This window comes from Botrytis porri (assembly GCF_014898465.1).
Source record: "Botrytis porri strain MUCL 3234 chromosome Unknown BPOR_004, whole genome shotgun sequence".
NCBI lineage: Eukaryota > Fungi > Ascomycota > Leotiomycetes > Helotiales > Sclerotiniaceae > Botrytis > Botrytis porri.
The window spans coordinates 2,358,751-2,467,117 of NW_024066078.1; the positions used below are offsets into that span (position 1 = coordinate 2,358,751).

A 108,367-nucleotide genomic window follows, 5' to 3' on the forward strand; every position below is an offset into this window, starting at 1 on the left:
GATAAGGAGGTCCTAGAACTCTTACATAGGGGTATTGTATATGAAATGATATGAAACGATAAGATCGATTGGGATTTGGAAAGGGGACTTTAGACGAATTTAAAGACAACAGAGAGAGAGAGAGGAAAAGAAAAGGACGTATATCAAATTAGATTCACAATTGCCATATCTGATCTTTGGCTCTGAAATATGCTAGATCTATTCGTACTTTCTAGTCTCGACTCGCATATTGATATCATAACTATAATTCAAAACCCCATCATTCATAACTCATAATTTCCCATTCTCTATTCCTCCAATGCCATGAATGCATTCATCGTATACTTTCAAACCAAAACTTCATTTCACAACACACCATCACTCACTCCATCAAAATACCCCCCCCCCCCCCCCCCCCCCCCCTTAAGCCAAAGCACCCATCGGATCCCACAAGTTCAAAACCTTTGCCTCACCACCAAGCACATCCCTAACACTCTTTGCCACAAACCTCGGCTCCACAACCGCCTGATATACAAATTCATCCATCCACGCATCACTCATTACAAACCAACCATTCGTTCCTGCTCCCTCTCCCCAACTATTCTGAACTCTCCATCTAACACTCTTCCCCTCGTCATCCAAATGTACAGCTGTGAGAACCATTGCATGAGTCATTGCACTTTCACCCGTCATTAATCGTTGTGCTTTACTCATTCCAAGTTTGATATTGAATCCTAATTCATAATCGATGAGATCAAGATCCATGACTCCGGATTTGGAGTTACTGTATTTACCGACGTCTGAGCCGAAAAAGATTGGGAGACCAGCCTTCAACATGGAAATACAAGCAGCTTTCATGACGGGCATGGAAACATTCACATATGTGATTGGACGACCACCTACGATATTACCGAGACGATCGACAGTTAGGAGAGTGTTGTATTCATTTCTAGGATCGTTGACTAGAGAGAACATATCGTGGACTGTGGAATTAGTGATTCTGATTGATTTTGATGTGTTCAATTCCTTGGCGAATTGAATAGGTGTGACTTTCAGTTCTTGAGCTTTGTCGTCTTTGTCTAGATATTGCCAAGTAAAAGCTGCATCAGAGGCAGGTGGTGGACCCAAAGCAAGAGTTAAGATGAGATGGATTTGGCGAACCATATGCTCTTTTAGGTTGTTAAGAGTAGATGCAGATTTTGTAGTAGCTGCAGCGCGTAATTTGAGAGCATCTTCTCGGAGCTTAGTGGTGATGATACTATTGATCACCGAAGATGTTTGGGCGTTGAAGCTATCTGGGTAGAGAACTTGGGGTACGAGACCATATTTATGGACAAGGTTGTAAACCCTATATCCAAGTCGTTAGAATTCGAGTGTCAAGAATTTATATCATGCAAAGCAAAACCTACATATCCCACTGTCCTCCATCACTGACAGGAGTCTCCATCAATCTCTGCACCAATCTCCCATCCAAATCTTCTCCGACCGTATCAAGGATCTGCTCCAAAAACCAATTCGCCTTCTCCAATTTATCCCAAAAGAATAAATAAGCTTGAGATAGTTCGAATTCTTTGAGATTATGTCTCTTCATCAATGCGACGCGAAAGACATTGGTGGAGGCAAACAACCAACATCGTCCTGATTGTCGCTGATTAGTTATTGGAGCTCCCTCAAAAGGTATCTTGACGGAGAAGATTTGTTGGTCTTGGTTGAGGGTGGTACGGGATGTGAGGACTGTTCGTGGATCGGCGCTGCTGAGAGCACTAAGAGCTAGACTAGAGAGAGGTTGATATTAGTATAATGCAGCTGGAAGGCACAGTAATCACGCATACCGATTCTTAGGATCACTCAAGAGTTCTTCCTCCCACTTTTCAACTCTCGCAGCACTCAGAGGAGTCCACTGAGCTCGCGAAGTAGCTTGAAAAGCAGCACCCTTTTCATTTACATGTATATAATCATCTTCCTCAGTTTGAAGCTGCATATTCTGTATCTTCTCCAGAAGAATGCGTTGGGCTTCTGCGGAAGAAGTGGAACCTGGGGTTGATTGCGATAAACCCATGTTTTTATGCCTGTGAATGATGTGTATGTATGGACAAGGTGAAGATGAGAATGTAAACAGAGATAAGTGTGGATAAGAGGAAATCTAGGAAGATTTGAAGATTTAGATGATGAGGTTACAAGTGAAGACAAAAGCCGAAAAATAGGAGCAGAACAGACGGTATGGATTTAGGTTTGGATAAATGGTTAATTGATTAATTCAATGAAAGGACTCAGGATGTTGTGATTATCTTATCTGTTGAGCTTATCTCGAGAAGCTATGTGAATGGCGGGGAATATGAGAAAATGGTATCATGTGCAGGCAATTCTAGATAAAGAAGGTAGTCATACCCGTGCTCAGCCATCAAGGTACTTTGCTTGGTTTGAGTACTTCTTACGAATTCAAAGACTTGAAGATGTCGGACCCCCCACTCGGATTAAATACGGCAATTTAAGGTTGATCCCTTGGTCATAAGTGGGAATTGGACACATTGAATCATCATGGGCTGGGAAGATTGGTCAAGTAACATTCTTCAACACCACACATTCCTTACTCAGGACGATAAACCAGTCACATAGCGGAATTCAATTAATCACATTGTAAAAAAAATCAAGTTATAGACAAGCAGCGTGTTTGCATTCTGGATCTTTTCCCATTTACACAATTACAAAGTAGAAAAAGACCGCAGCATCAAGGACTCTCTCTACCATCATGCCAGACCAAAGTAGTATTGCCATAGATGGTATCGAGGACCTACTTGAATACTTCGTTAAACTAAAAAGAATCCGATAGACCAGATAAAACATCCAATCGTCCAAATTTCATCCCTCATTAATCAATCTGAATCCATATCTACCCCATCATACGTTTCAAATTTTCCCTCCGAAAATGCACTAAAAAATCATGAAAACAAAAAGGAAACCCCATATAGGAAAGGCCAATGGATTATTGCCGGATGGACGCCATCGTGACTGGTACAGGAAATCTACAGACGGGATCCGTGGACGGTCTTCATGTCAACAGCGATCTCACGACCACCATCAGCAACGACCATGATGCGGATGCTACCACGTCCACCTTCGAAGGCCTCCTTAAGACGGGTCCAGAGGTTGGATTGGTCCAAAACGGGAATGGCTTGCTTGACATCACCGGTCTCGGTCATGGCAACGACTGTGTTCACGTTAGTATTGGAAGCTTGTGTGGAAGATGATAGATAAAACTTACCAGAGTGGTCCTGGAGATCAAGAACGCGGTATTGCTTGAAGACTGGTCCCAACATAGTTTGGACGACGACACTTGGGCTTGGGTTGGCGATGAAAGAAGACTCTTCATTCAATTGTCTGGTGAAGAGGTCGACACCCAAGTAACGGTGTTGGCCAGTGGCAGCGGAGGTGGTGATACGGATAACCTGGCAGGGACGTCCTTGGAGCATCAAGAGGTCACCCATACGGATGTGGTGGCAAGGGATGGTAACGGTGTTGGCAGGTTGCTTTGGAGCAGCAACGGCTGGGGCGCCGGCTAAATCGAGAGAGTCAATTGGGTCCTGGTTCAAAGTTTTCCCGTGTCCATGGTAGTAACCTCCACGAAGGGAGTGATAATTCCCTGATATTGAATGCTTAGGGTACATGGTGGGGGGTTAGAGAGAAAACAAACAGGAAGCTTACCTTCATCATCGTAGTAACCCATTTCGAGATTGACTGGTTTGAAAGTTGAAGTGGTTGATTTAGGTGCGGGGGGAGTGTACTTGACAAGTTCTCTTTCACGAACTTCTTCGGTGAAAGTAGATCTGGCTGGTGTGCGAGGTTGCTTGACGCGAACTTCTTCCTCGAACTTTTCTTCGTGGAAGGTTGACTTGGCTTTGTGAGAGTGAGTTGAACGAGGTGCTGGGACGATGGTAGTCTCAGTTACACGAGTCTCTTCAATGTATCTTGGTTCAGATACACGGGATTTGGGAGGGTCGACAATGACAGTGTCTTCCTTGTAACTGGGTTGGGTTCGGGAACGGTATTGGCGTTCAACGAAGTCGATGTTTGTCTCGGTAGGACTCTTTTGAGGAGCAGAGAATTGAGTATCAACTTCAGATGATTCGTAGTGACGAGGTTGACGTTGACGTTCAAGTTGAAAGTCTACTTCAGAAGATTGACGGCGTTGATGGTGGTGATGGTGATGATGTTCACGACGGGGAAGTTCGATATTAACTTCAGAGTGTTTGTGGTGACGATCACTGTCTCTTTCAAAAGAAGCTTCGAAGTGTCTGTGGTGATGTGGGGTGTTGATATCGAAGGAAGCAGAGTGGTGTTTGTGTTTGTGTTCGGGTCTAAAAGAAGGGTAGAGAAAACAGAAGTGTCAGTTAATGAAGAAAATTAAACGGTGAGCGTTACTGTGTCAACACTAAAAGAAAAAAAGAAAGCCCATGTTATTTTTGGGGTAAGGGGGGTGGCTGGGACTAAACCGAAGATCGTTGGACTGTGCGTCGTAATAATAAAAAACAAGAAAGCTGGCAAATTTGTCTCAGAAGGGACCCAATTAATTGTTAATTGGGTACTGCTTCTTCCGATATGGCCAGATCTTTTTTTATTAATGCTGTATAACGAGAAAAGAAAAGAAAAAATGGGAATTGGTGCAAGACTTGGGAAAAGGGCCAAAAGAGGTGAAAATGGAGGTGAAAGGGGGGGGAAGTATTGTGGATGTTATTCTTGCTCCAGCTGGTCGGTCTGGTATGATGATTTGTGTCTCGTTTGTTTTTGATGTAATTTTTGATGGATAGTGGATTTTGTAGAAAAGAGTTTATGAAACTGTAAAAGAAATGGAGAGAGTGTTTTTTTTTTTTGCTTTTAGTTACTAACCTGCGTTCTTCACGAATATAAACTTCTTCCTCTTTTCGGCTGCTCGGACGGTATTCAGAACGGCGGTCTTCTTCACGGGTGATGTGAACCTCTTCCTCTATATACTCTTGTCGTTGAGGAGGAGGGGGAGAAAGGTGGTGTTGTTGTTCGTGTTCGTGTTGATGTTGGTGCTGGTGTTGAGAGTAAAGAGATTGAGCGTCCTCTTCTTGACCTTCCCGTCCGACGCGCTCGTGATGATGTGGTAGAGTTATTTCACCTTCGACGTGAGTCTCGGTGGTATGAATGGGTTGGGCAGCGACGTCGCTTCTATACGACGACGGGAAGATGCTGAAGGGGATCGGTACTCGTGCGTCAAAGTCCAGGTTGACGACCTTTCAATGCGAGAACACTTCTCGAATACCTTTCAGCGTACCGAAAGGATATCACAAGAAGGATCTCTACTTCTTGAGGTAGAAGGAAGAGGGAAGAAAACGTTTACGGGTAACGTTTCTTGACTCGTCTTTCAGAATTCAAAAAATATTTCGAGGTCTTTCCAGATGAACAAAGGATAGCAAGAGTATATCGTTGTTGCGAAAGTGCAATGGAGAATGGAGAATGTAGGTAGGTAGGTAAGTAGGTAGGTAAGTAGGTAGGTGGTAGGTAGGTATGAAGAGTGTGGTGTGTGTACAAAATTTGATTGGGGATGCGATTTTGAGGTTGTATTTGTGTTGATGTGGGGTGGGATGTGGGAGGAGTGAAAGAGGGAAAGAAGATGGTGGAGAGAGATTTGCGAAGGGTGAATTGAATGAAGGGTGGTGCGTGGGAGCAAGTTTAGAGAAATCAAGGTGGTTGGATACTCAATTTTTTCCATCCAAGCAGCCAGCAGGGTCATTCAATTTTAAATTATACCTACAGCCATTGTGATTTTTTTTATTAGGTATGCCTGGGCCGTATTATTTGTTTGTTTACATTCACTTTGTTTTGATGTTGGGATAACTTATTAATTGGAATATGATATTATTTGTGACTAACTGAATCAAGTAATTACCCAAGAATTACCATCTTGTAGGAAGCAGAAGCCGAGTTACAATGCAGTGCGGAAAGTGATGCAAAGTGGTAGGGAAGACGGTCTGCTTTTATGATTGATGGGGGGAGTGGATGGACAAGGTGATAGGCAAGGTGATAGGCAAGGTGATAGGCAAGGTGGATGGCAAGGTGGATGATGGACGGATGATGGATGGATGATGAATAGGAAGGGTGATGGGAGTGACATATTGGCGATGGATGAGAAGACGGAAATAAGACATGACCAAATCACCATCGTTGTACAGACTGCCTCCCTAGTAATGTCAATCCAATGATTCCCATCTATTGAATGATGAAACTGAGTGAAGTGTGCTTCGAACACATGTGACTAGGTAACTTTAATTTCCTTTTTGCCCTTTCCCTTTCCCTTGCCTTTCCCTTTCCCTTCCCTTCCCTTTCCCTTTCCCTTTCTTTCCTTTCCCTCGTTTATTAACCTTCTCTCGTGGTACGCCATAACAAGGTACCTCAAGCTTCGCTACCCCAGAGTGTCAAAACATCAATCAATATCGACCAAATTATAGCCCAAATAGGATGCGATGTAAACAAACCATTAAACTACCTCGATGCTACTCTGTCCATCGTACGCTACTGATGGATCTATCCCCGACTATTGACTTTAAGTTTCAGCGGTCCTGGGCAATATTATCCTCCAAGCATGCCATCGGCAATTTTATCTATATTTGTGGCGTCGAACTAGATCTCCAAGTCCAAGGCTTCACATGAAATTTGGATGGTTCGGTTGTATTCGGCCTCCTCGTCTTCATCTTCATCTTCTCTTGTCCTTCCATATGGACAGCTCTCCACCTCCACTATTCCTTGACTCCACTTTCCTTCTCGATCTGGTATGAAGCATCAGTGGATCTTCGTGTTCATGTGTTCTCGGCCCCCTCCCCCCCCCCAGCCATCGCAACATTTTACTTTCTACTTTCGTGTGTGAGTTTCCGATAGAAGACATGCTCCGGTTGGATATCCTTTCGAATCTCTACGAAGTACAAATGAGAACCAACGACAATCAATCCATGCTCCCTCACGGGCCTCACCATTGGCCGTCTTCCATAGGCCATGTCCAATATAGACAAGTGCAAGTTTGGACGCTGTAAGAAATAAATTCAATTTCCTTACGCTTCAGCTCCTCACATTTAAGAGACGACCCCTGACGTTGACTCGTATCGTGGAACGCATTCATTGGATGATAGGATAAGATCGATGAAGGAGTGTCACTGGGAACTTGTAAGCTCAGCATAGCTCTACCCGAGCTTCACATGGAAGAGAAATCGAATCAAGCATCATCAGTACTCTGCAGCAGGAACATTGTGTAAATCTAAAGCTTCATAACTCCATCAATGCAATTGTGATAGGTTCAATTAATGATATGAAGGTAGCGACACTTGTCAGCTTTCAAGTGCATGTCATGTCGAAAACCACCGATACGAATTGATAAGAAGAGAAAACACGCAATCGGTTTCATGTGGTGATCTGGTTGATCATGAAAAAAGCTTTCTTCACTTGCTTGTCTTTGCACCTCGGTTCTCCTCTTGTTTTTTCCCTCACACTTCAGTGACACTGACTGCCTTTTACCGTTCACACTTCACACACCCTTCAGCTTCACACTATCCAAGCTTCAAATATTAGTCAAGGGGCCTTTCCGTTGATATCAGACGCTAATCCTATTGGTTGCTACAGCAAACCCTGTTAAGGTTTCTCGACCCTTGTTCGAACTCATTTTAATTTCCCAGCCTTTTTTTCCCAAGACTCTCTCACACAGAGTCACACCTGCGCCGCTTCCGACTCCCGTCCGAGATTAGTAGATGATTAGTCTGTCCATTAGCGCCAAATGTTACCTCAACTCTCCGCAAAGTCTTGGCAAAGGTTGAGAAACCTTTGATGTTTTTTCGGTGAGCCAGCCGGCGGGAGTTATCAAAGTGGAACTGCTGAAAATATTCATTTCATTCTTTTTCTTCTCTTGCGGCCGAGCGTAATCTCCAGCCATTCTTTTCTTCGTCTGCTCTGCCATCAATCGACACGTACCGAAAACTTCAAGACTCAGGAGGTGGCAGGAAAGTCTGCATAAGTCGTCGTCTTGTCCGGCAATTGCAAGAAGGCAGTGCAGGTCTGCATTAGTATCACGGATGAAATGCACTCTTGTTCCCTCCTCAATTTCCCTTTCTTTCCGTCTTTCTTCATCAATAGGGAAACAGCGGCGTAGCAGCTTGCAACCCCAACCCCGCCCTTTTCAAAGGGTGGTCCGGTTTGAATATGCAATACAAGCTAGGGCTATCCCCATACCATAGCTTCATCTGCACGTATTCGTTTTGCTATCCACAGCCATCTGTACTTTACTCACCGTGTTAAGATCCGTCCCCGTTCGTGGTAATATATCTCACTGCCACCATCATGTTACCCAGTGTGCGGTACCACTGTTTGTTGACCGAGCCGCAAGCGCTGCACGATGTCGGAGAGATACCCGAAAGGTCCATAAAACACGTCGTCGTACCTTGCTCGGCGTGGCGGTGGAGTACTCTAGAGACCCGTTCTTGGAGAGACTTCATCACTGACGTATCTGTCTTTGCTGTGAAAACAACTCAGAGGGAGCTTCTGTTTGATAATTAAACCGAGGCATGTTGACATCACCAAATGAATCGTTGTTTACTTTGCTATCATCATGCTGGACCTACACGTGAGTGTTTTCATTGACTAATATGCCAGTTATCACAGCGGCCAGCAACATCCAAATATATGTTGGCAAAATCCTATCTAAATTTGCGGTAATCCCCTCAACTGACCACGTTGATGAACGCTGAAGCTGGGCACTATCATGGGGTCTCACGTCTCTGCAAGCCTGGCCATTCTGGGGACAAAACAAATCTATATATTGGAGAAAGTCAAAAAGTGTTCACGTGGATAATTCTGGGGATGCTCAGGATGCACAAAACAACCTCATTAGCTTTGGTTGCATGGGAGAAAGTTCTAGCAAGAAACCAGAATCATCTCATGCTGTCATTCCAGGAGCTTTGAGAGTCTGCTCGTCAACTCCGATGCCTGGGTCGTTAAATACGTTCATGTCATGTCAATGAAGGTTTTACTGAACGACTGTCATACCATTCTCTACTTGTCATTTCAAAATTCACCCCGCTCTTGCTTTGGTCAGGAATGATTCTACTATAATTTACGACCTTTTTCAATTTGAACCTTCTCCCTCTCAAGCTAATTGATCTTGGGGTGGTTCGACCTTTCATCAAGAGAAAAGAGGAAACTACTGTTGGGAGTCGTTTTTGTAACAACATCATTGCCAAGATGATGGAAGAGTACACACGTTGCTATGCCCTGTTTTGTTCGGAACTCATCTTGTCTCGTTAACTCAAGCCGAGCTGTTGCAAATTCTTAGTCTAGGTTACAATTAATGAGTACACTCTGCGATCTTTTGGGTTTATAAGTTGAGAGTATGGGTCAATTAGCCATAGTAGTTTGGCTGCTTCGTTAGAAGTGTCTATCCAGAGTGTGGTGGCTCAACTAGTTACACAACATAGTTCGTGAGACTATGCTCATGTAACCTATCGATAAAGTATGCAAAAAATCCAGGCTATCTTACATCTTATCTTACCTTTCGCCAACCTTTGTCGGAAACAAGATTTCCAGGAACTGCCCTTCTCATTCTCGTTTTTGATTCTTCGATCAGCGTCTGCGATTGTGTTGAAAACCGATACTGCTGTTTGCAGACACTTTGGATCTTGTGCAATAAGTATTGTTTAGCTATTGATGATACCTCGTTCTCTGATCCCCAACAAGGCTCAAAAGGCGGTCCGCCAACATGAACCCAGTCAGCGTTCTCGGGCTCACAGCCAGCATCATTGCTTGTACTCAATTAGCCTAAGCTCTGTCTAAAAAAGTTGGACTGTCTAAACATACTCGAACTGATCTAGAACGTATGCTAAAGACATTGCGGAGGTTCCTTGCCTCATATCAAGGTTTGAATAATATAGCTGCGATTGATGAAAGTGAAGGGGCGATTCTGCCTCGTTGAACAAGCTCAACAGCTCTGTAAAGAATGTCAGGAAATTATCAATGAAGTCTAACAAAGATTAGAGGAAAAGAACTTGTTTAATCGATGGGTTAGAGTGAGTTCTTGGGACTAGAGAATTAACAAATGTTTGTCAAGGTTTGACAATATCAGGGAACAGTTTGACATTGCAATCCAGTCTGATCAACTGTAAGCGGTCTAAATTTCCTGTTGGAAACTGTGCTAAGTCTTACTACAGACAACTCATTGCAGCAGTCGAGAAGTACGCCCAGTAGGCTCTATGCGACACTCGAGATATCAAGAAAAATGCGCAGAGAATAGGAGACCATATCCGAGACCTTAAAAACGATGCTCGCGACATTAGACATGATATCAGTCTTCACAATCAGAGCACCAATACAAGTCATACCAATATCGTCCAGCATACTCGAGACGTCAAGGATAGCATGCAAGATATAAAATGCACAATCACTCAGCAAATTCTGGATTTCGAATCTAGTGAAAAGACAAAAGACCGAAGTAAACAATCTGTACATAACTCCTAGAAATTACTGATCAGTGACAACAGAATCTAAGAAAAGGAAATTTCTCCAGTGGTTGTCGACCGCAGACCCGAAAACAGACCACGACTTGGCCCGAAGACGCTTTGAACCTAGCACCGGGTCATGGTTTCTCCAAAGCAATGAACACCGCAGTTAGAAGACGAGCGATAATTCTTTTCTTTGGATTCATGGTCTATCAGGCTGCGGTAAAACAATTCTGTGGTGCGGGCAGCCCTCCGTCAACATTAAGAAACTTATGCTCGCGTGCTAATAGATATACAGCTCAACTGTTGTTCAAGATATGACCGATTATTGTGTCAACAATTCTGACTGTTTTATCGCATATTACTACTTCTCTTTCAATGAAACCGATAAACAAAATGCCAATAACCTACTGCGCTCGATCCTCATGCAACTCCTCGTCAAATATGACACCGCGCTCGATGATGCTGTAGCCATCTGTAAAGACACTCAATCCACCGTTTCGCAACTAGCGACACTTAAAGCCATGCTTAAAGCCGTATTGGCTATGCCTGGAACCTTTTGCCTAATCCTAGACGCAGTGGACGAATGTCCTAGAGGTTACGAACAAGTCAATCGACAGGTTGTCTGTGAATTGCCACGAGAGGTATCCTCATGGGCCTACAGAAGTTCACATCTAGTTATGACCAGTCGGAAGGAAGCGGACATTACAGAAATTATAGACGAGATACCCAAACTCTCAACGGTTCTTATCAGAAATGAAAATGTCAACTTGGACACACGCCAACACGTCAAAACGCAGTTGGAAAACGACACAAAATTAAGAAAGTGGTCATCTGAGATTAAGACTGAGATAGCAATGACATTGGGAGACAGTGCTAATGGAATGTGAGTTTTTATCCCCTAGACAATCCTATCTGTTCGAGAATCTTACTTTGTGATAAGTTCCTGTGGGTGACCCGTCAGCTCGATGCCCTGAAAAGGTGCCCCACTCCAGCTATGTTACGACAGACTCTAAAGAGCCTGCCTCGAAATCTACATGCTACATACGAAAGAATGCTTTCCAATATCCATGAAGATTATACAGACATAGTCGTAGCTGCACTAAAATGGCAGGTAATTTATCGCGATAAAACTTACGGTCGATAAATTAGCTGAAGCTGTAGCGGCAGGAATCGACTCGAAATTTACATTCAATATTGATAATCGATTTAGGAATTCAGACGAAGTTCTTGAAATTATAGGGAGTCTGGTTACCCTTAATGCCGAATATAGTGAACCATGAGTGTATTATTACTATTGCGAACCCCCTATCCCTGACAAACAATATGTACAATTGTCTCACTTCTCAGTTCGCGAGTATCTAACATCAACTTATTTGAATGTTACATATATGAATGACTTTGCTGAACCCTCTCTACATCTATTTGCTCTTGAATGCTGCCTGAATTACATCAATTGGCTCGCTGCACAGAACATCCATGAATTTATTTGGAAGTACCCATCCAACAACTGGCTACCTCATGCGAGAAGTTGTTCATATCAAGCCAACATGGAAACAGCGAGATATATTGTCCAATTTCTGGACTCGTACCATTGGAGGGAGGCCTGGTTTGGCCATCGAGGCTATGGAGATTATCCTGGTCTCGAAGATCCAGATGTCAAATGTCAGTATGGGAACGATCTTGGTACAACGATCTATTACGCAAGTTTCTTCGGGCTGGAACACGTGGAAAGATTCCTCGTCGATGAATACAATGTGGTTGTTGATGTGCCTCTGGAACTTGGAGAATGCCCTCCTTTTTCCGTTGCTATTCATTTTGAGGACGTGGCACATGTACGCCACTGCTTCAATATCCCTAGAGGCACATCGACAAAGTATGACAGGTTTCAAACTGTCCTGAGGCTTGCGACGAGAAAAGGTGGTATTTTTTTACGGATAGTTCTCATAGAAATCATAAGAGTGGTGGGAAAGTTCCCAGGTATGACACCTGCAATATCCTCGATTTTCTACAGCCGATCACAGATAACTGCGGTTCAATACTCACAGACGATGTTCGTTTACGGTGGAAGCCTTTCTCTTATGCGCTATTACATCCTGTCCGGGAACCGTTGGCATGGGTTGTCAGGAGTAAACTCGAAATACCGTCGGAATGGCCCATGAAGCTCGGAAGCTTTCCCTCTGGAATCGAAGGTATTCTGTTTGCTGTTGCAATAAGCATGGACTCAACGACAAGATTCCAACTTCTCTTGGATTATATGCAAGGGTTTCATTGCCCTGATGAGTACCATCTCCTTCTAGTCCTGGCGGCTTTTGCACAACGTGATAAGGAAGCGAAACTTCGATTCCTTGTAGAGCGAGCGGCAACGCTCAATCTGTTCGAAACAAATATATTTCAATACATCATTTACGAAGTGTTATGAGAAGAGACGCGGTGTCTTTGAAACTACTCCTCGACTTTGGTATGCATCCTGGTCACCCTTATAACCCCCCCCCCCCAAACTTCCAACTTTCGTTAATTCGTGGCCGACTTTCGATCGAAAACATACAATCAAAGGTCTTCTTCAAGAAGCAGTGTACAGAAGATGGAGAGCTGCTATAGCTTTATTGATAGAATGGGCAGCAGATGTAAATTATTGTGTTATTGATCCATTCGATATCACATCTCTCGCTTATTATACTCCTCTGAAAATTGTAGTTGCGGGTTTGAAAGATCCTGGTATACCATCTGATTCCGGTGAGGATAGTAACGAGAATGATCACTTGATTGAAGAGCTTCTTGTAGCTGGGGGAGCTAGAATATATGAATACGACCGGAAAATATTTTCTAATAGGTCTACCGACGGGGGTATGTCTGAAGGTTCTGATATTGAGACGGATGAGGATGTAACAGAAGGTGCTCAAACTATGAGTGATAATAACTGCGATGAAGGAGGAACAGATAATTCGAATCTGGAAACGAATCATGACAAAGCGAGCACTTGCTCACCTTTCACCTCATGGATCACAATATTATGGAGATATGAGACAGAGGCCACCGTTCAAGCTGCCACAAATATTGACCATGGTTTCTAAGGCTATCTAGGCACTGCAAGAAATTTGCAGCATTATGCTGGGGGTGGAATCGCATCCAGACGATTCGATCAATAAATCCCACTGCTTTCCCATTCAGGACACATAGCAGTTAACTCGGGCCGGTTATAAGGCTAGATATCACCCAACCTACCGAGCCAGTATTTGTTCTCAAATCTCTACTTGGCTACCGAGTATAAAGTTACGATTCAAGGATTCTCGCCGGTCAGCTTAGAAATATATCAAAGGCCATACTGATGGTCTAATCCAGTAATCGACCTAGAGGATTCGAGACGAAGAATTGATGGGTTATATATCAGACGGCCAGATTCTTTCAATGTTGGAGAAATATTATTTCATTTCTTGTATGCCAATGATCCATTTCACTTTTGCTCTTGTTTCTCACCCTTCGTTTACATCTTGAAAAGAGACTTTTTCCTTGATCCCGTAATTGGAGTTATGTCTTCGTGGTTCTTGATTCAATCTACCTACATCTATTCTCTAGACAACCCAATAAATAGGAGGTTAATATATCGAAAGCTTCGATATGATAATCCCTAAAAAATTTAACATGGTGTAAAGATGCGAAGAGATTGGTGGGTCTTTGTGGGTGGTGAGGGAGTTTTTCTTTATATATGAGGGGTGGAGGGAATATGGGGGTAGGGAACATGAAATAGGATAGAATGGGATGGAATGATTCGTGTGTATATCATTGGCTAGATTGAATAGATACATATCGATGCAGAGTTGGAATATCTTGTGGGATCCATGCGGGGCGTCGGAAGAGATTACCTATAGATAATTTAAAAATCACATATTTGAATATTTATTAACCTAGGATAGAAAATGGAGATACGATTATGAGATTCTAGAAGTTAGCTGGTTCAGATATCTACAGCGTGTGCCAACTGCTATCAGCCGAAACGTACTTTTTTTAAAAAAAAATATGTATTCTCCTTTAACATTCTTATTTTAATTTATTAAATATATCATTATAATGTACTCTAATAAAATCAATCAATTATAATAATATATCTAGGATGAATTTAAGCCTATATAATTATAATAGAATTATAAGAAAAGCCTTTAAGGGTATTAAACCTATTGATATTATAATCAACCTTGAAATCTTTTATAAAATGATTCGATATTATATTTTAAAAGATTTAATATATATTGATAGAAAAATTATAGTTAAAAAGCCTTGAAGAAAGTTATATATAGATCGACATGAATATATTATATTAAAATATATATAACTTTTTTCGAAATCGATCTATAAAGAGATTATTAAAATATATACTCTTAATTATAAAAGGATTATTTTTAAATAGATTTTGACTAAGTATATTATAGCTAATTAAAGAGTTAGAAAGAGATCTGAACTTATAAAAGAACATATTATTAAAAGACTAATTTAATATTTAAATTATAAAGAATAAATAATAAAAGAATAAGAACTAATTTTCTAATTGAATAAATACTTTGTAAAATAAAGAAGAAGGAAAAATCAAGAATAGGTTTTCTACTTTTCTAAATAGAAATAAGAATAAGAATTGATTCAAATTTATTCTATAAATAAGAATATAAAGATTATAATCTAGAAAGACTTTTGTAATATTCAAAGGAATAAGCTTTATATTATGAATAAGAATTTCGAAAGTAAAAAGCTTAAGTATAACATTGACTCTTATGTTAAGATCCTTAATAAAGAATTAGCTTTTATTTAAGAGGGTTTAAATAAGAAGTATCAATTTATATAGAATAATGTTCTTATATATTGGGTTATTAAGGTATTAGATTGATTTAGAATTAGAGGCATTTCTTTAATTGATTTTTGGCCTTCTTATAATCCTAATCTTAATTCTATAGAGTATATCTAATAGCACTTAAAAGTATATGTTTTCAAGATGTTTCTTAATATTATATAGAATAACAGTAAGTTGAAATATACTAGATAAAAACTAGAGAGTATATTATAAGTAGTTTGAAATATATTAAATAATGATTTATCTATAAAATTAGGAGCTAATATAAAGAATAGAATAGAGACTTATATTAATAACAAATGATTAATATATTAAATATTAGATAATTAGATTAAGTAATTATTATAAATCTTTTTCATTATTAAAATATATATATATTTCAAAAGATTACTTCAATTTCGAATCAAAATATTGAATAATTGATTTTATATCTATTTGTATTAAAGTCAGATTATTTATCTAATACATTCTGTGTTATATAGTATAGTGGTAAAGCTTTTGATTAAAGAATAAAAAAGGTGAAGTATTGTGATTAATGAACAGATTCTCCTTTAGACTTTCGGTTAATATCTTTTATTCATTCTAGCCCTTATACTTACTTTCTTCCTTCTTTTCCTTAGCTCTTATTTATCTTTATAGCCTTTTTTTAATCTTTATATACATATTCTTTTGTTTACTTTTCTTACAACTCTAATAATCAAAGATCTTAGAATCTTAAAGGCCTTTAAGGATCCTTATTTTTTTTTTCTATTGAAATTCAATAATAAATAGGTTGCATTTTATACCGATAATATTTGTTACTAATAAAATCAGCGTTTTGTTAATAACGAAAGAGAAATTTATGTGGAGATTTATACTGAATATCTCTTTGTTTGTAATATTAACTTTATTATTACAAGGAATTCCGGAAACAAATTATATAGATTTATAATGTTATTTGATACTTCATATATAAAATCTCTTACATCTTTGTGAATTTAAGAGAAGGATGGGCTATCCATACCATTCATCGATAAATGAAGAACAGTTTTGAGAGAAAAACTGCTTCTATGGAGCATATAAAAGGTATGCATGTATTGGACGCTTATATACTGGCTGGTATCTGTGGGAATATAGATTGTATCACCATGGCATCAGCGGTGATAATAGGAAACTCAATGTTAGTGGTCTTGCAAATTCTCAGGTTTGGTTGGTGCTTTGCATGGTATTGTGCTTTGATATGTTTATGGGAAGGGGAAGATGTGGTGGATGATGGAGTTTGTGGATGGAAGGGGAGGAGATGAAATGGGAAGGAGATGAAATAGGGAAGAGATGAAATAAAGAAGTAGATGAGTTGAGAAGTAGACGAAATGGGAAAGTAGATGAAACGGTGAAGTAGATGAGTTGATTGAGTAGATTGAATGAATAAGTAGGAGTGCAGCATTGTTTAATCGCTACACCTACCTAAGCATATTGATCCTTAAACAGAATGTTAGAGTTCGATTGATGAGCATGGAAATGAAAATGAAATGAAGAGAAGTTTGCAAGTGGTAGGTAAGTAGAAGTGCACATAATCCTGAGGGAATTTCCAGGCTGGTTCTGAGTGACCAGTGTAGGCAATAGTATTTTCCGTGATTCGTATACAGGTTAGTTTAACGATACGTATTGATTGTTTTCGAAATATATATATATAATATAGAATTCAATATCACTAAAGATATTCAATATTATTTTAATATTGAATATTACTAATAAGATATGAGAATACGGATCTCTGATTAATATAAAATAAGCTGAAATATATGAATTTGAGAATATTCTTAGAATTTATTAATATTAAATTCTATATTCAATTGAATTATTATTAATTGATAATAAATTATTAATATTATTGAATATTTTAATCTTTTTGATATTTTTGAATATGAACATTAATATTATTATATTATTTTTATAAATTTAAATTTTTTGAGAGTTCTAAAAATGATTAATGAAATAATGATTTTATTAAATCTTTTATTATTTAATAATATACAATCCTTTGATTCTATATAAATCTTCATTTAGTTTTTTATCTTATTTTTAATTTTTTAAAATATCTTTTATTTATATCTTTGATATTTTAAATTCTATTAATTCTATTCTTTATATATAACACTCTTAATTTAATCAATTTTTATTTTTTAATAAGACTTTTATTTAAATCGAATTTATTGAATCTTTATAAAATGATATTTAATTTATTTAATATTTCTAATATATTTGTTTTTGTTAAATACTTATTCTTTTTTATAAAGATTATTATTATTATAAATATAATAAGCTTTAAACTATAATTATTGAAAGAATAGAATACTCTAAATCATAGTTAGATTTGGATTTATAGATAAAAGATAATATAGAATTCAAGAGTTTAAATGAATAAAAGGTAGGACTTACTTTTTTGAATAGTATTTTTTATTTATTTTAGTTTTATTAGAATTAGTTTTGATTTTTGATATTATTATTTTATTTTTAGGTTTTTATATTTTAGTTTTATTGTATATCTTTATATATATTCGTTTAAGTGATATGTATAGTAATGAGTTTATATTTCTTTAATATATACTATCTGTTGTATTAAAAGCTTTATGTACGTTATTGTTTTATTATAGTATACTATTACCTACACTGTGGGTGACTTCGAGATTTTGTAGTGAGGGAATGAATGAGTAGATCTTAGAGATGATACAAGGAAAGAAATTTCTCTCATGTCTTTGACTAACATAATGAATTTTCTTTCAAATTTTAATATCTAGAAGTATTATAGCTGTTCATGTAATCTGAAGGTAAATATGTCATTCTCAAAATCCCGCACCTATCGCTTTCGGCAAGGAACAATATCTTCCTACCTAAAAGATGTCATCTTGTTTCGGTATTTTTCTCCTCCACAAAATTTAGATGAAAGGCAAGGTTCTATGAAGACATACACAGTATATTCATCGCATTGAAACCTTGCATTTAAGTCTTCTGCATAGGAACGACAGACAAGAGACAAGGAAGTGTAAACTCATGACTACCTCTTCAAGTAGCTACTTAGCTGAGCACGGCGAGAGTCGTTTATTTCGGTATATGCTATATGCTAGAATTTTCACAGAGTACCCCATCTGAAATCAAAACAAGATCTAATTGTTTCTTGAGAAATCCTCTTACTACCCTGAACCCCAATCTCTTCCAGAAATCCAATAATACTCGCTCCCTCACACACTTCTCCGCGATCACAGCTAATTTCTCTCAACTCCCCAGGTAAAACAACTCCCCACTTCCAAACCACACACATTACATTCCCCGCCTCATTCCACATACCAACTACCACTCCCTCGCTTCAAGTTAAAGAAATGCCAAGTCCCGCACTCAAACCATTCCACCATCTTCCCGCGTGTAACCACCCCTCGTATATGTATGTAGATCGGTCCCGAAATATCGTACATATGCCATGTATTTCAAACTTCTCTTCTTCATCCAAATTCCCCGCTTCTTCACGTTCCACAAATGGATTTGTTCGTTGATACTATACCCTATTATACCATTGTATGTTTAAGCCTTACCTAGCAACTGAATTCGATGTGGCTTATATGTATTAGCATAGCTGCTATCCTCGTTGATATCATATTACACAAATATAATACAAAATTGAATTCGAAACCGATTGATGCGGGGTATAGGTATACATACCAAGCGTCTACTGCACCTTCAACATCAAGTCCCTTGGCACCTTAGCTTGACAACTGGACAACGCGACAATGCGACAACTCGACAGACGAGATCTTTCTTTCTGGCTATATACATATGTTGTGTTGTGTACAGAGAAGTCAAGTCTGGGAAATGCTCCAATGTGGCTAGCTGAAGATGAATATGGAGAAGAAAAATGATATGGGGATGATGGTTGCGATTACAATTTACTATTGTATTACTGTAATGTGCAGGTTTGGGCACATTGGCGACTAGCTTGGCGAGCGAGAGGAGCTTTTTGGCGAGATGCGTATGTTATGTTTTTGGGGAGTGATTGTTTATTCGATAGGAAAGACAGAGATCGGTATATGTGGCTAGCTGAGAGGAGAAAAGGCATGAGAGAGGGGAAATACTATGTTTATGTTATCTCGAATGATGATGATTTGGAATCTGGGCAAATGCGGACAGATAGATATTTATATACTGTGGTGTCTCGTATGAGTGGTTGTGTTTTCTCCGATTGAGGCTTGTTCATCCTGCTATATATTTGCTTCCTCTTTCCTGTTAATAACTTCTTTCTCTATTGAAAATTTTCTGGTTGTATGTAACAAGTTATTCTGAAAGGAACTTCACCAGTCACATCAGTATAGCACCTCATCTTTCTCTCTTAAATCTTCTCTTCATCATCTTCTTTGATCCTTCAACTCCCAACCCCGATTTTATCCATCCATTAATTCCCCTCCCCCCCAAAAAGAAATGACCAACCGAACCCGCGACTACGGTGACCTCCGCGTGACCCTCACCACCTCTCTCCAATGGGTCTGGGACAACAACAAATACGGTTCCTCCCGTAGCTGCTGCCTCTGGAATCCCCAACCACAAGGCTCCCTCTACCCCCTCGGCTCCGTGTGCGTCGGAAAACGCAACTACTCCGCCACCAACTGGCGCGCCGTGCTACTCGTGGGAAATGATCCCAACGCAACGAGTGCGCGCCCCGCGGTTGCGAGACCTACGGATTATGAGCGCAATCCTATATGGACCCAGCTTTCGATTTTTGGTACGCATACAGTTTCGGTGTGGCGGCCGTGAGTAGTATCTCGCTATGTTTCATAAGGGATAGATGGATAGATGAATAGATGCATGCAAGTATGCATGCATAGAAACCAATCATAACACAGCAGTACTAATCTGCTTCGCTTCGTCCAAGGAATCTAACGAGTTATCTTTAACTCATTTTATCTATAGTATTGCTCCGTCCGGCTAAGTCGCATGTGACGATGTCGCCATCAACAGTCTCAATAAGCCAAGCACCAATATGATATGGTGTTTGCGGGCCGATTTGAATAGAGCGGATGCTTATAGCGGAAGCGATTTGTGGGATGATCGAGGTTCGGGTCGTCCGACCGATATTTCCATCTGGAGTGTTATTCCAGATACTGTTGGAATTACTGGTTCTGAGAAGTGCGTATGCTCTTTCTGCACTTCTATTTCATTTGTGTTGGGATGAATTGTATATGCACTTCTCTCCGCGATCTTATCCACAGTTATGCCTCCTCAAAATTGGATATTTTTGGTTGAAAAAAAGAAAGGGAAGAGGAAGAAGAAAAAGCAATAGCTTACTCAAACCACTAGCATCCCCATCTTCGCCGATACATTCCGCGCCAATATGAGCTACTCCCTCCCCAACCTCAGTCTCGCCTACGTACCCCAACTTACCCTCCGCAAAGCATACGCATCATTCGAGGCCGCCGTGCCCAACATAACACCCACCACCATTCCCAACGTTGGAGACAAATATAGTCTCCTCGAGCAAGCCAGCGTCAGTCTTCCTTTCACCGCCTACTTCAATCCCGAAGGCACACGCAGCATCCAAGGCATCCGCAACCCCTTCGTCCAAGTCTCTCGACTCGCAGCCTACGTTGTCGAAGGCGTGTGGGAAAACAAGTCGTCTAGTACCTACACCCGCGAACAACGCATCAAATACGGTGTTTCCAAAACCCAAACACAAGAAATGACGCACAGCGTCGGTATCGAAGTATCTGCGTCTGGCGGCTTCAAACTCGCCGAGTGGAGCATCACACTCAACTACTAATTCACCTCTAGCACGAGCAGTTCCTTTACCGATTTTATCGAAAATGAGGTGACGCAGACGTTTGATGTGAAGCCGAAGACGTGCACGGTGTTGTTTATTAAACATATTTATGTGAGAGGAGCGAGAGATGATGGAAGTACGATTATGAATGAGATTGAGATTGCGGCGAATAATGATGTGCATTTTTCGGGGTGTGATTTTTTGTAATTATGTGAAAATCTAAAGTACTTTACCTTTCTCTTTATAATGTAAATTTGATATTCTATTCATGAGTACTTTGTATTTACTCTCCATATCATGAATCTGATATACTCATATTCTACATCTACCCCTTTACCTACCTCGCTGTACCCACCCAACAACCGAACTCAAAGATTCTTCAAAATCACTTCTTCTGAAATATTAAACAACAATCATAAGTTCCTACTTTAACACAACAAAATTTAAAATATATGTCAACCATAATCATTCAAATACTTTAATCTTATCTTTCGAAAGAACATTGATTCCACAAATATCAATTGAATATTGAAAAGTGATTGAAGTGTGATGTATACACATCGATCACACTGAGCCTATCTATACACAAGTACTAGAGGAATCCCTTCTCCTACCCCGATCCATCTAGGAAATACCAATTCCATTAACAACAAATAACAAACAACATTCATAATCATACAAATATACATCTCAACCTCAAACTCTAACTACTAAAAGAAAAAAAGAGACCATTACAACTCTCCAAAACTCTAAGATTTTAAACAAATAAACAAATAAACAAAGTTTAATGAAAGAATAAACCTTCATTCATTCGTTCATGCTCACCTACTCATTCAGTAATCTTTCTAAATGAATAGAATTCACTGAAACTATCTCCTACCTAAATATTAATAGTCTTTACAGATAGCTATATAATTCTACATCTTAATTAAAATCAATAATAAATTACTATTATACTCCTTAAAATCTATAATAGAATCTAATCTAAAGTAATTAAATTCTATATATTTAGAATAGATTCAATAATAAAAAGGAGTTTAAATTCTATGAGAAAAAAGTAGATTCTATAATAAAAGGATAGATTCTATAGAAAAGAAATAAACTCTATAATAAAAGAATAGATTCTATAAAAGGAAAATAAATTCTATATTAAAAGAATAAATTCTCATTACTTTAATTTGAATTAGATTCTATTAGGCTGCGTACAAATTATCTGTACCTGTGAATTATCTATAGATAATCCACTCTATGGATTATCTATTAAAGCTTTAAAATTACTCGTTTTGTATGGATAATTTACAGATTATCTATAAATAATCTACCTACCTATGGATAAATAGATTATTCATAGATATATAAATTATCTACGAATAATTTACAAATTATCTATAAATAATCCATGGATATATAGATTTTTCAAAAAAAGTGAAGAATCTTTACTTTTTTCGTTTAAAATATAAAGCTATTCTCAAATTATTTTTCAGTCTAAAAGTGATCCAAGCTTAGATTTATACTAATTTTTATATTAATTATAAAATTATATTAATATTATAAAAGATTATAAATAGTTATATAATATACGAGTAAGTAAATATTTGTAGATAATTTATACCCGCCTTACAAATTACTCATTCAAATTCTAAACTATCTACTCCGCAGATGGATTATTCGCGGATTATCTGTCAAGGCCATTATCCACCCCGCGGGTACCCGTTGCGCAGCCTAGATTCTATAAATATATTACTTCTTCCCTTTAGAGTTTCTTTTAAATAAACTAGATATAATCTATGAATCTAACTAGATATAATCTATAAATCTAAGATAGATTTAATATAGAATCTACTATAGAATCTAAGAGATACAAGTGTAAAACTATTATGAATTTTAGAACACAAGAGTAATTTACCGTAAAATCAAAACTCTCAACTACTCAAAAAGAAAGATCCATAAATAAATCCACATCATATTTTTTAAAAAAAAAAAAAACAAAGCATAAAGAAAGAAAGAATATACTTCTTCTCATCTCATCCACCTAGATACCCACCTATCTAGATTCTATCCCATTGTATTCGCTCGAATCCAGAGAGAAATAGTGACTAGGTACCTACCTATATACACTCATAACCATTCACTACAAACGAACGAATAAGCATACTCAGAACTCCTATCAACTCTCTTCTTTTCTTCTTTCTATACATAATTTCAATTGATTTCCTCATCTCATCTCCTTATTCCATCAACAAACACATATACACATCTCCTCTTCCCCTCCCCCCAAGCAAACCAATTCCCTCCCCTTCCCTCCCACCACCAAACTATTCCAAAGCCCTCTCAGATCCAACTTCTTTAAACCTACAATCCATTCACAAACTATTAAATAATCTATCTCCATCTCCATCTCCACCCTCACCCTCACCCTCACCCCTCCCACTCTAAACAAAAATTCCCAAAACACAAATAAATCATCTACTTTCCAACCCCTATATACAAACACCGATTTCCTCCAATTTCCATCCCAAAATCACACATAAACAATCTCATCTCGAGTATAATCAATATACATTTCCAGAATAGTAATCTTTATAAAGCTTGTAATGATTACGTTTTGAAACGAAACTGTATTCACGTATAGAAAAGTGAGTTTTCATCTCATCTCATCTAATTGTATAATTTGAAGAATGTAGAGAATCTTTTTCTTTCTCTAATATAGATATGAATCGGTTCTTTACTTGCTATATGAATTAGTTATAAAGTATATAATCTTAATGTTAATGATTAAATTTAATACTAGTAGTAATAGTAGTAATAGTAGTAATAGTAATAATAGTAATAATAGTAATAATAGTAATAATAGTAATAGTAAATTCATAATCCATTCAATCTATCTATAGCTACTGCTATAGTACTAACATCATTAACATTAATATATTAGTATCCTACTGAGATTTCAAAACATCGTATACACCGAATCAATATACTCAAATCCGATCCTAACGCGTAGACAGTATAGATATCCTCAGGTATAGATCTCAGTATAAGAGTGAGTGATAGAAAGTGGCTGCGTAAAGTGATGATGTGTATAGGAAAGGGCACTTACGACCAGTAGGTGTACGGACTGACAGGATATCGTAACAATAAAAATATAGGATTTTCTCTTTGAATAGTGATATTTATATCTTGAAACTATTGTAATGAATCACTAGAAATTGAATAAGGAAAAGATAGAATCTGATATCAAACAATCACAGAATGAATTTGTTAAAAATTTCGAAATTTGAGAAGTATCCTGTTAGTCTATACACCCACCGGTGTACTAGTAATGATTTCTTCCCGAATGATCGTTCAGCCTTGTAGACCAAGTACTTGATGAATGCACTCGGTACCCATATACTACCAAAACCATCCCCAATCTCGATCTCAATGCTCACATGACAGAATGGACAAAGTACCGAACACGCACTCGCAAATATTCGTGATACAAATAAGTATACCTATAAAGCCAACTCATTCCTCACAGCCCGAATAACAGATCTGTAGGCAGACAGTTTCAAGACGGAATGATGCATTATCATATCATATCATACAGAAACTTCGTACATAGATGTAATGCAGTACGTAGAAGGATCCATCTTCGACCAATATAATTCCAAAGTAAGAAAGGAAACAAAACACGTGCTGTGGAATTGTACGTCAGTTTGACAAAGTATGGCAATGTGATAGATCAATAACGCCCGATAGACTACCACCGTGCCACGCCGAGTATCTATTCAGACTACTGTATTCATATAGCCAAGCCAAGGAGAAGAGACTCTCATCAATCTTGTATGATTTGGTATGGTATGGTATGGAATGGGATGAATTATATTATGACCCCGAAAGAAAAAAAAAAAAGAAATCTTCTCAACCAACCACAGCGAGTTCATCATAGAAGGATGCCAACTTTGACATGAATTTTCGGATATAAAGACCCAAACGCAAAGGCGATTAGAAAAGTTCATCTAGTGATTAATCAGGCTAGATATGAACATGTGAATCCCGACCCAAATCGTGAGGCTGAACGGAAATGAGCGATATTAGTAATAGAGGGATCGAAGTAGGCATTAAATTTTCTGATGGTGGATCTCTCTTGATTGTTTGGCATTGATTCCAGAATCCATCCATGAGCGAGCCGGCTGCCGTGTTTCTCAAGAACTGTCGGATAGTTTCAATGTATACATCATAACCTGGAATGAAAAGTATAAATTACCTACCTAGGTACCAAAGATCAAGATTGAATTCATAACGATGTCATTCCAAAGCGCCCTTTCGTGTTCCCATAGCAGAAAGTATACGGAGTAGAGGACTCGGCAACTGAGATCATCGTATTTACTAGTGAGATGCACGCACATATCTGCTGGAGTCTGAGCCTTTGATGATTTTGCTCAGCAAATCAATAACTCGACCAAATCGGGCTGTAACGGCCCGGGATCCACTTGGGAAGGTAAAAGTTCGTAAATGATAAATGCTCACGATGCGAAATCGAAGCGGCTCAAGCTTGAGAAAGCTCGATGTGAGATGAAACATATAGAAAGTTAGCTATGGGGAGCTTCGGCCATTAGTTACCTACGAAGTAGATAGTCTCCGTGCCAGGGGGAGATGGATCGAGTCATCACGTGATAGAACCAAACGATCGGGGGTGATTTCCATTTCCATCCGATGATCGAATCCTGTTTCGTAACTCGGGTATCTTGACGTGCTCTCCATGTGGATGATCCCTCATTGCCCAAAGATGATTACTTTAGAATTGGGCGTTAGCAATCTCGCAGATGAAAGGGCACTTCCGAAAGCTAGAATGATGATGATCTTTGGATAATCCTTGCACTGCAGTGGAGATCTGGGGCACTCGAAAGCCACTGGCTCAGACTGGGCGAGCAGGAGAATGCCAAAAAAGATGGACCGAAGATTATACATGAGAGCTTTGTACTCGGCATACAAGCATTGGCTGGTATATTTATTAGCTTTGGCGCCCGGTTTCTGTGGTGAGGAACGTCGAACGTTGAGAGTGGATAGAATGGATCGTTCCGTATATAAAGTTCTAGGGATCTCCTTGGGATTGGAAAAGCTCACACATATTTTGATATAGGGTATGGGGGATATATAAGCCACGTTAGGTTTTTTTTTTGGATTACGAGTAAGAGAAAGAAAATGAAAGGAAATGATGTCATGTGCACCGTTCGGGGGGGATTAAAATAAATTTGATGTTGGAAGGTGTGTAACGAGCCAGGAAGAAAGGAAGGAAAAATAAAAGAAGGGTCAAAAACGTGAAATACATGCCTCAACCACACTTTGAGACGGCTATAGGCGATATTTGTAATTGGTCCCCCGGTGGTCTCAGGATCCAAAGACGGGAGTGTCCTAGTTCCCCCCCACGACATGAAAGAAGAAGATGTTATTGGATGATCAACACCCTTCAGCCAAAAAGGAAAAAGATGCAAAGAATAGTACCTGCAGTGTATGGGTAATAGGTACTCGGTGAATGAATGGTGGCAGGGCAGGAAGAAGCCATTAGCATTGTAAGGATCGTTTAATTCAGAATTTGGAGGATAGCTAGATTGATTCCTACCTAGGACTGTGCGTACACTGCTGCCGTGAACAATGGCTCGTAAGGCATCAGAACAGTGGAGTGGGGAATCTTCTGCAGGCCCAATGAACTGAGCCCTGCATGAAATTACACACTCCTTGGACTGCGACGGGACGATTATGATAATCGATGGCGGGAAGTCAATAGCTGTAGCTGTGGGTGATCGCTTTACCAATCTATCTATCTGACATCTCCATGCTTGTTTGTGCCTGATCATCAAAATGATACCGATGCATAGAGTTTGGGGGAAGAAAGACATGAAGCTGTTATTTTGGTCATGCATCAAATGGAAAACTTTACTTGGCACTAAGAAAGAAAAGGGGGAGGGAGAGGAAGAGGGAGAGGAAGAGGGAGAGGGAGGAGGAGAGGCAGGAGGAGAGGGAGAAGGAAAAAGAGAAAGAGAAAGAGAAGGAGAATAGTAGAAGATGCCTGAAGCGAGAAGGAGATCCAAACATGGCTATATGACATGAGGTATATTTTCCCATTTGAGTGAAGTGCCATTTAGATGAAGTGGGAATGGGAATGAGAATGGGAATGGAAATGGCAGATAGGAAGGACTTTGAGATAATGCTAGGTACTAGGTAGAGAGAAGTATACTAGGTAATCTTACTTATTACTAGGTGATATACTCTATTTATCTATATGATGAAGGAGCCACCCATAAAAGAAAGTCGCTTCTGAACAAGCAATATACTCGAGTATGCATTTTTAATCGGGAATTAATTCACACATCACTTGGTAGGTCGGTACTAGATACCATAGCAGTTGAATGTTTCTCCTTCCCATGCTACACTTTACTCATTTTCTTGACTTCACATCACATCTCATTTCCAATTCCACACTTCACACTTCACACTTTACACTTTACACTTCACACTTCACTCAATAAACCATAAACCATAAATTGAACATGGATACCAAAAGACATGGGTCCATTTTCGGTTCTTTTTTTTTTTCCATCTGTGTACTGTGTACTCCGTGGTCTGTACCAAACGTCATGGTCCAGGGTTCAGCGAATCTCAATCTCTTGTAATCTATGCATCTGTGCGTACACTCTGTCCGTATAATCTCCATTCGAGGAGGAGAAAAAAAAGAAGAGGACCCATCATACATGGTCAATTAATCATACCAATCCATACCAATCCATACCAATCCATACCAATCCATCCATACCAGTCCAATCCATACCAGTCCAATCTGTACCATAAAGAATCTGGTATTAGGTACCTACTACCTACTCACACACGCGCACACAATCACAGTCACATAATCCACACCACCTCCATACCATACACCCTCTCCCTCACGCATCGATTTTCACAACACCAACCCATCCACACAAGAGTACTTACACCCATACAACCTGCTCGCCAGCCGAATTATCATCTACTCACCCATCCGTCCAATATAATATCACCCAAGAAGAGATAGCAAAGGAATCCACATCTGAGAACACTAAAACTCTAGTCGCATTCTTTCCCCGTGTGCATTTATTTGATTTCTCTTCTTAAAATATAGCAAAACCTCTCCTGTCCGACTAAAATACAACGACGACGACAACAACGATACAGAGGAAGAACAAAAATATACATACATGTATACATCCTCCCAACTCCTTTAAAGCCTTCTTTTTCTCCTCACCTATTGTATTGCATGTATATCTCGGAATACTAAGCAAGCAATAAAGGAAAAAAGAGGGCAAACTTAGAACCAAACCTTGGAAATCGGAAATCCAAATCCAGTCACACTCTTGATATTCCCCTTCCCCTTCCCCTTCCCTTTCTTCTCCATTCATTTCGCCTCTTACTTTCTCCGCCAGCAACACCTCGTCGTCCCTCTTTTCCTGTGTTGATCTTTTCGTCTTCTGCATTCCTGCACTCAAAGCCAAAATTAATTTTTGTTCGTACGACGTCGACCCAATCTTCCAATCCAATCGCATATGTCTTACAGTACACCCACCCAGCGGGGTTAATCTTTCTCAAAACAACACAAATCAGGCAAGAAGAAGAAGAAGAAGAAGAAGCGCCACACCACATTCTCACCCCCCCTTCGACCTTAAATCTCACGACCGATTACCCCCATATCTCCCTACTTGGGTTCTTGCCTCAATTACCTGATTCTTATTATACCACTCAAAGATCGCAATCCATTATCTGCAAAACCTAATTTCAAAATTTTACTGCAGTCAGAGATCCATTCCTGCAACTATCCGTCTACGCTACGCCTTGATTATTGGCAGCCTTACAGTACCAAGTATCTGCAGACTCGAGTTCGGACATTTTCTAGAAGATTTTATTGTTTGTTACCCACCAATCCCGCCTTGTGTACAACTCTTGTATCGTGAAAAGTTGGGCAGGCGACGGCGTTGATAATCACTTGATTTGCTAACGATTTCTCTGCTTTTCGCTAGACCAAAACTTTCCACAAAAAAGCTGACAGTATCGAGATCGAGTCCAAAATTACGTTGCGGCGAAGTTCGAGTCATCATTCCTCCGCTTTCTACTCTCATCATTCGCTACATACATCGACTCATTAAATAATTCAAAATTTGAACCACTACACACCATAATAATACTTTGAATACAAAAATACTCAACATGAGTGACCGATACAGCAGACACACACGACCAAGGTCACCAACTTACAATCCTGCGCGAGCAAGTCTCCCGGTCGATTTGTCATATAATAACCTTTCTTCGGGATCACACACCCATCATCATGTCGTACCTTTGTCTCGACACGATAACCCTCGAAGTAGCAGCTCAAGCTTCAATACGGCTCATGTTCCCATCACTACAACAACATACAAAGTCAAACCTGACCATCGTACTGCCAGCCGCACTCGCAGCAACACGGTTGATTCTCGACCCAATGCACACACTGTATTTACATCCATTCCAAAGCATCCAACCGTTGTCCACACTTCCGTTGTGAGACCTGCCAGTCCATCCATCAAGAATCCATATCGCGCTAGCCAGGAAGAATATTACACAATTCCAGCTTCATCTCGAAGTTCTCATCCCCACAGCAGATATGCTTCTTTGGATAATGCCGATATGAACAGATCCTCTAGAGACTCACATGGGCACAGAGAGCCGAGCCATCTTCGAATTGGTATTCCTGGTACAAGAGACATTCCAGGTTATATTCCTACCCCATCAACTGCCTCATCATACATACCTACTCCAATCACTGCATCGTACTCGACTCCCGCGTCCACCCCATCGTACGCTACAACAACAACAACAACTACTACTACCAAACCTCGTGGGCAAGTGTACACAGCCAATCTAGTACGACATCCAGATACAGTCGCAGATGACTACGGAGAGGATGGCTATGGGTACACAAATCCCAAAGATTTGGTTACGTATGATTTGAACAACAGTCATCCCAGGCATGCGCGTAGGGACAGTATCGACAGCAGAACCAGACCCGCTAGTGCTAGCCTAACCAACCCCCTTGGATTTGGTGAAGCTGTTCAAACTCCAAGATCTTATGATACCCGAGAGCGCGGTCCACCCCCATCTACTCGTGGTTTTGACAGAATTCAAACATGGGACCCTCAACCTGCTTCCGCCAGAATACCAGTTCCCCATGTCACACCTATTGAACCAATTCAGCGTCCAGTACGTATGGATCCACCCGCAGGTTATGAGAGTGATGGACCTCAAAGACGAACTTCGACCAGGCGACCCGTTTCTATGTACCAAGAAAGAGACAGCACCAGGCATATCCCTAGAGATGAATACTATAGCCCAAGGGAGGAAGAAATGCGAGAACGAAAACCACATCACCGACAGGAAAGATTTGATGATTCTGTTGAACAGCGCGGCTTTGGATTGCGCCCTGAGAGAACAGAAAGACAAGAAAGGCCTGCTAGTCGTGCAGAGAGAGCAGAGAGACCGGCTAGTAGAGCAGAAAGACCAGAAAGACCAGAGAGAGTTGAGAGACATGAAAGGTCTGACCGACACGATAGATCTCCAAGAAATGAACGTGAGGATGATCGCCGCGAGAAGAAGTCTAGCACGCATGAGAAGCTTGCAACGGGACTTAGTATTGCTTCTGCCGCCCTTGGTCTTGGGGCTATGGCAAATACCATCAAGTCTGACGATCGTGATGACCGAGATGATGAAAGAAGACGTAAGGATTATGGTGACGATTCACGCAGGAGACGTGATCGTGGCGATAAGGAGATGGCAGATGTCTCAAATGAACGTCGTCACACTGACTCCCGGGATTCCTCTGAGTCTGATAGACCAGATCGCAAGGAAAGAAGGGAAAGAAGCCATCGCAATGAGAGAGATTCTACTGAGTCGGTCGGTAGAGAACCCAAGGAGAGACATCACAGAGACAGAGGTGAAGTCACACCACCATTACCCCCTCGACGCCGCGAAGAGGATGATATGTCTGATTCGAGGAAAGAAAGAAGCCGAGAAGAAGTGCCACCCGCTCCACGTGATGTTGCTAGAGATGATAGAGACAGACGTTCTCCGGATAACGATTTTGTTGACTTGAGTGGTCGAAATCCCAAGGAAAGATTATCCTCACCGGATGATCGTCCCCGTAGCAACGCAGCAACAACTGGTGCTACCAATGATAATACTTCAGACACGTCAGACGAAGCATCAAACCATCATCGCAGACCTAGACGTATTTCTGGAGCCGCGGCTGCACCATTCAATCCAAGAGATACCATGGATCTGAAAGCATTGAAGGCTGCATTAGCCGATCAAGATGCACCTGCTGATAAAGAGCCTGTGCCAGTACTAGCACCTAAACAATCTGCTCAAGAACCTACACTAGCACCATCCAACAAGCCACTTGGTAGAAAGTCTATCACCAAAGATATGAGTGAGGTCGCCGAATTGAGAGCCGAACTCAACCGGGAAGAGCGAGGTCGCCGTGAATCATCAGCACCTACCACAGGTGAAACCAAACAAGCACGAGTTGTTTCACCACCACGAGAAAAGGTTGAAGAGAAGCCTGAGAAGCCTGCCATTAAAGGTATTTTACGTCAACCACGTGAGAAATTTCCCGAGGATCCTTCTCCAATTCGTGAAGGTGTTGCTCCTTTGAAAGATGCAAAAAAAGATGGTGTCCCTCCCGATGCACGTTGGACCAAGATTGCCAGAAAATTGGTAAACCCTGCTGCTCTAGAGGTTGGAAAAGAACGATTCGAAGCTCGGGATGATTTCGTAATTGTGCTTAGAGTGTTGAGTCGCGAAGAAATTCAAGCTTACGCCACTGCCACTCAACAAATTCGAGGTATGTTTCATTCAGCACAAAATAATGATCAAGCAGCTAACCGCTTTCACAGCCGCTAGAGAAGAAAGAGAAGAAGAGGCAGCTCGTGAGCGTCGCCGCGCAAGACGTGAAGCCCGCGAAAGACGTAATCGTAAACGAGAAGATCATGGTAGAAGCCGTCAACATTATAGCGAATCGGATACTTCTGAATCTTATGAAGATGATAGACCAAGAATGTTGGAACAGGCTCCTCCTGGTTCTAACAAGAGACCTGTTTTTGGCGATGATGCACAGATGAGTGGTGGACTTGGTGAGAGAGATAGGGTTGAGGTTGGGAGATGATGTAACGATGAATTGCTTGGAGTGGGCTACTATAAGGGATCGTTGTTGGCAGCGTTCACAGAGCGGTATGCTATCACGACATTTGGATTTTCGATCTGAACGAATGGAATTTTGGTTTCAGGGGGTTACGGCAATGGGAATGAATCGGAATCGGAAAGGAAAATATAAGAATGGAGGGTAGTGGAATCATTTATTTAAATAATGATGGGAGAGATGTGTGGAAGGCAGTGGAATCTTGTAGTATATAGATGGGAATACTTTTTAATGGCTACGGATATGTATAGATTTGCTACTGGTTGGCTGGATCTGAGGGGGACTCAATATCAGGATGGGAGATGTGGAAAGTGAGCATGAGAGTTTGTTTACATTAACGTAGCGTGGCATATTTTTTGGAGATGGTAATTATGATGATGATGATGATAAGATAGATGGGTAGGGGGATAAATAAATAGATAGATAGATACCTGTGTAGCTTGGAATAGCTTGATATGATAAGATATGATATATTATGAGATAATCTTTGTTTTTGTTTTGTTTTTGTTTTCTCTGGACTCTATATTTGTGTTTGTGTTTGAATTTCCTGAATCGATTGAATGATTGAATTTGTAGATGCTTGAGAGATGGATTATGTCTAGATAGGGTGGTGAGGTAGTGATGAGATGGAAAATGGGAGATAGCTAGCTATGATATCGGATTCGGATTCGGATTCGAAAATTCATTATTAATGTAGATGGGGATGGGAATACAACTTTCATGATCGATTGAGTGAGTGAGTGAATAAGTGAATGAGTGAGTGAGTGATTGGGTGAGTGAGTAAGTAAATGAATAAATAAGTGAGTAAATAAATGAATAAATAAATAAATAAATAATAAATAAGTAAATAAGTACAATAAGTAAATAAGTAAATAAGTAAATAAGTACATACGTAAATAAGTAAATAAGTAATGAGTAAATAAGTAGATAGATAAGTAGATATTTTCGCTATACTATATTATCTTATATAATAGACATATAATATGTTTATTTATTTATTCATTAGAATATAGTAATCGCATATAACTATTCGTCGGTTTTAAAAATCACATTAAAAACAGACATTTTGCTCTATTTATAATTATGAAAAAGAAACATTTAAAATCATTGAATTTAATTAAAATTTTGAATATGATTTTATTCTATAATAAAGAAATTATTATTCAAATTCCTATCATTTCAAAATAAATATATATTGATATTTATAAAATTGAATTAATATCAAAAGGAAAATTTTAATTTTCGCTTATTTTACTAACAAATTTTATTATTTTCAATTTCTATTAACTTTCTATATATATTTTATAATAAATAAAAATCTTCAAAATAAATAATTTTTTTTTTCTTAAATTTCAAATGAAGTTGAATATATTACGAATCAGCCTCAATCGCAACTGCGATTATTCATATGCGTATACACGTACATATACAATCACATATATATAACTAGTATATAGGTGTGCTTTATGAGTGCTTTACTCTTAATTCTATAATTGTAGATTCTAAGGATAAATTGTACCCTGCTCTTATAGTTCTTTTATGGCAAAGTATTATAGAATAAATTAATATGAATTTTATTAATATATATATTATATTTATTTAATAAAATATAAATAATTTATATAAGTTTGAATATAATTTTAATATTCGACAAATAGTTGTACCCTAGTATTATACATGACTAGGAGCGTAATATTATATATTACGCTTATTCTATATATATACTCTATATAAATAAGATTAATATATATAACGTAGTTTATTAGTACGTATATTATATTAGTACGTGTACTACTTTAAAATATATTAAAATTAAGCTTTTCTTTATATTTATATTTTAATAATTCATTATTATTTCTTTTTGAAAAAGAATATTTAATAATAATAAAAATAAAAATTATTACGATATTCATGATAAAAAAATTCTTTTCATAATAACTACTATAATAATTCGGATTTTCAATTTATTATTTTCAATTTATAATATTTTTATATTTAAGTATTATATATTCAATTTTCAGAAATTTCTATTTATAAATAAAGAAAGTGTATAATTATATATAGATGAATTTTATATATAAAAAGAATAGTATATATATTAATAATAGAAAAACACAAAAAAACCAAGGAAAGATTTTCTTGGAAAAACTCATTAATCTTTATTACATTCAAATTAGAATATTACTTTATACCTTCTCCTAAAGTTATCGAATTAATATTTATCTAAGTTAAGGAGATATTATTGTTAATATCAAAAAAAGAAATTCAGTACATCTATATTAGAATTATTAATATTAATATTATCAATAATAAGCTTACTATATTGAATATAATTAATAGAAAAGATTAAACTATAAATTCCTATAATGATCTAGACTTTTTAATATTTAAAGTCTTATAAAAGAATTTCAATTATAAAGAAAAAGGTTTTTTTAAAAAAAATAAAGAATGAAAACTCTTTAAAAGGCTCTGCTTTTTTTAAGAAATTGTTACGGGAGCTGCCTCTAGGGTCACGTGGAAGTGTCTAGAGATCTCTCGAGGTGGTTTAGACTAGACTTCAAGTAGGAATTCAATAAGGTTGTAACTGGTTGCAATTCTCGTAACTATAGTATGAAACTAATGATTGATCTTGAGCACGAAGCTCTACATTGTAATGAAACCCATTCTTTATATAGACCTTCGTTCCTTGTTGTCCCATTGATCCCATCGTGTCCCACCAGGTGGGAGCAGTGGGATCCAGTGGGAATCTCTAATCCCGTGACTTTCTGATCAGGTGACTCGGTATGTTAGATGTCGTCGTAACACTATCCCCTTCCTAGCTTAGCGCTTGTCCCAAGCGTTTATAAAGTGAGTTTCCCCCACTTGATTAATTCCGTAGTGCCTTCCTTTCTGTTTGTTATGATGTCCGTTATTCGTTCTTCAAAATCTGTTGTTAGTTGTAAAAATATTTATTTTCGTTCTAAAGACAAAGGTGTCATTATGTCTTACAAGTGTAGTCGCTGTTTGGAGAAGAACCTTGAGTGTCGGGTGCTTCCAAATGCTGTGCGCTGTGGTGAATGTATAAAGAGTGTGGGCAGTGATCGTTGTGATGTGTATGGCCACTCTGCGGGCGATTGGTCTCGTGTTAATTCTGAGGAAGAGCGTCTTGAGTTCGAGGAGGAGAAGGCTGCGAATGCTATGGCTGAAGCAGCTGCTCGGCTGGCTCCTGCGAAGGCAGAAGCGTGTTTTGCGGGAAAAGGCTGGCAAAATGCTTCAACATGACCTTCGTACTATTGAAGCTCTTGAAGAGTTTGAGGCTGAGGAACAGCGATTGGAAAATGAGCGTATTGAGAAGGAAAAGGAGTTGGCGTCTGTCTCTGCTGCTGGCCCTAGCGACGGTTCCTTTGTTTTCGATTCTTCTTCTTTGGACCCTTCGATCCTGGCTTCAATGGATTCTCCTTCCTTCTGGGCAAATCCGGATATTGCTGGTGGAACGCCTCCAACTTCTCAGGGCAGTTGAGGTTTGTTCTTGGTTCCCATGAATTTTCGGTGTGTGGATAATCTAACCATTTGATTAAATATTTGATTGTGCCTCTGACGTATTTACAATCTAGTATTGTTTCGACATCGTATATGGCGTTCGGGTTGACTGGTTCGATTTCCGTTAATGGCGCATTCGGCGCTCCTGGTGGTGCTGGTTCGAGCAAGGATATGTGGAATACTGGGTGGATGTTCATCGTGTCTGGTAGTTTTAACCGATAATTGACGGTTCCTATTACCTTATCAATCTTGAATGGTCCTAGTTTCCTGTGGTCGAGTTTATTGCTTGGTCTTTTGGTTTCAATGTTTCGTCGTAGCAAGTAAACTTTATCCCCCTCTTTAAGCGTAGGTTCCATACTACGTTTCGTATTGTAGTACGCTGCTGTTCTGGATGATATGAATCTTAGATCAAGAGCAAGCTGTTCTTGTAAATCTTTTAACTGTTCGACTTGTATTATTGCTGATTCGGCATTGACTTCTTGTGGTATCGGTGTTTGATATGCTTTAGGATTAAACCCAAAGTTAGCGCGTGCTGGTGTTATCTTTGTGGTTTCCGTTTCCGATGTGTTATATGCGAACTGTGCCATAGGTAATAGTTCTACCCAATTGTCTTGTCGATAATTTACATAGCATCTAAGATATGCTTCCATTGTCTGATTGGTCCTTTCTGTTTGACCGTCTGTCTGTGGGTGGAAAGCTGTCGACAGCTTTCTTTTAATACCCATTAGTGCTAATAGGGTAGTCCAGAATTTCGAGGTAAAGAGCTTGTCTCTATCCGAGATTATCTCATCTGGTACTCCATGTATGCTTACTATGACCCTGAAGAATACATATGCTAGTTGTTCAGCAGTCCATGTTTCTTTGAATGGTATCATGTATGCGAATTTGTTAATCTGTCTACTACGTTGAGTATTGCGTCGTACTCAATCGCCGTGGTAGGGTCCTTTGAGAGTGGTAGTTTGACCACAAAGTCCCATATAATGGACTTCCATGGCTGAGAAGGCATGTCTGGGGTCTGGAGCTGACCATACGGAGCGTGTCTAGAGGACTTATTCCGTATGCAGGTATCGCAATTTCCAACAACTTCTTCAACTATCGTTCTCATTCGTGGGAAGTAACTGATTTCCCGTAATCTTGCGAATGTTCTCGCGATTCCCTGATGTCCATGTGCCGGCAACCCGTGTTGTTCCGTCACGAATTCCTTAGTCATTCGACTAGGAATGTATACTTTTCCGTGGAAGTATATGATCTCGTTTTCTATCGTGAATCCTGGTTCTATTGTCTTGCGTATGCGTATAGCTGTAGCATCCTTGTCGTAATGTGATTGGATTTGACTCCTGAGATGGTTGTCTTCCAATATATGAGTAGCTGCAAGCTGTGGTGCATTGTAAACCAGTGATTCGCCTTCTTTCTTGAATATAGCGTACGATTCGTACGACTTATTTTCTTGATATTCTGGTTTTCGGCTAAGAGCGTCGGCTCTAGCGTTTTCTGATCCTTTGACATATGAAATCTTAAAATTGTAGTTGGCCATGGTTTCCGACCATCTGACCTGTCGTCTGTTTAACTGCTTCGTTGTGGTGAAGTAAACCAAGTTCTTATGATCCGTATACACCTGTACTGTGTATTTTGATCCTTCCAAATATACTCGCCATTCTCTAAATGCGTCGACTATCGCCAGTAATTCTTTGTCATATATTTCGTAGTTCAATTCGGCTGGTGATAGCTTTCGAGAGTAGAATGCGATTGGTTGCTATTTCTCATTTTGACCTGGTTGGCTCAACACTGCGCCTATAGCAAAATCTGAGGAGTCCGTTTCCACTATGATTTGCTTATCAGGATCGAATGTCAACAGTATTGGCTCCTCGGCCACTGCCTGTTTGAGCGTTTCGAAGGACTCCTGCGCCTTGGCGGTCCATTCGAAGCTTCCTTGATCTTTTCTGGTTAACGTGGTCAAGGGTGTAGTAATTCCTGAATAACCCTTGATAAATCTTCGGTAGAAGTTGACAAATCCCAAAAAGGATTGTACTTCCTTAATGGTGTTTGGCTGCTTCCATTCAAGCACTGCCTTGACCTTATCCTTGCTCATTTTGAGCCCTTGGCTTGATACGGTGAATCCTAGGAACTCTGTTTCCGTAACGTGGAATTCACATTTGCTTGGTTTACACAGCAAATCGGCTTTAGCTAAGCTTTCAAGAATGTTGCTGACATCTTTGATGTGTTGGACCTCGTTGTTTGAATATACTAGGATGTCGTCCAAGTAGCATATACAATAGGTGTCCAAGTATTGCGACAGCACATTGTTCATAAGTCTCATGAAAGTAGCTGGTGCGTTCGTTAGCCCGAATGGCATAACTTGATATTCGTATAGCCCGTATCTTGTCTTAAAAGCGGTTTTCCATTCCTCGCCTTTCTTCATTCTAATCAAGTGGTACCCGTTTCGTAGGTCCATCTTGGTGAATATTGTTGCTCCGCCTAACCGATCTCTTAATTCCGTAGCTAATGGAAGTGGATATCGATCTTTCTTTGTAAGCGTGTTGAGCTTTCTGTAGTCCACAACTAGTCTCTTAGTACCATCTTTCTTAGGTACCCACATAGTTGGACTTGCCACTTGGGACGTGGATTCTCTGATCCATCCCTTGGCCAAATTGTCGTCGATATATTCTTTGAGCGTCTTTAGCTCATCGGCTGACATTGAATAAATTGGGGTGTGCACAGGCATCTTGCCTTCCTCCAATATTATTTCATGATCCCATGGCTTGTGGTCTGGCAAAGCCTCATGGATCCCTGGTTCCTTGAACACATGTTCGTATTTCTTGTACTGTTCTGGTATCATAGGCTCTTCTGCCTTGATTGCGATTTCCTGCCGTGTCGTTGGCTTCTGCATTTGTAGAGGAGGTGTACTGGCCTTCGCTCTTAATGGAGGACCCTGGACTGGGTGTCCTACGTCACCGAAGTTGTTCGCGTTCAACTCCCCTTGGCGCGTGTTACGTCTCGCGGACGCCTCTAGCGTGTCTCCTTGACCGCATTTGCACTGATCAAAGGTCACTGTCTCTTGTGACCAATCTATCTTAGGATTGTGTGCCTTCAACCATGGCATCCCTAAGATGATCTGTTGTTGGCCCAATGGCACAACGTCAAGCTGTATAACCTCTGAATGTTGGGTTATGTTCATTTGTACTGGTCGTGTCTCCTGTGAAACGTTCCCGTCAGATCCTGCTAGTTGTCCGTCAACTAACTGCAATTGGTAGGGTTTTTGTTTCTTCTGGAGTGGAACTCCCAAGTACTTTGCAGCTTCTGGTGCAATAAAGTTTCCTGTAGCCCCTGAATCTATCATGGCTTGCTGTATTTGTCCGTTTATTTTGACCTTGCAGTATATCTGTCCTGCTTGTCCTGTAGCATTCAATTGCTGGGTAACTTGTTTTTTGTCTGTTTCGTTGGATTGTTGGTTTCTTGTCTTTCTTTTCTTGGGGAACCATCCGGTTGCTTCTTTATCTGATCGATGGATTCCGCAGAATTCATCATAGCAAGCAGTCCAGCTCATCATCGCGTGATCTGCTGGTATCTCTTCCTTAATACATTCTTCCGTTACCGATGGTGATGGGGTTCGGTAGTACTCCTGTTCCCACAAGTCTACTGCATTCATACCCTCTTGGTTTCGCGGTAACTCGTCCAATAATTTCCGGAATTCTTCACTGGTGAAGGTCTCAGTTTCTTCGGTCTTAGCTGGATGTTCCTGGGATACAAAGGTAGCGTTAAGTTGGCCTTTGCCGAACTTGGGTTTGAAGTTGCCTTTCTTTCCTCCTGTCTTCTTACTTCGGCAATCCGCTGCCCGGTGCCCTGCTTTTCCACATTCAAAGCATAAGTTGTTTTCTCGCCTTCGTCTTTTCTCTGGGTCATCATTCCCGTTTCTATGGTGCGTAGCGTCTAGTTCCATAGGGTCCCCGTAACTCTGTGTACTGTAACGTGGTCTATCCTCATTCTTACGGTAGCGCCCTTGCCTATGATTTGTCTGAGGCTTGTATGATCGTTGGGTTTGTTTGTACCTGTATAGTCGGTCATCGGCATCGATGGAGCTTTTGATTAGTCCGTTCAAGTCATCGTCCTCCCCTTCCCTATCAAGTTCCAAACGTACTTCTGGTTTGAGTCCTTTACGGTAATGACTCATGATGGCGACCTTGTCCCATTTAGTTGTCCCCGCATATCTTCGGAACTCCGTAGCATACTTCAATGCCGATCCTGTCTGCTTGAGGTTGAAGATCTTATCTTCCGCTACCTCTAGCTCATTGGAGTTCCCGAAGATTCTACGAATTTCTGTCTTAAATCCTTCAAAACTGTTGAAGATTGTTCGAGTGGGTTGCATGCGATCCTGTTCGTCATGCTCGAAATAGTCTCGCAAATATGGTTGAATCCACTTGCTTGCTTCTCCTCTGAGATATGATACAGCCCATACACTCTTGGATTCCTTTTTGGTGAACTTGTCTTCGTTGAATCTGAAGTAGATTTCAAGTTGTAAGAGGAAGGTGTCGAGTTCCTGTCGACTTCCTTGGTATTTGTCTGGTAAGGCAATCTTGAGTGTTTCGTTGATGGTAATTTCCTTGGGAGCGTCGGTCATCTCGACATCGTCGGTGTCGGGTGCTTGTGCCTGACTGCTCGCGGATGTATTGGTGGGTGCCATATCGTCGGTTGGTATTGAATTGGTACTTGAAGCAGAAATGGTGCTCAAAGTGTTACGGGAGCTGCCTCTAGGGTCACGTGGAAGTGTCTAGAGATCTCTCGAGGTGGTTTAGACTAGACTTCAAGTAGGAATTCAATAAGGTTGTAACTGGTTGCAATTCTCGTAACTATAGTAATGAAACTAATGATTGTTCTTGAGCACGAAGCTCTACATTGTAATGAAACCCATTCCCTTATATAGACCTTCGTTCCTTGTTGTCCCATTGATCCCATCGTGTCCCACCAGGTGGGAGCAGTGGGATCCAGTGGGAATCTCTAATCCCGTGACTTTCTGATCAGGTGACTCGGTATGTTAGATGTCGTCGTAACAGAAATATCTTACAAGAAATATATTAATATAGTATTTAATATCCTATTAATATATTTATAGCTATTCTATATAAATAAAAGGAAAAGTCAAACCTTTTAAAAAATATTTATAATATACTAATTCAAATATATAACACTTTATATTAGTATATAATATTATTATGAAATATTAATTTTGATATTATCTTATATATTAAATAATACATTACTAATTATAATTGAAGAAATAATAACTCTTTAATATAAAGTGTATATTATTAAAGTAATAGTATTCTAATACTATTATATCTATTATTTCAATCTTATTTAATTATTTAGTTCTATAATATAGTCTTGTTTTTTATATCAATAAAATAATCCAATAAGTTCTAATATATTTGTTACGGGAGCTGCCTCTAGGGTCACGTGGAAGTGTCTAGAGATCTCTCGAGGTGGTTTAGACTAGACTTCAAGTAGGAATTCAATAAGGTTGTAACTGGTTGCAATTCTCGTAACTATAGTAATGAAACTAATGATTGTTCTTGAGCACAAAGCTCTACATTGTAATGAAACCCATTCCCTTATATAGACCTTCGTTCTCTCTCCTGGTCCCTAGGACCTCTCCTATATGTTGGATCGTTAAGGATCGCAACGCGCTCCAGGAGCGCTGAAGCTCCTTGACGCTCCATCACGTGTAATTTATGTCATGTGACGCGGTATGTTGGATGCCGTCGTAACAATATTGTATCCTATATTGATAGAGTAATTCAATAAAAGAAAAAGAAATAGGAGATATTAAGCTTTAAGAAAAAATTATATATTATCGATATATTATAAAAGAAAATGAATATAAGACTTATAAGTAATAAATTAAAGGTTATAATAGGATTCTTAAAAGACTCGAAGTACTAAAGAATAAAGATAACCTTTAAAAGGAATATAATATTATAATTAACTATAATTTTTATAATATTTTAAAAAGAATCAAATAAAAAGAGAAAGATTATTATAATAGAATAGGAAATGTAGAGTTTCCATAAGTATATTAAAGAATTTAATTAAAAAAAGATTTTTGAATATAATAGATTAATAATATAAACGATTCGAAAAACTTGAAAGGATTGTTTGAAAGATTGTTTATAGGTTTTAATAGGGAAGTTCGAAAGAAAGTAAGTTTTTATTTCTTTTTCCCATTTACTTTATTTAATTAGAACTATATATAGGCGCATTATATGATCTTAGTATAGCTAGATAGATCGAATCGATTATGAATTTACTACTACTACTACTACTACTATATACTAATATAATATACGTACTAATAAACTACGTTATATATATTAGTAATTCCCTCTTTATATAAAAAGAATAGATAGAATAATTACTATGTTTTTACTCTTATACTTTATATATATACTTTACTAAGTTCACTTAATATTATTTATCTATTTATTTATTTATTTATTTATTTATTTATTTATTTATTTATTTATTTATTTATTTATTTATTTATTTATTTATTTATTTATTTATTTATTTATTTATTTAATTATTTATTTATTTATTTATTTATTACTTATTTATTTATTTATTTATTTATTTGTTTATTATCTATTTATTCATTCATCTATCTATCTATTCATTCATTAATTACTTTTTACTATACTTATTAATCTCATTAGTATATCTCTTTCTTTAATTCTTTATCTATTTCTAATAAACAAACTCTAGGATTTAAGAATATAAAAAGAAGAAAAGTATAGGTTTATAATTCCTTCCCTGCCTATATAAGTATTTATCACCATTACTACTATTATTGATAGGTATATAGACTCATAAGAGACTTAATGTTACGGAAGCTGCCTCTAGGATTATATAAAAGTGTCTAGAGTTCTTTCAAGATGGTTTAGATTAAACTTCAAATAGGAATTCAATAAGGTTATAACTGATTGTAATTCTTATAACTATAGTAATAAAACTAATAATTGTTCTTAAATATAAAGCTCTATATTATAATAAAACCCATTCCCTTATATAGACCTTTGTTTTCTGTTGTCCTATTAATCCTATTGTATCCCATTAGATGGAAGCAGTGGGATCCAGTGGGAGTCCCTAATCCCATGAATTCCTGATCATGTGATGCGGTATGTTGGATGCCGTCGTAACACTTAATAAATAAGTACAGTTTCATACTAAAATTCATTAGTTTTAAAATTCTATTAAAAGTCGAAAATCTATTGAATCTTTCTTTTTAATTTATATACTAGATTAATCAAGTATGAAAATATAGTGACTTTAAAAAAACATTACAAAATATAAAAAATGAGCTTAAAAAATCTAATATTATACCTTCTCACTAAGATATTTTAATAAGGGATTATATATTCAGTAAGAAGGACTTTAATTTGAATTCTTTAGATTTGATTTTGATACTATATAAAATATGTATGCTTAGCAATTATACATCTCAATTTCAAAGAAATCCATGAAGATTTCGAATTTTAATCGAAATATCAAAATCGCCTTTTGTGACGTGAAATTGTGCTTTACTCACAAGCTGTCTCGTGAGTCTGTGTACCCACTGGTGCACCCTACTTCTTCTTACTCCCCCTTCCTCTCCCCCCACTACTCTTCCCCTTATCCCCCTTTGCCTTTGCGGCCGCGGATCCCCCTCCCATCATAACCCTCACCTTGCCTACCGGCACAACATTCGTCGTTTCTTCCGGTTTCCACCCTTTGATCAAATCCATTTCTCTTGGCCAGATTCTTTCCACATCCATACTCGATTCATCAAGGACACCCTTCGCCGTACTCGCCGCCATCCACTTCCCAAGGATTTCTCTCACCGCTTTACCTTTCTTCTGTGCACCCGGTTGAATCTTCGCTTTATATTTATATTTTCCCATCGCAGCCCATGGGGCACAAACCGGTATCGCCTCAAGGATTTCATCGCCCGGTAACGGAAGACCGACGAAGGAATCTAACGATGTCATGGTTTCAATCTCATTATCTTCATGAGTATCGATGCCATCTTCCAACATCAATTTGCGCATCTCTTCATGCTCGGCTGTTTCTTTCTGCGTACGTTGATGTTGAGCTCGTCGACGTTCTTTTTGGAATGCCAATTCGGCTTCTCGAGCTGCTTTAGCTTTCGCTTCAGCCTCAGCTTTCTCTTGACCGGCTGCAGCTCCAATGATTTCTTGAGCAGCAATACGATCTTCTTCATCTTGGTCTTTGTATTTCTGTGCGATTTTCTTGGCCTTTCCTTTTTTGCCTCGTTTAGCTGGTGCAGGACCCTTTTTGGGTGCGTTTTGAACGGGTTTTGGTTTTTCACCAGTGGAGATAGACTGTGACTGTGACTCCTCAACCGAATCTTCGTCCGATTCCTCCATTTGGGGTTCAGATTCCGATGGCTGGGGCTTCTTATCGTCGATCTCAAGGGTTTCAAGCTTATCTTGTGTGTCAACTTCATTAGGTTGTTCTACCTCACCCTGTAGAGGGTTAGGCTTCGAGTCGGCATCTTCATCATCCGAATCGTCCACATCTTGATGATCAGCCTCAACTCCTTTGGTGGCGTCTGGTTCATCTTCATCAGATTGATGCAATTCGTCTCCAGAACCTTCATCTTCAAGAAGTGAATCACCCGCAGGAGGAGCATCTGTAGTTGTGCCACCCGATGGCGAATCATCTTGAAGTCTATGTTTGAGATGCCTAGCTTTACTCTCATCGCTGATTTGGAAAAGAACTCCAAAACCAAGTAGTAACTGTGCAGGAGGTAAGAAGTTCTTTTTTCCATGGGTATTGAAGCTACCAGCGGGAAGAAATTCGCCAGTAGGGGCAGACTTTGATACTTGATCTGCAGTCACCCACCAAGCAGACATGCCAGCTTTAGAATCCCAAGCACTTGATGTAACAACTACCAATGTTCCCGCTTGGCTTAGAGTCTGTGGAGGAATTGGGGCATCCGGCGTTTTTGGATTGTTTCTAACAATGACGGATGCTGCACCTCGTATATCTGCATGCAAATATATATCGCCTTTCTTAAGATATCTCTTATAGAGGATCTCACTTTGTTGTGCATCCTTTCCTGCAAGTACTAAATATCCATCACTAGATATGAACCAAATGAATTTCTCGAACCACATCTGTTTTCGTACAGGTCGTAAGATAGCCTTCTCTTGCTTCAAACCCTTCTTTAGATCTTGAGCTATTTTCGCTTCAGTACTCTTCAACGCCTTGGAAGATGATTGCAGGGTTTTGTCCTCTTTCGATGCGGCTGAACGTTTTTGGTCAAAATAATTACGCGCATTAGCCCAAGGTGACAACGCGAGATCGATATCAATAGGGATCCGGGTGTCTGCAACCTTTTCCTTCTTCTTATTCTTCGCGGTGTTATCTTCATCTTCACTTTCGGAGACATCACTATCAGTCTCGTAAGTAGAATCTTCTTCTTCGTCAAACGCCTCTTCATCCAATAAAATTGTTACTGTATTCTCTTCCAATTTCAGGGGCAATTTAATCATCGAAGCTACCGCATTGTTGAACTTTTGTTCCCTTTCAATTAGGCGTCCAATTTCGAACCAATCCATGCCTTGCGCGATCAAGCCATTAACAGCATCTGTTACTTCTTGAACCCGCTCAACATTAGCTTGTAAAGCACCGGCTTTACGTTCATTCAGTGCCTGAATCTCTTGTAATCCGCCCAAACGTTTGGCCTGTTCATTTCGTGCCGCCTGAATTTTCTTTTGGGCTAGCTTTTCTCTCTCTTCAAGCTTTGATTCTAGTTTTTGTCCCTCAATTGAAGAGAAGAACTCATCAACCGTTTTGTTGAACCCTTCGAACTCTAAAAAGACCAAGGAAGGATCATCCTGGAATTGCTTTGGTTTGAATGGATGAAAATCATCATAAAGTAGACCTTTTCGAATATCTGCCTGATTTTCATCTGATAGAGTCTGAGGGTCCTTCTTCTTCGCTACAATATAGCCCTTTGCAGTTTCGGAGCTAGTAATTTCTTGAACAACTCGTTGAGCTTCTTGAAGTGATTTCATCAAATGATCCAAGAGATCTTCACTCTGCAAAACTTCGGCCGGTTTTAGAGAGGAATTGAAGCTTGTGATACGCATGGCGTGGTCCACTAGCATCGGTGGAAATTCCGTGATAGACACAGCTAATGCCTTTCGTAATGCATCTCCAGGCTTCTTCTTCTTCTTTCCAGAATCATCCTCTCCCTTATCTACCCCTTTTTGTAAAGCTTCTTGAAGTCGTTCTTTCGTCAAATCAGGTATTCCTCCATAATTTTGTCGATTATCCAAAGAGTATTTAAGTCCAACTCGTAATTCTTCTTGAGCCTCTCCCGGATCGACCACTCGAAGCAAGGTTAGGATGTTTGAGTCCTTATCCGTAAGAATGATATTGCCTCCCGCATAGAACTCCAAGTATAATCTGTATTGTCCATCACTGAATTGAAATTCGATTATGCGATCCGTTCCGATTTGAGAAACCTGTGTGACTCGTCTTGTCTTCAAGTATTTCCTTAATCTTTGTACAAAAACACTAGGAGCAGCTGCAGTCGCTCGAGAGAAATCGGTGAGATGGCATCGGAAGCCAGAATCTATGAGGATCTGCTGTTTGTTGTCTGGTTTCGCAAATTTAATCAAGAAAATCTTCGATGACAAGTCGTAAATATTGGAAACGCGCAAAGTAACCAATGCATTTGAAAGTTCATGGGCGATGACCTGAGAAAGTTAGAAGGTACTACAAAGCCGTAGAAGGCCTGTTAGAGCTTTGTTTGACTTACCTTCACGTCGATAGAAGAAAACCTTTGCTTCATCTCGTCGTAGTGGCGATAGTTGTATTTTCTCAATGTTTACTCACTGAATACTATATTTTGCTATGGTGGGGGAAGTTTGGATATAATTCTGCGCTGAAAGCAATTCAGGTACACCGTACCCTTACATCCATCTTGATTGCATCATGGTGGGGCTTAATCATCATCACTCACTCGTTTTAACCATGACGAGGAAACCTCAGAGGAAACCTCAGAGGTAACCTCGCCAGAAACCTCGCCATCGTCGGTTATATTCAATTACTGAGCTTCATCAAAGGTTGACTATGTTTGTCGTCACATATATTTCCAAACCATCCCCAAAAATCAGGTACAACGTTCTTGCTAGTAAAACATCGAAAAAATCCGAGGCACTCCGGTGAGCGACAGTCAAGCATGGATGGTACATGCCTAGATACTAGATAGTCAATATCCACAGCCATCTCAAATGGCTATCGACCGGCAGATGAACACAACCTTGGAAACCCTCGGAATTGCAGTTGAAATGGCGCCGATTACATGAGTTTCTTTCATCCAGATGACGATCTACTGAATCTCGAGCAATCTTTTGGTAATTAACACGAAAATACCGTTATCTATTGATAGCCGTGTAGGAGCGAATGAACTTTAGAATCTGCTTAATCCGAGTTTGATTCAATGATGCAAGACGGTCAGGAACTTGAGATAACTTCCTAATTCAGAAGGATACATAAGTACTGCATGGTGCCGGCATTGAGTGTGTCAAGTTACCTTCCGGATTGACAACAAGTGTTGCAGGGTTCGTGGTACCTGTCCATCATTTGGACAATGCCCCTCGTATGTTCACAAGAGCTTCAAAAAGTACTTAAGCTTTTGTCTGTAGGTCTTTCCCCTGATGTTTGCCAAGCTCGTTCGTTCGTTTGTTCAATCAAAATGCATTTCCATCATCTTGCCTCAATTGTTTTGGCCGTTCCTGGAATTATTGCTGCTGTTCTTCCGAACTCTGACACTCTGTCCCCTCGTTCGTCATTTGTTTCCCATGAGAAGCGAAATGCACCTCATACACAGTGGATGAAACGTGACCGGATTGCGAGCACGGCTTTACTTCCTGTGCGTATTGGTTTATCCCAGGGTAACCTCGAGAAAGGACATGACTTTCTCATGGATGTGTAAGTAGTTGACGATGAAATGGATATGAGGATTATACCTTTCATCACTCCATTATGCTAATGACTTGAAAGTTCGCATCCAGAATCCCCAAACTATGGAAAACATTGGACAGCCGAGCAGGTACATGAAATGTTTGCCCCTTCAGAGGAGACAATCAATATTGTACGAAGTTGGCTAGTCGACTCAGGAATTGCAGCTAGTCGAATTGTTCACTCCGATACAAAGGGATGGTATGCGTTTGATGCGACAACGAGTGAACTCGAGACTTTACTCAATACTCAGTACTATACATATGAGCACTCTTCAACTGATGAAATAGCTGCTGCATGTGATGAGTGAGATACCATTTTCTCTAATTCCTTGAATCGAGGCCTCCATTGATTCGTACACAACGGCTATTGACATCGATATCTGCTCGTGAAACATGCTAAACAAAATTTCATAGATACCACCTTCCAGCCCACGTTCAACCACACGTGGATTACATTACACCTGGTGTTAAATTAATCTCCACGAAAAAGAAATCAACCTCAAAACGTAGCTTTCTTGGTGGGAGTAAAGGTAAAGACTATGGACCTTTACGACGACCAAACAGTTCATTTAGAGGCTATTCACATCACAATTCGAGTTCATTGGCGACTTGTGATGAGGTTATTACTCCAGAGTGTATCAAAGCCCTCTATCATATGCCTCTTGCCAGTAAAGCGAATCCCAATAATGCAATGGGTATTTGGGAAGAAGGAGACTTCTATGATCAAGAAGACTTGGATTTATTCTTTGCTAATTACACTCCATATATCCCCAAGGGTACACATCCAATCCCCAATTTCGTGGATGGTGCCATGGCTCCAGTATCTGTCGAGAAAGGAGGCGGAGAAAGTACGCTAGATTTCGAATTGGCATATCCTTTAGTATATCCTCAAAAATTGGTACTCTATCAAACGGATGATATTAACTACTCTAATGAGAACCCCACCATAGGTGCATTTAATGTGTTTCTCGATGCTATCGATGGAGTATGTATACTCACTCCTCAAGTTTCAAAGGTGTCACTAACAATCTTTTCAGTCATACTGCACATACTCAGCTTATGGAGAAACTGGCAATGATCCTGTTCTCGACCCTATCTATCCAGATTCCGCCGCTGATGGATACAAAGGAAAATTAATGTGTGGTGTCTACAAACCCACAAATGTAGTCTCAACATCCTACGGTGAAGCAGAGATAGATCTTCCTGAATACTATCAGAAGAGACAATGCAATGAGTATGTATACTTATCATATATTGGGTGATGAAATACTTACATGAAGATAGGTACATGAAACTTGGACTTCAGGGACATACATTTATATATTCTTCAGGAGACTTCGGTGTTGGTGGAGTTCCTGGTGATGCTTCAGAAAGTGGATGTTTAGGTTCGAATTCGACAATTTTTAATCCTCAATTTCCTGTCAAGTACGTATCTTCAGTTGTGCACACTCGAAATTCTCTCTATAATCAATATATAATTCAAGACTAACACTCGATAGTTGCCCATACGTTACAGCAGTTGGCGCCACAAAAGTTTACCCAGGCCATACAGTTTTCGAACCCGAAAGTGCCGCCAACGATCTCAAAGGCCAACCATACAACAGTGCATACTCTTCTGGTGGAGGATTTAGTAATGTCTATAAAATTCCCTCGTACCAAAAAGAGGCTATCGCATCGTAAGCTTCCCCTTCACGATAACCAAACTCTATTCTAACCAGCCGTTCCAGATATTTCAAGAACCATAACCCTTCTTATCCATACTATGAAGCCACCGCCGGTAGCAATATTAGTATAGGGGCTAATGGCGGAGTATACAATCGTGCTGGAAGAGGTATCCCAGATGTTTCTGCAAATGGAGATAATATTGCAACATTCGTTGGAGGAACCTTTATTTTGAATGGGGGTACCAGTGCGAGTATGTCTTCTTCAATCCAAATATATTCTCTTGATTCTTGCTAAAGATTTCTAGGTACGCCTATTTTCTCTTCCGTTATTAACTTGGTATGATGATTTCTTTTTTTCCCTTTCAGTTAACTTATATAAACTTACAAATCGTAGATCAATGAGGAACGACTCGCGATTGGAAAGTCTACAGTAGGATTTATTAATCCGGTTCTTTATGCAAATCCTCACGTGATGAATGATATCACCAATGGAAGTAATCCTAATTGTGGTACCGCTGGGTTTAGTGCTGTGTCTGGGTATGTCTTTTCTTACTTTTTTTTTGGTAACTGATTGCGAGACGCTTGCTAACATACTGCTGTGCTGTAGATGGGATCCTGTTACTGGACTTGGAACGCCTAATTATCCAAAGTTGTTGGAGCTCTTCCTTAGTTTACCTTAATTATAAGGGCGATGTTGTGGGAAGAGAATCTAAGAGCCGTGTGTGTTAGAATGGGCTTACCCAATGGCTTTTATGGATACATATTAAAGTTGCAACAATACTTTGATCTACAAAATATAATTTAAGCAAGCTCTGGTTTCATATCATAGAATGTCACAACAATAAGACTACATCAACTTTACATTAAATATTGTACATTACAACCGCCCATTACACACCAATACCCAGAACGCCCATTCCCTCCCCAATCCGTTTACCCACCCACCCACACAAATATCCCACCCGCACCCTATTTACAAGCCCTAACACTCCAATCCACCGTATTGTTTCCCTGCCCCGGCACCTTCGGTTTAAAATCCAAATAAACCAACTCCCCCTTCTTACTCTCCCACTCCCCATTCGTGTCACGATAATACACAATCTCATCGCTCCCCGCATCGCGGACTTCAACCGTCGTGTGAGAGAGGACCCCGTCGGTGCTCCATTCGATATTGTAGCAGGACTCGCCGGTTACGAGGAAGGGGGCGGTGCAGCGACGGTTGTGGTCGCTGTCGAGACAGCTTTCGACGGCGTAGTCGAGGATGTGGCCCGAGGCGACTTCTTTAGCTAAGGGGGGCGGTTTAGTGGGGGTTTTTGAGGGATGAGAGGGAGAGTGGGAAAGTGGCAAGGAATGGAGAGGGAGAGGGAAAGGGAGACATACGTTTGGTGAGGGTGCCGGTCATAGCGAGACCTGCGGTCAGGATACTTTGGGCGTTTGGGAGATACATTTTTTTGTTCTTGATATTGTTGATATTTGATTGATTGGTGAATTTGATTGAATGAGATTGATCGAATTTTGAAAATAAATATCGATTAACAGTTCAAGAAAGAAAAGCATACCTTTCCATCCTTATTATGTAGGTAGCTATGTGCCAAGAGATATCCCTAGCGCCTATGACGCTGCAATGTCTTAGCGGGGAAGCGGAGGTGGCGGGAGCGACAGGAACCAAGCTGATCTGCGCCACTATATTTCGGAGGCGTCTAGACTGTCATTTCCAAGGTTATTTCAACTCATTTGAGAGAAATGAAATTCATAAAAACTTCATATTCATAACTTTTTGGTATATGTATGATACGATTGGTCATGGGATGGGATACCGCTCTCGGATACCAAATTATAGTGACGAGCCCGGGGATCGTGCTAATTTTGCCAGTTCGTGAGCGGCGGTTATACGACCTGGTTTTGCTTTGTATGGTAAACTTAACTCCCTTGCCTTTTTGCGCATCGAAATTGCTTCTTCGCTATCTCCTATGACTTGCAAAAATGCAGTGCTCAATTCTTCTGCTTTCCACTGTTTTGATATCAGGAATCGCTGCATATGAAATGACTTGGAAAGGAGACTTACATTAGGAGCCGCTTTCCTACTACCCCAAACCCCGACACCCAAGTACTCAGCCTTCACTGCATAATCATAAAGGTCGACCCACAGGGGTAATACGACTTGAGGAATTCCCGTCCCAATAGCTTCATAGAAACAATTTGCTCCTCCATGATGAACTGAAGCAACGATATTTCCTGTCTCTAACAATACGGCCGGATCGACTTTTATCCAGTTGGACATCCTCACACGTCCTGATTCGAGATCCGGAGAGAGAATATCGAGAAATTCATCACTGAATACATGGCGTTTGTTGAATTTCCATAGTACCTGGACGGTAGTGTTGTCAAGCAGAATTCTGATCGCTTTTGCCATTTCCGTTGCGGCATTGAGGTCATAGTCTACTACACTTCCTAGGTTTATCAATACCGTTGGGAAGTTTTTAAGCCATTCAGATAATTCTGGATCTTGTTCTGCAGCTGTGGCCGTTGAAAGAAAAATAGGTCCGCATTGGACTACATTTTCGGGAATGGTGTCGAGAGGGTATTCGAGTTCTTGAGAACTTTGGGATATCCATGGATAGTCTTTGTGATAGACGGTGAAAAAATTCAGGGGGTTTGCAATTCCGTTTTCTTTGAGATATGCGCGCTTAGCAGAGGTAATTGGGGATAACAGCACGCTGTATGCAAGACGCAGGTTCCTGTATATGTTTGAAGGGATGAGGTGCCAAGGCACTGGATATGGGAATGCGGAACTTAAACTAAAATTTGTGAGTAAAATTTGTTTCATAAATCTTGAATTGCTTACACTGGATATTTCCAAAGTACAGCTCCCCAAGGTTGATACTTTGCAAAACTATCTTTTAGAGTATTTGGTGAGATAATAACATGATTACGTCCCTGAGCTCTCACAGCATCAACGCCAGGACCAAATATTGGATCTACAGCCACAATAACCGGATCTACAGTATTCAATATATCAGAGATCTCTTTGTAAATATTAAGATAATCTGGAGCTGTCCAGGGCATCACCATTTTTTCCAAATTACTGCAAAATTTGCTGAAATCGGCGAGTGAAGGTGAGTTGATCGCCAAATCAACTATGAAACCACCCTTGTTCAAAGATTTCTTGTATGATGGTCCTTCCAACTTGTAGAAAGTGATACTCCTGTTACTTCCCGTATTTCGTGCGAAATTGGAGATGGTAGTAATGTCATCCTTGAGCTTGTCAAACGTGGCGAAATGGATGTCGAGATCGATATGTTCCACGAGTAAAGCATGACCAGTTGCCAAAAAGACGTTTGCGAATCCATGTTCACTATTTGTGATAAACAAAACAGTCTTATTCTTTCCACGCCATTCTCCAATTTTTTTAGGAGCGGGATTTTCTTCGCTCTGTGTTGACGTTCTAGCAGATAAATATGCTATGCAGGCAAAAGTGACTGCGAGAGCGAAGTAAAAAGGTCGTTTAAACATATTTTGCCGTGATGAATGAAAACGAGCATTTAAAGGCGATTATTGAAACATTAAAAAACAAGATGGTATTCCCTCCTTGCTCTGTGACTTTTTGGGGGTTATATGGTTATTCACCCCCTGTTGAATATCTACTGTCACCTGTCTTTGCGTGGAAATGTACTTGCATACCGAGTCAGTTCAATGGGCTGTCAAGATCGGTTCTTGGCTTGTGTAAGGTGTATCTTTTTGGAGCCCAAATTACTTTTCCGCGATGGTGATACTATAGCATTTTGTAAAGCAACTAGCGACGACTGATCGACCATTTTGCTGGCATCTCATTCTATCACGTCTACATTCTTTTCCCTCGAAAGTACGAAGTAAATCGTCCACCAAAAGGAAGCCCCATGCATATAGATTGAAGGATTATTTGACCGTAAATTTTGGTTGAATAGTGAGCACTGATTATAAATCTGCGGCTGACAGATTCAAGCTGAAGCACTCATTTAATTGTCCAATCCAAACGGGGGTCTGGGGCACCATGAGCCGGTGATCTGACTATTCGTTGAGATGATATGCATGTACGGCGCGAATCAAGAAGGATATCCGAGTTAAGGTTGGCCATCGGATCTGATACCATATGTAGGTTACTCCATGATAAGCCTGCCTTGGAGCCATCGAGGAAAGTTGGTCTTACCAACAAACCCATTCATTCTCTTTCAATGGATGCACACTCGTAGCTTCCAATCATCTTTATAAGAGTTGCGCAGTTGATAATTATACATTGGAAGCTCTCATCTGGACCGTCTGAATGTTGTAAGCAGGTAGGTATTTAAGTATTCGTGGTTGTAGATTTTATTGTGGTAAGGTTTGAGTTGTTGATAAGTGGTGATAATTCAGGGTTTTGACGCTAGTAATACTAGGGCATTTAGGCTCTCGACATTTTCGGCCAAAGAGAGTCTCAATCTTACAAGAAACAATTCTACTATTGGCAACATATTGGAAAAATTTGATATTTGAAGACTCAAAGTCAGACTAATATTCATTTTTGCTGTTTGAGGATAGTTGTATAGCCTTCTGCTGCTCAAATCTTATCTCTTTCCAGTCATTCAGTCGAATCTGATAGATCAGAATGTGCTCCCGCTAGGCGTAAGCTGCGCAACACACAATCTTATCAATCCATTTTTCATTTCCAACTTTAACAGTTCTCACGACTCTTGCATTAGCTTCCTACCAATAGCTGTGCCAGATCTCTCCGTCAGCCAGCAAGGCTTAACTTTCGTACAAAGCCGCGGCTATTCCGAATCCAAAGAAAGTTGATTCCTCGTGCACCTTACCGTGGGTGCAATATCCAACAACATCATAATCATGTCTAACTACTCTACAGCAAAAGTCATACATGGAGATCTTACTCGTCGGATGAAGCTAAGTCAACCCCGGACCGCCTCTCCCACGCTGCCTCGAAAGCATTCAAAGATGCAAAGAAGGAGGGCATTTCCACCAATGGACACATATCTCTTGAGAAAGAAGGCAGGCAATCGTTGCTTGAATGCTAATTTTCTCCCAAATATAGATTAGACGTTGAAATGGTCCAACAGCGACCTCTCATAATAGGGCAGCATCACGGTGAAGTTGTTCCTCCAGGCTATCCCTCAATGAGTTTTGCAAAGCATAGAGGACAAGCAAACTCGGAGGAGCCTAATCTACAATTCTGACATCCTTACTATCATCCTTACAAGAGTTTTCAATTGAATACCTTGTGCTCCACTTTGGGAATGAATTGTGGATTTATGCGTTCGGGAAGAAGTTGCTCTTGGTGGGTGTTTCCCAATAATACAGTTGGGAACGATGCGATCCTTCTTCGAAATTACTAAGGATACTTTTGATGGCCTCCAGCCCGGCCGGTCATAAGATTTTGACCATCAAGGTCAAGTTGGGTTTTCGGTCACAGTTTTGGTGTTGCATGTCACACATGGTTCTTCAGGTAATTCTCAACTCAATTATATTGACTCATTTTTCCATTTTTCTTTTCTTGTCATTAAATAATTGTGAGATTCCAATCAGAAGTATACGGGCCCTCAAAGTGTCAGAGCTTTGCATCCTTTACAGTCCCAGATCATCATTTCATCATAAATCATAAATATCATTCATCTCATCATTCCTTCACGATCAACTCCATTTGCCTCTATGCAGTTGGCAACGGGCAAGTAGTCCAATCCGTGATACATTCAGCCTCTGCAAACAGTCAGCATTGTTACAGATCTCATATCATCTAAGTAGTGACGTACCAACACTGGCGACACAAGGTGCGACATCTTCATCTGTGCAACCATGGCCACAACTCTTCAACAAGCAGACAGCATAAGCGCCTTGCGCATCAGAACAACTGCATTCCTCCACCCGAACTTGAAGTGCAGCGGGAATTGTTGGACGTGCAGCGACAAGAGTGAGGCCGGCGAAAATGGCAAACATGGTTGAGAATTGCATGTTGATGGTTTTTTTTTGGATTCGTTTCTGAATATGAGAGAAGTCTCGTAAAATTGATATCCTGATGCTGTTTTTGACCTCTGGTTGTTGATCTATATGTTCGATGCCGTAGTAACACGAGGTATTTATAATGTTTCTTCTTTTATACATTGCCACCAAAAGTATCTCAAATCAGATGTGCCTTCCCCTTTCATCGGGTTGCATCTCAGCTCCGTTGTGAATGGCATATGCATCAAATCGCTGCAATGCATTTACAGCGAATTCTTGGCATCAGTCGGTTATAAAAATCTGGATAACATACATACAAACATACATACATACATGGGTAAGTGCCCTGCATAAAATTACATAACCCACACCTAGAGATAAAGCACATCCTCGATCTCCGATTTGCACAATCCACGATTGAAAAAATGTTTACTTCGACGATATGCATTGTCACTGTAAATGTCAGCCTGTCGGGAGATTCCGTGTGGATTTCACCAGACTCAAAGCTTGATTTGGATATCCGAGTCGCAGCAAGATCGCTAGGGGATTGAAAGGTTTGTTAACGTGCAGCATGCACAATATGAGGCGAGACCGTTAAAGAAGGCGATCAATGGTAGGTGCGGGGCCAAGATTAGTAGATCCATGAATGTTCACCGCCTGCATCGATGCCATTGTTGTGTGACTTTTATTTTCGGTTACTGGAATATTGAATATTTTCACAATTGTAGTGTACGCTTTTGTTCACCGTCTTATTGATCTATCTATAGAATAGTTTCCATTCGCAACAGTGAGTAGAGTTAAAGATGTCTTTTTGGAACCTACGGGAATACTTGATGCATGGTGCTTATCTCAGTACCATGCATCCGATTCTCAGAATGGACGCAAGTCCGATGAACGAATGAGCAACCACAAATCTCTATCTCCTTGAAGTCAAAGTTCAGCTGCTAGCAACTTGGACTTCACATGCACAAAGTGATGTCTCTGAAGTTATATCCTACCTTAAGTTACTTCTAGAATTGAACCATTCAGAGACACCAACCTCTATGGCAAACCTATTTCGACATCGAGACTCGTTTCAAATCTCAGATTATACTCAATACTTCAAAGATAACTATGTATTTAATACTTTCAACTTTGGACTGCAGTCCGGGCTGTCGAGAGCCCTTCTCAACGCTCAATAATCGGGAGGCTTTGCAAGAGTATATTTCAATGATTACGTCAAATTCATCATATGATGATACCATCTTACGACTTCAATTCCATGTCAGAGCTTAGATGCGCGTGGATATCACACCCGGACTTCAGTTTCACTCCACGTCAGCTAAGAATACTTCACGAGAAGTGATGTCAAATTGTCAAATTCCATTGATCTCCATCTAACAACCGAATAGAAAAAGTAGGGGACCAGATTGCTTGGATAAGATCGAATGTTTACCTGGGTACTTGTAAAATATCTCCATTCTTCTCGTCGTCTGAATTCATGAGGAAAGAAGGCCGGAGTGACTCGAAAATTACCAACTCACACGTAGTCTTCAGATATGTAGCTTCACGTTACCAAGATCTGCAGATTGACAACATAACGGATGTGATGTCCAAAAGATTTGGAGATTCGTTGTTACGTTGGTTCAAAGAGTGTCCAGTGTTCGCAAGCTGCGAAACCGATTAGCCTCCCTAAATGCTACGGCCTCTGTTTTCCAAACTCTACTCCCCCTCATTTTCTATCCAACATTTTTACTATTGTTTCGGTAGCTTGAAATTCATTCACCTTCATCTCATAATACCCATCGTTAATGCAGCAAAACGATACAGAACGAAAGGGACAAAGGCTGATGCGATTCTAATATGACTGAATAGAGGGAATTTCGTGCGGCAATGCATCCCACAGGGAAGTGTATTATCTGTTCTGCTCTTGAAATAGCTTTCTTCCAGCATATCTTCTATATCCCAGAAAACGACCTTTGTCAAAGTGGAAAGATAGAGGTATTGTTAAAATGTGATTATTACAAAATCTGTATTCGCCACTATACACAACAACGGTTCAGTAACGATCTAAACGATCATCCAAAATTAAATAACGAAGGGCCCCTAGAATACGCCGGTACTATCCATTTTCCATTCCACAATTCAGTCCAAACGCCGATCTCAGTCTCATCAACAACTCTCCCTTACAGATTACACCACCTAACCCCATGTATTCGTTCTATTGATTCTCGCCCTCGCCAACGCTATCTCCTCCTCCCTCTCCTTAGCTCCACGAAGTCTTTCAGCACAAGTACGCATAGACCACAGAAGTACTATCAGCACAATTACTCCAAAAGAAACAACAACAAAAATAGTTCTGACTGCGCTCTCAGTGAAAGGCTGCGCGAAAAAGGGTCTTTTTTAATGCTCGTTGATAGCGTCTTCTGAGAGCGCCGCCAAACAGTGCAGCCTTGGGGCAGCATTAGAGTCGGAAATTTTGGTGATAGAAGTGAGGGAACAGCGCTCGAGGATTTTGGTCACTGTGCTGGCAATTATGGGGGTTATTGGAGCGTGAGAGTAAGGGGTGTCGGACCAGGACCAGGACCAAGAGGAGGAGGAGAAGGAGAGGGCGGCTAGGGTGACGAGAGCCGCGCCTGCACGGGCTATGGGTGCCATTTTTGAGGTAGGATAGACTTTGTGTTCGTTGAGTAAGAAAGAGTTTTATTGGGTAGCTTTGTGTTTGGTGTGTGATGTATGGAAAAGGAAATGTAATTATTGGCTTTACTAGAAAACGGCAATTTCCCTGTGATGTGAGATTTTGTCCCTTTATAAAATCTAGAGAAATCGGATTACACTTATTTCCTCAAATGATTGGAAAACATACACCTTATATACACCAAAGTCAACATTTAAGTTCTCTTCATCTGTCATACCAAGACGCTTTCGAAACCAAGAGCCTTCTAAGAAACCATTCGACTTCCTTAGTATCGTTATATCAGTATCTAGAGATGATTTAGAAAAGCTTACATCTTTCTAAACTTCTTATCAGTATCTTACCAAGAGACTTACAAAGACATAACTTTTATTTCAAGCACACAACTTTCTTAGTACCAGCACATCAACCTTCTAGCAATACTCCAGAAAGCTTATTCTCCATCCAAGTCCCAAAATTCCAACCCAAGAGCATCAAAATACCCGTCTACCCTACTTCCCTAATCTAGCTATCTCATAGTCTATAGATCAAGCTCGTACTAAGCTTTTAGCTCTACACTATCACATCACCCCACTACACTAGGACCCTTGGGGGTTGCGCAGAAACGCCTTTATCCTTCTTTAGTAGTTCTACAGGCTCGACATTAAGATAGAATGTGGAAGTTCTGCCGAAAGCTGGAGATTGAGGAAGTGATGACGTGCATTATCGCGCGTGTGATATAGAGGCGGAAATTTATCTGATATTAGTGTATTTAGGGTTGTAGTTGATCAGAAAGTTATGGTTCGTGGTTATTAAGACAATTGTGTGTGGAATTTTGTTATATAGGTCATGGTGTGATGGTGTTGATGGATTGTATGCTCGACATTAGTGATCTTCTCCGAGGAATTATAGGCCAATTGAAATGTTCTGTTTCCAGTGATATCTATTGGCAAATGTTTCATAAAACTCCCCGAACTCAGAGTACAGTATAATGCATCCACGCCTTGCAATAGCCCCAAGCTCTCACCACAAAATCCGAAGACACGTTGAAAGCCTTCGCTTAACAATCCATTTGATAATGAGACCCTTGTTAAATCTCGTCTTAGAAAACGAAATGTTGGATCAGAGGCGACAGAGCACTCTGGCGGTGCCATATCATGCTTGCATGGTATTTATCCCAGGGAATTTATTGGCAGACTTCTCCCCGACGCGTTATCTAGCCTTCTTCTGGAGCCTGATGTCTCCTTTCTAACTCATTAAGTCCTGAATAGTTTGAGATTTGACGTATCGAAGCGAAGATAACATGCTATACACGTAAGAGGATTTGAGTTTCTGTGCTGTGGCCATGTTAACTGTTGAAATTGTACTATGCGCCAATTTTTGGTATAAATTTAAAATATGAGATTTATGAACAGACACTCGCAACTTGTAATCGTCTACTTATATCTGGGGCAACTTGTCCTAAGCGTGGATCGTGGAGAGTTTTCACGCACGGTAAACGACAATGTCTGCGTCTAATCAACGAGATATCAGGAGGAAACGAGGTTCAGACGAATTTGTGAAGAGTGTCTTTATGGATGAACAATGGCAAAAGATGTAGCTCCACGCCTTCACGAATGAGTTGAGAAAGACAGTTGGTAAATAGGAGAGTTCCTCGGGTATATAGTCAATAACATATAAGTCTGGCGTCCTATATGTAAAATAGTGATACTATACTCATTACTCGAGAGATAATAACCATGAGCCGTACCAAAAGACACGATGAATAATTACATTGAGCTGTTAATCAAATGTTACGGTCCTTGCATGACCCATACATACGGATTCCCATCCTGGCTGGCTGGCTACGTGTATTCTATGGTCCTTTAAGCGAATATAATAGACTCTATTTTTCTCTCCCAATGAGATTCTCTCGACCTGCGACTACCTCTACCACAAAGCAAACTCGGCATTGATTCTACCTCAAACTTCCATACAACAAATATCTCACCAATCCAAAGCCAAACTTGCAATATGTCTGTCGTGTTACACGGCCACGAAACATTTCATCGCTTCAAGGATCTTCCAGCCGAAATACAACACAAGATATGGAAAATCAAGATTGATGAAGAGATTGAAAATCTCACAGAGGGTCGCATTATCAAGGTCATACAGCGAAAGTTAAAGCAGACCATTCGGCAATGGCAGGAGATCAATGAAGATCCTCAATCGATTACAGACCCCTTGTCACGAGCTATGGAACTTTTTCGAGATATCAATTCTGATGCCATAAAACCTCCCTTCGAAATGGCAATGATGGCTGCAGGACATAATTGGCATGTAGAACAACTGCAGAGAGATCTAGATGAGAACTTGATTGGCATGTATTCGCCACAGTCTATACCCCCTAACATTGCTGCATTATTGTCAGTAAGTTACGATTTGAGGATGCTGATGGAGAAGACATATTCCTTCGCATGTGGAATCGCAAAGCCAATGGTCTTCTTTAATTTTGAGCTGGATAATCTCTTTCTCAGTTACAAAGATTTCCACATTGCCTCCAATGATCTGAGCTTCGTACGATCCCTAATTGACGGGTTAGATAGTGGAAGACGAAAAGATTGGGGAAAAGTCAAATTCTTATCGATAGAACTCCCGACTCGCTATTTCCAAAGAGTGGGCCCTGACACAGAGTATGACGTCGCATTTCACCCGTTCATAGAGGTCGTTCTTTTGTATTTTACTGGTCTGAAGGAATTGACCGTAGTATATTCAGACTACTCTGAAATCGATGAACACGACAATCTGATTTTTTTCGAGCCCATCTGTCTTAATTTCGCAATTCAAGCCCTGCGTTGGGGACTTGTTGAAAACTTACAAGACTTCGAAAGCTACGATTATGCTCAAGGCATGAATTTTAGAGTTCGACATTACTATGAGCTCCAACCTCTAGTTCAGGGAATTCCGGAATTTGCAAGACGTATGGAAGAGAATACAGGAGCTCATCTTAAAGTTCCGGGGATCGGATCATTGTTCATAAAGCTGATTATCGGACCTACGCGACAAAGAATGTTGGAGGATGCACATCAAGATTGCCTTGGAAGTAACTCATGAATGCAGTCGATGGTCGTTGAAAACTAAATGCGGAAGGACATATAGAGATGAAGGGATGGGCAGAAATATCATTGCCAAAGCTTGATGAGATACATGCTAGGGAGTCGAATATTAGTCTTGATATCCATCCATATAAAATTGTATTCCGCTAGTAGGAACTGGGTGTAAAAACAGCAATGTACCTACTTGCTGTGAAAGGAATAGCAGTGCGAGAGCAGTAATTTGCAGTACGATAGCTTTATTAAATTGCTCCACCCATGAACCATTTAACTGCTGTGATGTGATCCAAATAGTAAGTGAACAGTAATATGTAGATCAGGCTTGGTGTATCATGAAAAAATTAGTCTTCGAACTTTCAACATTATATAGCACACTATCCCCTAGACTGCTAACTCATAGCGCTCAAATGCTCCGTGTAATATACCCTATATGAAAAAGTTTGATTAATTAAAGTAAAGTTTTAATACCTTTTTAATTATTCTATTTATAAAATAAGGTTTTGATTCTAAATCTTGATTTTCTTAAAATCGTAAAAATAATAAAGATTAAAATTAATAAATCTTATTATTTGGAATTTTGAAATAAAAATCTTATAAAATGGATTTTATATTGAAGATTGAATGTAAGTATTTAATTAAATTTCAATAATCCTAATGATCTGATTGATTAATAAGTCTCTATTAAGCGAAAACACCTTCAGTTGACGGTCTAGGGGATAGGAAATACGCCTTGATAACAATTACTTATATGATTTACGTATTTATTGGTTTGAAGTAGTGACCAATAATATCAAGATTCTTTGCTATGACTCCGATCAGTACAGATCGTATGATACTGGCTACATATCAGAGCCGGTCCTAATTTGCATCTTGTCAGTCATTTCCTTGAGAGAACCAATTCGTTCCACAGATTTCGTTGGCTTTCTGAAATTTGGGCAGAGGCTGTGGTTGGGAGAGCAGCGGTGACGGCGAGGCGGAGGAAGACGGATATCGAGACGAAAGTTGTGGAATGCATTGCAGAGGTAGCGATGTCGCTTTAGTAGATGTCGAGCAATGGATAGTGAGATTGGAAATGGTGGGAGGAATTGTTAGGATTCTATAGAAATTTTCAAGTCTGATAATCTAGTTATGTAAGAGTTTAGGCCCCGGCTTATTACACACTAAGCGAAAACACACCAAAAACCCTTATTTATTCAACTTTTGAACTATATATTAATTCAATTACTTTTCAAAATAAATTTACAAAAATTATAAACAAAATTGAAACTTATCAAAATGATTTAAAAAAATGAATGAAATATTTTTAGTATTTTTTTTTGAAAAAGTTGTAGGTTTTCAAAATTGAAATTATAAAAAAAAACTTAAAAAAGTGATTTTTTATATAGGAAAAGTATTACATATTATAAATTATGAGAAGTTTCAACTTTAAAAATTTATAACTTTATCAATTTTTATAATTTCAAAATATTATTTAAATTAAAGATTCTTTTTATAATTTTTTATATATATATAGTTTTCACATTAATTCTTTATATAATTGAAGAATTATAAAAGTAATTAATTTGTATGGGAAAACAGTATTTTTGTGGGGATTTTGTTACGAAAAAGGGTGGTGTGTGATAAGCCGGGGCCTCAACTCTTACAATGCTAACCTCACTAGGCGTATATAAAGAAGACACGGGTGCGCCAGCGCGAACAAATCACATGTACATCATCTAAGAGCAGGGCAAAATTCATGAATATACGAACAGTCCAAGGGTTCAAGTGTTCCGTAATCACCATTGGGTCTAAATAGCAGGCTCCAGTGAATCTAGTAATCGGCGGGTACAACCAACCACATCACTATCATGATTACAAACTCACTCGCTACCTTTTTGCGGCTCGTGAGACTATCTTCACACCGCTGCTTACAATCCTTATACGGAAGTGTGAGAGTTTACATGGGTTCAGCGACGAACAGGTTTCCAAGATGAGATAACGACTTGATGATATCAGATCTCTCTTGGAATCTTTGTAAATCACATGGAGTGTTTGAATTACTGATGACCTTTATGTTCATTTTCCTCAGATTCATGAAGATAGAATCAGTATAGACTCAGCCCAAGAGGCGCTACCTCAGAAACTGGAAAAAATTCACATGGCCCTCAAAAACCGTCAAATAGCATATTTGAACGAATTTCGAACTTATAAATTTCGTTTTTATTTAAGGGTCAACGTGCTTGATAGTCCTGCTATAATGCAGTACAGTGAGTGCAAAAAGATGACAAACTATCCGATAATAGGGAGCCCGACCAATTGTTATCAAAGTCATGGAATGAGCTTGTTGAGCTACTTCACCCCTGAAAGGCTTACATCTCGGTACTCTAGGCATGATCCGGTTTTGCAAGACACGAAGGAAAAATGGACTTGAGTCTAGACGCTCAATTAAAATGCATGACATCATGTGAAAGGTTGAACAGAATGATGAAAAACAGGTGTATACCAAATTTTCGTTTCATTACTTTCATTGTCTCGCTTCTAGTATGTCGTACGCTAGAAGTCACAAGATCTCTCTTCTAATTGTGCGGCAATACAGACACTCATAAGATCTCCAACAAAGATCAATGATCAAAAGAATGTACCACTATAAGATCCTGCAAATGCTGCAGCAACTAACTTTTGAACCGCCTGACCAGGATGAAAACTGTTCCACCACAAACAACTCACTCCATTGGTGTTATAACAAACTGCATTTGGAGAACCATAAGCTGTCGGGTTATTTAGGGCTGTGTTGAAGGGAATCTGTAAAGTTGGTGAGTAATACAGCTTGAATCAAGTTAGAATTTTGACGTACTGAAGTATCAATTAATTTGACAGTGGTCCCAGATCTCTCGGATTGGAACTGAGTAGCCGTGTTCTTGACAAGAGTATTCCACGCTGCAATGCTTGAAGCGTACGCCGCTTGTGAAGTACTATTCAATGCTAGAACTCTGGGGGTCTTGTTGGTGGCTATTCACTCCCGTCAATTTCTGAACCGTGATCGTCAAATTAAACACCAGGATAGAGACTTACGTGGGACTGTTAACAATGCAAAATTTCTACCTCCATAGTAATACATTATGTCAAGCTGCTTCCAGTAGGTATCGAAGATCTCCGTGAAGAGTGTACTCTCATTTGGAAAAGTATAACTGAGATCAATATCATTGATACCAAACCATACAGCGAAGAGTGTATTTGCCGAAGTCCATGGGGCATACGACGGTTTCGGTGCAAGATTAGCAGTGAAGATTGCTGTTTGTTCGACGAGCGATTTAGCACCATTTGTAATGGAAGGAACGACATTATCATCCACTGTTGAGCCTCCAACAGCAAAATTATATGATAGTGTTAGAGAGGTGTTATACGCGGTGACCAAATAATCGATCCAATTGAGACCCGCATCTGTTGTAGTGCCCGGAAATGGAGGATTTCCAATCGGATTGTCTGCAGAAGGCTTCGTACCAGTTATCGAGAAGAGTGTGCGTGTGTACGAGTCACCGCTAGCAATATCGATTAATACTGTCCCTCAAACAATATTGGTTTATTCTCACAAGGAAAAAAGATATTTGGTTCCTGTCGTTTGTCTAGGCGAAAAGGAGTTTAGGAACGGGAAAGCTATACAGCTATCGACCAATAAAGGAACAACGAACAGATATTGATATAACATGGCTTAAACTGTAGTTATGAGAGCAAATAGTAACTACCAGATGAACAAAAATTGGGTGAAGATGTGTGATAAAGTATCTTCACGGATCTGGGTTTCATCGTCAACTACAACGATACCCCGCAAATTTCCCAAATTCTCCGTGGCTCAATGGCGATTACGGTTTCCGCAACAAAACTATACCGAAAGCTTACTTATTGGGTAAATTCTGATTGGGACGGAAGGACTGTTAAAGTCGCAATTGAATTATAACCCCCATTGGAGATTTCCCGATGAAGAAAAATATGCACGATGATCGATATAAATAAAGTACGATAAAATCCAGTGCAAAACAAACATTAGCTGAAGCTGAAATGATAATAGAAAAATGCATATCAAATCATAGCGACTGAAGATAGTACCGATTATCGCTCCATGAACAATTACAATTGGGACCTATCTCCATGAATTAAAACTATTCAGTACATGGAGACAGTTTGGGTTTACAGCGCGCCGTCGTCCTCTAAAACTCTGAATGCTCAACTTCAATCGTAAACAAGCAATGAACATTATTTTCTTGGCGGAATAATGGACACATTACATTATGACAAGTTTGAAAGCGGCTATGATTCAAATTAAAGAGATCAAATGATGGGGATGGTGATAATAATAGCGACAATGATGGCGATGTGATGATGATGATGATGATGATGATGGGCAGTCATTATGAGGTTGTTATTTTAAATCTTAGAGTTTCAAACGCGGGACTGGCCTGAAGTTTTAGCCCACAAACATTGATTTAGCGCCCACCCTCAGTGAAGTCTGACAACGTCAATGTAATTAATTTCATTGTATTTTTGTCATCATTGATAACAATTTACAAAAGAATGTCTCTAAAGTCCCTACCCAAATTAGAATTAATAAGATACGTCAATGGCAGACCGATAGAAAGAAGGTTAGTGTTTTGCACAATGAGAGTATAAGACACTACCGAGTGTTCTTCCTCTTCTCGTCGTTGCTCATTCTTCTAGATATAGTGATGTTATTACAACCATTAGCTGACTTAGCAATAGTAAAAGTTGATCTATAGGTTGTGATGTCATGAACAGAGGTATAAGTTATTAGTGATTAGGCTATACTTACGCTAGGTCTATTACGGTCAAAGGGTCTAGCGTCACTCCAACAATTATTCCATGTGTTATAGGCCAATCAAGAGTGAGGAATTCTCCATCGCTAGGTTGTCTTGAGTGATTATGATTCTGGAAAGTTCAAGGCAGCAGGATATCAGTTGTTTTTGGTTTCCAGACAATCCAAATTTCATTTTCAACTGACAACAATTATCCGATCACCAGGCCCAATCATTACTGCCATTTCATCTAAAGTACGGCTAAAGTATACATCGCTCTACCTCAAACCAAACCGAACCATACTCTCTCAACCCATACAAATACTTTGAATGGCCCATAGGCCACAAAAGTGCAAGCTTAAGCACAGGCGGTACAAACAGCATTGACAGCACTCAAGACTTGAAGCGCGACGGTAGCTCCACAAGCAGCAATAACACAATTGGTAGCATCAGTCTCGATCTGAGAGAAGGTAGCTGATGCACATTCACAAGCGTAGTCGTTCGCTCCGCAATATGTCGCAGCGGCTGCATCGATGCAAGGAGCCTAAAATGAGTGTTAGATGGTGAATCGAGGATTGACGAGCATCGAGCGAGGAAATTCTTGAGATAGATTTGAGTGATGGAAATGATGCTGTAGAGGCCAACATAATTGAAGTAAAGAAAGAGACGACTTACGCCGCAAGCAGGCACAGCGGCTACAGCTGCTGTACAAGCAGCACTTTGAGCTGATACGACGGAGGCAGCTCCGAGAACTATCGCAGTGTATGAGAACTTCATGATTTCTGATTGCAAGGAAGGTTTATGTGGTGGATGATTGTGTTGTTGTGTGATTGTACTTTTGAGATTGCGCAATAACAGGTGATCAAGGTGGGATTTCCAACCCTTTTATAATTCTTTGTTTATATCATAGTCCGACTTCCCCGAGCCCTTAGCAGTGAGCAAGCTCTACGAGCACAGTAAATCCAAATCTTGGCATCAAACGGAAAGGAATCCTAGAAGTGAGAATGCGGAGTTCCTAACGTATTTAACCGGGGGTTTGCATTAGCTGTTGCGGATGCGGGGAATCCCTGAACTGCAACAGCCCCCATAATTTTGTTCCTGAAAGGTACACATAGCGAGGGGCCTCAAAGAGGTTTTCCTCGGTACTCACATGTTTCATTGAAGATTCCAGCATGTGAAATGTGCACAACCCAGGATTAAATGGCTGACATGACTCAAAGTGAATAAAAGAACAATCAGCCGATTGAGTTCGCGTTAAGGAACTTCCCAATACTAAATATCGTGCATAGTTGTGCAGATTAACATAGCGAATAATATGATTGTATGTGTAAGATCAACTGGGAAGCTTGGACAATTGTCCGAAGAATTAATCTTTCAGAAATACTGTGGATGATATTTATCACTACTTGCTGATTATGGATAGCTGGATGATAGCTGGATGGTGAGACGGGTGGGCAGATCGTCCGAAATGGCCCAACTTTCCGATACCCCACCATCAATGGGCTTGCACATGAGATAATTTGATGGTGCTGAGTACCGACAGTGGTTAGTTATTTGCCAAAAGGTAGACTTTGAAGGCATGGTTTCGTCAGGCTATGTGCAAAGAGCCAATATGAGATACCATCAAAGTTTGGCGCCTGCCCCTAGTTCTGAATGAACCTTCCATCTTTGAACAAGAGCCAGAGTTTGACACGACTCCTACCGTCTCGGCGTCTATCCGCATCTGAAAAGTATGTAAAATAGGTTACAAGTATAATCATAGCAACAAGATCACAAGGTACATCCAGTTCTTATTCTGATATAATGCCATGCCTATCTTTCGCCTGTGATTTTTGTGGGATGTGACATGCTTCGGGTTCCTAGCATTCAATCCTTTGCAAGTTTGCAATGACCTGGAACTTTCGATTATATTTGGAGGCTTCCCACGATGAAAGTCGTCAATTCAAATGGCACTAGACCTGGTAAAATCAATCGGCCGGACAACCTAAAGCGTCGTTATGTTGAGGTCTAAGCCGGGGAGCTATCAGAACTCTAAAGCTCTCCAACATAAGCATTGGATAGGACTACAGACTACGCTATCCATTCTCAAAGCAGATACCAATAAGGCCTTACATTTATCCAGCAGTAGAATGCATGTAAAATGAATAGACAACGAATTAATTATACACCAATCACGCATGAGACCCTCTGAAAGCAGGAATCTGTAAAAGTTTGGAGGCTCAGATGAATCGTGGAAACATTGCCATACTAGTAGGAATGACTCCCAAGGTATTTCAAGCTTGGAGAATACTATGTGAAGCAATATCACCAACGGAAGAATCGATGCGAAGATATGCATAACCCCAAGCGGAGTAGACAGCTTTAGGACTAACATCTCGAGGCAGGTTTTGAGAGTTATTCTCCCCCCAATGTGTCAATAAAATGAGAGTTCGAGAGCACTTGCTAGACCACACCCAATATAGACGTTTTTCTACCAAAACAGAAATGAGAATTTATCACCTAAGATGATCAAGCGCAAGTAGAAGGTAACTACCTATCAAAGCTTTATGCGGTCAGATCGAGATTGACATTATTCATGACAGCAATTCGACTGTGTGAAACTGCACAAGATAAACGATGGCGGAGGCTGCGGACGACAGAATTTCCATCTTCATGTCCGTCCTACTAATTAATGGATTATCATCAAGGACAAAACTTCCTCGACCTGCCATATCATATGTCCGACATGGATTAAACCATTTCGTGCAGACGACTCTTGACTATATTGCCATCTGGGTATTTCGTATCAGTCCTTTCCCATCCATTCTTGAATTCGTAATCATTGAATGAGGTTGAGGAAGTTAGCAGGTTATAGATGACGTCTTCAATTGCTACCGATTGTCTGCGAAAAACGTAGATACATCTCATTGCAGGTAGCCTTGTCCAAGAATGGAGGTCATGATGATGAGCGCGGTGCCAAATTAGTAGATATCGCAATCCAAGAGATGAATTGCGATATTTTGATACCTTTCCGTTGTACAGCTGAGATGCATGGGCTCGTTGACCACTATTGACTTTGGACTCTCTCTATAGGTCTCTTTCGACTTCCATATATCTATTCTTCGAATATATCTATCAATTGATTTCCGATTAAAAAAATGAGGTATTCAACTTGGAATCAAATCATTGATACTAACTACGAATTTTGTAAGTGATGAGTCCATCAGTCCGTGCACTCACTGAAAGCTTCAATTCGCTGACTCATCATGGCAAATATTCAACCTCACAACTTTCACGACATCCATCTAGGTACCAATTGGAAGAGAGTTGAATTTATATTATCAATATTGGATCTATTATTTGCAACCACCACATGGTCTGACTATACTACTTCTCATCGCTCCGTCATTTCAGCGACAAAATCCCCTGAAACAACCTGCCTCCTAATATCAACATCATCCTCACTCCTCGAATTCGCCAACTCAAACTTTTCTTTCCACCCTATTCATAAAGAAATTGATCGTATCTTTGGCATGATCAATATTGTCATAGAGTATTCTTCTATAAGGTTCGTCCCTTGGATATACTCCCCGTCTCATCACCAGAGTGCGAACTCTTTGAAGTTTCTTGAGTTCACCCAAAAACAGTTTCAAGACTTCATCGAAGCTTCTGACAACATTTGCCAAACTACCCATAGTCTTGCAAACATCCATTTCCATATTCAATACTAGTATATTTATGCTTGTACAAAACTTGTTGAAAAAAGGGATGTATATGCGCAAACTGTACAAAAGATCTACATCATGACAATCGCACACTATGCGTTTCCGCTCATGAGTTCTTGGTGAGCCTGCGAACCGTAAAGTACGAATTGAAGTTCTACTTTGTGGTCCGATCGTGTAGAGAAATCGGAGAAACAGATCGTAACAAGCCCAGCCCTCCAACTTAAGAATTGGGACACGCCTCTCAATCTGATTCATGACATGTTTGATTTTGGATTCATATTGTCTGGCCGACAATTTGACCGTGGAGCCGTCATAGATACCCTCTCTGGATAAGGTAGGTTTATCGGAATTTGGCCAGTGGTAGTTGCTGTCCTTGGATAACAAAGAAGGTGGACGGCCATAAAATATCTTGCTGTTGCCCTTCATCTTGAAGCTGTATGCATTATCTGCATATAACATTTGTAATCCAAGCTCCAGTATTTGCTTGCAAGTACGTAGACATGTTGCGTATATTATAGGGCGGAGAACTCTTGTAAGCTCAACGTACGGAGCTGAGTCAGGAAAGTCTGGTCTAGGACCTACATTCTTGCGAAGAGTCACATTCGAGCCACATTCGAAAGACTTGTAACCGTTGAAATAAGGAGAGTCTGGAAAAGAAATTCGATAGTCTGCTTCAGAGTATGATACACTCCAATTGGAAGTTACTACTGTCGGAGTAACAAACGCTCCGCCTTTAGCAACGAGTGTGTAGGCGAAGATCATCTTCAAGATTTCTGGTTTTGATTAGAGATTTGAGGTTCCAGAATTAGGTTCAGGCACATACCTTTTGGAAAAAATTAAAAGATGGAATCGATGAGTCCTGGGAAGATTCCATCCAGGCTCGCTTTGACGGGTGCCTAACAATCTTCGAATTTCCTTAATCTCGTTTGAGGTTCGATCGACGTCTTTAAGTGGACGAAAAAATCCGAGATAGAAAGGACCTAAAAGGAGTATCCCGGATTGCCTTTTTCAATGTGGTAAAATTTTGAGTTCCAGCAGTCTGCTGTATCACGGAAATAATAGAGATCTAAATACGGATAATGATTAGTAGTGTTATTTCAGAATCGGTCAGAATACTCACCAGTGTTGTAACAGTACACCGTCGACAGTGAAAGGTAATTGCGACAGCCATCTTTCATGGTTGTTCTGAAGTTCGATGCATCATGTGATGCTCATTCTCCCCGGCTTATAGGTAGTTTAGATGTACAAATCCGGTCAGATTCCATGAAATAATCCATTCATTTTGACAACAAATTCCAGATTTCTGTTTGAATATCAAATTACAGATTTTATTAAATAATTCTGTTTTTAATATATTTAAAATATTAAATAAAACTAAGAGTCCAATTTTTAAATAAAAAAATATATATCAAACAACCTATTAAGTAATCTAATCATTTGTATAAAAACAGATTGAAAATAATAATTTGAAAAAACAATTATTGTTTTCAATTATACAAAAAATCTGCAATTTTCTAAACTCTTCTAAACTTTTATAATCTAAAACTCAAAACTTATATTATCTATATTAAAAGCTCATCCTGCGAGTTTATTCGCTAGAAGTTCCTTCTGTTACGGGAGCTGCCTCTAGGGTCACGTGGAAGTGTCTAGAGATCTCTCGAGGTGGTTTAGACTAGACTTCAAGTAGGAATTCAATAAGGTTGTAACTGGTTGCAATTCTCGTAACTATAGTAATGAAACTAATGATTGTTCTTGAGCACGAAGTTTTCCTTTTAAGAAACCCTTTCCCTTATATAGACCTTTGCACTCTGCGATCCCATCGATCCCACTCACTGAGAGTAGTGGGCGTAGTGGGATCCCACTGATCCCATTGATAATAATCGGTGGGACTGATGGGATGGTCCATCACGTGATACTAGTCCCGTGAGTCTTGTCGTCCTGTCTTATTTCCTGTCCTAGGGCTAATCCCTTGGGAGCTTACTAATCCTAGCAAGACCTCTCTTGCTTACTGTGTCCTGTATTGCTTATTCTTCTTAGGACCCTACTGTCCTAGGAACCATGTCCTATGATTCAGTGTATTCTATAACTAATACTATATACATGCCTGAGGCTTTCCTTGGGTGCCTAGTGTCCCCCGGTATACTGCAGCTGAATCACTGAGGCCTATAATACCATTATAGCCTATAAGTCAGTGATTCTACAGCCTGTTACTAATCCGTTGTAACACCTTCCTATACATAAATAAAACGATCATGGTGTGACCTTCCTATAAATAAACCCAGTCATTTTCTTCGAGGTTGCAACCTGAAGAATCAACCGATACCAGCCAGCTGAGTGCGCAAGCACCTCAGCATCAAGATATATTAGGTCATTGTATGAACGTAGGTGAACGACTTCAAGTCATTAATCTACCATAGTACGCTAAGCAAGTGGACTAGCCTCAAAGCATATAAGAATTGCTTCTTCCCGTATATAACTAGCTCTTTAGATAGAATACAATATTGGCATTAGGACCTATCATTGTAGGTACTAAGTCATACATATCCTTCTCAAACCAATAGTTATTTAACTTTATATCTGTGTTCTACTAAGATTATACCCGAAAGTATCGTAAAAAATATTACAAATGTACCTGTTGAGAAGCTCGCTACCAACATGAGATCATACAACCAAAAAGGTTACAAAATACCTAGAAAACAACCGAGAGTAACCCTGGAATAGTCAATGCTTCCGCTCAAACAGTAAAGGAAAAAATCCTCATATATAATCAATTCTTAATCTAACACGTGTATAAGCAAGTTTGTTGTACCGAAAAGTCAACTTCATACTAAATCACATAGATGTAAAAACTACAAGTGTTGATTAAGAGACGTGAATATGGAAAACGAATCACCTGGTTGAAAAGCAACATCCGCATACAGAGTTCTCAGAACATCCAGTGAAACTATAAATGAACCATTCTTAATTATTCCTCAAAATGGCTTGTAAGAAGATATTACAAACTTCACGCCCAAAACAATTATTTGCAAAGGAATTGGGGTATCCTTAGCAGCAACGCTTCATCGAATAAACAATTAGAAGCACCTAGGAAGCATATGTAAGACTATTATCAAGATCAGAGAGGACCGAAAGATAACATTCTCCCTAAGATACTGAATGAAAAACATCGCCCTATGAAGTAAATCCTCACAATTCAGCATATACATATGACCAGTAAAAGTCTCAACATATGAAAGGGGTAATCATTAGCGATGCTTTTTGAGAATCGTGCATCTGAATAGACTGTGTACCAACTTCCGAGTTCATTGAACCCTCCACCCCCCTTAACTAAAGAACACAGATATATCAAAAAGTACACCACCAAGCTTCAAGCAGATACACTTTCCAAATCTATCCATTCTTCCATACACATAAACCTCCCAATTTTCATGTCCAAGCGCAGCGTATTCAAACCTCAAGAATGATAACCCTCCAGGATAACCATCAATGTAAAAATGGCAAGAAAATATATCAAACTTGAAAATAATGAACGCAAGAGAATCGAATCTCTCAACTGGTTCTGTTGGAAAGTTTACAATCTCTGATATGTTTCTGGTTGTAAGAGAAGATAATGTAGGAGATGTTGTTTGAATCGATCTTGAAGTCTTGGTATAATATCAAGAGCATGGGAATAAAACGGGTGTGATGGTGAAGAAGTGGCTTATTAAAGACTAGGAACAGGATCAGGATGAAATATTCTCCAAGGAGTTCCCGGCTGTGAACTCTGTTTCAGATTCTATTGCAGACTCTATTGCAGACTCTATCATAGACTCTATTACAGACCTAGCGAGCCTGTCAATCAGGCTAACCTATTCAACGGAATAAATTCTCTCAAATACTCTCCCACAAGCCCCCTCAAGCACCAAAAAGGAATGAAGCCACAGAAGCCAACAAAAGTTGTGCCAACAAAGAGCGAATAAATAACCTGAAGTCATTCATGGCCTACAATGAAGGAGCGAGTCCCACAGCAAGGCCTATTCAAGGATTGCTTCTTCTTCATCAGTTAGCTCGTTAGAAGTAGATACATATTGACAACCAGAACCTACATTTTAGGTTCCACATGATTCATATCCTTCTCAAAATAACAGTGCCGAAGATGCTAATTAGCACTTCCAAAGCAGCCCTTATAACAGCCCCTAATAGATAGACTGAATCGATTAAGAATTTACTACTACTATAACAACCCCCAACCCTATTAACTCCAACCAAATCGACATTACAATCCTGTAATCAATATAAACAAACAAACACACAAATGGATTTTCCACAAAACACTTTACATAGCTCTAGTAAGCCCCCTCCCCACCTAAATCACAAATAGTACCTAGCAAGCGCGTTACGGAGCCAACCAGAGAGAGATAAGTGAGTGGAAAGGAGTCGTGAAAGGGGAAGCGGAGCTTTGACATGGATCATCATTATTTGCACCTATTTTTTTTATTTCGTTGGGAATAAGTAACATTGATGTGCCGATGATTAAAGCTATTTAAATAAAACGAAATGTAGGTGTTCATAGCTTGAATCAATTGAATATTCTAGTCAAATTCGATGCCTAAGTACCTAATTTCCATGAACTCAACAATCTAACCTATCTACATTCTCTCTGACATTCAGTAATATGAACCAGTCAAACTTGCCGAGTAAATCTGACTTTGAGGATTGGATGATTATTCTACCTAATTACATTCCATGACTTTAATCTCACAAACAATCCAAACGCCCTCAACCGTCCAAACTAGCCGAATAATCAAATCGAGATCAATAGACCCATAATATTCCATCACTCTAACCTTCCAAGCGGTCAAAATGAGCCCATCAAATCATCGAACTATCTAAACTTCAAATCAAAAATCAACAAGTAAACACTCCAACCCATCTGAATGTTCTCATCGTCTTCAAATTTTTGGAATCCGGAAAAATCGCAAGCAATTTAACCCTACCCATTATCAAACTCTACCCAATTGTATTTAATTATCCCCTTCAGTATCGACCACTTTGACCCTTTTTATCATCAAATCACACCTCGGACTATCCAAGCATTCCATATTATGCTATCTAAAATCAATCAATCATCCCTTCATCAACCCTCATCCAAACTGCTCAAACGTCCCATCCCATCCCATCCCATCCATCTCAACTCCCTCTCACTATCGCATTAATACGCTGTTAAATTATTATATTACTATACTCCCCTCCCTGACATCTCACCCAAAGCAACCGCCCCCTTCCACTAACACCCTACACTATACGCCTTCCCTCCCTCTCTCCCTGCTGTTGGTTGTATCGTAAAACTTCCTGTCCACTCCTCACTCCTCACTCTAGCTCCTCTCCTCTCCCTAGCTCCTCTACTTCCCCACTCTTCAACACCTCTACTTTCTAGCTTTTCAATCCCCAATTCCCTCAGCTTCTCCATTCCTTTCCTTCTCAACTCCTTTCCTACCCAATCCTCAGCACCTCTACCTAGTAACTTCTACTTTCTTAGTTCTCTAACTCCTCACTACTTTCTCCCCACTTCTTATCCCTCTACTTCTCTACTCTGTATTAACTAATCTATCATTCCTCACTCCTGACTCCTCACTCCTTATTTCTTACTTATTACTCCCCAGCTCCTCATTCCCTTATCTCCTCAGCTCCTCTACTGTCTAGTTTCTTAATTTCTTAATTTCTTGATACCTCACCTCCCCAGCTACCCAACTCCCCAGCTCCTCATTTCTAAAGTATCTAGATTCTCCACTCCACTCCACTCCCTTCATATTCATCATCACCAAGGTATTTGCTATTCCGCTACAAACGAGATCAAACACATCAATTTTATTTAATTCTTATGTAATTCTTATGTAATTTTTAAAATGATTTATAAAATATTTCTTCTATATACTATCATATAGTATTTAATTAAGACATTCTAATAATAATATTCTCTGTATTTTATAATTCATATAGGAAATATTTTAGATATCGAATTTTTTTATTAAATCAGAGCTGTTTATATAAACAAAATAATTTTTAATAATTTTAATAATTTTAATAATTTTAATAATTTTAATAATTTTAATAATTTTAATAATTTTATTTTCTAATAAATCTTTTATAAATCAACCCTGATCTTTTGATAAATATCCAATAATATTAATGAAATATTTCAATATTACCTATATATAAAATAAAAAAGATCGAATGAGATCCTTAAAATAAAATTACTATCCCTCTTTTTATATTTAATTAAATTATGAATCAATTATTAATTATATTAATTATTTTATTATGTAATTGAGCTCCTCTGACCTAGGGCTATATAATGATATATAGAAAAGTGATTTTATAAATCATCTTAAAATAAGTAAAAATTTAAATAAAAATTAAATAAATTTAATGTGTTTGGCTGTCCTCGTCTGTAGCTCCTCAGATCCTCTACTGTTCCGCTTCCAACTTCCTATATCAACAATCCCCTCTCCAAATACCACCAACATCAAAATCAATAAACTAACCCATCTCATCCACTCCATCCACTCCCCAACTCACCTCTTCTAACCCATCAAACCCATTTAACTCATCTCATCCCATTCTATTTATCCAATACAAATCCCATCCCATCCAATTCAACATTCAGCACACCAATCCCACCTAACCCCTTCTCACTATCACACCACTACATTTATCACTCCTTCGATAAACCCACTAGCCCATCCATCCTTTTCATTCAATCAATCTAATCCCTCCCTATCAACTTTCCAACTCCCTCCTACATCTTCATCTTTACATTCCCACTTCCCACTCCTCACTCCTCAACTCCTTGGTTCCTCTTCTTTACTACCTCAATACCTCAATACCTCATCTTTCTATTCTTTCTTCTTCTATTTGCCGGCTCCTCAAACTTTAATCTTTGGGAGACTTTAATTCCTTAGTTCCTAGCTGCTTAGCTTCTCAGTTCCTCGGTTCCGCAGCTCCTCTATTACAATCCAAACCCGAAAATTCCAACATCAATAATTACCTACCTATCTCTCTACCTACCTTCTCACCCACCCACCCAACATATAAACAAAACACACACACTAATCACTCACTTCTCAACATCTACTAAACATATACATAATTACACATAATATAAATTCATTCTACTACCAAATTATTCATCATCCACATTAACAAAGAAAACTAACATCCAATATCCAATATTCCCCCTCTCCCACCTCCCTCCTACCACTCTTCCTGCTCGCGCTCCGGGTATCATTCTAGAACTATTAAAGAATATGTATGTGTGTAAAAGAACCACTCTCAATATCAGCGGTAAAGGCAAAAGAAGTATTTGAGTCCCATCCCACCCATCTCTCCCTCTCCTCCCCTTAAGTATTCCCAAAACTCAAAAACTCAAATCGCAATAGAAATTGTAAAAAGAAATTAAAAAATGAAAAAAGAAATATTTTTTCTAATCAACGTCCGAATCCTCCACTATAGATTCCAGCCATCTCATCCACTGTACTTTCATCATCATCATAGAAACCTTCCTCACTTCCAAAATCCCCCAGTTCTTCACCCAAACTCATTCCCAAACTTGGTTGCCCAAGTGAACTTCCACGTCTAATTCCATTACCCAACTCAACATGATTTGACACTACAGCATCAGTATCATAGCTACTTCTCGACATCATTGGTGGAGTCGCTGGTGCTTCTCGTCTAACTGGTACTTTGTCTGCACGCCTGGGTGTTGCAGTTCTCGAACCAAGTCCACCTTGCCTAGCAGCGAATCGTTGACTTGTAGCATTGAACGCACTTAGTGCATTATCTCGGACAAAAGTAGTTGGTTCCCTACTAATAATTACTGGTGGAGGTGCTCCAGGAGTACTAGGAAACTGTCTGGCATTACTAGCGGGTGGTGTCATTAATCCAGTAAGGAACCCAGACGAACTTCCAGCTTTCGATGGTGTTGAGCTACCGCTTGAATTAACATTGCCATTGCCACCACTCATGAGAGCATTAGAATCCTTTGATTGATTCTTATTTCTCCAATTTCCCCAAGCTGCGGCAAGTGGTCCTACGGCATTTGCAACTTGTGCAACTCGTGGGCTAGCTGCGATGGAAGCCGCGATGGTAGGAAGATTGATAGCCGAGCCACCATTCATAGCTCTTTCACGCTCTTGTTCCTCCATCTGAAGATTGGCACTCAATCGAATAGCGGCATCGCGAACATTATCTGGATTATATGTTCCTTTCGATAAGGCCTGCACAATATCCTGAAGATCACTCTTGCGTACGGAAAGAAGTTCTCTTAGCCAACTAATCTCATCATCACGTTTACTAATCTTTGTTGAGGCGTCAGGGTCCACATCCATCAATTTCTGTTCAAGATCTTCAATCTTCAATTCACGATCTTGTAATTGATCTTGTAGAACCATGATAGATTCTCGAAGTGCTTGTGGTGAGATTTTCTCTGGCACATCCAATCCACGCGTAGAAGCTTTTCGTAGAGATGGCGATGGTAAAGAGCCAGCTACACTTGCAGATCTTGCAGCTTTAGCATGAGTAGCAGCGGCTTGTGCAGCAGACCTGGCAACCTCCAATTTATCTTCCAAATGACTAACACGATCTTGAAGATGTTCTGTTTTGGCCGTGCTCAAACTCAATCGCTCCAAAAGATGTTGCTCTGATCTTTGAGCATCCACAATAGTATTCTCAAGTTGTCGCTTCAATTTATCTTGTAAATCCTCAAGTTGATCTTGATGCTTTCTTGTGATGTCATCAAACATGTCTTTCTTGGCAGTTTGGGCAGCTTCTAAAAGCATATCATGTTGTTCCTTTGCAGTCTCGGCATCCAATTTAACAAGATCAATCTCAGCTTGAAGCCTAGAGATTTGATTCTCGAGTTCTTCTCTGACAACATTGACCTCATTATTGGCAGTCTCAACCTCGACTTGCATGTACTTTCTGGTACGTGCAACTTCACCCAAGCCAGATTCGCGAGCCTCCTCAAACTCTCTCTTGTATCTCATAACATCTTTATGGGCAGCATGATTTTCATTTCGGAGTTCAATGACGAGAGCTTCCAATCTCTTACACTCATTAATAGCTCTCATACCTTGTCTCTCGCCACTTTCCAATCGTTCAATTTCCAGTTCGAGCCGTTCCCTTGTCCTAGCTTCGGCATGAAGTTTAGCATCAAGGACTTCCTGTCTGGCAAGTAATTCCTGTTCCTTCTTGGCACGATGAGAGTTTTCTTGTGAAATGTTTCGGGCGGCTGTGGCCATATCCTCCTGCAAATCCATTAATTTCGATCTCATGGATTCGCGGACTCGGATACTTTCCTCCATCTGGTTCTTCAAGGTCTCGATGGTCCTCCTGAGGTCCCTATTGGTTTCATTGGCTTGTTCCGCATCCTCGCTATGTCTCTTGGCGGCTTCCATGGCTCCTTCGGCTTCCAGTTGCCATCTGTGCGCTAACGAACGTGATTCTCGTAATTCGGATTCTGCCATGTGGATCGTGGCAGTAAGATCTGCTTCAGTCTTGCGAGAGTTCTCCTGGGCAGCTTCTAGAAGAGCGATGCGCATGGTTGTCTTATTTCTTGACTCTTCAATCCCTCTCACCTTATGATCACGGTCTTCCGCAATCTGTCGCATCTTCGCATCCTTTTCCAACATGGCGTCATGAAGTCGATCTTCCTCCTCGGATGAGACACGAAGTAGACGTTGAGCTTCAGCCAGACGATCTTCAGCCTTTCGTCGGTTGACAAATTCAATTTCGATCTTTGAACTCTTTTCATCGACAATTTGTCGTAATCGAGTTTCTTCTTCCAAAGAACTCGCCAAAAGTCTTTCTGTCATAGCTTTGGAATCTTCAGCAGCTCTACGCTTCTTAATTTCTTCCTCAACCCAATCATCAGCCCGATGAAGCTTTTCCTCCAGCTCGGAGATTCTAGCTCGAGCACTCTCTTCCATCTCAATGTACCTAGAGTGGGCTTGTTGCTCAAGAGCGGCGATTTTTGCTTCAGCCTCAGCTAGTTGAATAGCAGAAACATCATCATTCTTGACCGAATCGGGTAATTTCTTTTCAACAACTTCTTCAACAGCCTTCTTGAGGTCTTCCACATTTAAGGCTGGTCTTGAGGATTGAGTGAAATGTTCCTTCATTTCATCCAGAGCTTGAAGAACACTACGCGAGTCAGGCAACATCGATGCAGTTATTGGGGTAATGGCAGTTTGAGGTCTCGACGAATGAGTGTTCAAAGCCTCCAATACGACCATTCTTATCTTCTCCAACTTTGCGTTCCTTCTTGGACTAGCAGATCTTCCAGGTTCCTCATCATCTTCATCATCAGCATCGCTAAGCGCACCAGACATGCTGCGTTGTTCTCTGCGATGTGATTCGGGTTTAATGGAATAAGGTAGCGCTTGCAAAGAATCTGTAATACCTTCCAAAATTCTTTCGATTGGATCCAATCTATCGGCCAACAATGAACCAACGATATCGTTAACACGATTATCAAAAAAGCCAATTCTTTCGTGAAGTTTAATCTCCTCGCCCTCACTGAGAACATCATCCCAATCGCTAACTGGAAGACTATGTCCAGTATTGAGACGATGAATGGGTGATCCAAATGCAACAGTAGAATGAGGATCCGCAAATGGATCATCTTCAGTTCCCATATGAGAGTACACTCTATCAGGAGACATATCACCAAATTGACTATCATCAGCGTATCGTCTTAAACCTGGACTTGGACTTGGAGCATCGCTCCGCATAAGATTGGGATGAAGACGAATCGGAGATGACATCGAAGGAATCTGTATATGTCTTCGCGGACTCGTTTCATGCCATCTTGGAGTATCATCTCCGTTAGAGACTGTAGCTGGTGATCGTTCCGTTGAATTAAGATGTCTCATAACCGCGTCAATCTCCTCGAATGTTGGATCCTGATCCTCTCGAATCTCACCCTCCTCCAATTCAGAGTCTACATCGTATTGCGGTGGACTTTGAGGTCCTGGCAAAGCATTTTGGAAATCATTCACTTCATGAGGTCGTAAGGTTGGTGATTCTGAATCGGGTACCCGAGGCGGCGATGGACTATTAGCATATCTCGAGGCTGCGAGGCCACCAATCTTTGGAAGAACCGGAGAAGCTGGCGCGAGTACCGGAGCTTGACTTCCACCAAAAGTAAAAGCAAAGTTCTCCTTTGGTTGATTCTCGAAAGATTTATCAGCCGCAGACACAGATGATGACATTTGCCTGTGACCAAGTTGACTTCCACTTGCATTTGATGCTGTCTGCGAGTGTAAATCTTGTTTAGGTGCAGTCTCATCGGCACCTTGTGTATCATCTTCCGAGTCGACGGTGTCAACTCCATATCCAGGAAGACCAGATTCATATCTTTGTGCGGTGAATGGAATTGCAGCATTGAAATCTTCCGCTTGCTTTTGTTGTTGGAATTCAAATGGCGAAAAGTCCGCACCACTGGGTGGCTTACCGTTCACGTTAGCGGTAGGTAATTCATCTGCACTTTCATTCGAAGGTGCAAAGTTTTCCTTATCATCATCAATAGAAGAAACATTGGGCAATTTTGAACTTGACTGTTCTCGAGTAGTCTCTTGAAGAGGTTCACTTGGCTCAGCAAACAAAGGTACTGAATCTCCATCATCATTATCCCTACGCATCCTCTTGATATTGTTTGGGTTTTGCATCGGGCGGCCGTCTTTACCTTCCAGCGTTTCTTCGGTTTCTTCAGTCTCTTTCGAATGACTACTATCAGGACGAACAATAGGAATCGCTTTCGACTTCTTGGAAGGTTTCGAAGTGCTAAGAGAATTCAAGTCGAGGCCACCAAAGATGGGGTTTTGGGGAGCTTCATTTCCAGATGCTTCACCCGTAGAAGTGATAGAGCTTGAAAAGCTTGGAGTAAATGTTGGTGCATCAGGTCTAAAGCTCGGTCCCTGAAAGTTAAATTCGCTGTGTCCTGGTACGAATCCCGGCAAGTTCGGAGAAAATACTTGCGCTGGGGCATTCATTTTACCGAATGAATTCTTCACAGTGTGATTGCCAGAAAGTCCGGGTGCACTAGGTAAAGGCCCTTGATGCGCAAATGGTACATAATTAACAGCTGTGTGTGCTGGCTGAAAGTTGCCACCAGTGAAAGAGAATTGATTCGGTTGGAAAGAGTTGGCTGGATTGAAATTGAAAGGGCGCGCTGCGACATTTAATGTTGACATAGATTGCTTGTTGGCACGATGAATAGGTTGGTTGATCTTCAATTGAGTAGATGCAGCATCAAGCCATGGATTAGTCGACATAGAAATGTCCCTATCATGACCAAACGCAGGTACACGATTTTGTAAAGTCGGTGTACCCATATTGCTAGGATTAGTCTCAACGTCAGACAAGTCGTATTTCGCATTTTCCTTCATACCGCGTAATGCAGTCTTCGATTCACCACTCGAAGTATCGTGCTCAGAATCCTGGAATGGGCGTTGAGATAGGGAATGGCCGCGACTGTGAGGTTGCGGGTGATGAAGTACGGGTCCCTCTTCAGTTGTTTCTATTGTAAATCGGGAGGATCCGAGTCCACCACCAACAATTGAAGTATTCCTCACGTGAGGTACAGGTTTGTTCTCAAATTGTTTATCCATTTCCCCATGATCGGAGTGAGGACTATAATCATCACCGTCAAGCTGTCTTTGAAACTGTTCCTCGAGATGATACTCAGCATCATCAATTTCTCTCTGTAAGCTTGCGCTCGCATTATGCTTGATGTTTGGTTTAGCTTCCAAGGTTGGTGTCTTGGATGGACTCTTGCTTGGAACGGGCACTTCCACTGTTTGTTCATCTTCGCTCTCACGGACTTCTTGCAGACTTGGAGATGCACGAGCACGGGTACCTGCTAGCAATTGGTTTTGCATGAAAACTTGTCGTGACATGGCATCACTAGGGCCTTGTGGAAAGTAACCATCCTGAGAAAGAGGTGAAGCGGGCGATCTGATAGAGCCCAAATTATGCATTGAAGGAGACCCACTTCTATGTCCATGCTGATATAGCAATTGTTGTGGAGACCAAACACCTGGGGATGAGGTTGGTTGTGGATATTGAAAAGGTGATCCAAAAGGATGATCCCCATTTCCAAACGACACCGAATTGTGTCTCATACCACCAAGTTTTCCATGCAAGTGCGCATGCATTGAAGCAGGAGAAGGAATAGAGCCTTGATTAGAACTTTGACTTGTGGATAAACCATTGCCGGGCATCAAAGCGGGAGAGAAAGGAAGATTAGAATTATGAGCCATATGGCTACTCGCTGCCGACGAAGTTGGTATGGGAGGTGAAAATGGCAATGGTGGGTATTGCATTGAAGTGCGACGACTCAAACTTGCTATCGCTGGTGATATTATAGGAATTGGGTCCTCATCTCCCAAGGAAACACCCAGAGCTCGTAATTTGGCTTCTTTCAACTCTTCGACATAAGCGTCCCATTCTACATTAATCCAATCCATTAGTACCCGATCATCACAAGTGATATGACAATGACACCATAAAAATGCATGTTCCATACTCCATACTTGGCGCAAAAATTATCTCGCGTAGTTCAAAGAAGCAATTAAGGAATGGAAGGGGGAACGCCACAGATTGGTATGAAGGGATGATTTTTTCCACCACATCTGACCCTCTCCATCTCAATTTCAAGAAAACAAATGACAAATAAAACCTCTATCTTACCGCTCTTGTCAGGAATACTGACTCTGAAATTTCTCTGATCTCTCTCAGCATCCACATCCGCCATGAGCGGCCAACCATTTCGGCTCTGACCGGGACCTCCTTCACCTCCATCATCAGAGCCAAGGTTGAACCCACTGGTATCATAACCCAATTCCTCCCAATCTTTCAGCATACCAACCACATCTTTTTGTGTCATGGGTTTTGGTGCCCCTCCCCTCTTACCGCGATCTTCATCCCAAGGAAGTAAAACCAAGATATTTTTTCCCTTCCACGGGACTTTCTTCTTCAACCGTGGCGCGAGCGGGGTAGTGGGAGATGGCGTCGGATTAGGCAGAGCTTTGGCTGCCCATTGTGCCATTAGAGGTGGAGGAGGAAGAGGTTTCTCGTCTACTGGTGTATGATTTGCCGAAGTTCTCTGCAAACCATTTTCATTTCTGGCGGACATATTGGAGGATTCGTTGCGTACTGAAGAGGCAATATCTGCTTGTGTCAAAGTTTCCCCGGTATCCTTTCTTCGATGACCACTTCCGAAATCCCACCTTGGCTCGTGACTCGGTTGTGAAGGTCTTTGTAAAGTGGGAGTTCTGGGATCGGATTCTAAAGCCGAAGAATTCGCTGCGCCCCCTGAGATTGATCCGCTCAATGAAGAGTTCTCACTTTCTCCAGGATCGTCACTGAGCCAGTTGTTCCTTTCGGTTGATCCGCCGCCTGTATGTTGACGTATCCAATCTTCCGTCAATCGATGTGCTGGACGTCGAGCTCGGTTGGCTAGTACGGCTGCGCTGATGAGACCGTCGTGGGACACAAAATCCGGTTCTGTCTGGGACCTTGTGAAAGCTGGAGGAGGACGCAAGAACGGCGTGTGCAACTCAAGATGACGAATTGGCAGATCTTCCGAGTCTTCTGAAGCTTCACTGTACGCACTTCGATAGAGTGAACGACTTCCAACCGAAGATCCTACTGGGTGCTGATACGGAGATCCCCAACTAGCTGTAAAGAATGCACTCGTGTCCGTTCGAGGTTCTGATGGCGGGCGTGAAGGCGGAGTTCCAAAAAGATCGATGGTATGACCGTAAATGGTTGGTTCTGGTAGAGGTGGAAGAATAGGAGACGACCCTCCACCCTCAGCTGTTGAAGTAGTTGACAACGCAGGAGATTTCGATGGATCAGGATATTGTAGTTCGAATCCTGCGTCTGCTGTCGTCGTACGAGGAGGTGTTGAAATCAGTGATTGAATGTTGACTATGAAAGGAAGAACATGAGCGGATGAATGAAATTCATAGGTTCATAGGAATAGAAATTCCAAATCTCCAGTATTTTGCCGAATGAGGGAATGAGAAATGAGGATGCAGGCGGATAACAGGAATAAGAAGAAAATCAAAGTAATAAAAAAAAGGAACAAAAACCACTCACCAAAAGTTTTAGAGAACAGGGCAGACGATATTATATTCGTCTGTCACTGTATCTCTTTCAAGGTTCCTTTTGATTTTCAAAGTAAAATCAACAATTATCCAGTACCTGTTCTTAAATTATGTGAGATGCCTTTCTTCACTCGGACTTCTTATATTATATGTTGTTGGGGTATTTGGGTTGTGTTTGTTGATAAGAGTGAATTGAATGTAAATACAAATTCGACTCTCATTTCACTTCTTCACTGCGTCCATTACCATGCTGTACAGACAGAGTACATTGTAGTAGGCAATATTTACCATTTACCGTAGAATTGTCGCGACGCGTTCGGTAATTAAAAAAAATGAATGGAGCGAGTTAAAGCTTCGGGGTCCCTTGGGGTTGGTTGGCTGACAGGGAATTCGAGGAACCGGGGGATCTGAGTACAAATTATACCATATAAAATAGTAATAAAGGTGTACTTCGAGTTGCAGGTGAGGTCAATAAGTCAGAGAATGAAGTTGTGTTGTAGTCGAGAGAGAAGTATTAAGTCATCAGTATCTTATGAATTCAATGATAGGATCATGAAGATATGATATTGACCATTAGGAATTGGTTAAAGAAGCAATATGGGAAAGAGAGAGTCTTGCTGGCAACTTTTATTGATAGACAGTACGAGAAGAATTGTAATCTTACCGGGGAAAGGAAAAGGAACATCCAACAGCCAACGACCAACGAAAGAAGTATATAATAAGAAAGAGACGTGATACCACCTACCCAGGTAGGTAGTATTGTACAGATAAACCTCAATACGAAGGATCCGGTACTTTTGTAGAGTCCAGAGCCTCATAACTGAAACTAACTGATTCTTATTTATCTTACCTACCTACCTACCTACCTACTTACCTACAAGCCTTCCTAATCTCGATATAAATTGTCTAGTCATTGCTAACTACCCTCGAGCTACCTACTAGGTAAGTGATTATCGCTACTCGAATACTTATTATTATATATACATCACACACAAAACATCAGATATTCTTTCTTACCCACCTAGATATTACAAGTACTCCTCCGAGTCCCTATATCAAATAGTTTCTCCAAAGAGATCTAGCATGTTGCAAATTCCCAGAATAGAAGAATCAATCAATCAATACCTAATGAGTAAATGCATTGACAGCAGTAAAGGGGGGTTTGATTAATACTAGGTAATTATCTCTTTTAGTTCTCTTAGGTTCGAGCACCATGAGCGAGTCAATATATTGATTAAAGAAGTCAACCATAACATAATAACAATCACTATATCAAATTAACTATCTAAATATATAGTGAAAGATAAGACGCTCCGCTGGCCCTCCGGGAGCCACTGCCGTGGAGGCAGAATAATTCCACCAATTTAATCCTAATCCTTATATATCACACACCACACACCAGATTCAAACCCCAAACAAACAAATACACAAATAAGCAACACATCTATCTATCTTCAATCCCCCCCAAATCCCCCCCATCAACCTCGGAAGTATTACCATCTCACCCGGGTAATCATAAGTTCACAACCAAGCAAAAAAAAAAACGTGGAGCTATCCCATTAGTTCAGGGTCTTTTCACGGACAGCTACAGAACAGCTACCAACCACTATCTAACACCACAGCTAACGGTCCGACCCGCAAAAGATACGCCATCCATATGCGTGGTCTCGGTTGCAGAGCCACATTATTCATTTTTCACCATGATACATGAAACGAAGATGAGGGACGCGAGAGGGGCAATTACGAAGAAAGTTTCAATGGCAAATTCAAAAATATGCGCAAACATGGAGATAAATCTTTAAATCTTCGTTCCTTGCATGAGAAATTTTCCCTAGGGCAGTAGATGAGATCAGAGATGATGCACAAAGGGCGTTGCCAAGCCAGCCTGACATTCAAAAGAGCGGAGAAACAAGAATAAAACAAATGGTATCTCGAAATCCAAAGCTAACAATCTCATCGCAAATTTACAATCCTATTCTTCTCCCATTTTAATATCAAATCAATATGCGAGCGAACGATTCCCCCATATTATCTACGAATCTTCCCCTTGCTCCATGCAGACCCAGACGATGCTCTCGGAGCTCAGGATCTAACAGCTCAAGGAGTATTTGCTGCTTCGGTCACTGTTCCACACTCCCCAGTGAGTTTCATCTGCGACGGATCCATCGGCACCGGTAGATACTGGCTTCCATGGCTCATCGAATGCCTCGAAGGAGAAAACATTTACACCCCAATCCATTATGCCACAGATTGCTTCACTCCAGAAGGTTTGTGCAGACGATGTGCCCGGGACGGCGTTTTGATATTTTGAGCCTGCTGTTGGCCAACCTATTTAGAAATCATGTTAGCATATGTATAAGATATGAAAATAAAAATTAGACTATGGCGTTGAAACATCACGCCCAGGATAACTTCAGGTCCTGTAACCTCGAAAGTAGATGCAAAGAAATATATCATACCAGTCTCTCCAACCCAAAGTTCAGGTCCATCACTAGAAGATCTAGCCACTTCCTGAATATGACCAAAAGCCTGCATGATATCATCAAAGAAACTATGCGTCGCATTCTTCAATTCTTGTCCCTGCCAATAACTGAAAGCATTGCACAACAAGATATCCGCACCACCTTTAATCACAGCATCAGCCGTCCCATCCATATACTTATTCCAACTATCCGCCGTTCCAACCTTAAAGTCTCCATTCAAAGCCTTCTTAACATCCTGAATCTTCTCGAGAAGCTGTTCACCGGTGAAATTTCCACGATAGAGCGATTCCGAACCAACAGTGATAGCATAAACCTGCTCGCTATATTGAGGCGCATACTTGACTACAGCTGCCTTATCCGCAGCGAAAGATTCATCGGTATCTGGCCTGATTCACATTATTAGCTGACCATCCCACATCCAAACAACCAATTCTCGTGAATCACCATACCAAATACCCAGCACGACCTTGAAGCCCTTCGACTTCGCAGCCGGCAAGATTTCCTTCGCAGTATCGCAATCGCTTGCTGCATATCCTCTCACGATCCGAGCAGTGCTCCCTTTGGCAATCGTATCGAAATCCGCTTCATAGTCGGCTGTAAATTTACATGTACCATCCGTCTTCTTATCACCGAGGGCAAATCCCAATGTACCTGCTGCAGTAGCAGTGGACAGAACTCCAGCGAGTGGAAGAAGAGTTGCGAGGGAGCGCATCGTAGTTTAAGGTTGTGGGTTAAGGTTAAAAGGACTGTGGGGTGTGGAGATGGAGGGAATGCGCGTTTGGCTGTTTGTTTACGTGTATGTGCAAAGGGAAAGTAAATAAAAGAATGACTTGCGAATCAAATCGACTGATAATTCATGGACTGTTTCAATACTTAAGGAGTGGCAATTGCGATGGCAAAATGGATGGTGAGGTGAGTGAGGTTGGTTGATAAATTGTATGAGAAAGTTAATTGAGATTTGAAGTCGTGCAGTATCAAGGGGGATTTTACGCTTTGCCGGAATGGATTAATTGGAGAGATTGGATGGCTTGGCGGGGTTATTGTTATTATTATTGCTATGAGAGCGCTTGGCATTGGAGAAACACGAGATGAGAAACATTAGATGTAAAATGAAATGATAATGAAAGGGGGCGATCTTGGTAAATAAGATATCAAACATTCTCGAACTTTAATTATGATTAGTATATCCAATGTTCATCTCCCATAGTTCAAATCTACCTTTCCAATTCCTCTTCCATGCATGTCGAAAAGATAACAATTCAAAAACGCCCTTCCTCTGCTCTCGGTAGTGGTCTATTGTACAGGTTCGATACTAAATATGAGATCCCCCCGGTGCAATTTGTATACGTTCTTCATACATTTTGCCTATTCAACGGCAGTTGTTGAGGTTGGCTTTGGTGCATACATTCTAAATTGAAGGAAGATAACTGCATCTTCAACAATCGTTCCCAAAGATCCGATGAGCCATGGGGTATTAATGATGAGATATTCTTTCTCCAATGAATGGAAGAGAATACCCGCACCATATGTTAGATTTCCCATCAATGAGAGGAGGAAGAAAAGAAGTGCGAGACCTGTGGTGATTAGCTCAAGGTATTGTAGGAGGACCAAATGAAATCGCATACCATCACAAGACTTTTCCTTGTAGTTTTTCAAGATTTGAGGAATTCGAGCGCTTGATGATCTAGTTAGCACTCATCCTTTGACCTTCTCTTCTCATGAGACAACTCACCCAAGGTAACAAATTGCACTAAAGTATCCTAGTACCTCTGCTCCAACAGCAACTTCGTTTGTCTTAGGAAGATCACCTCCATTTTCTGGTGTAGGCGTCCAGACACCACTTCTCCAAGCAATAGCCCATCCAGCTGTTCCAGCAGCAATAACCAATAAAATGCTGACAATATTCTTCACCCAAGCATTTGCATCTGGTGAATCATCCTCTTCCAAAATCTTGGTCAAGGTATCTTCATGACGTTGACTTCCACTCATGGCTGAGGAGCGCCTCCTATGAGATCCTGGAAGTCCAATATTACTGTTACTTCGTCGACGGGCAAGAAGAGGATCTTCTTCAGTCGGGACAATGGTGTCCGCTTCTTGGCGTTTCTGAGCATTGATTTTGTTGTAGTATAAACATTGTGAGATGAGTACAAAGTCCGCAATGCAGAAATAGATGGCTAGAACAGTTACGGTGGGGACAAGATCTGCCCAAATTGCACCTGAAGACGAGTCAATGTACGCACGTGACCGTCGAAGAATGAGATCTTTGATAGACCAGTGGGTAGGTTGGAACAAGAGCCATCCATATCAAATCATGGTTTGAAGGCCACGACATGATTGATCAGATCGTGCGACCTTCCTCATAATCCATCTTCTCACTTACCAGCAAGATTCGCAACATCGCCAATAAACCAGACCGACAAGAAAGCCAATGATACTCCATCGGCACTCTGCGAGCGATAGTTCAAAATAAGTTGTGGTACCTAGAATGATCGAATCACATCAGTATAAGGATTCATGACCCAATACTATACTAGAAGAATTCCAAACTGGATACGGAGGTGTGACGAACCAACAAGAAGATCCAAGTTGCTAAGCTGATACTTCCAAAGATGCCCGATAACGCTTCTTGGACGGATAAATCGTGTGATAAGGACAATAACGACATGATGATGCCTGTGAATTAGATTTGTGTATTTTTGATTTGCATGTAGTTTGTGGGCATTGATGAGATTGATGTGATTGATGAGATTGATGAGATCGATGATACTGACAATATAGATGATATACGAATATGAGTATGAAATGAATATGAAATGAATATGAATATGAATATAAATATAAATAACTTATGGTTATTGATATCACTTGGTCAATGTCTCAATTTGAAATCACGGAATAAGAAAATTTAAGGATCATGTGATTGGGTGAAAGAAAGAAGTGGATTTTTAATTACAGGTGGATTTTCCGGGCGATTTGCAGATTTTGCGATAAGATCGTGGTTCGGCCAATAGGAAGTGGAGTTGGAAATACCCTTACCTTAATCTTGAGTTTTTTTATCGTGGGACGGTATTACATCATCAGATGTGTCCGATTGAATGAATGAATGAATGAATGAATGAATACCGTGTGAATAACTTCAATATCTCAATCATCATTTTTTGTCAACAGTAACTTATAAGAGTAGGTATAAAGAAATAAAGAAAAGAGAACACATATAAAATATTTATCTTTCTATATAACCTTATCATGATCGTTGCAAATGTCATCTTCCATCAATTTGTACCGTCATTCTGCTCTACGTGGGTGAATTCGATACTCAAAATTGGCAAATCGACATGCGACCATCAAGTTTAATAATAAAAGATACGCACGCAAATGCTATCATTTGGTCTACCGTACAGTCATCATCATATTGCCCATTGCATTTTACATTTCGATCATTCACCATGATTGCAATATCTACTACCATCACACCCTACTACTCTACCCATACAGAACGAAAATATATTCCACACCAGCGCCATCTTCCCGCAACAAAACAGCATTCAAACCCATAGAAAGGGTTCGCACAAGTCACTTGGTAGTATCGATTCAACTGCTTCCCTAACCTTCTACATTCATCTCCATACCCAAATGGTCATTCACCCAAACATCTACAAGCAACGTAACCTTATCGTGGTGGTAATCTTCTTCAAATGCCATACATACTACGACATACATTAGTCTGAATCTGAAGACACGAGAAATAAAGCCAAGACTAAACGTTTGAGCGGGAATTCCATTTGCTTGAGTTTGTGGTACTATATCTGCCATCTTCATTTCGAGAGGCAGGGCCTGGTCTTCAGTAAATGGGTAATGCAGCATAACTGGATATGGTTTAAAAGGTTCAAGACTAGTGTCTCCAGCTGGACATAACTCACACAGTTGTAAGTGCAAACAAATCGATCCTCCTAGCACTCGTCAGAAAATGCAGAATAGTTTCCTCCTCGAACTATAAGCATGCCAATCATCTGTTTGTGTTCTCCAGGCGTCCCTATTCAAGGGCGATCAAAATTCCAAGACGTGTTAGGTATCAAGAGAACTAACTTTTCACGATCTTGGTATGTCAATCCCACGAATCTCTACCAAGCCAGTCACACCAGTTACACCATCACATAAAAATATCAAAGCCTATCTTATCGGTATTCAAATCAATCCTTCCACATTGAACTACTTTCTCAACCCTCCCTTCTCCCAACAATCTACGTAGTAAATACCGCAATGTCATACTCCCTCAACTCAAACTCAAACCTCCCCCCTACCCCCGCCGTAACGTTCCTCACCGACTTACTCACCACATCCTCTCCCCCATAAACATTCATCGCATTCCCGTCCGGCGCATTCAACACCGTCAGGGTTCCCACCTTCCCCGCATCCACTCCCTCAAAAGCAATCGAAAACGGAACCGGAGCGGTCGTATTATAGACCGCAGCTTTGAAAACATATTCCCCGGGCTCATTAACACCGATGACGTAGAAAGCGGGACCGAAGGGGGATGTGCTATTATTGGAATTGGAGACGCGGAAGGGAACGGTGGCGTTGAAGCGGTGGGTGGAGAGCAGTTGGAGTTGGTGATAGGAACAGCTGAGGACGGTTTCGGCGGGGTCGGCGCTGAAGGTTATGAGGTCGGGCTTTGGGGAGGGGGAGACGTCAGTATGTGTTGTGCATCGAAATGATAGATAGGTGGGTTGGGATCATGAAGAACTTACAGTCCATTGGGACGAATTGATGTTTTGGAATCCAGGTGCATATGAAGCGCCCAGCACGATATCCCCATTTCTTTCCATGCCGAGAAGATAGATGGCTTCACCGACTGCACCAATCCACGTTCCGTAGTCTAATTTGGGAGCGGCCCAGTCAACGGGTACACCGTTTGCGTTTGGTTGGATGACGGCATATTCGCCTAGTAGAATTGGATAAGATCGATTTGCATTATCGAAGAGTTCGAATTGGACGGCGAAGTCATCGGGTCGGAGATATTGATGGAAATCGGTTGCTGAGGTGTGAGGAGGGCCAACAGAGCGAAGATCTTGAGCAGAAGAGATAACTAGGATATCTGGGTATTTGGCATGGATGGCGTTGAAAAACATGGGCCAGCGGTAGGCGATATATGAGGGGTGTCCTCCACTGAGGTTATCTTCATTGCCCACTTCTACAAAGTTGATTTTCCACGGCTCGGGGTACCCGAGAGAAGCACGAAGAGCTCCGTATGTTGTGCTAGTATCGCCCATGAGGAACTCAAGTTCGTTCATAGCATCGTCAACATATGGTTGGAGCTCTGCTTCAGGTACAACGAATACTTGTGTGTCGTCGTCACGTAGGTAAAGACCGGCCCAGACTCCTAGGACGGGTTCGACATTGAGATCGGTGCACCACTTTAAGAGGTTAGCTTGAGTATCTTTTGGGTTCGGCGTGGGAATGACAGCTTACGTTCATGTACTCAATCAAACCAAGTCCATCGGTGCTAGATTGTTACGAAATTAGTCTCCAGAGATCTACAGGTCAAGACAAGTTTGTAATAGAAGCTATTATGCTCACTTTTGGTAACCCCAGGTTCCTATTGAATTATTAGTCAATATGTTGGCGAGTAGAATGGCTTCGGATTGCTCAATACATACCTGGTCTTCCCGGACGATCCTTGAGAGGACCGATTGTCTCATTCCATACCCATCGGTAACCGTATGAGTCTCCCTCGCTATTTTCATCAATACTTAGTGACGTCTACAAGAAATGAGACAACAAAGAATACGTACATGTTATTTCCTCCTGGGATTCTAAAGAAGTTTGGCTTCAAATCTATCATAGCTTGCACAAGCTCTGGTCTCAGACCATTTGGTCTATCATTATAAGTTGGTGGGAAAAGACTGATGAGATTGAAGTTGAGGGAATGACCACTTTCAAATTCGATGGTGAAGTTATTGTTGACATCTGGAGCTGCAGTGGTAGGTTCGAGAGTGAATGGGAATTCCGTCCATTCATCAGAGGTGGAGTTGGATGGTATATCGACACTTGCAAAAACGGTTCCAGAAGCTGCACCGACCAAGCTTGCCGTAAAGTTTCCAGTGTATGCGCCCAAAACCCAAAAACTTCCGGTGTATTTTTGAGGTTGGACACTGAATCCCCACCATCCGGGATTGGAGAGTCCAATTGTCCCTGTGCTGTTTGCGTATGTGCCATTAGATGATCCACGAACGTTGACTGATGTAGGCAATGCTGATGATAAGGGTTTTGACATATTTTGTAAGGTCAAGACCGAACTTCCAATTGCTGTCCATGGCTCCAAAGTAGATGCAAATTCTCGGTTTCCCTGGAATGCTCGATTATGAATCAGTTCAGCATAGATTCCACCATCACCAGAATGGTTGATGTCCTCAAACATCAGTCCATATGCTAATGGAGAAGAAGCATTTCCACCACTTGCAGATGCAGTGATATTGATGGCACTGGCAATACCAGCAAGCACCGGTAAAACAGAAAGACTAGAATATAACATTTCGGAAGCTTGAGATTGAAATTAAATGCAACCTTATAGCAATGATGAAAGAACGAGGTCATGGAGCATGAGATTCCCAGTACTATATATACCTCGGAATTACAATTCCCCAGGACTTCACGTATGACTCTTCCCCATGCATCTCGGAATAACATAGGACATCGACCCACCAGTAGCTATAGGTAGATATTGACCCGAATATCTGCAATCGAACGACCATCGTGGCAATTGCAGAAAAGATGCCAAAATGAAGCTATTTCATAAGCGATCGAATGCCGACGATATCTCTCCGCATTTCGCAAGCTTACAGCATTGATAGACATGAAAGGAGACTTCCTATTGATGCGCATCAAAGTTTTCGCGAACGATGCAAGTCCTTGCAGGTTCTTCTTTTTCCACATTTCGATTTGCATGGGATGTATGCATATTTAGTTACCGCACCAACTTCGGGGCCCCAGAGGTGGAGTTTGTGGGGAGGGTGATTCTTAAAGTTTCGAGTCTTTGCGGGGTGAGGATCGTGATTTGGAGTGAAAGTTGGTTAGTAGAGAGGAGGTAGGAAACAATAATAAATGAAATGGAAGAAAACTTTGAGAAAACACGGCTTGGGAGATGTGCCTAATGATATCTACTTGGCATCTCATCATTACCTAGGTCCCTGCAATATATCTGAAGACACAGTGCAATCCCACCAATTAAATCTTTCAACTCTCGATAAAGCTCAAAGGCAATGCTTGATTCGTATTCCATGATTGAGAAGTAATGAGAGTAAGCTTCTGTACATTGTATTCCAAGAGTGTTGTAGACGTATTGCAATGGAAGAAATTGAGATATCCTGGAACTCATGTGCAGATACCCAGTACCTCTCTCTACTTCGTCCATCTAACGAAAAACAGACCAGAGCTGACTACCTACTTCCCTCCATAGCAACCATCAAATCAACCAGATCTTTATCGACAACAATTTAAAAATGTGAAATCCAACCCAAGTTCATCTTCATATCTTTCCTGACATCATCTTCTTCACCATCGTTCCATATCACCTAATCCCCGGACAATAATCCAATTCAATTCGTTTCGCTTCGCCTCGCTAATCCATATCCACTCAATCACCCGCTCACTCACTCACTTCCATCCATCCATCCGTTTATCCAGCCTCTTCCTTCTCCGATATACCTACCTAGTAGTGCTCCCCTTCCCTTCCCCTTCCATCTGCATAGCATAGCACAGTACATAGTAAATCAGTAATCCCATCTATCTTTATGTCTATCCATCTACAAGTATATACTATACGAATCCATTATCATTCATCATTCATTAATCATCATCTAAATCCTATTCTCTGACGATTTCAAGCCACAAGCTATAGTCACTAGTAATTGATGAGCCGAGGGAAGTTGATGAAGTAATTTCATAACTAGATATCTTTCTCATGCTCATGCTCATGCTGAATACCAAAGAGCATGGTAATAAATGCACCAATTAGATCGTCGCTAGATGTACAAAACAATGGACCAATGGACGGCAGTTTTGATATTGATGGGAAGAGATACATCTATTGTCGAGGTTGGATGCTTTGAAATGGGAGAGTGAGATTTATTAGGGAATTGTGCAGGTACTAGGTATGCATGAATAATCCTTCCAATTGTCCATCTCAATGGAATCACCAATCGCCTATTCGTTGGTGAGAAAGCGAGATTTTGATATTGTGAAGATTTTCTCGTGGGTTGCTCAAAGGGGATATGATTATTATGTGTGTATATACTATGATGAAACCACCACGAAGTTCGATCTCGAAAATGAGTATGAGAAAGACTTGTTGATCAGATCAACTGAACTAGATGCTCAATTTGAGAATGTCCGATTTTTTCAATATCCAAGTCAAATTCCAACGCAATCATCTATAACCTTAGATAGTAACACGAATGAACTCTTCGACATTATCAACTACCTAATCATATCTTTGACGCTTTCGACGATTTTCGTCACCCACAGGAACATTATTAGCACCGCTCGCACCTCCTCGATCTCTATCTGGCATGAATCTTTCATCCTCCGTAGATCCACCCATCCCCCCTCCACCTCTCTTCGGACCTCTATCATCAAAATTCCCCCATCTCCCCGTATCTTCCGACTTCAAATCTTTGTACTTTGTTGCTCCTTTCTTTCCTAACTTCGTCATGTCCCTCATTTGCAATGCTTTTGGAAGCAGTTCTCGATTTTGTACATCATCCGCATATCTAGAACCCATGATGTCTCGTTTGTCTAGACCTTCCGCGGCTAATGCATCTGAATAGAAAGCACCCTTATGATAGTACTTCTGCATTGTTGCCATCTTCCCTCTTCCTTCCCTCTCCTCCTTCTGTTTCGCAATATATTCATCATCTTCTTTCTTCCTCTCTTCCTCTGTCAAATTCCTCCTCCTCTCGACTTCTTCCAATTCCTTTTCTCGCTCTTCAATTGCCTCCCTATCTCTCTTGATTCTTTTGAGCTCTCTCAATTTCCATGCTGCAAGCTCCGCCTCTGGATCAATATCATCGGTATCGTCTACCTCATTATCCTCTTCCTCATCATCCCAGTTCTTCTTCCCCGCTTCCCTCGCAGCGATATCTTTTCTGATTTGTTCCTCCACAATTTCATCTGCCATCTTTTTCCTTCGTTCTTCCTCGGCCGCAGCCAATTCCTCTTCCGTTTTAGTCTCGATGTCAGAAGCCCCTGGTAAATTCTTCCTCTTATCCTTCTTGATAAATATCGGCCTCATCATAACCTTTCTAGGCGCCTCTTCTTCACTACTCTCTTCCTCTTCGCTATCTTCGTCACTTCCCTCCTCACTCCCTTCTTCCTCCTCTTCACTTTCTTCTTCCGTCACAAATCCCTCTTCTTCTGCAGCCTTCAAGGCCTTTTCCTCTTGAACTCGCGCATTTTCTTTAGCTGCTGCAACTTTCCTCCTCTCGTTGATGTCGCCTTTAATTGAACTGCTAGAGATTCCAATTGCGGTCGAAGCTTTTGGGGGCGGCGCAATTGTAGGTGTCTCTTCTGCATCACTTCCAGAATCAGAAGAATCATCTTCTTCCAGATGTGCTTTGCCCGGCCGGTATCGTGATGGTTTAATTGGATTCGCGGTCATACGTTTCCCAGACATGATCAGGATTGAATTATATTAATGGTGCCAATAGAATTGGGTTTATAGACGGAATCGCGTTGTACTGTGGTAGATGGAGCTTGGGAAGTTTCACGAGGCTGAAATAGAGCAATTCTTAGACTGCCTTGCTGCACTTGCTGCACTTACCCCTGCAAAAGAATTCATGGGACCAGAGTTATGCGCTAAGATAACGATGGGGCGAGAGTGCAGTGACTTATCAAAATCTTATTTATCGTAAAATTTCATATCATTATTGATCAGTCGACAGTGAAAAGATTATTAACTTCTCGGAAGATAATATTAATTCATATATAGTATTTGCATTAGATTAAGTGTTTTTGAAAGCCAAATACAATAGGGTGATATTCTTTTCGAGGAAACCTGCGCCTTACATTTGGCATTGCAGTCAAATCTTGAATACATAGATTGTATGCTCATACTGTAACCTTAAAGTTCCATAAACCGCAAAACTGTACGTCTGAATTGCTTCCTTTTCATAATTCAGAGCTCTGTAGCTATATGATTTTACCATCCTACAAAATTCCTACTCTCAGTTCTTGGTTGGAGTCCGATCGTCCCATATTTCTATCAAATCAACCCTTCATGATCATTGGTATCAAAGTCATAATCTTGAACATGAAAATCCTTTTCCCTTCCTTTGATACGCCAGTTCGCCATGCAAATATAAGATTTCCCTCTTAAATTCATAGAATCTCTTCTTCATCGTCCACTGGTGTAGGTAATGGAACTGATTCGAGCGCAGGAGCAACTGGAGCAACTGAGGTACCATCCATCTCAATTTCTCCTTGCGATTGATCATCCTCGACGTCGACATCCTCTACTTTTTCAGAGACCTCGTTCTCCTCATTCTCCTTGTCCATTGCTGCTTGGACAGCTTCCAGTGCCTTTTTGTTTAAAGCCTCCCACGTCTTTGCTCTTTCCTGAACATTCCTTCCTCTGTATTTGCTCTTCTCGATTTTCGTGGACGTTCTATCCATTACAGCTTCTGCTCGATCCATGCCCTTGTTCTGTCGCTTCTTTGCCTTTGAACTCAATTGTCTTCCACTCTTCTTCTTAGACACACCGGCACCTTGATGTGGAGATAGGATTTGTGGGTTGTATACTGTTTCTGCTGGAGCCTTGACATTTTTGAGAGACTTGTCGGTGTCGATACTTGGAGATGATGCACGTTTTGCTGCGCGAGAACGTACTGAGGTAGCTGATAGATATATTAATTTTCAAGTTTTGAAGAAGAAGAAGAAAAGAAGATTCCATATTTCACTTACAAGCCTTATTCTTCAGAGGTGCGGTTTTACCCATTGTGATAGATGAACAATAGAGATAATTCTTGGAGGACTTTTTCTTTTGTTTTTGGTTTTGTTTTGGTTTTGGTTTTGTTTTTTTGGTTTCTTGTTTCTTGTCTCTCTCTCTCTCTCTTTTTCTTTCTCTTTTTCTTTTGAACCTTTGAATCTGCACATATTAATCATTTCGTTGTGGGGTAATTACTCAGTAATTATCTACTAGGTATCGCGACGCTTCCCATCCACTAAAGACTTCACAGACATAACACTAAACCTCATCCGCACAGGCATAGGCACACGAGGTGTCCTCACATGTTTGTTTAGCACACATTTGGAGAGCTTACTATTTATTATTATTATTATTATTTTTACTATTTATTACTTTTACTATTACTCGTACTAGGTACCTAGTTAACTTCTAACCTAGCCTTTCAGAATATTTACCATATTCAGATAGGTAATGCATACCACCAACCACATGGAGTTCTGACGGCGTAATAACATATTTCTCAAAATCTTTACAAACTTTTTACTTCTCTAAATACAAGACCGTGACATCTACTTCTAACTTCTAGCTCCAGCATTAAATATCTATCTACTAATGGTACTTAATCATTCACGTCCGTCTTAATGTGATGATTCGAACTTGGTCGCATTCGCCTTCGCATTCTTCGTCTACTGTCTTTCAACAGAAACTCAATCATTCCACACCATCCATCCACCTTTATTCACCCACCCAAGCATGAATCCTCAAAACGGGCAAATGTATGATCTCTTTGATAGAGATCAGTTTACAGCAGATGATTTTCATCAAGATCATACTGAAGGATTATATCAGAGAGAACGTATTGGAATAGGAACCATCTTGTCGGTATCAGCTATCGTCATCGCATTAGTCTATCAAGGGCTCATCAATCTCGATTATGACCTCCTCCCTCCCTCACAATTAGCTTGGAACACTCTGGTTTACCTGACGCCTTCTGCATTACTCGATTTCGCCGAACATTATTCAAATCCTCTGCCAATACGAAATCCCAACACGATGACATACCCGCGAACACATGCGCAAAAAGGTGAGGTGATGCGCCGACTATTTGGCTTGGACACTCCTGGTGGAATTATAGATACCGTCGCAAGCGCCGGGAGAAGGAGACTATCAACTCTTCCTCTCATCGGTGGTCTGGGGGTTGTGGGGGACGAAGAAACACCTGCAGGATTAGGAAATTGGGATAATTCCTGCTATCAAAATAGCATTTTGCAAGGACTAGCCTCATTAGACTCACTGCCAGATTTTCTAGAAAGCTTCCAAAATGATGAAGCTCTACATCTGGAGGGTTCGAAATCCGAAGACACCAAAATGGCCAATGCTTTGAAGGAGTTGATTGCTACTCTAAAGGACAAATCGAACAACGGGAGGAGAATTTGGACACCGGCAGAATTGAAAAACATGAGTAGTTGGCAACAACAAGATGCGCAAGAATACTTTTCTCGTCTCCTTGGTGCAATAGACAAAGAATATGGATCAGCAACAAAGTTGGGTGGGGTATCGGGATTGGAACAGCTCAATATTTCGAATTTTTCGAGTCAGCAACCATCACACACTCAAGCTTTATTTCCGAACCCTTTGACTGGACTTACCGCTACTAGGGTTGTGTGCACCAAATGTGGTTATACCGAAGGCTTGAAAACGACGCCTTCTCTTTGTCAGCCTTTGATTGTTGGGGAAGGCTGGGAATATGATCTCTCTCAATTGCTCCACGAAGGTACAAAGTTAGAATTCGTCAATGGTGTGTACTGTGAGAGGTGCACATTGCAGAAAAGTCACCATCTACTTTCTACTTTGATGGAGCGACTTGAGGCCGAACCGGAAGACAATCGAACTCGCATAAATACATCGGAACGACTACGGGCCGTCACAGAAGCACTAGAAAATGATGATTTTGCGGAAAAGACACTTAAGGACAAGTGCAGAATACCTATAGAAAACTGGGTATCCGTTACCAAATCAAAACAAGATATAATTGCTCGGCCTCCAAAATCTTTAGCCCTTCATCTCAATCGAAGTACTTATGGGCCTGATGGAGAGTTGAGTAAGAAGACAGCCGCGATTCGCTTTCCCAAACATCTCGATCTTGGCCCGTACTGTCTAGGTAGTGCCGGACACAATGATGAAGAAAATGATAGCGAAGAATGGCTCTTAGCCCCATATGACTCTATGGTTGCGGGCATCCAAAAGAAATCCCGGATACAGGGACCAGTGTACGAATTACGGGCAGTTGTTACCCATTCTGGAAGGCATGACAATGGTCACTATATTTGCTACCGAAGACATCCAGTTTTGGGAAATAAAACTGATGAGAATGGCAGCAAACAAGATCAATGGTGGCGTTTAAGTGATGATCATGTCATGAAAGTCAGTGAAGATAATGTCCTGGCACAAGGAGGGGTATTTATGCTCTTTTATGATCAGATAGAACCTTCTGTTCATCTATCAGCCCGAGACCCTGTTGATATATTATCGATGCAAGGTGCTGGTATAGAAAAATCAGCATGCGGCTCCCAAGATGAAACCACTCCTTTCATATCTCGTGAGGCGATCTCAAACTCAAAAGAGATTACACCTCTCGCTGAGGCCGATGATACAGACCGCGCTATATCAAGATCTTCGTCATCTTCTAATTTCTCAGACGTAGACACGCAGTTTACGAATGACGAAAATCATGATAACCAAAACATCACTGCTTCAGAAGGCTCAGATGGGGATGAAGATTCTAAGCAAAAAATGGAAGCGAGGTATACTCCGACTAAAGCTATACTGATACCTCAACCCTATATGCGTACAAGTAAAAGCAAAGGTGGGAGGGATAGTAGTGAAGGGGCGAGAGAGAATAATATGGGAGGATTGCTTATGGTATAAGCTGGGTAACAAGGGGAGCTTTAGGAGGAAGAGGATACTGTATTTGTTACTTTGTATGCATAGCGTGGCGTTTGAATTGGATTCGGTGGGTTCGAAGGCAAGGGCTCAATGGCATTGGGTGGAAGCTTAGTTCAATACCAGTCGATGCCCGACTACACATGAGGTTATTTTACCTCGGCGTATTCGAGTACAGCACAAGTATAGGTTAACTCGGAAGTTAAAATGAAGTAACTCATATAATGATATAGCTCACATGCTGATGAACCACATTATATTATTTGCCCTCAAATAGTGTCGAAAGTAATCTTGAATTTTCCATCACCACTCCTGACGTTGTTGAGATCGAAGATCTTGGATGATCTCATTTTTATATAGACTATCGTTTGACTTATTGCCGATTTGATTCGGTACGTCATATGGATACTTCCGATAATGACATTGGGGTTTTTGAGTTTTTGAGTTTTGAGTTTGATGGCATTGGCATTGGCAATCATTGATTTACTTTGTAAAAATTTAGAATTTAATTAGAATTTAGAGTTCCCGGTACTTACTTTATGGAGTACTTTGTGGAGTATGGATTGCTATCTCATCTCATCTCATGACGCTCATCTCGGAGCAGAGTACAAAATCGGTAGATGTCGCTTAGGTGCCGAGCACCCCATGAGTCTTGGAAGTTGAGTCTTGAATCTTGGGCAAAATGGAAAGAATAAATGGGGGGTTTTTTTTGGAGGGGGGGATTAGATTGGATTGTGAGATTGGAGACTAGAGATTGGAGATTGGAAAAGTTTTTTCGAGTGTGTAGGCTAGGAGGGGGGAGGGGGGAGAAGGGATTTGGTAGGTAGGCTCTACATAAGCGAAATAAGAGGCGGCAATTGAGTCCTCTTCCAAAGAACTTCTTGATTGAATTATAAATTCATTTCAAGTCAAATACTAGATTCTGAAAATACCAAACGAAAATTTGAGCCTTCTTTATATAAACAATAAGAGCTATATGTATTTGACACAATACTGAAGATAGATTCGAATAATCAAAGTCCTTCTGAATGGTATTCCATTTCCGCCCCTGATTTCGCTTATGGAGGTACCGTATTCTTTTGAAAAATTCGAGGAAGGCTAGCAAGGATTGAAAATTCAAGCTCATCGTGGGTTAGGGTTATGGCAAACACCGGAGGCGTTCATTTAATAGATTATTCATCAAATGCCTTGAATTTCCATCTAATACGTCTACTTTGAATCGTTTTGCTCCATTTAAAAGGAAGTCAGTTAGCCCTAAAATTAAGGATCCTTGCTGGCCTTCCTCGAATTTTTCAAAAGAATACGGTAGGTAGGTGGGTAGGTGGGTAGGGATTGTTCACAAGGGGATGGATGGATCATGAATAGGCTGGATAGGGAATATATTGCGGATTCGAAAAATTGATTTCCGAGGATGGGGCTGCAGGGAGTGGAATGGGTGGGATGGGCGTGATAGGCGTGATGGGGCGCTAGGGTAGGGGTGAATTTTTTTAGGGTAGGGTGTATGATGTACCGGTACTCGCTATGGACTTTAGAGGGTTTGGGACAGGGGATGGGATGGGATGGGAAATTTTGGGAATGAGATGAGGATGAGGATGAAGAGGGTTTTGTGAGGTGTAGGGAAGGTTTTGGAGATTTGGAGATTTGGAGATATCTACGGATAGGGAGTGTGAAGTGAACAGATATAAAGATTATACCTGGAATGTTGAATTGGTTGGTAGCGTTAAGGGTCTCTGATATTGATGCTTGGAATACTTGAAAACACCTACGAGTAGGTAGATTTATCTGTTGAAGCCTTACGAGTAAGGGACAATTAGATCCTTAGGATCTTCAATAGCTTATTACTGACAGTAAAAAAGCTTATCTATTGCTTTGCTTTGCTTTGGGAAGGTACTTGCAATGGAAGGATCTAAAACGATCTAGAAAGTAGGGATGTGTAGTAATATAGGTTAGGGATGCAGCACTAGAGACATATCAACGAATTCGAATAGGAGAATATCAATTCTTCGATAAAGTGAGCCATGATTCGAGCGAGATGGAATACATAATCTTGGAAGAGATAGATACTACGAGTATGTAGTTGACAGTACAAACTTCAAACCACCAAAAACAAACTAGTTTCAAGTCTAATGATCCCATTCCTAGTTGAAGCGGAATCATGGTATGAAAGTAGTCTCACCGGTCGGCACCATCAATCAACCCACCCATCCACCCACCCAATTTGCCCCATCGTCTTCCATTCTTAGGATTCTATACTTCTATACGGGTAAATGGAGTCTAAACCAATTTCCCACGGCAGAAAGTAATCCTAACCCCAGATTTTCGTCTCCAAAATCGGTGTTAAGCTGTGTGTACCGACAACCCGTTTCTCATATGTTTGTCAATTTCTCCACTGTCTAATATCTTCGATGTATATATCGCTATTTTCTCTCACTCCCAAATAATCGAATACTGTAAGGTCGAAAGTTTATATTATATGATCATGATTATGACTATGACTATGACTTTGAATAATAAAGATGATCTATACCTCGGTTTATAATTCTATATTGATATCTTGATTATACTTAGGTGGGCATCTTTCACCCAAACAATCTTCCCATTTCGATATTTCCAAAGGTCTCGTTTTTAGTCGATTTGTTGGTCAAAGGAATCTCACACAATTTTTGGTAGTATTCTTCTATCATACTCCAAGTTCCTTCTATACATACTTCCTATCGCTACTACCATTTTCTTTCCCACTGGTAGATATTCATGCCATTACTTATATTTTATGAAGATCTTATTAATATCTAATTTTGGACCTCTCAACCTTATTGCATCTGCTCTCAGACTCGCTCGGATCTTGAAGCAATATCATCCAACGAAATCAGAATTAAACTCACGCCTCTTTTCCAAAAATATATTATACGTCATACATACCAGATAAATAGAATTCCTTGAGGGGCATTTCTGTCATGGGTATCTTGCGACCGTCGAATCATACACCGAGAGCGGTAACAGATAAAGTTCCTCTTTCGCAACGAATTCGAATTTGCATTCGTCAACATTCACCCGTACATCTCCATCGAAATCACCATCGACAAAGCGATAATATGAATACGATTGATAATAACGACGTCGATGGTGCTGAGGCTGGTGGAGGTAGTGGCAGTGGCGGTGGCAGTGGCGGTGGCAGTGGCAGTCTTAGTCAGAGTGGTAGCGGTGATGAACTCTCTTCACTAGAGAAATCACAATCACAACCACCATCGCAAGTTACCGAATTACCAAATAATAAACCCCCAAACTCAATATTCGAGAGAAGACCAAGTACTTCAGATAAACCATCACTATCCGTCTCGACCTCTGCGAAATTATCTCCTTCCAAACGACATTCCTTCACATCCCCCATGATTACAAGTCTCTCAGTCAAAACGGATTTCGCATTGCAGAAACAAAAAAATGCGATTCCACATTTCCTCAACTACTCGTCCAATGTATTGATGAGCAAATTCATAGCTCTGAGAAATCATGAGCTAACTCTCAGAAATATACCAAACACATTAATACATCACCCTGTCGTAGTATCGCGCAATAGATATAGCGATGTCTATCCATGGGAACATCATCGAATTAATCTCCACTCGCTACAATTTGGCTATATAAATGCATCGCCCATCGCACTTCGCACTGCGAATGGAAGTGGAGAGGAACAGGAAAATTATATTGCGACGCAAGGACCAAGGGATAATGGACATGATGGGGGATTGTTTTGGGAAATGTGTTGGCAGGAGAATGCGGAAGTGGTGGTTATGCTGACGAGACCGGTTGAAGAGGGAAAAGAAAAATGTGGTGTTTATTATGCGGAGGAGGTGGATGAGGTTAAGATGATTGGAGACTGGGAGGTTAGATGTGTGGGAAAGGAAGAAGAGGGGGGGACTGTTCGGAGGACATTGAGAGTCAAGAAAGTGAAAAGTGCGGCGAGTAGTGTGAGCACGAAAAGTAGTGCGAGTGTTGGGAATGGAACAGTCGGGACTATTGAAATGATAGCAGAGGATTACACGGGGATAGAAAAGGAACCGGAAAATATAACGGAGGAATTACAAGAGGAAGAAGCGGAAGCGGAAGCGGAAGCGGAAGTCCAAGAACGTACAATCCATCATTTCCTCTTCGAGTCTTGGCCCGATAACGATATCCCTCAATCACCGGCCGATATACATGCCCTCCTCTCCCTCCTCGACGTCTCACGCGCAGCCAATAATCATTCAACCACTCCTCGCATAATTCACTGTTCGGCAGGTGTTGGTCGTACTGGCACATTTATCGCGCTAGATCACCTTCTGAGGGAATTAGAAATGGGTCATCTGGACGGGTTGTCGAAAGATAAAGATCCGGTTTACGAAACAGTAAAGAGACTGAGGGATCAGAGAATGTTGATGGTACATAGGGTCGCACAGTTTGTGATGATTTATAGTGTTTTGAAGGAGAAGTGGCTGGAGAGGGAAAGAGAGAAATTTCCGAAAGAGAAGGAGGGAGATACGGATGTTGAGGGGGAGGCTGAGACTCCTGGGGCTGGCTCGGTGAAAAAGAGAAAGTTTGGTGGGCTGGGCCGCACAAGTGAGGAGAGTAGAAATGGAGCTGGTGTCAAAACTCCTCAAGTGTGATAATGTTTATCATTAAATCAGGATCTTTAATAACGGTCTTCAATAACGATATTGGTTGTAAGAACCTAGTTTGGTGGAAAGTGTATGCAGAAACCCATACCACAGAAGATACACAGGAACGAAACGATAATGGATTGCAATTACATATGTACAGATAATGTGTGACGAATTCGTATGGAAGAGTTGGGTTTGCTCGGGTACATATTAATCTATAGGCGTTAGAATTAGGACTAGCATTGGCGTTACCGTTATTATCACTAGGCCGACTTGGTTGGGACGCGGGAGGCAAGAAAGAAAAGTTTGTGGATTGATGGGTTTGCTTGAATGATAGATATTGTTTGGATTGGGTGGGATGGGTGGGATGGGATAGGATGGGATGGGTGGGATGGAATGGGATTGGGATTGGGATTGGGAATGGGATTACTGGAGTTTTGGAGGGAAGGAAGGAGTAAGATGGATGAGCTGAAATGAAATAAAATGGATCTGAAGTTTTGTTCGTCTACCTAGTCTAGATAGTCTTATCTTCCTGAATTTGAATCTTTATCTTCCTTTTTTTGGAACCTTGAGTCTCGGAGTTCGTCTCGAATGAATGTGTAGGTAGGTAACTATCTTGCTATCAGATTATATTAATCAATTGCAAACTCTAGTCTCAACTATTATATTAAAGATATTTATATAACATAGTTTATCAGTACATGCATCATATCAGTGTGTACATCACTTTTATCTTAATTTATATTCTTCAATCTTAACATATAATTTATTAATTATTTATTATGTAATTGAATAATAAAAAAGGGAGAATATTCTTAATTATTAAAGCTATTGAAAAAGACAAAAAAACTCTTGATTTAGAAGATTATTAAGCTATATAATATTATATATATAGTACTTATTCAAAGAATAAATAAAATAACTTTTGTAATTGAATTTCAATTATAAAATCTTAAATTTATTAAAGTAAAAAAGTAAATAATTATTTTATATATTCTTAATATAGATTTGAGAGGTTTTCCTTTTAAATTTAAAGGGGTAGAAAATATAATAAATTATATTCTCAAATCGAAAAAAAGAAAAGCTATTGAAAAGCTTTGAGTGTATTAATTCATAAAACAATATAAAGAATTAAAGATATGTTTTAATTGTGTTTATAACTTTCAAAAAGCTTTTTATAAGGATTCTAAGCTTCTTAAAGAATGGTTTTAATTAATTGTAAATATATAAGTAAAATATAGCATTTTGAATAAAGATTTCTATAATTTTAATAAAACAGACTTTATAATAGGAATTATATATACAGTAATAATTATTATTAATATTAAAAAACGTAGTAGAATTAAATTAGTACAACTAGACAATCAAGAATGAACTATAGTAATAATATATATAAATAAAGAGGGTAAAACTATTCTTTCATTTTTAATAGTTTAAAAATAAGTTTATCTTTTTAATTAGTATATTGAAATTAATCTTTTTATAAATTGAACTATTAAACCTATATTTAATGAATAAATGAATAAATGAATAATAAAATAGGTTTAAAATAATTGAAATACTTTAATAAGTATATTAAAAATCGAAAAAAAGAGTAAATATTAAATATTAGTATTTGTTGGTATCATCATGGGGATGGTGAAGTCAATATAGTACTATGGTTCACACTGTTGTTATATTGCTCGAGGTTCTAAAAGCTAGGGCTACGAAACGTATTGCTGTAGTGTCGGAAGACGCTAGCGTCAACGCTAGCGTAGTCACATGATCCCTGTCCCAACAGTATTAAATAGATATGAAAATTATGAATTAATAGTTTTTTAAATATACTATAAGAAAAATAATATTATATATTTAAAGTTATTATTATATTCAAATTATTTAATTCAATTACTTAATGTTGATTATTTTAATAATCTAAAATATTCATATAATAGTTAAATTAATGAATTTATTAAGATATATATTAATTATATTTTAAAGATTGAAGTCTTTATAGCTTTTAAAACTATATACAAGGAATTAATTACCTTTCAGAATATGAAATCAGGATTTCAAGGAATAGATCTAATTTTATTTAATTCTGAAATTATATTTTCGAAATTAAATATTTGAATTTGTATACCTATCCCCTTCTTTTTCAATCTAAATTAATAGATTTCTTAAATCCTTTATAACTCAATTAAAGCTTTTTCTTAATTAATATTAGTTAAATCTCAAATAACTTGTTATTAATTAAATTTATTTATATTTATATTTGAGATTATACTAATTCTAATTAAAGATATAAAGTAATTAACTTATAAAAATATACTTTTGAATATAGAAATTTGTATATTTTAAATAGTAAATAAAATATTAAGTAAATATTAATATATATAAAAAACTCAATTATATTAAAAAGGAATGCTTATTGAATAAAAAGCTTTTAATAATGTAACTTATGGTGAACC

At 40.1% G+C, this 108,367-nt stretch overlaps 26 protein-coding genes across 26 annotated transcripts; 9 read left to right on the top strand and 17 right to left on the bottom strand.

Annotated features, from left to right (window-relative positions):
- Positions 1 to 402: 402 nt before the first annotated feature.
- EAF01_003617 (uncharacterized protein) lies at positions 403 to 2,394 on the bottom strand (the record flags this gene model as incomplete). Its single annotated transcript, XM_038911871.1, has 3 exons — positions 1,812 to 2,394; positions 1,389 to 1,754; positions 403 to 1,327 (listed from the first exon to the last, which is right to left on the bottom strand). The coding sequence occupies exons 1-3, from the start codon at positions 2,036 to 2,038 to the stop codon at positions 403 to 405; spliced, it is 1,518 nt and encodes a 505-aa protein (XP_038773106.1). The 5' UTR covers positions 2,039 to 2,394.
- A 109-nt stretch (positions 2,395 to 2,503) lies between these two features.
- On the bottom strand, positions 2,504 to 5,761 carry EAF01_003618 (uncharacterized protein; the record flags this gene model as incomplete). The annotated part of the gene is made up of 5 exons (XM_038911872.1): positions 2,504 to 3,187; positions 3,242 to 3,619; positions 3,682 to 4,334; positions 4,864 to 5,234; positions 5,756 to 5,761. 5 exons carry the CDS (start codon positions 5,759 to 5,761, stop codon positions 3,003 to 3,005), a joined length of 1,593 nt encoding a protein of 530 aa, XP_038773107.1. The 3' UTR covers positions 2,504 to 3,002.
- Positions 5,762 to 6,621: 860 nt separating this feature from the next.
- EAF01_003619 (uncharacterized protein) lies at positions 6,622 to 7,114 on the bottom strand (the record flags this gene model as incomplete). The annotated part of the gene is made up of 2 exons (XM_038911873.1): positions 6,622 to 6,767; positions 7,051 to 7,114. The coding sequence occupies 2 exons, from the start codon at positions 7,112 to 7,114 to the stop codon at positions 6,622 to 6,624; spliced, it is 210 nt and encodes a 69-aa protein (XP_038773108.1).
- A 2,622-nt stretch (positions 7,115 to 9,736) lies between these two features.
- On the top strand, positions 9,737 to 9,949 carry EAF01_003620 (uncharacterized protein; the record flags this gene model as incomplete). Its single annotated transcript, XM_038911874.1, is given in 2 exon segments — positions 9,737 to 9,782; positions 9,801 to 9,949. 2 exon segments carry the CDS (start codon positions 9,737 to 9,739, stop codon positions 9,947 to 9,949), a joined length of 195 nt encoding a protein of 64 aa, XP_038773109.1.
- Positions 9,950 to 10,033: 84 nt separating this feature from the next.
- Positions 10,034 to 13,546, top strand: EAF01_003621 (uncharacterized protein; the record flags this gene model as incomplete). Its single annotated transcript, XM_038911875.1, is given in 11 exon segments — positions 10,034 to 10,037; positions 10,085 to 10,217; positions 10,263 to 10,465; positions 10,528 to 10,694; positions 10,763 to 11,358; positions 11,397 to 11,611; positions 11,625 to 11,744; positions 11,757 to 12,452; positions 12,497 to 12,848; positions 12,887 to 12,933; positions 13,029 to 13,546. The coding sequence occupies 11 exon segments, from the start codon at positions 10,034 to 10,036 to the stop codon at positions 13,544 to 13,546; spliced, it is 3,051 nt and encodes a 1,016-aa protein (XP_038773110.1).
- A 6,212-nt stretch (positions 13,547 to 19,758) lies between these two features.
- EAF01_003622 (uncharacterized protein) lies at positions 19,759 to 21,094 on the top strand (the record flags this gene model as incomplete). Its single annotated transcript, XM_038911876.1, has 3 exons — positions 19,759 to 20,059; positions 20,268 to 20,463; positions 20,635 to 21,094. The coding sequence occupies 3 exons, from the start codon at positions 19,759 to 19,761 to the stop codon at positions 21,092 to 21,094; spliced, it is 957 nt and encodes a 318-aa protein (XP_038773111.1).
- Positions 21,095 to 29,311: 8,217 nt separating this feature from the next.
- Positions 29,312 to 32,303, top strand: EAF01_003623 (uncharacterized protein; the record flags this gene model as incomplete). The annotated part of the gene is made up of 2 exons (XM_038911877.1): positions 29,312 to 31,982; positions 32,035 to 32,303. The coding sequence occupies 2 exons, from the start codon at positions 29,312 to 29,314 to the stop codon at positions 32,301 to 32,303; spliced, it is 2,940 nt and encodes a 979-aa protein (XP_038773112.1).
- Positions 32,304 to 43,471: 11,168 nt separating this feature from the next.
- On the bottom strand, positions 43,472 to 46,710 carry EAF01_003624 (uncharacterized protein; the record flags this gene model as incomplete). The annotated part of the gene is made up of 2 exons (XM_038911878.1): positions 43,472 to 46,615; positions 46,678 to 46,710. 2 exons carry the CDS (start codon positions 46,708 to 46,710, stop codon positions 43,472 to 43,474), a joined length of 3,177 nt encoding a protein of 1,058 aa, XP_038773113.1.
- A 906-nt stretch (positions 46,711 to 47,616) lies between these two features.
- EAF01_003625 (uncharacterized protein) lies at positions 47,617 to 50,228 on the top strand (the record flags this gene model as incomplete). Its single annotated transcript, XM_038911879.1, has 10 exons — positions 47,617 to 47,852; positions 47,925 to 48,188; positions 48,299 to 48,869; positions 48,922 to 49,118; positions 49,169 to 49,309; positions 49,384 to 49,560; positions 49,612 to 49,799; positions 49,854 to 49,885; positions 49,943 to 50,085; positions 50,156 to 50,228. The coding sequence occupies 10 exons, from the start codon at positions 47,617 to 47,619 to the stop codon at positions 50,226 to 50,228; spliced, it is 2,022 nt and encodes a 673-aa protein (XP_038773114.1).
- A 289-nt stretch (positions 50,229 to 50,517) lies between these two features.
- On the bottom strand, positions 50,518 to 50,995 carry EAF01_003626 (uncharacterized protein; the record flags this gene model as incomplete). The annotated part of the gene is made up of 2 exons (XM_038911880.1): positions 50,518 to 50,834; positions 50,929 to 50,995. The coding sequence occupies 2 exons, from the start codon at positions 50,993 to 50,995 to the stop codon at positions 50,518 to 50,520; spliced, it is 384 nt and encodes a 127-aa protein (XP_038773115.1).
- Positions 50,996 to 51,382: 387 nt separating this feature from the next.
- On the bottom strand, positions 51,383 to 53,200 carry EAF01_003627 (uncharacterized protein; the record flags this gene model as incomplete). The annotated part of the gene is made up of 3 exons (XM_038911881.1): positions 52,394 to 53,200; positions 51,614 to 52,346; positions 51,383 to 51,559 (listed from the first exon to the last, which is right to left on the bottom strand). Exons 1-3 carry the CDS (start codon positions 53,059 to 53,061, stop codon positions 51,383 to 51,385), a joined length of 1,578 nt encoding a protein of 525 aa, XP_038773116.1. The 5' UTR covers positions 53,062 to 53,200.
- A 1,205-nt stretch (positions 53,201 to 54,405) lies between these two features.
- Positions 54,406 to 54,752, top strand: EAF01_003628 (uncharacterized protein; the record flags this gene model as incomplete). The annotated part of the gene is made up of 2 exons (XM_038911882.1): positions 54,406 to 54,577; positions 54,616 to 54,752. The coding sequence occupies 2 exons, from the start codon at positions 54,406 to 54,408 to the stop codon at positions 54,750 to 54,752; spliced, it is 309 nt and encodes a 102-aa protein (XP_038773117.1).
- Positions 54,753 to 55,222: 470 nt separating this feature from the next.
- Positions 55,223 to 55,524, bottom strand: EAF01_003629 (uncharacterized protein; the record flags this gene model as incomplete). The annotated part of the gene is made up of 2 exons (XM_038911883.1): positions 55,223 to 55,272; positions 55,326 to 55,524. The coding sequence occupies 2 exons, from the start codon at positions 55,522 to 55,524 to the stop codon at positions 55,223 to 55,225; spliced, it is 249 nt and encodes an 82-aa protein (XP_038773118.1).
- A 2,370-nt stretch (positions 55,525 to 57,894) lies between these two features.
- On the bottom strand, positions 57,895 to 58,149 carry EAF01_003630 (uncharacterized protein; the record flags this gene model as incomplete). The annotated part of the gene is made up of 1 exon (XM_038911884.1): positions 57,895 to 58,149. The coding sequence occupies one exon, from the start codon at positions 58,147 to 58,149 to the stop codon at positions 57,895 to 57,897; it is 255 nt and encodes an 84-aa protein (XP_038773119.1).
- Positions 58,150 to 60,178: 2,029 nt separating this feature from the next.
- EAF01_003631 (uncharacterized protein) lies at positions 60,179 to 61,258 on the top strand (the record flags this gene model as incomplete). Its single annotated transcript, XM_038911885.1, has 1 exon — positions 60,179 to 61,258. The coding sequence occupies one exon, from the start codon at positions 60,179 to 60,181 to the stop codon at positions 61,256 to 61,258; it is 1,080 nt and encodes a 359-aa protein (XP_038773120.1).
- A 2,606-nt stretch (positions 61,259 to 63,864) lies between these two features.
- Positions 63,865 to 64,942, bottom strand: EAF01_003632 (uncharacterized protein; the record flags this gene model as incomplete). The annotated part of the gene is made up of 4 exons (XM_038911886.1): positions 63,865 to 64,038; positions 64,091 to 64,245; positions 64,309 to 64,775; positions 64,827 to 64,942. The coding sequence occupies 4 exons, from the start codon at positions 64,940 to 64,942 to the stop codon at positions 63,865 to 63,867; spliced, it is 912 nt and encodes a 303-aa protein (XP_038773121.1).
- Positions 64,943 to 66,402: 1,460 nt separating this feature from the next.
- Positions 66,403 to 66,821, bottom strand: EAF01_003633 (uncharacterized protein; the record flags this gene model as incomplete). The annotated part of the gene is made up of 2 exons (XM_038911887.1): positions 66,403 to 66,588; positions 66,720 to 66,821. 2 exons carry the CDS (start codon positions 66,819 to 66,821, stop codon positions 66,403 to 66,405), a joined length of 288 nt encoding a protein of 95 aa, XP_038773122.1.
- A 2,684-nt stretch (positions 66,822 to 69,505) lies between these two features.
- EAF01_003634 (uncharacterized protein) lies at positions 69,506 to 70,510 on the bottom strand (the record flags this gene model as incomplete). The annotated part of the gene is made up of 1 exon (XM_038911888.1): positions 69,506 to 70,510. The coding sequence occupies one exon, from the start codon at positions 70,508 to 70,510 to the stop codon at positions 69,506 to 69,508; it is 1,005 nt and encodes a 334-aa protein (XP_038773123.1).
- Positions 70,511 to 77,214: 6,704 nt separating this feature from the next.
- On the bottom strand, positions 77,215 to 85,146 carry EAF01_003635 (uncharacterized protein; the record flags this gene model as incomplete). Its single annotated transcript, XM_038911889.1, has 4 exons — positions 77,215 to 83,234; positions 83,477 to 84,718; positions 84,890 to 84,929; positions 85,144 to 85,146. The coding sequence occupies 4 exons, from the start codon at positions 85,144 to 85,146 to the stop codon at positions 77,215 to 77,217; spliced, it is 7,305 nt and encodes a 2,434-aa protein (XP_038773124.1).
- A 1,840-nt stretch (positions 85,147 to 86,986) lies between these two features.
- Positions 86,987 to 88,092, bottom strand: EAF01_003636 (uncharacterized protein; the record flags this gene model as incomplete). The annotated part of the gene is made up of 3 exons (XM_038911890.1): positions 86,987 to 87,225; positions 87,357 to 87,766; positions 87,830 to 88,092. The coding sequence occupies 3 exons, from the start codon at positions 88,090 to 88,092 to the stop codon at positions 86,987 to 86,989; spliced, it is 912 nt and encodes a 303-aa protein (XP_038773125.1).
- A 653-nt stretch (positions 88,093 to 88,745) lies between these two features.
- On the bottom strand, positions 88,746 to 90,045 carry EAF01_003637 (uncharacterized protein; the record flags this gene model as incomplete). Its single annotated transcript, XM_038911891.1, has 5 exons — positions 88,746 to 88,954; positions 89,006 to 89,055; positions 89,113 to 89,596; positions 89,761 to 89,860; positions 89,950 to 90,045. The coding sequence occupies 5 exons, from the start codon at positions 90,043 to 90,045 to the stop codon at positions 88,746 to 88,748; spliced, it is 939 nt and encodes a 312-aa protein (XP_038773126.1).
- A 1,576-nt stretch (positions 90,046 to 91,621) lies between these two features.
- Positions 91,622 to 93,948, bottom strand: EAF01_003638 (uncharacterized protein; the record flags this gene model as incomplete). Its single annotated transcript, XM_038911892.1, has 6 exons — positions 93,173 to 93,948; positions 93,038 to 93,114; positions 92,958 to 92,976; positions 92,850 to 92,883; positions 92,129 to 92,794; positions 91,622 to 92,050 (listed from the first exon to the last, which is right to left on the bottom strand). Exons 1-6 carry the CDS (start codon positions 93,910 to 93,912, stop codon positions 91,622 to 91,624), a joined length of 1,965 nt encoding a protein of 654 aa, XP_038773127.1. The 5' UTR covers positions 93,913 to 93,948.
- Positions 93,949 to 95,859: 1,911 nt separating this feature from the next.
- On the bottom strand, positions 95,860 to 97,050 carry EAF01_003639 (uncharacterized protein; the record flags this gene model as incomplete). Its single annotated transcript, XM_038911893.1, has 1 exon — positions 95,860 to 97,050. The coding sequence occupies one exon, from the start codon at positions 97,048 to 97,050 to the stop codon at positions 95,860 to 95,862; it is 1,191 nt and encodes a 396-aa protein (XP_038773128.1).
- A 704-nt stretch (positions 97,051 to 97,754) lies between these two features.
- Positions 97,755 to 98,370, bottom strand: EAF01_003640 (uncharacterized protein; the record flags this gene model as incomplete). The annotated part of the gene is made up of 2 exons (XM_038911894.1): positions 97,755 to 98,269; positions 98,337 to 98,370. 2 exons carry the CDS (start codon positions 98,368 to 98,370, stop codon positions 97,755 to 97,757), a joined length of 549 nt encoding a protein of 182 aa, XP_038773129.1.
- A 723-nt stretch (positions 98,371 to 99,093) lies between these two features.
- EAF01_003641 (uncharacterized protein) lies at positions 99,094 to 101,268 on the top strand (the record flags this gene model as incomplete). The annotated part of the gene is made up of 1 exon (XM_038911895.1): positions 99,094 to 101,268. One exon carries the CDS (start codon positions 99,094 to 99,096, stop codon positions 101,266 to 101,268), a length of 2,175 nt encoding a protein of 724 aa, XP_038773130.1.
- A 2,969-nt stretch (positions 101,269 to 104,237) lies between these two features.
- Positions 104,238 to 105,923, top strand: EAF01_003642 (uncharacterized protein; the record flags this gene model as incomplete). Its single annotated transcript, XM_038911896.1, has 1 exon — positions 104,238 to 105,923. The coding sequence occupies one exon, from the start codon at positions 104,238 to 104,240 to the stop codon at positions 105,921 to 105,923; it is 1,686 nt and encodes a 561-aa protein (XP_038773131.1).
- Between the last annotated feature and the right edge of the window lie 2,444 nt (positions 105,924 to 108,367).